Genomic DNA, 144,179 nt, shown 5'->3' on the forward strand with positions numbered 1-144,179 from the left:
ACGAAATTTTATCCTTCAGCAGTTCTTATCTTCACTTTCACTATAAACTTTAGCCTATCTGTTTGAAACCCTTTTCAACCTAAATCAATAAGGCCGAGCGATGCAGTTATAGAAAGCGGCACCTCGCACACTTGACCATTTAATGGCTACCGAAAAGAAAAATAAAATTTTATTTTCTACACAGGACGTACATACCTTTGGAGTAACGTGGCTTTAGCTGGTACATGTAGCGAGTAAAGCAGAGATGAGGCAAAAGCGTATCAATGCTAATTATGGTGCTGTACACTTGAAAATAAATTTAAAACGTAATGAATTGGAATTTTTTAGCAGGCTAAAAGAAGTTGTCCATTCCTGTCCAATTCTTCTACCTTTTCTACGAGAAAATTGCTAGCTAGCGCTTGTAAAAGGATCCAGAGAATGTGGTACAGTAGTTTGTCTTGTATGAAATGTGCACAAGAATCAATGTAACCATACATACAAAGTTTGTACGTATTTATACCCTATGGGGGGACAGGGCTTTAGCAAGTTTCAGAAAGTAATGTGGATGCGTCAACTATCCCGAGCAGCTAGTTATATGCGTTACATACATACATACATACATACGATGAATTGTATTCACGTAGAAGATAACAAGCCCATATGCAAAGAATGGTTAAACAAGAGAATAAACATAAAATCAAAAGGAAACAAATAAAATATGAAAAACATGCCACGCAAGAGATAAATAATATATATTATACATGCATTGTTTTAATGTACCAGTCCACATCAGTAAATTAAACACATAAAATATTTCTGCGAATGCGGGGTGTCCTGTATCTTCTACATCCTCGCCTTTACTAAATGGTTGCTCTTTTTGTATGCTGATCGCGTGCATGACCTAGCTCATTCAAATCTTCAGTCGGAAGCTCTTTCTTGTGCTTGCTTTAATGGAGTTCTTGTTTTAATAATAATTGCAAATGTTGATTGGTTGCGATCATATTCCTTGGCAATGTTGATAATACGGGTCCCTTCTTCTTATTTACGACATCAAACTTTGTTGACATAGAAATCAATTTTCCTTCGTTTTGTAACGTTTGTATCGGTCTCAGATTCCATTGATAACGAATTAAATGTAGATACTTGTAGTTATATACGTATGCTGACTTAAAAGTTTATAGTAAAAGGTATAATAACGCTACAAATGAATATTTGCTCTCGCTTGCGCATTTTACACGAAATTTTCCACGCGGATATGAGAGAAGTCGATCATCGTGTCTCTTCTAAACGTTCTAAGAATGTTTTCGGCAAACCATATTTCGGCGTCTTTTTTATTTCGACGTGTGTTATGAGCACACCGTCGGCCAAATTTTAACTCGGGCGAAACTTTTCTCAAATTCGTATGGTGAAATAAAATTCGTATAGCGAGGTGAAGATATCACAATGTTTGACTTCGTAAGGTGAAAAAATCGTATATCAGGGTAATCGTATCTCGAGGGTGCACTGTACATTGCCTGCCACTGTTTATAAGATGTTTTTAATACCCGTGCAACGCCGGGCTTTCGTTTAGTCTATATACATAAGTTTTGCTTGTCTGTCGTTTGTCCGTTATAGCGACGGTTTTGGGAATGAAAAACAGGCTCTCCACTGAATTTGGACTTGGAACTTCCAGGTCTGCAGACCGGCGACCTAACCCAGTACACTGCGCTGTCCTTACCATACTATCGAAGAAAAGCACACATACTTATGCAGCAATTGCTAAAATACTATTGGCCAAGTTTACGTTACGCATAACCCAAAGCTAGCTTTACGGCTATTATTATCGTAAAGATTTAGAATAGACTAGTTACTAGCTAACCAGATACATGTAGGTTACTCAAACCCATCTGGCAACTATTTTATTACCTGTGCAACGCCTGGCATTCACCTAGTAATATTATCCTGTACACCGATAGGTATAAGTAGATGCAGTTGTTTAGTATTCCCAATTTGGTACCTCAAGTATTTGCGTTTCTATTTTTTAATTATTGAAGTCTTTGTAACTAGACGACTCAGAGTGTGTTGACACCTGACACCTGCTAAAAGGTGCTTCTTTGATTTTGAAGAGTGAATTAAAAACTAACAGTTTCTCATGAGTAGTGCTTACCCGCTGAGAGTGTCAGGTATGGCTTATGAGCTGCTGGAAGTTGGCACAACAGCACAGTGCCCCATTCAGACAAAAAAGGCATTGATGATTACAAGATCTCTCCAATAGTGAACATGAACATTATAAGATGAGTTACCCCAACAACGAGAGGTGATTCATCTAGTATCATGCAAATGTGATTTTCATAAACAAGACCTTGTAGCTGAGTGAAAAACATTGAAGAAATAAAGCTGGCAATATGCCTTTATGATTGTGAAGCTCATCTATCCAAAAGTTTAGACATTAAACATAAGTTTCCTTGTTTCCGGCAACCTTGTAATAGTATGTTTTGGCAACAAACATAAAAACTGCATCATAACCGTGACGTAAACCGAGACTACTGTTTAGACTGACCAACAAACACTTCTTGATGCTGGAATTCCATAAAAAGTCTATCACTATGTTCCCACTGTGTTGATGAAATAGATTTGGAAGTGTGCCCACTTTGAGTTATAAGGTGTCAATGGATATTCGCATGCTGCGGATTAACACAGGCGCTTTGTTAAAAAAGATAGAGAAGTTTACTCCTGAGATCATAGCGGTGCACTCCTGTCTCACTTAGTGAGGCTTTTAAAATAGAAACAACTGAAGTGTAGAAAATGTTTAAAATGGAGTAGCTTGCACGGCATTTTCTTGTGCATCACTTGCAAGTGCCATTTCCATCATTCGCAAGCATGAAACATTCGATAAAAATATATGAGTAACAAACCTCGCTTGACTTGCAGATTTGATTTGACTGGATTGATTGCGGATTTGATTTGACTGGATTGATTGCGGATTTTTGCCAATTCTATCTTGTGAATGATACAATCTTGCGGATTACCTACATCATGAAAACAAGGGGTATAACTGAAGGGAGTTCAAAGTTGACTGCCGCTAAATGCTAGGGAATGTTTTAGAGATCTCAGGCTAAGTGAATGGTTAATGAAAATTAGGGGCTATCTCTTAAGCTGACTAGCAGCGGCTGTTGCTGTCCAATTTCAAAAAGGGTACCTATTAGTCACTGTTTCCTTGATGTGCATGATTCGCAAATTTGAGCTAATCCGCAAGTTATCCGCATCATGGAAACGGCATAAATTCGCAAGTTAAGCGAGTTTTGCTACTCGCAAATCTTGATCAAATCCATCATGTTTGCAAATGATAGAAACAGCACTTGCGAATGATGCATTAAATAAATATAGTCTGCACGTAATAGCGTGTCGTGCAGGCTATTCCATTCTAAACATTTTCATGCTTCAGTCGTTTTTATTTCGATTTGAGCAGCTCCAATGCGCCAATGTTCCGAATGAATGCTGCCAAGCTAAGTGTGACAAGGCAGCGTAGCTAGTTAGCAGAGCCATTGTTTAGGTTAATACTTGACCTACGGGGTCAAGCGCTGGCGGTAATTAATTAAATGCGCATGCATCATTAGCCTGTCTTGACAAACTGTTGTTTTTGCTGAGTTGTCCGCAGAGACTGGTCTCTGGTTAAACGTCTTTGTCTTTTTTTTACATAAAACTTTGGGCTAAATCCGTTATGATTACCAATGGAGCGACCGACCGACATAACATCGCAGCCAAGCCACACAGATGGAAGAGAACAATTCCCTTTCAGTGCAGCTGATGCATCAGCTGCAGTGCGTATTGTGACAAGCTGTTGTTTTGCCTGCACCGCTCGCCAGGGGACAACTCCGCAAAATCAACAGTTTGTCAAGACAGGCTAATGCATCGTGCGCTGTCCGTAGAAACACTCAATTGCAAAGTAACTCAACTCGTGCACAACTCTGAATGCGCATCATGCGTGTCAAGGAAACATAGTGATTGCCTCTTTGTCAGCTGTTATCCTTCTCTCTCTCTAAGTACAATGTCGTGTGTGGACGTGGGTGGTCATGGTTATTACCCACTTCCTATTCCTTGTTTTCTTCTACAATGCTTGCTCCGATACCTCTGTTCTCTCTCTTTCTGTTAATTGAGCTGCCATCCATTTGCTGTTATGGTACTTAAAATTAGGGTTTTATTGTTGCTTTTTGTAATATAATAGTACATGTGATATTAAGACCAGTTTTTATAATAAAAGACTATCTGGACAGTTTTAAGGAAATAGAAATTTATGAGAGAATTATTTGGCAGACGCTTAAAGATGTGATTGTACCAAAATTTAGTTGATTTTAACGGAAAGTATCAATGGGTCTCTATTATTTGAGATGTTTTTTGTTGTTTTAGGCAATCTCACTGTCAAGATATTTAAAGATTAAAATTGACAAAAATTGACCAGGGTAAAAGCATTCAGAAAAAAAAGATGTGCCCAGACATGCCCAAAATTATGTACAGTATACAGTGAGACAGACTGCCTCTATCTCTCGTATTCACATCGGCTATTGCGATAAAAGTCTAGTCCCTTAAAATAAAACTTTAAATCCAGCTACAGATACATTATTATTGTTATTATTATTATTATAAATGCCTCAGAAGCTTCAAATAAGGATGATTCAGAATTTGTCATACCAGTTGTCTTTAAATTCTGCGTAAAAATTTGATTACCAACTAAGATTCTGCCAGTCTACACTAATTAGGTCATCGAGTTAACTTATTTCATCCGGCCTTTGTATCAGCGAAGTTTTCAGTTGATACCCACACCGGAAACTAGTAGCTAGATAAATTAAGCGTGGAAACTATCTTTGAAAAGTATCTGTTTTAATATATGGCGAAACCAACTGCATCCTTAAAAAATAGTATTAATTTATCGAAAAAAATTTACTAATCAGGTCTGATTAGTTGATTCAAGTACAAAACCGATGATATTTTGAGTTGACCTAAATAGTTGACCTAAATAGTGAGCGCAAAACAACATAAATTTCTTTAAAATCAATTAACACCAATTCTGGCATTGGATTAATAAAGCCATTCTTGCACCTGGTTGGCGTGAACTCATCTGTTTTCACTTAGTAGGGTGGCATTAAACTTTTTGAGCTATTAATATTTGGTCGTTGGAATTGAGCCAAGCTATGCAAATGTACCTGTCGATACAGTTCTGATTACACTTCGTACATCCATCTATCAGACAAGGTTTTGACATACGTGGAAACAGGGCTATGATGTATTCAAAATGTTCTGCAAATCATGTTTTGCATCATCTTCAACATTATTATTTTATAATATAACTTTTACAAACCAAAAAAGTTTCATCTTGGCATAAAGTTTTCGTTAAACACATCCATCCGAGTTGTGGCCATTCACATAGTTTCAGCTCATATAATAGGACAAATTACTCTACTGCAGCAAACTAAAACTCAGTATGTATCTGAGAAACAGAATGCCACATATTATGGTTTGTGCAGCAAACGTTCATATCTCTCTTTCCCGTGTATGACAGTTTCCACACTGACACCACTGCTTCACTGGTGGTGCCATATAAACATCCTGTAATCAATAAAACAAATGTAATCGATATATGTCATTCATCGATATGTCGTTCTAACGCGTATCTACTGGAAGCTTTCAATTTGGGAGTTGGATAGATTGAGAGTGTAAAATTACAAAATGAACAAATCTTTTATAAAATCATGAGTATTCCAACCCAACAATTCGAAGCTTTGTTTCTGGGAGTTGAAGATGTGCATTGATCAATTCATTTTTCCCACTTTCTTCAAGTGAGAAGTGAACATAAATTATAATCATAAATCCAATTTACTAGCTAGAGCTGCTAAATAAAATTTGAAGCAAATATTATAACTATAATATTATTATATTATAGCTACGTGAAACGATAAAAAGTTATTAAACGATGATTGGTTGTTCGAAAAAGGTTATAATTTTATTAAATAGTAAATGTATTCATGAGTAGTAAAATGATTGCCTTTAGTTTAGTATATATATAAGAGACCTAAAGTTAAAGATAAATTTACCTCCATTCTCCTAACTTCCTCTGCATCATAACTCTAACCATAAGCTGCCTGCCACAATCTTTAACCACCTGATGCTCAAAAACTCTCAGTCACCTTCGATAGAACTAGAAGCATTGTTACAATTCTTTTGTTCGTCAATAAAATGTGTCAATACAATAATTCAGTAAATTACGCTAAAAATTAATTGAGTAAATTAAATAACGATGCCGATCTAGTAATTCAGTAAATTCTCTAACGACGAGAATCTGCGATATCACATACAACACGTTTTACTAGCGATAACATTTTTTATGACCTAGATAAAAATTTTGTGTTGGTGAAGACTAAAAAGTAGATAAGTGCCGTACTTTTTGAACTATAAACCGCACCCCTATATAAGTCGCATCTGCTTTATATTCCAAAAAAACAATAATAAAACAATGCATAAGCCGCACCTTTGTATAGGCCGCAGAACTCAGGACGGTGCTTTTTAACGCGGCAGCAACTTTGCTGTTTAAAACGGAACAGTGTCTAGCGGCACTGTTTCGTTTTAAACAACAAAGTGGTTCATCGCTTTTTAACCTAATGCCTAACGAAACAGTACTGTTAGGCATTGTTTCGTATTTTCCTTCACCGCTAGAGGCGCACCAACCGGAGATTCTGGTTAATGCGCCCGAGCGATGAAAGAAAAAGCCACAGAATAGCCGCAACCCTATATAAGCCACATGGCTCAAATCATCAGAAAAAAGTAGTGGCTAATAGTCCGAAATGTACGGTACATTTATCGCTCACATACTCTTTCATATATGCTCACTATATACGTCACGAATAAAGCCACCCGCTTAAATCGGAGTGTTTTAAAAAATGATCTTATTTAAACGTTTGTATCTCTGGGCAGGGCTGGTCTACAAAGACAAAAATGACATCCAATTGTAGAATGTTTTAGCCTTTTATTGGTCTTACTTTCATTTGCATGACCTCAATAGTGCAATCACATCTTTAAGGTATTTTTCAATTAGCATATACCACTGTTACTTTAACAACAAATCACTAACTAGCTTAGGCACCTTTTCTACGGGTGCGGGGGCCTATTACTCCAGACCCTGAAATGCTCTTGAGAGTAGCCATCTTACAACAACGACTAACATTTCTAACTGAACACACGAATCACTCAATCGAATAACAGAGTGGCTTTCAGCCTTCATACGCATAATCTGTGGGGGTGAAATCCGTGCAGGCCCCGAGATATCCTGGTTTGAAAGCTGATTGATATTCATGAGGGTGATATGTACATACTGTATTTTAAAGTTTTCATGATTTACAGTTTATGGAGAGGAAAATTGACATACACTGTAGGTATACATGTAGGTATACATGGCAGCGTATGTGCTGGTAAATGTATATGTACACATGCATGTACACATGTAGGTATTCATGTATGTACACAGGTAATTACACTTGTAGGTATGCATGCATGTACATATGTAGGTATTCATGCAGGTAGACACACACTAAGTTTTGATGAGTAAAAAGTCATAAACCATTGTTTTTAAAATTAATGTTATTATTAGTTTACTGATTTATAAAGTTTTTTCTTAAGAAGCGAATGCTTATAGCGCGACTTGAACCTACTAGCTTCTTCATCACTCCTGCATGGACAAACCCTTGTAGCCATACAAATAATTAGTCTGAAATTTTAGGTTTCTAGTTTGTAGCCACGTTTCTCTCCTGCGTAGTCGACCGGATTCCTACGTAACCTGCAACAGGTCAAGTTCCTAACAAAGAGTAAATCATTGGGATGGGGTTAGTTGCATTTTTATTCGCTGCAAAAGTATCGGATCATTGAAAGTAACTGAACCGAGCCTTTTTCTAAAATGACTCACCTGCAAACCAGAGACACCGAAAAGCTTTTTCATTTTTGCCGAGTCTCCTTTGTACTAATATTAGCTGTGGTATTACGAGTAATGGTAAAATTATAAGTACTGTTTACCGGGTGCAAAAAACTCTAGTTTGAATTTCATAGAAAAAAGCTCTGAGATTTATGGCAATAAAAATTGAGCCTATTTAGGAAAGTTTTTTGGCAGAAACCATGCGCAACAAGCAAAAATGAAGGTTCAGAAATACGAGATTAAAATCAAATTGGAATTGCAAAAAGTTGTAAAAAATGTAAGAAAAAGCTGTAAAAAATGGCAGGAAATTCTACAATCAAACCAGAATTGTAAAGTGATAACTTTAGAAAAATCTTAATTCTGGGCAAAAAATCTTAAGGTTGGCTACATCAAGATACACAAGAGCTTTATAAGAGAGAAATCACAGTTTCAACTTATTCAAGCAGGTCGATTTATTCATCATGTCTTTTGGTTCAAAATGTTGATTAAAATCAGTTAGTTTGGACTCCTTTACAACCTTGTTTACACGAAGAGATGATTAATAGAGTCTACTGTTGACAAATGCACTCAATAAGGAGGAGTGACTGCCCGCGGTTAGGATAGCATAGAAATGCCAGTTTAAACCACCTAATTTAAATAGGTATGTAGGGTGCAAGATGTAACGCGGAGACGCATATCTGTTTCTCTTCAAAGCTAACTACAACCACAGTAATCTGGGTTGACGAGTTTTATGCAGCGAGGTGTAGGCTATAGGTACACAGTAGACGCTCCTATAACGTAAATAATCCGTTATGAGAACATTTGCGTTATCGGGAATTTACATTATACGAACAGTAAAATACATGTAAATTGCCTAATCTGTTCCAAGATCTTTCCAAACTCACCCCATTGGCAGTTCAGATAGGAAAAAACTAAACCCAAGTTTTAATGTAATGACTGTACAGTAACTGCGGTATGATTGGTTTGTATCGACCAATTTTTTTTCTTATCACTTTCATTTGCTTTACAGTTCATGATTGCGGTAACTGTATATTAAGAGCGTACACCTTCAATATCAATTTTAATTAATTTTTTCGCTTTTTAGACAGCAAGGTATATGCTGGAGACAAAAAATAAAAACATATTGTATTTCTAAAATGTAGTAAAACAAAAGTAGATATTTACTATATATATATATATATATATATTTATATATATATAACAGCGGTGTCAGTCCGTCCGTCCATCTTTCTGATGTTAAGATTAGACATTAGAATAAAACATTGATTTTAATGAGACTCCAATTAGTGATATTCAGATTGGTAGACCTTTAGGTATTTCTGAATAATTGTGCACATACTTATTCCCTGTACTTTTTTAGCATACTTGACAATATCTCATTGCCCACTAGACAGTCAAAGTACTGGTATATATAGTAGTGATGCCTGTAGTATATAGTAGTAGCCTATATAGGCTACTACTATATTATAGTAGCATACGCTGTTTTTTCTTTGGAATACAGCAAGAGAGAAAACCCTATTTTTAAGGCCAATTATGGTATTATGGTTATTCAAATTGAATTTTAGATTTTACTCCAACTTGACGCTTTAAATTATAGAGAACTTTTTATGTAATAGGAAACAAAAGCTTTGCGTAAGTTCTTTATCTAAGTGAATCATAAGCTATAGGATGCTTACGTGAAAGGAGGCTTACGTTATAATAGAATACTTACGTTAAAGGAGGCTTAGGTTATAATAGAATACTTACAACGTTATAGAAGGCTTACGTTATACAAGTATCTACTGTATGAGAAGCTGAGTTTTTGTGATGAACTTTTAATGTCGGCTGAATGTTTATCACCTTTTAACCAGAAGCAAATTGATGAGGAAGACTGGTGGTAACACAGGACGGTGGATTATCAAAATTACAGCAAAAACTAACATTAATCAAAAGAAAATGTTGTTCAACCAATGAGGAGCCAATTAGATTGATGTCATTAAACACAATGTTATTGCTCAGAGACAGTTTTTAAATCATATTTCTGGCAGTCGCCATAAGAGCAGAAACCCTAGTTTTGAAGTTGTCTTCAATGAACACACGTTGCGATTATGTGTTGTGAAAGTGTCCTCTTGTTTGTCTGAATCACCTAACATTAAAGTATTACAGCTGTACCTTCTTTTATCCTTTTTCATGTATTTACACTTTTCATGCTCTAGAAGTTACAGGAGAAGACAACTACTAAACACGCCAAGTCAACTTCTCTCTACAACTAGGTTTAGCTAGTTCCTCGGACTGCTGATGCTGTAGAGCCTCGGAAAATGTTTTGCAGAAACTATTTAGCTCTGACTGCCATATTTATTAAAAGAACAATTATGGTTTTTTGGTTCTTTTGACGTAAATCATTCCCTGTGGCCGCTAACAGATACAGAATATCTAAAATTCATGTTGGCAAATTGTAGAGCAATTTTCAAACATACTTCGCATTGTTTAGTAAGGAGTTGTCTGCAAGTAGAATCAATGCTCGATGCTAGTATGCATAGCTCTTTATTGACATTGGCAATCATCAACAAAATGATGATTTTCGCTACGTGCCAAAAAGGAGAAGACAGCAATAAGGAATTCTAGATTGAGTTGAACGAATGTGTTTTAAAAGTTGATAATCTAGTATTAACTTTCGGAGAAATTAGTATTTCAGAGCTTCGATAGTAAAGTGTAGATTGAAGTAACAGAAAGTTCATAAACTGAAACATATGATGGATGAAGTATGTTGGTGTCACGGAATAGAAGCTGATGTTTGTCATGTGTGTGGAAAGATAAATACAAATACTCTGAGCATAGTTTACGCAGAGTTTCTGAAACCCACAAGTACAGAAATGAGCAAGCTTGTGATAAGGCAACATGTTTAAAGATTTGGTTATTTGATTGGTGTAAGTGTGGTAAGCTGAAATACATGATCGGTAGTACACAATTCTTATGCATATATGTACGCGTATAGAGTTAAACCTTTACGTTCAATGTCAGTTCATTCCAAAATCTTTCTATGTAAAAATTTTTGTACACCAAATGTTTAATAAGTATAGACTGAACGTTGAGTAAGCAAAAACTGACATCTTTAATAATTATAACACATGATACCTTGAGATACGATTGTCTAGACTTACAATTTATTTGAGATACGACATGAAAATTTCTACCAATTTTTTGCTGAGCTGCGACAAAAATTTGAAATACGAATCGATGATCGCCGTGAGTGCCGCTAGGGAGCAGTGCATTTGCTTAGCCTGTTTGGTTGTTGTCTCACCACCACTGCATTCACGCGTGCTTGCTCATCTCTTTTATTTGTTTTATTTTGGATTATACACCCTAATTTCGGGATCAACCATGGGTCTCAAGGCTAAAGACAAAGGTGGTGAAAAGAAAAATAACACCTCACCTGTCACCGAGGTAAGTACCGTACAGTAAAACCTTTTTTTTTACTGATTTTATTGACATTTATCATACATCAATATGTTATTTTATCATTGTGTGTTATTACTAGTTTAGTTTTGCCATACAAAGATGGTTATAGAACGAATTAAATTCATATATCAAGGCACCACTGTTTACTAGCAATTACACATAGCTCTGAGACATGTACATTTAATAAAACTATGGAAACAGTTAAATAAATAACTATATTTTTTAAGCAACTAGCAATAGATTTCATGTCTACTTTAGAGAAAACTTGGAATATCTACTATGGATGTGAAGTGGCAACGCCAACATTCAAAGTCGATGTTTTATTTGTATGGATGACAAGATAGGATACCGAGTATTGTTTATAAGTCTATTGACTTATGGAGTTTATCCAACACTGTTGCCCAATGTGTAAGATTTTGTCCAAGGTTTTATCTGTTCTATAAACATAAATAAAACATATCAAGGCCTAGGTGAATTCTTGGCATCGCACAGGAAATAAAAACAGCTTATAAACAGTGTCAGGTAACATACTGTAGTTGCCATTGGCTAAGTTTACTAATTAGCAAATTTGTTAATTTGAATAACTTAAGCTAGTAACTTGACCTTGTCTAAATATTTACTATAATAAGAGCCATGAAGCCAGCCTGTAATTGTTGCATGTGACGTTATGCGTCATGATCTCTGCCAATCATGATGTCAAAGCATGCTACCATTTTTTCAAGTGCTTCAAGAACAAGTATTTTAACTGGTGTAATGAATATGACTACAGTTATTCATTGTATATCAATGTAGCCACCTGGCCTAGTAGCTAGAACGTCTGCCTGCAGACCTGGAAAATCCAGGTTTAAACCCAGTTCGAAGCACATTTTCATTCCTAAAGCTGGACAGCTGCAACTGGACACACAAATGACAGGTCAGCAGACAAACACTGAGAATTATTTATGTAGATATGCTTAGACACGAGAGAAATAATTGTGCAATAATTGCAAATAATTGTACAGGTATTAGCTATTTCATCTGTCTAAAAGATTTTTGATAAGTATGGATTGATCATCAACATGAATTTGAGTATTTACGCTTTGTTCGTGTGGGATCATCATAAAAATGTGAAAGCTTGTAACATGATCTGACGTGAAGAGATAGTGGCTTCTGATTACTGAGCTGATATTAGCACAGGGAGCCACAAGAGGTTCACCAGCGTTTGTCAAGAGGAATCCAGTTTTTAGGCATTTATTCTGCACAATAACTAACATTCCAATCGTACCTCTGGTAGTGGCCATTAAGCACAGGAACCCTGGTTTAGAAGTTGCCATCAACTGAGATGTTACCTCTTTCGATTGATAAGTGTCTCTATCGACTGAAGTTTGTCATTAGTTCCTAAAGTGCGTCGCTGCCAACTGAAATGTGTCGCTATCAACTGAAATGTGTCATTATCGCCTGAAATGTGTCGCTATCAACTGCAATGTGTCACTATCAACTGAAATGTGTCGCTATCACCTGAAATGTGTCGCTATCACCTGAAATGTGCCGCTATTAGCTGAAATGTGTCATTATCGACTGAAATGTGTCGCTATCAACTGAAATCTGTCTCTATTGACTGAGGTGCATCTTTATCGCAGCTGTCACCAACCTTTTTAAGATTAAGGGCTATTTCATGGAAACCGAATAGTATGAAGGGCTACTTCTGTGATACAAACTTCCTCAATAGCCAAATAGCACAGATCACTTTTTAACAGTAGTAGTAGCATTAGTATTACCATTATGGGAAGAAACTGATCACACAAGTGTTAATTATTCTCATGATTATTCAAAGACAGCATATTTAAAAATGCTTTATTTATAATTATCGGTTACAACATTTGAATGTCAAGGAAATCATTAGTCAAGTCACAATTAGCTATATAGTCTTTTTTGGATAACTTTTCATATTTCTGTCCACCATTTGCCATTAATTGTTACTACGTTTTTGATGAACGCATGTTGTCTCTTCTTTGTCCCATTAGTGAAAAGCCCAGCATTGCAATTTTCTCGCCAGTGTTATGTAATCTGGTGATTAATATAAGCTTGCAAGTTTTAGTGTGTGTGTATTGTAAATGTGTATCAGTAAAGCGTAGTGCGTTTGTTCTCGCTATCATTCATGTTAAAAAAGGTTGATTCACAGAGATATGTTAACCAAACGAACCAGCGACTTTCACAGCTGCTGTGTGCAAACACTACTATACTTCTCTATGTTCACCAAGCATCAACTTCTGTTGCAGACTCATGGGATTCCAAGGGATGTGATTTTGCATCGTTAAGATTTCGTAATCCATTGACAATGAAGCCAGGTGTCGGCCGGTTTTTAGATGGAGCTATATTTTGACCAGTGCTATTTTTAGAAAGTCTCATGAGCTCCTAGTAGGGACTGCCGTACACCCACCAGCGACCCTACTTCATCTACTGTAAACTGTGAAGCCAGGTCACGAACGTGTCACCGAAGCTCTCTATCAAGTCACTTGTCTATCTACCCACTGATATCAGAGAGTAATCCCCTAATAATGTATCAACAAGATACTCTGTGCAAATACTCATGTCTGACTACTTAAAAAACTCTTATCGACTAGGCCAAAAAAAGCGAACAAATTCAAAGTTGCTACTGTCTGTTTGCATCCCACAAGATAGGCTTACCTTCACACCCAGAAACTGTTATTATTGATTACGCAATGATGGTACTTTGACTAATATCAACCCAGAAACTTACCACCTAGGTAGACATGCCATAATGCAAACGCATCGACATTCCTCATCAATTCACTACTGACAACTAGCATCAGAAAATGGACCTTTGCATTAGACTTTAAGTTTAACCCTACCATCGCAATTTTTCAATATGCATAACTCTTACACATATATTCTGAATGATTTCATCAATAGTGCTACATTTGCCATACCAACTTTCAATCACAAACGCAACTGTACACTCAGTTTTGGATCATCTGCCAAAAACTAACTTTGCTTTTTGCACAAAAAAGTCATACACAGAAATGACTCAAACGTATTATTACTCCTAGTAGAACCTAAGAATAAATCGCATTATTTAAATATTATTATAGCAACTTGTTCTGATGTACAGGTATTAAGTATTACCTCTGTGTCGAAAGAACTTAGGTAAGGTAAATATGGATCGATTATCAACGTGAATGGGTATATGTACGCTGTGTTAACATCATTACTCATAAAAATGTGAAAGCTTGAAAGACGATATGACAGGAAGTGATGCTTAGCTTCTATAAACTCAGTTGCGCAAACGATAACCTGAAACTCTACTATCAGCTTCTTAGACGCATGAGATAGGGTGGGTGTCTCGAATGACCGATGGGGCCAGGCAGCAGAAAAGCTCAGGATAAAATATGTAGTGTCAAGCATACTATCCATTGCTTACACTTGCTTTATTTTTATGGATGAGTATAAAGAAAAATGAAATAGCTCAAATCGCAAAAACTTTCCAATTTTATTGCCAAGAGCAGCGACACAAATATTAGTTACTCACTAAAATATGAAATAATCACTCGAGGCATTGATGACTAAACTAATATATGTATGGGTGCCGCTTGTCAGGCAACACATTGAAGCTTCCTTTACTGGTTGATAAAGTTTTACTGTTCATCTTCGTCATCACTCAGCTACAGTAAAAACGATACAATAGAAAGCTATAAATAGTAAACCAGATTGATTCAACTAAACCAACTCATAGACAATCCAATGACCATTGTATTAAGTTGTATCACATCAAATTAAAAATTTTTTAATTTGATCACATTGTATCGGTATTTTTCTATTATTCGCGATGTTTTTGATGTTTACAATGATCTGACTGCCAGGATGTTTTAAGATAAAAATTCTCAAATTTTCATCGCGGTTAAAACGCTCACAAGAAAATGACTTCTCCAAAAATATCATCAATATTCGCGCTTCCTGTTTGTCCATCTCATTATGTCCCTCTCGGCTATTGCATTTGAGCTTGCAGTGTTACATGTCTCTATTGACATATATTATTTTGTATTTGCTCATCATTTTTGGAATAAAACTTTAAATGTAGCCTTAGATACATTGCTATAGATGTCTCAAAAGATATAAAGCATTTAAAGGAAACAGCGAGGCGAATACTGTGTGAGTGTATGAGTACTTGATGCTGATGAGACCGTAGGTTTATCACTTATAAACAATAATTATGTACGACTATTGACATGATTTTTGGAGAAGCGTGGGCGCATCTTTTCTTCTGAACGATGTAATTGCAATCAAATTTGGTCGATTTTGATCTTAAACCATCCTGTCAAACCTTAAATACAGTCATACTTCGACTTACGAGCTTAATGCGTTCCGAGACTGAGCTCGTATGTCAATTTACTCGCATGTTGGTGCAATTTATTTATATATAGAACAATTAAATATATATTGATTGGTTTCCATACTCTAAAAAAAGCAAATAAAACACTCACAACAAGATATTGTAACAGAAAGAACATGTTAGTTATTGTCTCAACTTACCACATGCTTTCAAAAAGCAACAAATAAAAAATAATGCAAGGAAATGTGATTAATTAAAATGTAAAATTAAATACATACAGTAGCAGCTAACGCTAGCATTTGCCAAGGAGAGATATAAGTGTTATCCTTCATTACAACAGTTGAATTTGATAAATTTGGATTTTATCAAAGTCTTGAAAAACAAACTTAGAAGCAAACTTTCAATTTTAATGTAATTAAAATTTCTTCGGCGTTCATAGTCTGAAGTTTCTGGTGTTTCTTGCTAGTTAGCTAATTTTTCCTTTGTTTCGCTTTTATGACTAGCCGGCCGTTTTAAGAAAAAACCTATCTAAGGACGTTTGTCTTTGTCGCCCTTTCAATATGTTGCGATTAGTACGAACACTGGTGTCGTCACAAAGGGTTAATGCACGACCACTAGCCAACTTGTCCGAAAGTCAATTTTTTATAGTTTTGATAGATAGCACTGGCCTTTTCACTTTTATTGAAACATCGTTTCAGTTATGCTGTCAACGGCCAATCTTTTATCCAATGCCTGAGCAGTCTCTCCATCAGCGGTCGTGAAGATCGCTGCGCCGTTTAGAAACTATGGTTAGTCCTTTTGCAAACTAAATGTCCTGAATATAATCCTTCCGTTTGATAATTGTGGATATATTTCTGTCATATTGCTGAGCTAGCTCAATCACGCATACACATTTCGCATATTTTACTGTAATTTTCCGTTTAATATCAATTGTTATCATTTGCTTTTTCTTTCCATTATCTTTCATTTTACTGGCAAACTTTCGGTCTACGCACCGTACTTTTAATTCACATAATTCTGCACTGAAAATCGCGCACACAAAAAACACGGTACAAAAGTATAACCTGAGCAGTAGAAAAATACAGAGTGATGCCGTTCTGATAAAACACCTCCGGCATACTTGGCAACTGACTCACGTGCTCGTATCTCAAACATGGCTCGTATGTTAGTGCTAAAACTTGCTTAAAAGCTGACTCGTATCTCAAGTTTCTCGTACGTTGGAGCACTCGTAAGTTGAAGTATTACTGTAATTGAAAGGTTGAAGAAGTAGGGCATGTAGAGAGAGTGATCCACTAACAGCTACAAGCTATAGAATTACATATAGAGAACATAAATAAAAATGTGATACCGTAAGGATCAACTACCTCTTCAGAACAATCCATGTGCAAATTACACAAAGTTGAAGCCTTGAGCTTGCATAACGTGACACGCCTTACTTAAAGTTCCCGTTGAGCCAATTTTAGATGAAACAATCTGCTAGCACACGTGCTGTTCAGCGGTCAATACGCTAGGACACTTATATTTCGCTAGTATTTAGTTTCGTGAGTAGCACACAGAGTAAAATTTCGCTGCAACTTAATTTCGCGGCTCTGATGAGTGCGAAAATATAGTGATGTGAAAATAAATGCAGTGGAAAAAACATTACATTCCTCAGGTCCAGTTTACTAATAAGAAAAAAATTCAATTTGGGAATAGTTCGTATTTGTAAACCACAGGTTGAAATGTGTGGGCGAGATCGACAATTCAATTTGATCACTTGCTGCCATTTATTTCTTAGACTATCAATGACGTCTAGGTCCCTCCCGCCGTGACTTTCACACTCGAATCCCAAGAAGAAGAAAATAGATAGGTAACAACTTCACAACCAAAACTGTATAACCCTTACGCTGCCATAAACGCATTTATGCGGTTTTTAGGGGCCACTGCCAAAAACGCATTTTTTGACTTTCTCAGCAATTGTGTGGTAACCTGATTTTATTATTTGTTGACCACATAACCCACGGTCTTTAAGAGTTTTATGAAATTGACTGTGTTGTCCGAAAATTTCTCTATAAAATCAGCCTAAAACAACGAGGCAATTTTTAACTTTTGTTTGAGAATTTCTAATCTAAAAACGAACATTTTTCTGTGAGTTCATTAACTACCCCGCGTGAGTCATAAAACAGGTAATTAGTTGTTGATGACATAATAGCCAATTTAGATTTTCGTGATTATACAGATGATTAAAGTAGAACTTGAAAAAATACTGTATACATATCATGAAGCAATATCGGCAATTTCGGTAAAATGGCTGGCACTAGGCCGGTAACGGATTTGTACATGGTTGGCAGTGAAAGAGATAATGTGGTTGGACCTGATGAGGGTTGATATTGTTTTTGGATGGTAATAAAATTCATCACTACAATAATTATTCTTCAATTTTATGACTTGACCTACCTGACTTTCATCCTCATCAGTTACAAATTCGTTGACTAAACTGATATAATCTTAATTTGCTTTGCCATGCTGCTCAGTCGGTGTATTAGCTATATAGAGTTTACCAGAAATTTCCCATTTATCCCAAACACAGACGAAAATTGCCTCCGTTTCTAATATGAAGATTTCATTGTGGATATCAATGGACAAAGCTATTTAACTTCGCGTTTTCGCTCGTTCGTTATGATAGTTTAGTTTCGCTCATTAAATTTTCGCGAGAGGATGACATCGCGAAAACGCGAAAGTTAGATGCCGCGAATACATAAGTGTCCTAGGGTATGTGAAACAACCAAATTTCAGGTCATTTGAAGAATCAGTTTTCTTGTAACTGGCTAAAATACACATGCGCATTTAGCCATGACTTGAAAAACAACCACGACCTCAACCAGCTTTCTGAGGCTGTATATGAAGAATTGGGCGTTATTGTTCAGAGCAGTTGACTGATGAATTGACTGTGTTCTTTACATTTAGAATAACAAGCAAAACATTATAGTCAAATCTTTCAGTTATCCTCTTAATTAAAGCTAAATTATTGCTGGAGCAGATGAAGAACTGCTTTCGCTTGCATCTTCTCTAATTGCTTTTAATAATATCACCCTTTAATAGAAGTGGTAGATTTATAAAAAGTAAAATATTCTAGCCATGGGCGGGTATAGTTGGTGGTTCAAGGTCAAATCTCGCGCCACTTATACTGTGAATGTACCACTGAAACTTTCTGCACATAAAAATAGCAAAGGATCTCTACTTTGGAAATAATTGTAATTAGTTGAAGCATTTAGGAACTTGGACTAGCATTTTATAAACAATAATTCTCAATGTTAATCGCAACAATTATTAATTTATAAACAGTAACTCTCAATGTTAATCGCAACAATTATTAATTTATAAACAGTAACTCTCAATGTTAATCGCAACAATTATTAATTTATAAACCGTAACTCTCAATGTTAATCGCAACAATTATTAATTTATAAACAGTAACTCTTAATGTTAATCGCAACAATTATTAATTTATAAACAGTAACTCTCAATGTTAATCGCAACAATTATTAATTTATAAACAGTAACTCTCAATGTTAATAGCAACAATTATTAATTTATAAACCGTAACTCTTAATGTTAATCGCAACAATTATTAATTTATAAACCGTAACTCTCAATGTTAATCGCAGCAATTATTAATTTATAAACCGTAACTCTCAATGTTAATCGCAACAATTATTAATTTATAAACCGTAACTCTTAATGCTAATCGCAACAATTATTAATTTTTTGATGAGTATTGAATCCAGTCATTTTTGAAGCATTAAAAACACCTCTAACAACGATTGGCCGAGCCCAACAGTTTTTCAAGCCACAGTCAAACACACATGTACATTATTTTAGTCCATTATAAAAAACTGACACTCCAAATAACTACAAGTTTCTTAATTCTGCATAAAAGACTATCCATAACAACATGTCCTTAACAACATATCCTTAACAACATGTCCTTAACAACATGTCCTTAACATGTCCTTAACAACATGTCCTTAACAACATATCATTAACAACATACCCTTAACAACATGTCCTTAACAAAATGTCCTTAACACACATCCTTAACAACATGTCATTAACAACATGTCCATAACAACATGTCCATAGCAACATGTCCATAACAACATATCCATAGCAACATGTCCATAACAACATGTCCTTAACAACATGTCCTTAACAACATGTCCTTAACACGTCCTTAACAACATGTCCTTAACAACATGTCCTTAACAACATGTCCTTAACAACATGTCCTTAACAACATGTCCTTAACAACATGTCCTTAACAACATGTCCTTAACATGTCCTTAACAACATGTCCTTAACAACATGTCCTTAACAACATATCATTAACAACATACCCTTAACAACATGTCCTTAACAAAATGTCCTTAACACACATCCTTAACAACATGTCATTAACAACATGTCCATAACAACATGTCCATAGCAACATGTCCATAACAACATATCCATAGCAACATGTCCATAACAACATGTCCTTAACAACATGTCCTTAACAACATATCTTTAACAACATGTCCTTAACAACATATCCTTTACAACATGTCCTTAACAACATGTTCATAGCAACATGTCCTAACAACATACCCTTAACAACATGTCTTTAACAACATATCCTTAACAACATATCCTTAACATATCCTTCCCAGATTGTTTCACCTAAACACGGCCAAATAGAACCTTAAAGAATAGGGAAAGCATAATATTATTATGCTTTATTATTTATCTTGAGGTGTTGACTGTTGTTGTAAAAAAAGAATCAAGGAGATTGACCAACCAGAAGCTGAAATATAGCCAGCCAAACACAGGTCTACCAAAAAACATAAGTGTTTTGGTAATCATCAATATATGACGTATGAAATCGACTTGTGTGCCATTGGTCAATTAAGCCAACTAATGCGCTCTCCTATAACAATCACGGTGTTTTAATTGGTTTAATCCCTGGAAGCATAGAACAATCAAATTGCGCCTAACAATCATTGCTCTGAGAATTCCGAACCAGTCCCTCTGACGTGTAGATTAGTTTTAGCATAAAATAATTACAAGCATCTATTATTTCGCAACATTTCGCTATCTTTAGTTAGTTAGGTCGCTATCTTGCTACTTCAGCTCAGTTTTGTTGTTCTCCCACTTAGCTTCCCTATTCAGACTCATCTTTAGCGCTGTTCAGATTTTTTTAGTTATAGCTAATAAATGGAATCAATTAAATCAATCATCAATCTCGGTTATCATTTGGAATTTTCTACAAATTATATTAGTTACATCATTTATTCTAGAGGCAGATATATTATTATTTTGTATAATATGCATTATGATTATTATATTAATCATAAAAAATAACCATAGATAAGCTAATAGATAAATAGAAAAATCAATTCAAAAGTTATTTATCATTTTCTTTTCTCACAGCAAGAGCAGCACGGTCAAGTTATTCTTTTTAAAATGATGGCTGTAGTGAACTTACAATCTGTTAATAGTGACGATAATTATGAAAATCAACTGAATGCTGCAGTAGGTACACAGTGATGAATGTATGATGAATGAACAAAAATTCATATTCCCATTTCTTATTCTAAACAAACTGCAAATTGCGGCTGTCACATATAAACTATACACACGCCGTTCGTTGAACAGAGGATCTCCGGAGCATATCCGTGGAGATTGAGTTAAAATTTGAAGCACAATAGTCAAAATCTGCTCTTCTGCTTTGAAAAATCATGGCGAGGGGTTGTGGGCAAATGCCTTTACCACGCAATGTTTGCTTGATATTCCTGAGAAACCAGAGCTAGCCTGTAAACTCTTTACTATCGCGAAAAGCTTTTCACATCTCGTAGCCTAAAACAATCATTATACGTAACGGCGGTAAGGGTGCGCAACTCCGGCACATTACCAATAAGTCGATTTCATACGTCACAGTTCTCGGGATTTTCGAAGGGTTTTCCTCTGATTCGTTATTAGGTAGACCTGTGTTTGGCTGGCTATATCTCAGCTTCTAGTGAGTCAATCTCCTTGATTCTTTTTTTAGAACATCAGTCGACACCTCAAGATTACTAATAAAGCATAATAATATTATGCGTTCTCTATTCTTTAAACTTCAGTAAGTGAAGGAAACAAAGCACAGCATACTGAAATGTTTGACATAACAACATCGAAGCCCAAGATAGCCCGATATTTTACACCAAAACAAGAAAAAGAGATGACTATCACAATGATGCTGGTGGAGAGATACCACTATGCAAGAGTATGAGAGTGATTTATGCCTTTTAGTATTTCCTTTTCATTTTCACTAGTTTTTAATTTTTTAATGAAAAGTTTACCCTGCGAAGTACTGAAGCCACGAAAGCTGAAAACGAAGTACCAATGATTACTATTAAGTAAATAAAATCAATTAGTAAATTAGGTACGTTAGTCAAGTTAGTAAATAGTAAGCTATCCAACTACAACAACAGGACTGTGTTTGACAATGTCCTGAATCACTGTTTAATGGCGGACTAACTATAAATTGTTTAACGACAAAATTATTCTTAATTAAAGTTGTCTGCCCCTTGACTGCTTTTACAACGCGAGTAGTTTTGCTGCCGTCAACCCCTTCACATGTAGCCAAGCAGCTATTAGACTTTATGACAGTTACTCATCCAGGTATATATATTTAAGACATCTGAGTACATATTTATTTGTCACATTCTCTCCTTTAGTGATAATATTCTGCATTTTGAAGCAAACTCGACGGCTCAAATTTAGGATTTTTCTACCCATTGCCACTAGATAGCGTTCACAGACATAACTCCATAGTATGATACAACTTTCTAACAGTCTCTTGCTTCAATAATTAAAACCAGAACCGAGCAACTGGCATGAATCATAGACTAATAATGGGCAGGCTAGTGTCTAGCTCAAAATCTTGCTTTACACAGAAGTGATATCATTACTTCTAACTATATGAAATTCAGGTAGAGTTATGAAATAGCTTCATTTATATTAGCGACTGTGGAATTTCAATAAGATCAGTGCTCTACTGTCCCACCAGCTCTTTGATGATAAAATCTGGAATAATACTGCAACAACGATTTTACTGCTAGAACACCGTTGCAATGATCTAAAAGCGTGATAATATAAATTTGACGAGTATTATATCGTCATGACGACAATTTGGACCATCTGAATAGCTTTAAACGAACAGCTCAGCCCCATTTGCGGTTCTGTCACTTACCCTCCTTCGTTTCTGTGGTCGTCCATTTAGATAGGCTTCACTTAAGGGCTGATCGACTGTGTTAGATTCTAGCCTAAGCTGTCTTTTTATGTCCTCCTCTATGATAGCTACCCAATCCTAAGAGAAAACTCAGATTGACAAAGATATGAGAGAAGACAACAATCGATATGATCATCTACGTTACATCGTATGACCAAATTGAGGAAACATTATTATGATAAGAGCATTATAGAGTTGTACATGATGACATCACTGAAGCATCTGTAAGGTCACCTAAGGGTCATCTGTAAGGGTCTTTAGGATTACTACCATTTCAGTTCAAGTTCTAGAACAGCTATGGCAAAATGGTGGATCTAAATCCGGATCTTTCCAGTTTTTTTGTGGATCTTTCAAGTTGCCTGTCAAAAAGGTTTTTTGAAATATTTTTTGAAAATTTGATTTAAAAAAAATTTTGTAAACTTCTTTTATAAATTTTGTAAATTCATTTGTTTCAACAATGAATTTTGTGAAAAGCAGTCATAGGACACGACTCACAAATACTCTTCATGAACTTTAAGAGTCACTAGAAGTAACAAAAAACCGTGTTTTGATAGTATTGTGAAGTCAAAGCCTCACTCATCATTTTTCTCACTGATATCAGACATATTTATTACAGCACATTCATTCACTGATTTATAGTCAAATTATTTATATAAACAAAAAATTTTCAAATCGTATTTGAGGCCTTGTTTTAAGATGCGCATAAGTAATTGCATGTTTATATACGGTAAAAAATAAAAGTGCACATCTTCAGCTCGTTGTGGATCTATAATGCGTCAGATTTGGCTGTAACGGATCATGGCCAAAATCATTTGGCCATCCCTGTTCTAGAAGCTTCTATCTAAGGGGAGATTTCCATCTTGACAAAAACTGACTGAACGATAAAAACCTGCACTGAGTGTCACCAATAGTTGCCAGCAGTCCGAGCGTGTTTTTGAGTTTTGACAAAGAATTGCAGACAAAAAACCTTTCATACACCCAATGCATGGGTAAAGGTCGGCACTTATGCAATAGGAAATATCTGACAAAGTGTTGCAACCAATATGTGAGCCATGAATGTTAATTTTGTTTTTCGTTGAGTACAGCCATTTTTCAATGAGCTTGACTTTCTGTAGCATCTGGCTGCATGACCGAAAGCAATGCTACCGTTACACCGTGTACGAGCTATAGAGCCTTGCTGCGTTAGATTGCCTTGCAGCCAATATGTGAGCTGCGCTTGATAACTATTACCATGAACTGTATCTGATACTTACAGCTGGTATCACGGCGCGCCAATCTGCGGCCGATGCCTCTGACAGTGAGGTGGTATCTATAGGGCTTGCAGGTGTTGGTGTAGTCTGTGTGGGTATACTGGTTCTCAAACTATTGGGTTGAATGGGTTGGGTGGTTGGAGCAGCATCTGCAAACTCTACTGAGTCCTACAGCAGAAAAGATATGTGAGAAAAATGACAATTAGAAAGAGTAGACTAGATTCTCAATATTAGATTATATCTTGCCACAGCAAATCACAATAAAGTTCCACGAACTAAACATAACAGCGCGTTCACCCAATTGTTGAACTAGACACTATAACTGCAAAAATCAAGGTCCGATCATAACAGTCTCACAAAGCTGACATATAAGGATATCATTGTGCACAATTATGTAAAATATGATGACAACAACTGACAGTTAAGCAGAGGTTAATGTGGCTTCACAATAAACATTATTATATGATGCTGTAACAAAGTTCTTTGACCAGCAACAATAATTGGAGTTATTATTTATTCAAGGCGGACTGGGGGGAGACTAATAGCAATGAATCTACAAGCAAAGCTCTCGCGAGTCTGTTGAATATTTACATTACACATTGAAAACTCGGATAATATGGATTGTCGATTGTATCTTTATAAATATCAGGTTAGAAACCAACTAAATGGCTGTAACCTACCGGTTTGATGAATTAATTCATATGAATGAACCAACTTGCGTCTAGCCAACTCTTGATCATAAGGTTAACTGAACATCCAGATGAACAGGTTACATTTTATGTTATAGGTTCTAGTTACACTCTTGTTAATTGTCCGTTATTGAAACAAACCAAACAGGAAGAACATTGCTAATGGTAGAAAAATCATGACAATCATTGGCATCATATCCTCAGGATTACAAGGTGCGGAATGGTGAGTGAAGGAAGCAAAATGGTTGTTTCCAACTTCCACTCCTGCATTTATATGCAAGTGAATAATAATGCAACAACAAGTCAATACAAAACAACAAAATTGTAGAATAAAACTGCAATGGCACCATTGTAATTCTAGTGTTTACCATGGTAACGCCAAAGCTTCAAACTTCAGGAGATCAATGAAAGTTGATTTATAAAAGTACAAAAAAGAAGACAAATCTCTCTGATGGATAAATTATTTCAATGCAACTGGATGACCCAAAGTACTGCTCAGGGACCAGAGTAACATTGACAAACAGCCACAATACCAACTTGACTTTAATAGCACCTTGAACATATGACCCAAATACGGTACACCTAAAACTCAAAATATAAGATATAAGATGAACAGTTATTTGACCTACATGATAGTCGCTCTCTCCTGACACCGGACTAAGTGTCCGAGGGCTGTCTGTCACCATGGAATAACCATTTGCACGAACTAAGAGGTTGTCAAGACTCGTGACTTCAATGTTGTTTACACTTTGCTGGAAACCTGAACTGCTTATTTGAGAGCGGATGAAAGTTCTAAAGACGTTTCCAAGCATTCTGTTACCTACCACGCTCCTAGCCTGAAATAGTTATATTAAACAGAGTCACACAGCTGATCGGATTACAGTAGCGAAAGTACAATGATCTCTTCCTACATCCCTTTCCTGAAACAGAGATACTGAACAGTAGTTGAAACTGGGATACTAAACACTAGTTGAAACAAGGATACTAAATAGTAGTTGAAACAGGAATACTAAACAGTAGTTAAAACAGGGATACTAAACACTAGTTGAAACAGGGATACTAAACAGTAGTTGAAACAGGGATACTAAACAGTAGTTGAAACTGGGATATTAAACAGTAGTTGAAACAGGGATACTAAACAGTAGTTGAAACAGGGATACTAAACAGTAGTGGAAACAGGGATACTAAACAGTAGTTGAAACAGGGATACTAAACAGTAGTTGAAACAGGGAAACTAAACAGTTGTTGAAACAGGGATATTAAACAGTAGTTGAAACAGGGATACTAAACAGTAGTTGAAACAGGGATACTAAACATTAGTTGAAACAGGGAAACTAAACAGTTGTTGAAACAGGGATATTAAACAGTAGTTGAAACAGGGATACTAAACAGGAGTTGAAACAGGTATACTAAACATTAGTTGAAACAGGAATATTAAACAGTAGTTGAAACAGGGATACTAAACAGTAGTTAAAACAGGGATACTAAACACTAGTTGAAACAGGGATACTAAACAGTAGTTGAAACATGGATATTAAACAGTAGTCGAAACTGGGATACTAAACAATAGTTGAAACAGGTATACTAAACACTAGTTGAAACAGGGATACTAAACAGTAGTTGAAACTGGGATACTAAACACTAGTTGAAACTGGGATATTAAACAGGAGTTGAAACAGGGATATTAAACAGGAGTTGAAACAGGGATATTAAACAGTAGTTGAAACAGGGATACTAAACAGAAGTTGAAACAGGGAAACTAAACAGTTGTTGAAACAGGGATATTAAACAGTAGTTCAAACAGGGATACTAGAAAGTAGTTGAAACATGGATATTAAACAGTAGTCGAAACTGGGATACTAAACAATAGTTGAAACAGGTATACTAAACACTAGTTGAAACAGGGATACTAAACAGTAGTTGAAACTGGGATACTAAACACTAGTTGAAACTGGGATATTAAACAGGAGTTGAAACAGGGATATTAAACAGTAGTTGAAACAGGGATACTAAACAGTTGTTGAAACATGGATATTAAACAGTAGTCGAAACTGGGATACTAAACAATAGTTGAAACAGGTATACTAAACACTAGTTGAAACAGGGATACTAAACAGTAGTTGAAACTGGGATACTAAACACTAGTTGAAAAAGGGATATTAAACAGTAGTTGAAACAGGGATACTAAACAGTTGTTGAAACAGGGATACTAAACAGTAGTTGAAACAGGGATACTAAACAGTAGTTGAAACAGGGATATTAAACAGTAGTTGAAACAGGGATATTAAACAGTTGTTGAAACAAGGATACTAAACAGTAGCTGAAACAGGGATATTAAAAAGTAGTTGAAACAAGGATACTAAACACTAGTTGAAAAAGGGATATTAAACAGTAGTTGAAACAGGGATACTAAACAGTAGTTAAAACAGGGATACTAAACAGTAGTTGAAACAGGGATACTAAATAGTAGTTGAAACTGGGATACTAAACACTAGTTGAAACAGGGATACTAAACAGTAGTTGAAACATGGATATTAAACAGTAGTCGAAACTGGGATACTAAACACTAGTTGAAACAGGGATACTAAACACTAGTTGAAACAGGGATACTAAACAGTAGTTGAAACAGGGATACTAAACAGTAGTTGAAACTGGGATACTAAACACTAGTTGAAACAGGGATATTAAACACTAGTTGAAACAGGGATACTAAATAGTAGTTGAAACTGGGATACTAAACACTAGTTGAAACAGGGATACTAAACAGTAATTGAAACAGGGATACTAAACACTAGTTGAAACAGGGATACTAAACAGTAGTTGAAACATGGATATTAAACAGTAGTCGAAACTGGGATACTAAACAATAGTTGAAACAGGTATACTAAACACTAGTTGAAACAGGGATACTAAACAGTAGTTGAAACTGGGATACTAAACACTAGTTGAAACTGGGATATTAAACAGGAGTTGAAACAGGGATATTAAACAGGAGTTGAAACAGGGATATTAAACAGTAGTTGAAACAGGGATACTAAACAGAAGTTGAAACAGGGAAACTAAACAGTTGTTGAAACAGGGATATTAAACAGTAGTTCAAACAGGGATACTAGAGAGTAGTTGAAACATGGATATTAAACAGTAGTCGAAACTGGGATACTAAACAATAGTTGAAACAGGTATACTAAACACTAGTTGAAACAGGGATACTAAACAGTAGTTGAAACAGGGATATTAAAAAGTAGTTGAAACAAGGATACTAAACACTAGTTGAAAAAGGGATATTAAACAGTAGTTGAAACAGGGATACTAAACAGTAGTTAAAACAGGGATACTAAACAGTAGTTGAAACAGGGATACTAAATAGTAGTTGAAACTGGGATACTAAACACTAGTTGAAACAGGGATACTAAACAGTAGTTGAAACATGGATACTAAACACTAGTTGAAACAAGGATACTAAATAGTAGTTGAAACAGGAATACTAAACAGTAGTTAAAACAGGGATACTAAACACTAGTTGAAACAGGGATACTAAACAGTAGTTGAAACTGGGATACTAAACACTAGTTGAAACTGGGATATTAAACAGGAGTTGAAACAGGGATATTAAACAGTAGTTGAAACAGGGATACTTAACAGTTGTTGAAACATGGATATTAAACAGTAGTCGAAACTGGGATACTAAACAATAGTTGAAACAGGTATACTAAACACTAGTTGAAACAGGGATACTAAACAGTAGTTGAAACTGGGATACTAAACACTAGTTGAAAAAGGGATATTAAACAGTAGTTGAAACAGGGATACTAAACAGTTGTTGAAACAGGGATACTAAACAGTAGTTGAAACAGGGATACTAAGCAGTAGTTGAAACAGGGATATTAAACAGTAGTTGAAACAGGGATATTAAACAGTTGTTGAAACAAGGATACTAAACAGTAGCTGAAACAGGGATATTAAAAAGTAGTTGAAACAAGGATACTAAACACTAGTTGAAAAAGGGATATTAAACAGTAGTTGAAACATGGATACTAAACAGTAGTTGAAACAGGGATACTAAACAGTAGTTGAAACTGGGATACTAAACACTAGTTGAAACAGGGATACTAAACAGTAGTTGAAACAGGGATACTAAACAGTAGTTGAAACAGGGATACTAAACAGTAGTTGAAACAGGGATACTAAACACTAGTTGAAACAGGGATACTAAACACTAGCTGAAACAGGGATACTAAACAGTAGTAAAAGCAAGGCGATCATTTATTAAAAACAGAAACAGCTGAATAGTTTTATATACACAGTATTTTTATGCTTCGAATGGGTTCCGAATTAACCGCTGTCAAACGAATTCGCATTCTACTGTTTAAAAAATTTAGAGTTGCACCATAAATATTTCTAAGATTCATGATGTATCTCTCAAAACAAAGCTTGTTAAAGTAGGCTTGTTTTCGGGTTACGGTCACTTTTCATTTCATACGTAGTCGACTAGTAGTACTAAAAGGTATTATTTCGTCATCCTCGTACGAGCAACCCATATTTGGCATGTAAAGGCAAAAAGTCAAGCAGAAACACAAATGAGTAACAGTATATTTTTGTAGCAGAAAAATATTTCTGCAGCAGAGCCTCACGTGGTTGTGAGCTAAAAAGTTTTTAACCCCTGCTTGGAAGAGCTAAGCAGAGTATTAGCGATTCTGATCTATAAGGCGTGCTTGTTTCAATGTCAAAGTATGCTCTCAGCGAATGCCTCCGTACAAATTTAGTGATACGGAATGGCATCGATTGTGCTCGTATTTACCGTTGTATGATTAGGCGTGGAAGCAACTCCAAACCCATTCGAAACATGGAAACGCAGTTATGGGTTAAACTTAAACTCAATAACTTTCTGTAAAATTAAACACAGATAGCTATCTAGACACAACTCATCTAGGATGGATACATACAATAATTTCATCCACAAGGTCCAAGGTCCACGATACGCTTTCAGAAAGATTTGACCTTGAATCGAATAGTGTGTTGCCAAGCCGGAGCCCTTCTCTAATACCTGGTCAAAAAAACATACTCTCTTAACACTTTGTGTTGGGCCACTGACACAGTAGTTACCAACCTATTACCCTGTATAGTCAAACCTCTACATAGATCTACAGTGAACCCATAGGATACGATTTTGATCTTTTCCAGGGTTGGCATCGTATGGTGAAAAAATCGTGTGTAGAGGTATAGAAACTATAGTACTTATATAATGCAAAGACCCCTTGGTAAAAATTGTCAAAATTTTGTATAAGTGCTGTACATATTAGTAACCAAATAGGATGTTAACTTACTAAACACAAACTTCAAGCTAAGTTTTAGTAAGTATTTTTATCTATTTTACTGAATTTCAACTTTTTAGCACTAAAATTTTATCACCAATTAGTTTTTGGCTTCATTTTTTAATATAATTTTAGCCGGTCTCATTAAAACCTTTTTCAACCTAATCCGGCAAGAAAGCCCAAACGCTGCTGCTTCCGTGATAGTGGATTTTTATAAGCAGGTTAAGAGAAGTTGTCTGACCACTGCTACCGTTTTAAACATGAGAATTGAGGAGCTGAGAGAAATCAGTCATAGTGTCTCATTTAGGCGCTGTGAAAATATTTTCAGTGAGCAACATGCGGTGTCTTTGTTATTTTTACGTACCTAATAAGCACATCGACTGCCAAATTTGAAATCTGGTGAAATTTGTTAAAATTTGTTAAATTGGTATGATAAAATAAGATTTGTACGGTGGGGTGAAAAATCATCATGTTCCACTTCGTAAGGTAAAAAAATTGTATATCAGGGTAGTCGTAATCTGAGGGTGTACTGTATAGAGTTAATTTATTACGAGACGCGTTTAATATGTTAAGGTTTTCATATGTTAAAACAAATATTCCGACAACTAAAAACTAATTTATTTAATTCGTTGCACAGCTGAAACACCTATGATCAGTCCTTAGTAGATACTGCAGGCAATTACACAAAACATTAAAGGTAACTATAAAAACTAAATAATACGTAAAAACACTCAAGTATTAAAATAATGATCAACACAAAGAGGTCTTCATAGCTACTTTTTCTTGGCCACACATAGAACAGAGGTATAGGCTGAGCAATGGGTAGGAAGTTAAAGCGGTGACAGAGGTAAGTGAACTAGCTCACTATAGCTTCCAACTAGTTGATGTTAAACTAACTTAGCGCATTTATTTTTATTTATTAAATGACTCTTACTCTTATTTTCAATCTTCACCAAACTCACGTTTTTACCGAAGAAACACTAGAATGCCTAAGGAAACATCAAACGCTTTATGTTAGGTATTACTTTCAGGCGTGGAGTCAAGATATGTGATCAAATTACAGTGGTGTGCTAAATAAACTGGACCACTCATCTTGTTGAAAAACTAAAATTCTCATTTAAAGCACTTTTACTCATTGTGAATTAAGTTATTAGTCATAAATTATACGAGGTCTGATCCAAAAGTTCCCGAAATGGAGTTGTATACTCGTGCATATTTGCACGATGGAAAAACCCATTGCAGGGTTGGCTGGGAAACACCTCTGGAGTGTTGTCACAAAATTTCAGGTTGCAATGACAATGCGTTCTCATGTGAGCTAACGATATGTCAAGGTCTGTCCGGTTCTTCCGTCGTTTTTTTAACAAATTTATCGTCGTGTCTAATCAATCGGAACAGCGTATTTGCATTAAATTTTGTGTGAAATTAGGGAAAACAAGTACTCAGACAGTTGAAATGTTAACTATTGCTTTTGAAGATGCTGGTCTAAAGAAAACACAAATTTTTGAGTGGTACAAACGTTTTTGTGAAGGTAGAGACAGCACTGAAGATGATGCGAGGCCTGGCAGACCAGCGTCGGCAAGAACCTGCTCGTAAATTGACAGTGTGAGATCACCAGTCATGCCAGATCGATGTTTAACCATTAGAGATATCTGGAGAGACTGGACTTAATTTTGGAACTGTTCAAAAAGTTTTAACTGACAATTTAAACGATTTTTTAACAATTTAAACGAGTCGCAGCAATGTTCGTGCCAAGCTTGCTAACTGATGATCAAAACGAGCTCAGGATGCACGCTTGAAACGATTTTAAGGAAGCTTTCAGGAATGATCAAAACTTTATTGTAAAGGTCGTAATATCCTTGCTTTTCCTAATTTCACACAAAATTTAATGCAAATGCGCTGTTCTGGTTAATTAGACATGACGATAAAAAATTTTTAAAAAGCGACGGAAGCACCTGACAGACCTTGACATATCGTCGGCTCACGTGAAAACGCGTTGTCATAGCAGCTTGAAATTTTGTGACAACACTCCAGAGGTGTTTCACAGCCAACGCTGCAATGGGTTTTTCAATCGTGCAAATATGCACGGGTATACAACTCCATTCCGGGAACTTTTGGATCAGACCTCGTATATTAAATTAATCCTCATTTTGTCACGATTTCAAATATGTTAACCAGACAGCCGTAAAAATATATCTTCAATTGTTATATAAGCTAAATTCTGAACATTTAATTTTTTAAGGATTGTAGATAACAATCTGTACAGATATGATCACACCACATATATTTATATTCGCTTATTTCGAGTCAAATACAGTATATTTTAGTTTTCAAACAAAGAGGTCCAGTTTATTTGGCACATCACTGTGATATTGCGAGCTCAAAAATTGGTGCATGTAAGTGGCTGACACCCGCAATGAACTCTCATCAAACACAGACACACCAAAACATTATCGCTGTCATCCGAACTGCAACTGAATGACAGCATTAGCATTGGAGAAAGCTTACCTATCCTTAGCCATGTTTTTACAGCATAGAGCTTCACAACACGACTATTTAAAGATGTGATTCCGCCAAAAAAGTCGATCAAAATGAAATTAAAGCCAATAAAAGGCTAAATCATCAGCTACAATTTGATGTCGTTTTTGTCTCTGTAGACTAACCCTGTCCAGAGATATAAGCGTTTGAATGAAGTATCTTCTAAAATGCTCAAATTCAAGTGGGTGTTTCATTCGTGACGTATATAGTGATACATGTGAAAAGAGTATACGAGCGATAAGTATAAGATCCCTTTTTTAGCCAATCATCGCCAATCATCAACAAAAAAATTTTTATAGGGCGTAATCAATGTTATCGCTATTAAAACGCGTTGTCTGTTATCTTGAAGTTAGAGATTTTACTCAATTACTAGATCGTACATCGACGTCGATATTTACTGAATTAATTGATATCGTTAATTTACTAAATCACTGGATCGACACGTTTTATTGCAAACAACAGAATTGTAACAATGCTTCCATGTACTGCAAAGGTGACTCTGAAGATGAAGGTGAGTTTTCTGAGCATCAGGTGGTTAAAGTTTGGGGCAGACAGTGATTAGAGCTGACAGATGTTATACTGCAGAGGGAGATAGGAGAATGGAGGTAAATTTATGTTTGACTTTGGGTCTCTTATATATATACTGTTGTGTTTACATTCAGATTAAATTTCCCTGTTTGCGACTATAATGTAACTTCCTGTGAACAAGATTGCTGAACAAGTGTTAAATATACGAAAGGTAATAATTTTAGTACTCATGAATACAATTACTAATTAATAAAATTTTGCTATCACCAATCATCATTTCATAAGTTTTTTATCGTTTCACCTAATTACAGTCATACTTCGACTTACGAGCTTAATGCGTTCCGAGACTGAGCTCGTATGTCAATTTACTCGCATGTTGGTGCAATTTATTTATATATAGAACAATTAAATATATATTGATTGGTTTCCATACTCTACAAAAAGCAAATAAAACACTCAAAACAAGATATTGTAACAGAAAGAACATGTTGGTTATTGTCCTAACGTACTACATGCTTTCAAAAAGCAACAAATAAAAAATAATGCAAGGAATGTGATTAATTAAAATGTAAAATTAAATACATACAATAGCAGTTAACACTCGCATTTGCCAGGGAGGGAGATATAAGTTATCCTTTGTAACAACAGTTGACTTTGATATATTTGGATTTCATCAAAGTGTTAAAAGACAAACTTAGAAGCAAACCTAAAAGCAAACTTTCATTTTCAACTAAACGTAATTAAAATTTCTTTTAAGATAAACCTATCTAAGGACGTTTGCCTTTGTCGCACTTTCAACGTGTTGCGATTAGAACGAACACAGGTGTCGTAACAAATGGTTAATGCATGACCACTAGCCAATTTGTCCGAATGTCCATTAAACAGTTTGGATAGATAGTGCCGGCCTTTTCACATAGCATCGTTTCAGTTACACTGTCACCGGCCAATTGTTTGTCCAATGCCATCAGCGGTCGTGAAGATCGCTGCACCGTTTAGAAACTATGGTTAGTTCTTTTGCGAACTAAATAAATGCCCTGAATATAATCCCTCTGTTTGATAATTATGAATGTATTTCTGTCATATTGCCGAGCTAGCTCAATCACGCATACACATTTCGCATATTTTTCAATATTTTTCCGTTTAATATCAATTGTTATCATTTGCTTTTTCTTTGTATTATCTTTCATTTTACTGGCAAACGTTCGGTATACGCACAGTACTTTTAATTCACATAATTTTGCACAGAAAATCGTGCACAAAAACACGGTACAAAAGTATAACCTGAGCAGTTAAAAAATACAGAGTGATGCTGTTCTCATAAAACACCTCCGGCATACTTGGCAACTGACTCAAGTGCTCGTATCTCAAACATGGCTCGTATGTTAGTGCTAAAACTTGCTTGAAAACTGGCTCGTATCTCAAGTTTCTCGTACGTTGGAGCACTCGTAAGTTGAAGTATTACTGTATAATATTTGCTTCAAATTGTCTTTGGCAGTTTTAGCTAGTAAACTAGATTTATGATTAGAATTTATGTTCACTTCTCACTTGTAGAAAGTGAGGAAAATCGATTGATTAATGCTCATCTTTAACTCCCAGAAACAAAGCTTTGAATTGTTGACTTGGCATACTTATGCTTTCGTTAAAGCACATAAAGTACATAATTTTTTTATTGTATATTTCAATACATCAGAGTCTTGGCTTTCGAATGAGCTATTGTTTGCCATGGTGAGACAGACATTGGTTGGTGTTTATAGAATTTCCCCAGAGCTCTACCGCAAAAAAGTTTACTGGCATAGTCTCGAAAATTGTGACGTCACAATTCTCGTATTCGTTGTTGTGTGCTCTTACCGCTTATTTATCAACTACGAAAGTGACGATAATGACGCTCGTGACTTACGAAGGTAAGACAACTCCAGAGAACGAATGAAGATGACAAAGGAATCAGTGTCATTAGTTCTCCATGTACATATTGGTTCTATGATAAGTACCTCAGACTCCCAGAACCATACTATATTTTCCCGATGATATTATGCACTAGCTCTTTATTTTTAATACGATGTTAAGGGTGCCGACTGAGACTAATTAGTTTCAAGCATTGCGTGATCTCGCGAAAGTGCGATTGACATTTAGTCCTAGGGCCACGCAACGCAGGTCATAATTTAATCGATGTGATTTCATTACCTTTATCAACGACAGTACATTTATTGAAGCATAATTAATTAACCCAGAACATGTGTTTGTATTGGTCGGGTGTTAGCACGATCGCGGGCATTGTTGATTATCTAGAATCTTAGTTTATTATTAGCGCTCTCCAGGTTTAACAGCACCGAATGTCACAGAAAAATGCGGCCTCAATGGCAGCGAAAGGGATCGACGACCTAAGGCTAAATGAGAATTATGACGCCACATTTTGAGTACCTGAACCAAGTGTGTTTTTTGCAGGACATACTTTTGACACCCCGTTTTTCACAGTTCTATTATTCTTTGTGTATTGAATACACGCTCATTCGAAAGCCAAGACTCTAATGTATTGAAATATATAATAAAAAAATTATGTAATTTATGTGCTTTAAAGATTTGTTCATTTTGTAATTTTACACTCTCAATCTATCTAACTCCCAATTTGAAAGCTTTCGGCAGATACGCGTAAGAACGACATATCTATAAATGACATATATTTATTTTTTTTTTTTTTATTGATTACAGGATGTTTATGTAGCGACACCAGTGGAACAGTTGCGGCAGTGTGGAAACTGCCATACACAAAAAAGAGTGACATGAATTTGTGCTGCACAAACCATGATATGTTTTGTTTGAGTTTACTGCAGTAGATAATTTGTCCTATTATATGAGCTGAAACTATATGAGTGGATACGACTTGAATTGATGGTTTTAATAAAAACTTTATGATGACTATACATGATTAAACTATACATGATAAAACTGACTATACATGATGTTTTTAGGGATGCAGCTGGTTTCGCCATATATATTCAAACTTATTCTTTTTAAAGATGCTGCTTGCTTATTTATTGATTTGAATAATTCATTTATTCTAGTAACTAGTTTCCGGTGTGGGTAGCAACAGAACTTCGCTGATACAAAGGCCACGATAAAAAAAGTCAACTTGACGACCTAATTACCGTTGACCGGCAGAATCGTAGTCGGTACTCAATTGTTTGCACAGCATTCAGAGGAAACTAACATGACAAATTTTTAATTTCCCTTATTTGAGGCGTTTGAGACATTTATGATAATGCATCTGCAGCTAGATTAAAAATTTTATCCTAGCAATCATGAGCAAATACAAAAAATATATGCCAATAGAGCCGCGTAGGACTAGACCTTTATCGCACTAGCTGATGTGGATACGAGACATAGAGACAGGTTGTTTCACTATATACATCATTTTGGGCAAGTCTGGGCACATCTTCTTTTCCTTAGCGTTTTTACCGCGATCAACATTTGACGATTTTAATATTCAAATATCTTGACAATGAGATCGCCTAAAACAACAAGTAGATAGACAAAAAGCAATACTTTCTCTTAAAATTAACTAAAATTTGACGCAATCACATCTCTAATTGTTTGGCAGCAATTTTTAGAGCAGTGTGCAACTGAAAACTACAGCATACATGGAGTAATCACTGAAATTTTTTATCAATTCCTCAGGTCTGTTTGGGCAGGTGAAGGACAGATAATTAAATGCAAAGACGTGTAACAGCGAGTACCTCTGAGCAGGCGGTCAAGAAGTTGCTGGCCATAGTTGATCACACTTGGTTTGCCGTTGATGAAAAAGGCGAGGATGTCCACTAGCCATAACTGCAGCCATGAGCATACGGTTTCAGGTATATCATACTGCTGCCCGGGCCTCGTACCCCGCCTCCGTTCTACTGCTCTCTAAAATAAGTTCACAAACAGCTAATCTCAATGAACACAACACCAGTAAATACATGGTCATAGGACCTTTGTACAGACTTATTGGAACTGTTATGCATAACCAACCTCTAATGTGACCACTGTTAGCTCAGTGGCTAAACATTACCTATTTGCCGCAGATTCCTGATGTCAAAGAGTTCAACAGCTTACAGATCCCAAGAAAATTTCAAGTCAAACCAAAGAAAGCGTAGATATCTCGGCATTTCATTTAAATCAACATATGAAACCACACATTGTTACATTGCAAATATAAAATCACAGGAAAAAAGCAAATAGGAAGCAATAATTGATTGTAACCAATTGATACTTTAGCATTCAAGCACAGAAAACTTCATAGACATGGACAAGAAACAATATTATTTATGCCTAGAAACGGTTTCTAAAAATTAAAATATCTGACAGCTCAGTAAAAAAAAAGCAGACCACTCCAAGTGCTTTATCACGGAGCTTGAAAAGTTTTGATATATATAACAGAGACGTGAAGCAATATTATTCGTTACTTTCCTAGCATCAGGTGTTGTAATTCAGCTGTGCATGTTTGTAGAAATGAAGTAACAAACATCCAATAAGCATGTGATTATCCGGCATGAAACTCACCAATGCATCTCTGATGTGGTCTCTAGCCGATAGCCCGAGTCTTCTCACCGCTGCCAACATGTTCTCCTCTGTTGGTTGACCATCCTGCAGAACATTAAATCTAGCAAACCGCCTCAAAGGTTCCCGTAGTCTGTCCAAGCGTTGCCCATGGCCCATGACCAGAAGGTGGAGGTCGGATAGTGTGATTTCTCTGAACAACAGACTGCACAGTTCCCCGAACACACCTGCGGATGGTTCAAAGCTTATGTAGAATGTTAATTGTCTATGGTGTAAGGCATTTAATGATCAGAGCACTCCAGAAATACTACCTGCCGACATACTGTCTATACAACAGCTACTACTAATGAATTACAATGTAGTAGCAAAATCGTTGCTATATATGATGATTGCCGCTAGTAATCATGAGTAAGATATATGAATCAGAGGCCCATACCAAAGTCTGAATCTGAGCTGGCAGACGGTAGAGACTCTAAACAAATCCTGTTCAGCTCTGCAATTGTAAGTGTACTGCTGCGCCCCATTACTGCCTCATTGAACGCACTCCGTACCCTGTCATTCAGCCTCTGTACTGCAGGAACTGCGACTCTCGATTCTCCTGTAGACTGTAACCAATTGGGAACTACTTATCAAATACCTCTGACTGAGATAAAACCATTAATAATAATAATTAGTTATATAACCAAATGTCAACCATCGCAAAGTTTCAAATGCATGTAACACATCCTAAAAAAGCAACAGCATGCCCTCCGCATGTAAGATACAAAAATTAAGCTTCAAATTTTAATTAATTTACTATATACATATTTGCATGTATAAAGTGCGTGCACAGTCATACCTCAATATAAAAGTTTAATGCATTCTGGAACTGAGCTTTTATGTTAATTTACTCGCATCTCAAGGCACTGTTTCCTATATAAAATATCTAAGTACGTGTACAAATTAATTCGTTACCATATTATAAGAAAACACCTGAACAGGATATTACAGTGGAAAAACGTGTTTTTAATTGTTGTAATTCAGTACATGTGCTAAAAAATAACAAATACCTATTCAGTTGCTATGATCTGCAATAAAATGTAACATCACTACTGTATGGAGTTTTCACCATCGAGACAGACGTTGCGAATATCGGCTATTTGAGAGAGACTTGAAAGCAATGCGTTCGGTACACTAAACTTTTGTGATCCTACATAAAAAAAGTGAATTTAATTTAAATGAATTCACTTTACCAAACACCCATTTGAACCTGAGTTTTAATCTTTCACCAAACTTACATTAATTTTGTCGTCTCATTTTTTTAGTATCTTTCCGGTTAGACACGTTTGACCTCGCGTTCACTATAACTGTTAACCAACCTTTTAAAATGATTTTTTCTAAACTGAATTGAGGTGAAAGACTGAGCGGTGCTGTTCTCAAAAGCGACCTTTCGCATACTTGGCCATATAGTGGCCATCAAAAGCCAGCTTGTAAGCTCATATCTCAAAGATTACTCGTATCTCAAAGAATAAACTTGCTAGAAAGCCAGCTCGTGTAGAGAGTTTCTCGTGTGTTGGGGCACTCGTATGTAAAAGTATAACTGTATATATATATACATATATATGTATATATATATATACATAAATATGTATATATATACGTATATATATGTTTATACATATACTTATATATATACATATATATCAATATATATATATATATACATATATGTAAAATTGGGTAAAAATGAAAGTTAAAGTTAAGTTTAAAACAACTTTATTACTAATATGACCCCTATAACTACAGAACCAAGAGAATGCAACTGCCGACATAAGAATGGCTGCCCACTACAAGGAAAGTGCCTGAGCAAGTCAATTATATATAAGGCGACAGTCACCACCAATGATCAATCTGCGGACGAACATTACATAGGATTGACTGACACCACATTCAAACAACGCTATTACAATCATATGACAACCTTTAGAAATGTAGAGAAAAGATCAAGCACCGAGCTCAGTAAGCACATATGGACCTTAAAAGACCAAGGCATAGAATATAACATCAAGTGGAGCATAGTCAAAAGAGCTACATCATACAACAAGACCACAGGCAGATGCAACCTATGTCTGTATGAGAAATTTTATATTATATACAATCCTAACATTGCTACCTTAAACAAACGCTGCGAACTAGTTTCAACATGTAGACATGCTGGCAAATTCCTTTTAAGCAATTTTAAGACTTAACTTTTAAACTTCTGCTTTGTTGAGGCTTTAAATCGTGTTGCTTGCTAATTTTAATCCTACGTATCAGTGGTGTATTTAGGTATTTTAAGACCTACGCTTTTATTTCCATCTATATATAAGTCGTTTTCAGTGCTAACAATTTTATCTGATGATTATTGCATGGCAATATGAAACTATTAGTAATAAAGTTGTTTTAAACTTAACTTTAACTTTCATTTTTACCCAATTTTACATCGCTCTATTTTAATATTGAGCACTTTCATGCAAGAGACTGTTCATACTGCATCTACTGTATATACATATATGTATATACACGCGTGTACATATACCCGTACACATACATATATAAATAAATATATATATAATATATATAAACAAATAAATATATTAGAAACGCTAGTTAGATGAAGAATAATAAAGGAAGAACACTCAATACACTATGTGTAGGGTGAATTATACAATAATATAAGGAGCATTTAGCTGTTAGTTAATCCCTAAAAAATTGTTTCAAGCAGACATAGATCTACTCTCATCAGGTGATATATACATGTATTATATTTATATTATATACAGAGCTATTATATTACACGGTATATACATGAATATGAAAGGAATACATCTACATGTATTTATTTTTATCCTATAATATAGTAGCTGTTTTAGAAACTGATGACTTATGGAAATCAATTCAATAAATTCTCTGAGTTAACTACCAATAAAGTTCACTACCCCGGTTACTAGGACATGCAAGCCACCAATTGGACCAGTGCAAGTGGGTATCATGAAGATGAGGAGAGAGATATACTTACAAGCCAGGGCTGCTCAACAGCGAGTGACACCAGTGAATCTCGAATTCCTTCATAAAATTGCCTTCTCCCTTCACTGGTAGCTGCCTCAGCACGTGTGCTCTGGAAAGGGATTGTTCACATGGATAACAATGAATAAAACATTTAGAACCTTAACCTAGCATGCCTGAGCATGTCTATTACATAAAGAGATCAGTTCATTACCTTAAGCGAGTATACCCTCAGCATGTCTATTACATACAGAGATCAGTTCATTACCTTAAGCTAGCATACCCTCAGCATGTCTATTACATACAGACATCAGCTCAATACCTTAACCTAGCATGCCCTGAGCATGTCTATTACATACAGAGATCAGTTCATTACCTTAAGCTAGCATACCCTCAGCATGTCTATTACATACAGAGATCAGTTCATTACCTTAAGCTAGCATGCCTGAGCATGTCTATTACATAAAGAGATCAGTTCAATACCTTAAGCTAGCATACCCTCAGCATGTCTATTACATACAGAGATCAGTTCAATACCTTAAGCTAGCATGCCCTCAGCATGTCTACTACATACAGAGATCAGTTCATTACCTTAAGCGAGCATACCCTCAGCATGTCTATTACATACAGAGATCAGTTCATTACCTTAAGCTAGCATACCCTCAGCATGTCTATTACATACAGACATCAGCTCAATACCTTAACCTAGCATGCCCTGAGCATGTCTATTACATACAGAGATCAGTTCATTACCTTAAGCTAGCATACCCTCAGCATGTCTATTACATACAGAGATCAGTTCATTACCTTAAGCTAGCATGCCTGAGCATGTCTATTACATAAAGAGATCAGTTCAATACCTTAAGCTAGCATACCCTCAGCATGTCTATTACATACAGAGATCAGTTCAATACCTTAAGCTAGCATGCCCTCAGCATGTCTACTACATACAGAGATCAGTTCAGTACCTTAAGCTAGCATGCCCTCAGCATGTCTATTACATACAGAGATCAGTTCAATACCTTAAGCTAGCATGCCCTCAGCATGTCTACTACATACAGAGATCAGTTCATTACCTTAAGCGAGCATACCCTCAGCATGTCTATTACATACAGAGATCAGTTCATTACCTTAAGCTAGCATGCCTGAGCATGTCTATTACATAAAGAGATCAGTTCAATACCTTAAGCTAGCATACCCTCAGCATGTCTATTACATACAGAGATCAGTTCAATACCTTAAGCTAGCATGCCCTCAGCATGTCTACTACATACAGAGATCAGTTCAGTACCTTAAGCTAGCATACCCTCAGCATGTCTATTACATACAGAGATCAGTTCATTACCTTAAGCTAGCATACCCTCAGCATGTCTATTACATACAGACATCAGCTCGATACCTTAACCTAGCATGCCCTGAGCATGTCTATTACATACAGAGATCAGTTCATTACCTTAAGCTAGCATACCCTCAGCATGTCTATTACATACAGAGATCAGTTCATTACCTTAAGCTAGCATGCCTGAGCATGTCTTTTACATACAGAGATCAGTTCATTACCTTAACCTAGCATGCCTGAGCATGTCTATTACATACAGAGATCAGTTCAATACCTTAAGCTAGCATGCCCTCAGCATGTCTATTACATACAGAGATCAGTTCATTACCTTAAGCTAGCATGCCTGAGCATGTCTATTACATAAAGAGATCAGTTCATCACCTTAAGCTAGCATGCCTGAGCATGTCTATTACATACAGAGATCAGTTCATTACCTTAAGCTAGCATACCCTCAGCATGTCTATTACATACAGAGATCAGTTCAATACCTTAAGCTAGCATACCCTCAGCATGTCTATTACATACAAAGATCAGTTCAATACCTTAATCTAGCATACCCTCAGCATGTCTATTACATAAAGAGATCAGTTCAATGCCTTAACATAGCATGCCTGAGCATGTCTATTACATACAGAGATCAGTTCAATACCTTAAGCTAGCATGCCCTAAGCATGTCTACTACATACATAGATCAGTTCAATACCTTAACCTAGCATGCCCTCAGCATGTCTATTACATACAGAGATCAGTTCAATACCTTAAGCTAGCATACCCTCAGCATGTCTATTACATACAGAGATCAGTTCAATACTTTAAGCTAGCATGCCCTCAGCATGTCTACTACATACAGAGATCAGTTCAGTACCTTAAGCTAGCATGCCCTCAGCATGTCTACTACATACATAGATCAGTTCAATACCTTAACCTAGCATGCCCTCAGCATGTCTATTACATGCAGAGATCAGCTCAATACCTTAAGCTAACATGCCCTCAGCATGTCTATTACATACAGAGATCAGTTCAATACCTTAAGCTAGCATACCCTCAGCATGTCTATTACATACAGAGATCAGTTCAATACCTTAAGCTAGCATGCCCTCAGCATGTTAACTGCTCATACGGTTATATCTCTGCTAATGCCAGAAATACATATATAGCAACGTGTCTATTCTAAATAAATTGGGGCGCTTGAAAGAAATATTGAAACTCGTTTTAATAACAACCATTGGTCTACACAGTAAAAATCTCATATGAATCAGCATCCACTGATCGGGCACCGATAGGTTAACTGGTAATGTTTGTGTAACTTGTAAATATTTTGGATAAAAAATAATTTACGGAAAAACAGTGTTTAACATTTCTTCTCCAAGAACCTATAGTACTTGGAGATGAAACGTTGGACATTTCATCTCCAAGTAATATTATATGTAGATTAGACATTGCATGTCCAAGTAACTTACAGTACAGTTGAAATAGCTTTTGACCATAGAGTTTCTTCAAAGCGAGACGTTTCCTAGGAGATATCAAACTGATACTGTGAGAATACTTGAAAACAAAACTGAGTTGAAAGGCTTGGTGAACGATGACTTAATGCGGACTTATGCAGACTTAAACGTGGTGTGCCATGTTCGCAGTGAGTAGGAACGACTACAAACAAAGTAACTTACAGGAAGAGAATCCGCAGAGCTGCTAGCCTCAGAGGCCGTTCTACGATTAGATGGGTTACCACTGCTCGGTAGTTGAGAAGTTGTATGTCTACAAAAAACATGTACTGCGTTACCTCCAAACTTTTTTAAGAGCGAGCTGGGCCTCTGAAATCAACGAGAACTTCATGAACTCCAAACTATACGCAACATACAATTCACCCGACAACTAAAACAAACATTAAGTCTATGCTTCAATCATGTAACAAATAGAATTATAATTCATCAACCACAATATATATTGCATATATGCACACGCTTATGTCTATGTATGTCACGTCTATGTATGCACACGTTTGCACATACATAGACTAGCAGAGTTCTCTACTGTAAAACTTCTGTAACCAAAGTACACATTTTCTGAAGGTTAAGCGAGTAATTATTAAACTTACGGTAAGTTATGTGCCAGCAATTTAAGAAGAGTAATAAAACCATCTTAGCATGGAACACTGACATCTCACATTTCAATAGGTCTAGATAATAGAATCGACGGCTTTATGCTAGATATTGTTGTTAAATAGTTTTAGACCGAATAGTGAATACTATGAAATCTGTAATTGAACACTGGAGTTGTCAAGGTTCAGTATTAAACATGGATATGGAACATTGATCAGTGTGACATCTAGTATTGGATTAGTATATGGTGGAACTCAGTATTGATATCGAGTACTGATATCGAGTACTGATATCGAGTATTGATATCGAGTATTGATATCGAGTATTGATATCGAATACTGATATCGAGTATTGATATCGAGTATTGATATCGAATATTGATATCGAGTATTGATGCCGAATTTTGATGTCGAGTATTGATGTCGAGTATTGATATCGAGTATTGATATCGAGTATTGATATCGAGTACAGATATCGAGTACTGATAACGAGTATTGATATCGAGTATTGATATCGAGTATTGATATCGAGTATTGATATCGAGTATTGATATCGAGTATTGATATCGAGTACAGATATCGAGTACAGATATCGAGTATTGATATCGAGTATTGATACCGAGTATTGATATCGAGTATTGATATCGAGTACTGATATCGAGTATTAATATCGAGTATTGATATCGAGTACAGATATCGAGTACTGATATCGAGTATTGATATCGAGTATTGATATCGAGTATTGATATCGAGTATTGATGTAGAGTATTGATATCGAGTATTGATATCGAGTATTGATATCGAGTATTGATATCGAGTATTGATATCGAGTATTGATATAGAGTATTGATATCGAGTATTGATATCGAGTATTGATATCGAGTATTGATATCGAGTACTGATATCGAGTATTGATATCGAGTACTGATATCGAGTACTGATATCGAGTATTGATATCGAGTACTGATATCGAGTATTGATATCGAGTATTGATATCGAGTACTGATATCGAGTATTGATATCGAGTATTGATATCGAGTATTGATATCGAATACTGATATCGAGTATTGATATCGAGTATTGATATCGAATATTGATATCGAATATTGATATCGAGTATTGATGCCGAATTTTGATGTCGAGTATTGATGTCGAGTATTGATATCGAGTATTGATATCGAGTATTGATATCGAGTATTGATATCGAGTACAGATATCGAGTACTGATAACGAGTATTGATATCGAGTATTGATATCGAGTATTGATATCGAGTATTGATATCGAGTATTGATATCGAGTATTGATATCGAGTATTGATATCGAGTATTGATATCGAGTATTGATATCGAGTGCAGATATCGAGTATTGATATCGAGTATTGATATCGAGTACAGATATCGAGTACAGATAACGAGTATTGATATCGAGTATTGATATCGAGTATTGATATCGAGTATTGATATCGAGTATTGATATCGAGTATTGATATCGAGTACAGATATCGATACAGATATCGAGTATTGATATCGAGTATTAATATCGAGTATTGATATCGAGTATTGATATCGAGTATTGATATAGAGTATTGATATCGAGTATTGATATCGAGTATTGATTTCGAGTATTGATATCGAGTATTGATATCGAGTATTGATATCGAGTATTGATATCGAGTATTGATATCGAGTATTGATATCGAGTATTAATATCGAGTATTGATATCGAGTATTGATGTCGAGTATTGATATCGAGTATTGATATAGAGTATTGATATCGAGTATTGATATCGAGTATTGATATCGAGTATTAATATCGAGTATTGATATCGAGTATTGATATCGAGTATTGATGTCGAGTATTGATATCGAGTATTGATATCGAGTATTGATATCGAGTATTGATATCGAGTATTGATATCGAGTATTGATATCGAGTATTGATATAGAGTATTGATATCGAGTATTGATATAGAGTATTGATATCGAGTATTGATATCGAGTATTGATATCGAGTATTGGTATCGAGTATTGATATCGAGTATTAATATCGAGTACTGATATCGAGTATTGATATCGAGTATTGATATCGAGTACAGATATCGAGTACTGATATCGAGTATTGATATCGAGTATTGATATTGAGTATTGATATCGAGTACAGATATCGAGTACTGATATCGAGTATTGATATCGAGTATTGATATCGAATATTGATATCGAATATTGATATCGAGTATTGATGCCGAATTTTGATGTCGAGTATTGATGTCGAGTATTGATATCGAGTATTGATATCGAGTATTGATATCGAGTATTGATATCGAGTATTGATATCGAGTACAGATATCGAGTACTGATAACGAGTATTGATATCGAGTATTGATATCGAGTATTGATATCGAGTATTGATATCGAGTATTGATATCGAGTATTGATATCGAGTATTGATATCGAGTATTGATATCGAGTGCAGATATCGAGTATTGATATCGAGTATTGATATCGAGTACAGATATCGAGTACTGATATCGAGTATTGATATCGAGTATTGATATCGAATATTGATATCGAATATTGATATCGAGTATTGATGCCGAATTTTGATGTCGAGTATTGATGTCGAGTATTGATATCGAGTATTGATATCGAGTATTGATATCGAGTATTGATATCGAGTACAGATATCGAGTACTGATAACGAGTATTGATATCGAGTATTGATATCGAGTATTGATATCGAGTATTGATATCGAGTATTGATATCGAGTATTGATATCGAGTATTGATATCGAGTATTGATATCGAGTGCAGATATCGAGTATTGATATCGAGTATTGATATCGAATACTGATATCGAGTATTGATATCGAGTATTGATATCGAATATTGATATCGAATATTGATATCGAGTATTGATGCCGAATTTTGATGTCGAGTATTGATGTCGAGTATTGATATCGAGTATTGATATCGAGTATTGATATCGAGTATTGATATCGAGTACAGATATCGAGTACTGATAACGAGTATTGATATCGAGTATTGATATCGAGTATTGATATCGAGTATTGATATCGAGTATTGATATCGAGTATTGATATCGAGTATTGATATCGAGTATTGATATCGAGTGCAGATATCGAGTATTGATATCGAGTATTGATATCGAGTACAGATATCGAGTACAGATAACGAGTATTGATATCGAGTATTGATATCGAGTATTAATATCGAGTATTGATATCGAGTATTGATATCGAGTATTGATATCGAGTACAGATATCGATACAGATATCGAGTATTGATATCGAGTATTAATATCGAGTATTGATATCGAGTATTGATATCGAGTATTGATATAGAGTATTGATATCGAGTATTGATATCGAGTATTGATATCGAGTATTGATATCGAGTATTGATATCGAGTATTGATATCGAGTATTGATATCGAGTATTGATATCGAGTATTGATATCGAGTATTGATATCGAGTATTAATATCGAGTATTGATATCGAGTATTGATATCGAGTATTGATGTCGAGTATTGATATCGAGTATTGATATCGAGTATTGATATCGAGTATTGATATCGAGTATTAATATCGAGTATTGATATCGAGTATTGATATCGAGTATTGATGTCGAGTATTGATATCGAGTATTGATATCGAGTATTGATATCGAGTATTGATATCGAGTATTGATATCGAGTATTGATATCGAGTATTGATATCGAGTATTGATATAGAGTATTGATATCGAGTATTGATATAGAGTATTGATATCGAGTATTGATATCGAGTATTGATATCGAGTATTGGTATCGAGTATTGATATCGAGTATTAATATCGAGTACTGATATCGAGTATTGATATCGAGTATTGATATCGAGTACAGATATCGAGTACTGATATCGAGTATTGATATCGAGTATTGATATTGAGTATTGATATAGAGTATTGATATCGAGTATTGATATCGAGTATTGATATCGAGTATTGATATCGAGTATTGATATCGAGTATTGATATAGAGTATTGATATCGAGTATTGATATCGAGTATTGATATCGAGTATTGATATCGAGTATTAATATCGAGTATTGATATCGAGTATTGATGTCGAGTATTGATGTCGAGTATTGATATCGAGTATTAATATCGAGTATTGATGTCAAGTATTGATATCGAGTATTGATATCGAGTATTGATATCGAGTATTAATATCGAGTATTGATATCGAGTACTGATATCGAGTATTGATATCAAGTATTGATATCGAGTATTAATATCGAGTACTGATATCGAGTATTGATATCGAGTACAGGTATCGAGTATTGATATCGAGCATTGATAACATTGAAGCCCTGTATTGTACACTAGTAGTGAACTAGGTGATGCCCTCCATTTCTTTCAGGGGGGTGTTTAAAGGGCTGGTTCCCAGACCTCAAACACCAGACAAAGTCTTGAAACCGAATATATTTATAGCCCTAGCAGAAGGTAGGGAGACATAATGACAAAATGAGGTTTATAAATATAGATTATTGGAAAGTATTAGAACATTATTGACATTATTAGTCATGATGTTCGAAACTAACTTTACAAGCGATGACTTGATTTTCAAAGGTTTCGAAAAGACAATCTTACATCTCGCTGCTTGAATGCAAAAGGTTATCATAGTAAAGTGGAAAGATTAAGATTAATGGCACAACCTCTGCAAAGATGCCGAGCCAGCAGAAGAGTTACGCTGAGAGGCGGTCGTAGTTGTTCTTGCTGCGGCCGAGGTACTGCCGGGGGAGCGAGAAGATGGTCTTGAGCTGTTTGATTGGCTGGTGGGCCTGGGAGGAAGCCAGTGTTTTGAATAGCAGCTTGTTAAATAGGGATCTTGCCTGTCCTTGGGTGTAGGAGGGACAGCTGGAGAACAGAAGTGACAATGCCTCGATATAGTCAAACCTTAACTATATTCGTTATGAAAAACAAATCAGTTCATAAAACCTATGTTGTACAGTATAACCATCTGAGGTCATACTTTCAAATAGACAATGACACTTTTATTAGAGCACATAATCCTAACAACGACATCTTTGCCATGTCAAACTAGTTATAATATGAACAAATGCCGAAAGCTTTACGATTTTTATGTATAAATAAATCGAAACACACAGTCAATACATTCTCAAAATAAGGAACTAAATATAAAAATTAAACATCACAGATTGGTCTGGTCAAAGGTCACATTAACTGGCAAGATCTGACCATCCACGAGGTTGGAAGAAGAGCGTACAACTTACCTTGAGGGAAGGGAAAGCCTGGAGGCAGCCCTGGCATCTGTGGTTCCATCGGTCCGTTTGCAGGTGTGGCTGAACCAGGAGGAGGTGTAAAAGAACCAAAAGCCCCATGAGGCATCGAAGCAGCGGAGGAAGGTGTAGGTCGGGTAGCAGCTGCGATGCAAATATAATATTTGAGTGGAATTCTTGTTGTATCCAGTCTATTGGTGATGTTAAAACTAATTCATTTTGGAAAATGTTTGTCACATATCTAATAGCAATCTGTTAAACTCCATATAGTCAGCTTACAACAATACAGTAGACGCTCCAATCAACGCAAACAATCCGTTCTGGGAACGTATAGAGATTTCACATTATACGAAGCGTAAAATACATGTAAATTTCCTAATGTTCCAAGATGTTCCCAAACTCACCCCTTTGGCCATAGAAAGAGAAACTAGACTTAACTTTTTAATTAGTTGTCTCTACTGTAACTGCAGTATTACTCATTTGAATAGAGAACTTTTTACCCTTTTAGTATCACTTGCACTCAGTTGATGGTTAATTATTGTAGTAATCTTACAATGAATTAAAGATGTGATTGCACTATTGAGGTCATGCAAATGAAAGTAAGACCAATACAAGGCTAAAACACCCTACAATTTGATGTCATTTTTGTCTTTGTAGACTAGCCCTTTCCAGAGATATAAGCATTTGAATGAGATCACTTTTTGAAACACTCAAATTTAAGAGAGTGCTTTATTTGTGAGATATATAGTGAGCTGTGAGCGTATATGAAAGCGTCCGTGAGCGATAAATATACTACCTCTTCTTTAGTCAATCATCAGCACAAACTTTTTATATAGGTCATAATAAATGTTATCGCTAGTAAAACGAGTTGTCTGTGATATCAAAGATTCTCATCTTTAGGGAATTTATTGAATTACTCGATCGTATACGATGTGTCGACTCGTTTTATTGACAAACAAGATAATTTCAACAATGCTTCTAGTTCCATCGAAGGTGACTCGTAGTTTTCCGAGTATCAGTGAATACGAGAGATAGAGACAGGCTGTCTCACTATATGCATCATTTTGGGCAAGCCTGGGCACATCTTTTTTTCTGAGTATTTTTACCGCGATCGATTTTTGTCAATTTTAATCTTCAAATATCTTGACAGTAAGATCGCCTGGAACAACAAACAACATCTCAAACGATAAACTCAAACTTTCTGTTAAAATCAACTAAAATCTGGCGCAATCACATCTTTAAGGAGAACTTACACTTTCACTGTCAATTTACACCAAGTTTTTCTTTCATTCTAGACAGCAAGATCTATTTTGCAACAGGAAAACCATAAAAATGTTTTACATGTATAAAATAAAGTAAATAAAACCAGAACATAACTTTAAAAATAATAAGAGCAGTGGCTATCTGTCTTTCCGTTTATTCGTCAAACAGGTTATGATAAAGTTTATGATAAAATATAGCTTTTGATGATACTCCAACTCATGACGTTCAGGTCGGTAGATCGACGCTCTAACTCCGACACGGAATAATTGAGTAGCTACCTAATATCTATGCTTTATCGACACATCTGACGATTTATCATGATGAACTAGACTGCCAGGGCACTAGTTTGTATAGAGATAACCCTATGCATCGTTTTATCTCTCTTGTGCAGCAAGAAGAGAGCGATGTCTTAAATCGAATTTGAGAGCTTGCGTCGACTTCACAAGGTATGTCATATACAATGTTTTATGTAATACGAAGCAAAATCTTTAAAAAAACTCTTCAAGTTTTTCGGAAATTATAGTATAAGTATATATGTTATAGGAGCGTCTACTGCACTCGACCATTTATCCATTTCTACAGGTTTTTAATGAAAGCCCATAACCAACGAGAAAGTTACAATCCAATAATGCATGCATACAGAAGATTCATGTAGTGAAGATATTAGTTGTCTGCCCCTCCTCCAAATAGCACAATTAACATTAAATAGCTCATAGGACCACAAGGTGATCAGTGCCCGTAACCATCGAGTTTTGCAAAATAAGAATAGCTACAATTTAAAATATTTAAATTTAATATTGGTGTTTACAATCAAATAATTTCAACATTAAATGGTAATAATTTATACAAATCAATCGCACAAACATTTCTTGTTAAAAGACAATCCGAAGTAATTTAAAAGCAATAGTCCAAGTTGGGATATGTAGGGGATATGTAGTCACTAATCAAAACCATCGACTAGACAATTTTATATATGTCTATGTACTGTAGAAAACACAAACCTAAAAATTAATTATTATTTCTGGTCAAGTGAAACATTACATGCAGTCTCATGTTGTATTGGAATTGTGACATCTTCATGCATAGCTTTTTAGTAACGGAGAAGACAACTGCCATACATTACAAGCCAATGTAGCCTTGATTAGTCATTGGGTATGATACAGCGAGTGTAGTACGGAGATTTAGTGCTTGTGAGACACAAAATGACTGGATATATCATGTCAGTATTTAACTGATACCAGTTAAAATTAAAGATTTAGATACAACAAATCACCAGTTCAGAAGTGGCTCCTAGATATGGGAAAGTTAAACTGGTTGAAACAGTTACTTTCATTTGACAAAAGTGCCTTAATTTCAATTACCGCATTTTAGTATTGTCATTGAGACGCTGAGAGTACATCTCTCGTCTTACTTCATGAGGTTTAGCAAATGTAATGTTCGCACAAGTTGAAAATGTGAGGTCAGGGCGTTACAATCATTTACAATACGATCTTCTAAAATAGCAACAACGCAGACTCTGAGCAACATAGTCGGCCTTCCTTTAATAGCGTGCAAGCATGAAAAGATCTAAAATTGCTCAATTATTCTCTTTTATAATAATAGCTACCACAGCAAATCTTCTTCTAAAACATTTAACTGCCAATCAAGGTTGAACAGGTAAACCAATGGCATCATACGGGATTTGAGCATTGTAGACTGACACTCATAATAACGCCTATCAACCACCTCTGGCATTCCAGAATAGTGCATTACACCTGATGATCTCACTCGGCACACTGGACTGCCAGGGTAACACTGGACTGCCAGGGTAACACTGGACTGCCAGGGTAACACTGGACTGCCAGGGTAACACTGGACTGCCAGGGTAACACTGGACTGCCAGGGTAACACTGGACTGCCAGGGTAACACTGGACTGCCAGGGTAACACTGGACTGTCAGGGTACTGTTAAACTATCATTTTAATAATTCACTATGGATAAACACTCCGACATAGTTTAAGCTTTGGGGAACATATTGACATTTAACTACTCGATTAAACTTCGCTGGATCAGTCTGGCAGTAAATTGGCATCAATGAGTTATTTCTGAACGGATTATATAGAAAGCTCTAGACATTCAAATCAGACAAACTAAACTCATATGAGCATGTTGTGTGTAAACACAAACAGTGTCAACCTATTGTTCATAAGCATGTTAGAATGCTATATGTCACCTTTTCTTATAAGCATAGCATTAGTCATTAAAATGGATATATCTCTTAACAACTTGCAAACTTTATAAAAGGAAATTTATCGCGTGTATACTTTAAGTTGTGTATATATAGATTGCATACATATATATATACATATATATATATATATATATATATATACACACATTGCGAGTATACATAAACCTGCGGTATATCAGATACACATAAGGCTCAGCAACCGGAGCAGCACCGCCCCTGAAGGGAGCACAGGTTTTTAATGACAATTGTAGACTCCAGTAGGATGAGTAGTCTTTTACCTGTGGTCGTTGAGGAACGAGGAGTGCCCTGGTGAAGGCCATCCGCCAGGCTGCCTGTTATGCCTGAGAAGGCATCTTGTATCAGCTGTGTCAAGTTGAAGCCACCAGGTGCACCTGGGGCTACCGGTGGTGCAGGGGCACTTGGAGCACCAGACTCAGATCTCTGGGCATCATCTGTTATGTCTTCACCACTGTCCGCTACAATGCGCGATTAAATCGCCTTTTTATGACTGTAAGCCATGGAACTACACAATAGTTTGGGAAAAAACTAAGCCCCCTTTTTTAGAAAACAAAAATTCTCATTTAAAACGTTGCTTACTCATTGTGGATTTAGTCAATAGCCAAAAATTATATACTAAATTTATCCTCATTGTGTCCTGATTCTCATTGTGTCCTGATTTCAAATATGGAAACCAAATCACTGTAAATTAGTTTTTTGAATAATGTAGGTTAAATTTAGAACATTTCCTTTTAATGATTGTAGATAATAATCTGTACTGATATGATCACGCCACATACATATATATTCCCTTATTTCAAGTCGTATACAATATATCTCAGTTTTCCAACAAAGTCTAGTTTATTTCACACACCCCTCTAGGTTCTGATAACGCTGTGCATGAAAATATTACCCGCTGACTACAAATAGAACCACAGCGTTAGGAAAAACTGTCACAGATCGAAGCATAGCACTCACAAAGATATCTAAGCATGAGATAGGAGATGAGGATAGAATAAGCACCAAAGGCAACTTAATTGACTAGAGGACCTTTAAACAAGTATAATCTCATGAGCTTTACATTTTTTCGACTAAAAAAGTTTCGAGATTTTACAACCACAGTAAAGAAAAAGCGGAGATCAAACAGGAAACATCACCTCATCTCATCACTCTGTGTAGCAACCTCACTGAAACGGTAAACTTTCAGTACACGGGGAAGAGAGGGAAAGAGTCACTTACTCTCCATATCTAACTCAATGCTTGTATAGACGCCCTGCTGACCGGCTGTACCCTGCGCTGACCTCGAATCTGTAGCAGTACTGCTGGTTGTACTTGTGTTTGAGTTGCTGGTTGGCCTCCTAGCCGCATTTGGAGCTACATTGACGGTTGCCTAGCAACGAAAAGCAGCACTTACTATTACCAACACTCATCGCCGAAATCTAATGGCTAATGCTTCTGTGTCACGAACTTTGTGACAGTGTAAAAAAGATATCCGGTCAACTAAGCGGCTTTGAGTTTACTTACGATGCATTGAAATTCAGAACAAACCTGCAAGAAATGTTCATAAACATCTCAAAATTCAATTTCGGAACGTATTTTTTGAGTGAACATACCATTCTAATAGTAGTAGCTGGTAAAATAAAATCAGTCTTACTACACGCAGGCAACATTAAACTCACAATGTCAGTGTTTTTCTGGATACAAGCCTTAAACCTCCCAATCTGAGTTTTATATACCGTATATCCCCACATATAAGCCGATTTTAAAACGCAAATATAGACAGGTATATATGCAGAGAGATATGGTAGTTTGGAGTGCATGTTTTTATCCACATAGTTAGTATTCATAAGCAAGATATTTTTGGCTTGTCTTCAACCCTTTGAACCTACCGGCCGGTATTCCAGCATTGCGTAGGGTGTGTCACAAACCCTGACGGCCAGAATACTGGCATTGCGTAGGGTGTGTCACAAACCCTGACGGCCAGAATACTGGCATTGCGTAGGGTTGTCACACCCTGACGGCCAGAATACTGGCATTGCGTAGGGTGTGTCACAAACCCTGACGGCCAGAATACTGGCATTGCGTAGGGTTGTCACACCCTGACGGCCAGAATACTGGCATTGCGTAGGGTGTGTCACAAACCCTGATGACCAGAATACTGGCATTGCGTAGGGTTGTCACAAACCCTGACGGCCAGAATACTGGCATTGCGTAGGGTTGTCACACCCTGACGGCCAGAATACTGGCATTGCGTAGGGTGTGTCACAAACCCTGACGGCCAGAATACTGGCATTGCGTAGGGTTGTCACACCCTGACGGCCAGAATACTGGCATTGCGTAGGGTGTGTCACAAACCCTGATGACCAGAATACTGGCATTGCGTAGGGTTGTCACAAACCCTGGCGGCCAGAATACTGGCATTGCGTAGGGTGTGTCACAAACCCTGACGGCCAGAATACTGGCATTGCGTAGGGTTGTCACACCCTGACGGCCAGAATACTGGCATTGCGTAGGGTGTGTCACAAACCCTGACGGCCAGAATACTGGCATTGCGTAGGGTTGTCACACCCTGACGGCCAGAATACTGGCATTGCGTAGGGTGTGTCACAAACCCTGATGACCAGAATACTGGCATTGCGTAGGGTTGTCACAAACCCTGACGGCCAGAATACTGGCATTGCGTAGGGTTGTCACACCCTGACGGCCAGAATACTGGCATTGCGTAGGGTGTGTCACAAACCCTGACGGCCAGAATACTGGCATTGCGTAGGGTTGTCACACCCTGACGGCCAGAATACTGGCATTGCGTAGGGTGTGTCACAAACCCTGATGACCAGAATACTGGCATTGCGTAGGGTTGTCACAAACCCTGGCGGCCAGAATACTGGCATTGCGTAGGGTGTGTCACAAACCCTGACGGCCAGAATACTGGCATTGCGTAGGGTTGTCACACCCTGACGGCCAGAATACTGGCATTGCGTAGGGTGTGTCACAAACCCTGACGGCCAGAATACTGGCATTGCGTAGGGTTGTCACACCCTGACGGCCAGAATACTGGCATTGCGTAGGGTGTGTCACAAACCCTGATGACCAGAATACTGGCATTGCGTAGGGTTGTCACAAACCCTGGCGGCCAGAATACTGGCGTTGCGTAGGGTGTGTCACAAACTCTGACGGCCAGAATACTGGCATCCACATGGCTCTGTTTACAAATGCTGTTTCTAACAGCATTTGTAAACCAACCAAATTAATTCTTATACAGGACGTTAGAGCAAAAATTTTACTTCCATTTTTAACCATTTTCAAATACTTTTACCCGCTTCCAGCGTTATAATACCAATTTTACTGGGGCGATATCAGGAAAAAAATTTATGCGAGGCTTTTGTTGGTATGTTTTGGAAGGTTGTGATGCAGATGAAGAATTATGATACTATTATTATCCAGATTATTTTAAGTCAAAATACGATGAACATGTGCTCGATGAATATGATAAGATTTTCAAAATCGTACGAATTTTTAAGGTTTTAGCCGGAAGAACTGTGAAACACCTTTTTTTCTTTTTGATGACATTGCTGTGTGTTGAGAGAACTTTTTTACCGGTGTTTTACTAAATATCATTGGACTAGATGAATGCCCAGTGTTGCCCAGGTAATAGAGGTCTTTGCGCAGAAAATATATTTCTATTTAGCATGTAACAACATGTGTCATTTTAACTTTCAAACTTCATATCATGAGGAGTGTTTTGTGCAGTTTAAATAAATTTCGAGAAAAAATAAAACTGTAAAGGTTTTCAAACTTTGCCAACCAACCGTAATGTTCAAATTTCATATCGTAGAGAAAATGTTTTGTGCAGGTCAAATAAATTAAGAAACAAAAGGAAACAACTATAAAAGTGTTTAGGTGTAAATGTGAAATAATTAGCAATAGCTAAACTACGTCTGTTTTGCTACGATTACAATAAAAGATGATTTGGTAAAGATACAATTAATACGATCTGGGAAAAAAATAAAAATCCTGAATATGTGGAATTAATAATTCACGTGAGAACATCACTTGACAAAACAATAACCAAATGTAATGACTATGTCAGAGAAATAAACTGATTCCGATCTACAGCAGTTTCGTGATGGCTGCGATCAACTGTTCGTTTTTGAGCTTTTAAGAGCTTGTAATCACATTTCCACATATTTTGAACCTACAACACAACAGAGTAAGACATGGTGAATCTTTTGATACTAAATAACTGTAATGTGAATTTTGTTGCAAGTCAACCTTTAAACAATTTTAAAAAATAACAAATGCAAAAGGTAATATTAGTTAATAATCAAAAATGCACATTTGACGTGCCGTTTTGCACCGTATGCGTGTGCACACGGTATACGGTATATGATAAGGGTGATAGAATGCTAACGACTGTATAGTTCAGTGGTTATACACATGGTTTGAAACTTGCAGTTGCAATCTCTGAGAGTTCAAATCCAGCACGTAGCGAGCTTTTCATTCCAAGACTTTAATAGCTATAACTGGACAGGCAGACATCCGAACAGACGACAAACTTCGAAATTTATATATATAGATAATGAACACATTTAATAAGTGTTAAAACTTTCTAATGTTGGACAAATTGCCCCCGGATATTGACAAGGGAGGTCAGGGTTCAAAGGGTTGGTTAATAACTAGAAAAATGAAGATTTGATTGTCTATGTCGACAACTGGATTCAGCTAAAATTAATTTAATCGCATTTTAGAAGGATATTAAAATAAGTGCCGTAAGCAGTTAAAATAAGCAGTTTCTATAAATTAGTCTTAACTTTAAAATTCATCTTGAATCGAATTGTTAGTTTGTGGTGACGGAAAACTATAGTTCAATAAAATATATATATGCTATACATCTATATAAGATGCTATATCATAATTTTGAGTATAGATGTAGGAAGAGACATACTTGCCAATTAAGTCAGCAATATGACATCACAATACCAGTGTAGTAGAAGGTATGGCTGGCTGTCTGGCAGCGAAAGACTTTTTGTCATTGTCTCGCCTGACCATTTATTCAAATCTGGGCATACATGGTTTTGTAAACTAATGAACCATTGTTTAGAAACTTTAGATGGTTAACATCTTAACATGTTCGTTAACATGGCTGTTAGATGGTTAACATCTTAACAGCCAGATGGAGCAGAAAGTTACAACTGGGACAGTTGAAAGAACAAGAATCAAACAGAAGTGTAAGCCAGTTTCCTACAACCTCTTCTCAATCAGCCACACTATCAGCCGTCATTATAGCTAATCCCTTCCATGCGCACCCTCTAAAGAACTACCGTGAGAAATGCGATATTAAAATTAGAAACAACCAAAGGAGCGTAAGCAAAATGCATCACATACCCTGAGAGGGATGGTGACTGGTATAGTTTGCTGGATTATGGCTGTGGGAGGAGGTGCAGGAGCTTCAACTGCAGTTAGCTCTCGATGGACTTCAGAGCTGAAGTCACACTGAAGATCGCTGAGGGCGTGGTAGATGTGCGCAAGGCAGTGCGTGACAGCGCTATGTGTGTCGAATAGATGTTGATTATGTCCAGGACATCCCGCCATCGGCTATATAAAAGTGAAACTGATCAATGAGAAGATAGAAAGAGCGATGAGTAGAAATTGATGAGTGGTTACAAGAAATTTTTTGTGTGTGCAAGTCATGTTCCTATGAACTGATTAATAGAGTAGCAGAGGGCAAATGACTTATGCAACCAAAATGATTTCCATGTCAAAAGCCTTGCCTGACAACAACTCATAAAATTGGCTCAAAGAATTATCTAACCAGTGATAAATGATGTATACAGATATAGTTTCCCCTATTTTAAAAACTAAATGTTCAGAATCGATAGAGACATAAATGGTGGTATACATACGTGGTGAAGAAGATCCCTAAACCGGTGGTTGTGAACACGGAGCCTGGAATTGAGAGCATCTACCTCTCCCCATAAAGAGTTGAGCACTTCAACATTAGGGTTACTACAAAAGTTGATCATTATGAACAAAATAGGCCCGGAAGTCACAAAAAGGGTGAGGGTAGAGTGGAACTTGAGGGTGAGACATAACGCGGGAGGGGAGGGGTGACAGTCTTAACAACTAATATACATCACAGGCCTTTTCCTTCAGTGTGCTACATCTCTATCTTCTGTTTTTCTTGTTGTACGTACAAGTAGGTACATTACTAGTCAAGATGGAGGAATAACTAAACTCGGCAAGTAAAAGAAGAATTGGAAGATGAAGCGGCAAGAATGCAAAAATGAGGAATGACAGAGAAGCTACGAACAGACAAAGAAATACTTACACCGGTGGTGTAGTGGGTGTGGTGGGTGTATTGGTGTCAGCAGACACGGCAGCACTCCTGCTGGTGGCGGGTCTTGGAGTTTGATTAACTAAGGGTACCCTTACTGGCGGTGCCGGCGGTCTTACCGGGGCTCCGGGTCGAAGTCCTGCGGTATTCGGCCTTGGTCCGGTCGTTGTTGTGACGGAGACGGAGCCACCTGGCAAGTGGTGCACAGACTGAGACGCATTTCGAGCCTCAAGAGTCTGTGAGTCAGCAGTGAGTCTTGTACCTTGTGAAGGATTCTACAAGGTAGTTGCAGGCAGTAAGAGAGAGAGTCGTTTCGCCGACGTTTATGTCAGTACAATGGTACAGGGCAGTACAAATATGCTGGACCTTTCGTTGAGAAACTAAAATTCTCATTCATAACATTGTTACCCATTGTACATTTAGTCAATAGCCATAAACTATAATATTTATCGATTAAATTAATTCTCATTTTGTCCTGATTCAAATATATACACCCAACAGTTATAAAATTACGTTTTTGAAGGATAATGCAAGCTAAATTCTGAACACATCACTTTTTTAAGGGTTGAAGATAACAATCTGTACTGATACTGATCAGACCCCACCCACATTTTTAGTTGCGTATTTCAAGACATATACATTTAAATGCGTTTAGGACAGTCATAAGTATTTCAGCCTTTGAATGCCTTTCAACTTGCCAACTTCAATAATGGAATCACAGTTACGTTCCTTATGCAATACACCAACCATAATATGCCAGGCGTTATGTCCCTTACACAATAAATCAACAATAATATGCCAGGAGTTATGTCCCTTACGCAATACACCAACCATAATATGCCAGTAGTGATGTATCTTACGCAATATATCAACCATAATATAGCAGGAGTTATGTCCCTTAACTAATACCTCAACTACAAATTTATTCCGACATCCCAAACAAATCTGCAGGATATTTGATCAAAAACTATGAAACAAATTTATTACCAAGGTCAGCTTTGTCTTGAAATATTTTGATTTTGGATAACATGACATATAGTACTATAATAATACATAATATATATAATTATATCGTAATTGCAACAACTCTAAGGTCAGCAAGATTTAAGAATGGTTACATTTTTTATTTGACTTCTTTTAAATATTATATAAACAGCATATGGAAAGCCACTGATTGTTACTTGCACTAATACTCTGAAAACAAAGCAACTTGACAAAGTTTCATTATAAAACCCTATATGAAGTATTGCGGACTCGGTAAGCAAAATGGGTAAACGCCAACATTTCAACAGTTCATCCCACTGAGAGCAAACCATGGGAGGCCAACCTATCATTGGTTTTGGGATAACTTCTAACATGAAGTTTTTTCTGTATAAAGCTGTTAAAGTTTTAGTCACACCTCTTTTAACACCCAAGTTACGTGGCTAATACAGGGTTGGCATAGTATTTCCCATGGCGGTTATTACCGCCGGTTTATACCAGTTTTTACCGCCCCGGGAAAAACTCATTTTTGTTCAAAAGTGGGAAAAAGCGGGGAAAAACTAAAAAACCTCTTTTTTGACAAGTTGACTAATGCTTAAGCAAAGAATAACAATACACTTATACCATTAGCTGTCATAGAGCTTCTTTATGACTCTTTAGCAGTACAGAGGCTAAAAAAGTGCATAACCTTTATAATTGGTTTATTTACTAAATACCGAATGAAAAGACCAGATCACAAGATAATATTTGTTTATTTACATATATTAAATAGTAATATTGAATGAAAAGCAAAATTGATATGTGTGAAACATGACAGTAAGCGTAATACAACAATTAGAAAATAATTAAAAAACGAAAACACATGAAGATAATGCCAAGTAGTCGAGACCGGTGAACTGAGCAAAGTAGAGTATTAGAGGTTAGAGTATTGAGAATTGATCGCCTAAGAAAAGTTAATCCTCGTATTCGGCCGAATCGTACCCTAAAGAAATTGTTTTTAGGTTTTGGTATCAAGCTACCAGTTTGGACGTTTTTTCCACTCTAAGCCTGTTGCGCAGCTTGGTCTGCACTGAGGAAAAAGTGTTAAACAATACACGCCAAAACAGTTCTATTATTGGACTGTAAAAGGCTCATCGTTATTTAACATTGGCCCGTATCTTGGGTGTTGATTTTTTCTAATTTTTCCCACTTTTAAACACTATTTTATTTCCATTGCTATTGATTGATATAAATATGAAGTCACACAACTAATTGTTTAGTCCAATTTTCCATTTTTATCAAATTTCATTTTTTAGCAAAATATTTGAATAAAAAGTTCTGGCGTTATAATATTTCCCAGGTGTTCCCGATTTTTACCAGTTTTTACCAGTTTTTCCCGCTGCCCTGGGAAAAAGGTTTTTCCCGGGAAAAATGCCAACCCTGGGCTAATATGAATTACTAACCCCTATCCTGTCGAGGAGTGAGTGAGCATCTCGTAGCCACTGCCTGATGAGGACAACCCTCCTCCCAGACTCTGTGTGTTGTGGTGGACCGACCATACTTCTTCTCAGATCCATGTGGTGTACCATGGCATCACCTACGGTAAACCCCAACACACACCCAATAAAGCCAGCTTAAAGGTTGTCTTGCAACAAAATTCACATTACGGTTAGTTGGTATCAAAAGGTCCACCACGTCTTAAAGTACGGCCACACGTGCCGATTTTTTCATTGGTTCTGACCGAAATCACGAAATGAATGAAAAAACACAGAACTTTTCGGCCGAAACTCACAGAATTGTCAGAGCTGTGCATGCACACCAAAATCGTCGACAAAACGCTTTCAATTGGCTAAACAAATTATTAGCGAGCACGATTCTAGCAGCTTTCGCAATTGGGATAGTCAGAGATACGTATTACGACACACAAAGGTACCAGTGCAATTCAACGTAATACATACGATGCAACTGCTTAGATTGCGCTACCTTTTGCATGTACAGATTCAGAGGTCGCAAACTTACAACGTTGATCTGTTCCATAGACGCAGCGTAACTTGAATTTCTGTGTGCAGAACATCTTGAATAAAATACTCCACACTCTTATTAATATCTAGTTTCACCTCCATGATGATGGCCCTCCTTTTCTTTAATGCATTACCATTAAAAGAACCAGCCTTGCATTTTCAAGTCATATTGAAGGTCAAAAACTGTTAAACAGAACTCAAACAGGTGAAAGAGCGAGAAATGGCACGCACAACGCACACCGACATTGAGTAAAGCACTGATGCCGTCTTCCTTTACCAAAACATCGCAAAAGATATTCATCCCCTGCGTGCTGGGTACTAGTTCACGACTACTGGCATTGCTTATGTCATAAGTGACGCTAAGACGGAACTACATCAAATATTATTTTAGATATTTTCATGGAGCGAATTCGTGACCTTGAAACTGTGTGAGTCGAGGTCATAGTAACCTGAGGATTCACTGTAGCCGTTGGAAGGAAATCGATTGAGCACAAATGTTGAATGCTGTCTCATAAATAAGGAGAACAAGACTTTGTTCTCTATGACATACGTACTAACATTCGACATAAGAAAATATCAAACAAATTATTAGATCTCTGACAGGCAGCAAGCAAAGCCCTCAAGTTATCTGTGGCCCATTGAGCCCTTGACCTATGCAGTATGTACGTAACATTCTGAGTGCCAATGCTCACCATAATCGAATTCCGTATGAACTTCAAGAGGGCTGTGGGTGACCATTGCAAATCTACCGCCACCCACATCTATACGCAAATGGTATAATAATGCAGTAACTTCTAAAATAGAGCCGAGTGATATTGGCTCTGACCAAGCGGCACATTTTTAAGCACGGGCGGTATTAAAGCTCATAGTAAGGCATCTTATGATCTGAGGTAGTTTCAGAGTCCCTACGTATACCCTAGAGAGTTACGTGAGATGAAGTATAAATAATGCCTATCGTTGAATGGGCTACATGATTAACTTTTCTCGATAAACTTCAATCCAACTAGTATTGGTCTAATATCAACAGACGTACCGTACTTTTCGGACTATAAACCGCACCCCTATATAAGCCGCAGCTGCTTTATTTTCCAAAAACGATAATAAAACAATACATAAGCCGCACCTTTGTATAGGCCGCAGAACTCAGGACGGTGTTTTTTAACTCGGTAGCAACTTTGCTGTTTAAAACGGAACAGTGCCTAACGGCACTGTGTCGTATTAACCGACGCTTTTTAACCTAATGCCTAACGGAACAGTACCGTACGCCGTAGTACCAGGCATTGTTTCGTATTTTCTTTCACCGATAGAGGCGCACTAACCGGAGATTCTGGTTAATGCGCCCTAGCGATGAAAGAAAAAGCCACAGAATAGCCGCACCCTTATCTAAGCCGCATGGCTCAAATCGTCAGAAAAAGTAGTGGTTAATAGTCCGAAAAGTACGGTACTTGAAAAATGCTGAACTCGAAAACTATCGACGATCTCAACCAGTCATTCGATGGCGTAAGCATACTGATAGGTCCTTACCAGGGGGCAGACCCGCCATCACATTGCTCATCATTTCACCAATCATATTTGAGGGTATCGAAGACATGGAAACGGTAGGTCCTGATGTAGCTCCCGTTGGAGCAGCTGTTGAAGAGGTAGCATTACTGGATGCCCCGTTGGCAGCTGCGGCAGCAGGGGGTGGCTTGCTGTTAACCACATGAATCACCTTATCTGCCACATCTACAGAGAGCCAGTATGAGCAAGTATGAGTGTGTATTCTTGTGCAAAATAATATCTTGAGTAGAGGCCATTCCTAATTAAGAGTGCTACTAGAAGTATATCAGGCCTACAAATAGAGCTTCACGATAGGGGAATTTAATTGTTGGCGATTCTTAAGGTAGACAACTTGACAATTGCCAGAATTTACAAAAATATAACCTATCGTATAGACGATACAATCGTGTAATGGCAAATTTCACACCTGATGATTCTCAGAGTGAGAAATTTTATAGAGAAAAACGATTTACTTAAAAAATAAATGTTTTTAATTATCACAAACACACAAAAAATTCCTTTTTTAAATTGAAATATGCAAAAATGTTAAGAAAAGTTTACTGCAAGTTTTTTACATAATATCACGAATCATATATTTGTAATATCGAAACATCTGGTGATTTTTAAAAATTGTGAAGCTCTAACTACAAATTTACTCACAATTATAGCTGTGACAAGACAACCTACCACACCTTAACATCAAATATTCCCTGAATCATTATAAAAATATATTCAGCGAGAACAACACAATCATGCATATTCATTTCTCAACACTGAATTGAAAAAACAAGAACATTTCATGAGAAAAGCCCACAGCTCTGGGGTAACGATAACACTTTTTGATGAACTGTAGGCTTGGGAGCTACAGATAGATTCCTAATATCAGTATTGACCATTCGATGCGCAAACATAATACAATTAGCTTATGTCGGTCATCCTGTTTTCTACAGTCACACGATACAACGCTGGCTGTATGCTGCTCTTCATCATTACAACGAAATACCAAGATATTGTTTGTTTTATTACATTGAAAAAAACAAAACTAAAACAGTAAGAAATAGAATAAGTAGGTGCAATGAGGACCCACATGCGCAGTAGCATAGCTCGTCATGGCACTAGTTCCTTGTTAGTATTTAGTTAATTGATTTAGCAGAAAAAATACACAACAACTATTCGAGTGAATCAACGAGGTGTTGCTTGAGACTTCATTTGAAGTAAATAAATTTGCTTATTTGTTGAAGGATAGTTGACAAAGAATTTCATACTGCTGATAACTGAAACATGACCCGCCTACGATCCGATGCAAAGGAGGAAGGTGGAAGAGCTATCAAGGAATGACCTGTTATACATAAACCCAGTAATTGAGGAGCTACTGTAAGCTTGGGGAACAAATTAACACGAATTGCGGTGTTTGTTTATGGGAATATTTGCTCCATCATCTGGCAGTTTTAGCATATAGGGTAATCCACCACTTATCGCAGTTAATACAGTAATCTCTCGCGGCAAGTGAAAATCCGCAAAATAAAAACTAATGTTTTAAAGTAAATATATATACAGTGTACCCTCGAGATACGATTACCCTGATATACGATTTTTTCACCTTACGAAGTCAAACATTGTGAGATCTTCACCTCGCTATAGGAATTTTATTTCACCATAAGATTGTGAGAGAAGTTTCGCCCGAGTTGAAATTTGGCGGTCGGTGTGCTCATAACACACGTCGAAATAAAAAAGACATCGAAACATAGTGTGCCGAAAACATTTTCAGAAGGTTTAGAAGAGACACGATGATCGACTTCTCTCATGTCAGAATTCCGCGTGGAAAATTTCGTGTAAAATACTCAAGGCAGAGGAAATATTCATTTGTAGCGTTATAATATCTTTTACTATAAACTTTTAGTCAGCATATGTATATAACTACGAGTATCTACATTTAATTCGTTGGCTATGGAGTCTGAGACTGATACAAAACGAAGGAAAAAGGGTTTCTATGTCAACAAAGTTGGATGTCGTAAATAAGAAGGCATCCGTATTATTAACATTGTCAAGGAATATGATCGCAACCAATCAGCATTTGCAATTATTATTAAAACAAGAACTCCATTAAAGCAAGCACAAGAAGAAGCTTAGGACTGAAGATTTGAAGGAGTTAGAAGGCCATGCACGATCAGCATTCAAAAGGAGCAACCAATTAGTAAGGGCGAGGAGGTAGAAGATACAGAAAACCCCCACATTGGCAGAAATATTTCAAGTGTTTAATTTACTGCTGTAGAATGGTACATTAAAACAATACATGTATAATATATATTATTTATCTCTTGTGTGGTATGTTTTTCATATTTTATTCATTTTATTTGTTTCCTTTTGATTTTATGTTTTACATGCTTGTTTAACCATGTCTTTACAGATGGGCTTGTTATCTTCTATGTGAATACAATTCATCGTATGTATGTAACTCATAACTAGCTACTCAAGATAGTTGATGCATTCACATTACTTTCTGAAACTTGTTAAAGCCTTGTGCTCTAGTGTATAAATACGTACAAACTTTGTACATATGGTTACATTGATTCTTGTGCACGTTTCATACAAGAAAAACTACGGTAGCACCTTCTCTGGATCCTTCTACAAGCGTTAGCTAGCTAGCAGTTTTCTGCATTGCACCAGCATTTTTTCTTTTAAATCAGAAGAAAAATTGGACAGGACTAGACAACTTTCTTTCGCCTGCTAAAAATTCCATTTCATTACGTATTAAATTAACCTTCAAGTGTACAGCAACATAATTAACATTGATACGTTTTTACCCCCTCTCTGCTTTATTCGCTACATGTACCAGCTAAAGTCACGTTACTCCAAAGGTATGTACGTCCTGTATAATAGTAAGTAAAATTTCATTTTTCTTTTCCGTAGCCATTAAATGGTCAGGTGTGTGAGAGGCCGCTTTCGATAACTGCATCGCTCGGCCTTTCTTATTGGATTCTGGTTGAAAAAGGTTTCAACCAGACACGCTAAATTTTGTAATGAAAGTGAAGACAGAAACTCATGAAGGATAAAATTTCGTGATAATAAGTTGAAATTCAGTAAACTAATTCAAAATACATACTAAAACATAAATTAACATACTATTTTGTTACTAATTTTCAATATGTACCGCATTTTTATAAAATTTTAGACGATTTTTACCTTGTATGTTTCCATTGTATAATTACAATGGTTTCTATACCCCGACATACGGTTTTTTCACCATACGATGCCAGCCTTGGAACGGATTAACATCGTATCTCGAGGGTGCACTGTACATGTATATAATTTGAAACATATATATATTTGTATATATATTTGTATATATACAAATTCATATATATATTTGTATAGATATCTATTTTGTGTATATATATATACAAAATATGTATACTTGTATATACATTTTGTATATATACAAGTATATATATATTTGTATGTATGTTTAAAACACATATATATTTGCATATATGTTTTAAAGTCTCTGCATAAGACAAAATTTAACATCAAAATATTTTAACTGCTTTAGAAACATATTGTAATTATCTCCTAGGTGAGTAAATTGAAATTATTTTGACTGACCTTCAGTTTTTATTTCAATTTCAGCCGCAGTATTTTAAGCTAAAAAATGCAGTTACATAGTATGTACGTAGTTCGGACTTTATCTGATCTGAACACTCGTACTTGTGATAAACTGGGTTAGTTGTGAGAAGGACGCATGTTTGTAAAAGTATTTTATGTATGTACATTTATGTATTATAAGTTTTTATTGTTTTTTTAAACTAATTTGCTTTTATTAACCGCGATGTACTGAAACTGCGAAATAAATCGCATTTTAACAGTGATCAGGTTTTGTCGATTTTAAAATTTAAAAATCCTGACAGTCAGATCATCTCAAACATCAAAAACAATCGCATATGATAGAAAAATATAGATACTTTCCGATAAAATCTAATAGCTTTTTAAAGGAGGCACAATAGAAACACATATGTTTAACTGAGCCAAACATATATGTGAGTAGTACATGTTTTCAGGCATGAACAATGTAAACCAGACATTAAATACCTACAATCCTTCGTTTTTTCGTGACGTCATTCTATCGTTGTCTGCCATCTTTATGGACAACTTTTATTGTTAAAAACACGAAACTTCTGCAATTAATTATTGCAAACAATGCTTTTGTTTGCAAATTTTTCATTTTAGTATCAAAACAACACCAAGAAATATTATTATTCAACACAATGATGATCGTTTTCTACAAAAATGGCGGCTTTTTTCTGAACGAGCGCATGTGTAAACAGGGTGATGACGTCAAAAAAAAAACGATGGATTCTTAGTCTATGAGTAATCAAAGAGTTTTGACCTTGAATGCATTTAGCGGAATGAAAAACGAACATCATCAGATGAAATATAGAGCTGAATTTCCGTCGGTTTCAATTAGCTCAGTTATGTTGAAGGATTTCGGAAAGGTAACAATTCAGTAATATTGAAGTTGAAGTGACAATACTGGATTTATGCGTTTTCATCCATAGATAGTTAACAAGAAGTTCTTCAAAATGGCACATAAATGTCTGCAGCTTTTGCTAATGTTACTTTGAAAGTAATACAGCGTTTACGCATAGAACAAGAGAGGATAAGTATTCCGCAAATCAGTCTAATCCGGCAGTGAAAATGCCTCGAGAGTAATAAACCAGCACCTACTGTAGGATTTAAGCTTGTTGGAATTGGCCAACACTTTTCCAGTAAAAATCAGTCTCTGGCTGCTTGCTGGTATGTTCTACAACACATGCGTTATTTCTATCAAATGGCATATTACAGATTGAATGGGTTGCAGGAATCAAGGGCAAGATATACCATGTTCTCAATGAAAGTGTGTGAATTATAACTTTTGAGTCAATTTACGGAACTTAGGTTATGATTACAAGTTTTTAGCACTTTATTTTTTTGTACAAATTAAATTCCCATCATTAACCTTTGAAGAACCGTAGCATTAATATCTTTTGTTGAAGTCTAAATACTGTCACTTGGGACAATTACACTGATACACGCCGTGGTATTAACATCACAGCTAATGATTTACGCAAATAATCTTATTGAAGTGAGGAACCAGATGAATAAAGGCTGTGCCCAGATGAATAAAGGCTGTGCCCCAATGAAAAGGTAATATTAACAACAATATACTGGACAATCATCGTACCACAGCATCGGAGATCTTTTCTTTGAATTCGGCGACTGTAATCTAAAAACCAAGAAATACGGATATTAAATCAGATATTCTCCAATTCACAAATAGTTTATTAATGGTATATCTGCTAAGCGAGTGTATACCTCATTATGAGATGTTTAAGACTTCCATGAGACTTCCCATTTTGCAATAACCTAATACAGAACAAGATAAGAATTTGACACCAAATGCTACTTTTTAAAACCACTGTAGTTCTAACTTCTGCCGCAACAAATTGCTAAATACAAAGTTTGTAATAATGTTGCAAGTAGTCACAAACACTAACACCGCTCCGAGCGAGTAAGCATTAGTAAAAACAACAAATTCCTATCGAGCATCATAACATGAAGTCATTTGTCACAAAGCAGTTCTGGTCTTTCCTGTTCACTGACAGAGAGCTTGTAATTTTAAACCTGTTCCTACAATACTATTGTAGGTCTACGGCTGATTAAGTATCAAGCAATGCAGATCAATCTTTAGCTAATGTTTGAAACTTATCTTACTGATACAATTAATTGTGCACTCTGTTACTAAAAGAGTTAAATTCTATGTTGAAAGCCACTTTTGTATTTTACAAGGACTTAACATTTTTATATTAAAAAACTGATGTGTTGATTGGGTTGATGTTTGGACATGCGGATAAAATAACTTGAATATAACACATTGCCTGAATTTGCTTCTGCCCACTAACTCCATAGTGATTCACAACGCTTCTGTTCGCTTCTGTTCGATGAAGTGTTTATATGTACCGATATATCTTGCGTAACAATTGATGACACTCCTCTTACTTTATGCAAAACACTCATATAATGTGAAGCGAAGCTAAGCAGAGGCCATCAGTTGAAAAACCTTCAAGATATTAAACAATACTGAGACAGAACACTTTCCTGATAAAAGTTCATTCATGCCGCAGCAAATTTCTCTCAGCGAATGATTTCATGAAATGAAATTTCAGAATGAAGTTACGTTTGAGCTTGCAAAAAAAAACAATCATATTTGACAACTCTTTGTCACCAGTACACGCACGGCTGCCTAACAAGTATGATGATGCTTGACGCTCTTTTATAGTTTGCCTTCTTGCCCGAGCGAGTTTCAATAAGCGTGTGGTTACTCATGCACATAACAATGAAATAATACACGTGATTTGGCAGCTGAAAACCCTGTCATCTGATTTGGGAACTCACACTAGAGTTTATATTTATTTAGGAATTTGTGTAGAAAAAGTGAGCTCAGACCATAGAGTTATTTTCAACTATAACGATAACTCTAAGGCTCAGACCAATATGCTAACTAAATCTGTATATTCCTACATTCCTATATGCTTTAATGAACCAAGTTACAAACTAACAAAAATTCCACTCATCAACAATCTTTCAACCTATCTTAAAATAACTCTGATCAAGAATGTTGTTCACAATACACAATAACCACTAAATCTATTTTCATGCATCTTCAAACGGTGTTGTTGGTAAGTTTTCAACTTTTTTAGCCAAACTTTCAGTACTCTGTAATACTCATTTCTGAAGACTATCACGCACAAGTTTATTAGAGTGGATCATGCAAAACAAAATCAGTGCATGCCTTCAATGATTTAGCTATAGATCAAAAGGCAGGACTTGAAAATTTTGAAGTAAATTGATCAAAAGATATCATTCATATTAGAAAGATTAAAATGAAGCTGTATAAAACACTTCCTTTACGATCAGTTGCAGACAGATGGACAGAAATCTATTTTTTGCCTAGTTCTTTCTAGACCAAAAGAAGGGAAGCTTGGCCATCTTGGAATGACAGCAATGAGCTGCCAACTTGGCATAATTTTTATATAACATAGCCTATCTAAAACACTTTGTTTAAATACAATACTTAGGTATACTAGCTTGCAGGATGGGCTTACTAAAAGGTTGCGACATCTTTAAATGAATCTCAACAAGAGAGCAGTTACTTGGATGATTGGTACTTTTTATTACCTACATCAAATTTTTTATCTATATTTGGACATCGAATCAAGTATAAACCTTAAATAGAACATGCACAATGATACAAATTCAAAAGTGTCTATACCTCTTAGCATGATTGTCATAGAGGGTTAAAAACTGCAGGACCCAAACAAAAAATACGGCCTGCAAAAGTATTTTTATAGAGTTCTGGAACACAGATGTTAGCTTTGGAATAGGCATATGAAATTACATGTAAAATCGGAAAAAAATACATAAACTGGCACTACCCTCGATTTTTCGTTTGAGAAATTAAGTAAAATTTTACGAAATTGTAGAGTTACGCTGGTTGCAGTGTACTGACAAACTTTGCAGCTTTGTCAAAATGAAGATAAGATCATACAGTAAAAAGAAGCATCCTGGTGCTGTTGAACGGTTCATGGTGATTTCACCGAAATACACACATGTCATTAGGCTATTTGTCGAAATTAAACCCTTTTGCTAAAAAGTGGGGATTTGGTCAAAAATATAGGCTAATAGCCAAAACTTGAATCATTTAGTAGAAAATAACAATATTGGACAAAAATATTATTAATTATAATATTATTACTAAGTTTTTACCTGTTAGCTAAATTTATATTCAACTTAGCGTTAGTTTGGCTTTATAACTTTGCACTAGCTGTAACAGCTCAACATATGCTATGCTATAATTGTTGTACGGCAAAATACTTCACACACTATGTTAATAAGCATGCAACTTTCTTTATATAAAATTCTGCAACCATTTGTTTGATTATATATACATTGTACGTGTATAGCATATTGTGTGTTCCATTGATTTAAGGTCCAAGTTGCTAGTCAAAATTTGATTTGTTAAAAGCTGCCACAACTTTACCAATATGCATATTAATAAATTTGTCATTTGGCTATATCTAGTGAAATCTTTTGAGATGGCATAATTGTGATGTTAAAGATGCAAAATGATAGTGTTAAATAGTCATCAATGTCACCTGATAGTCTATGAATTCGACTAATAGTCTGTCGGCAACAACGGTTTTGACCATTACACTTTCGACTAAAACTCCATTTATTCCTTTGAACACCATTTAGTAAGCATTTGAACAAGTCGCAAACGAACAGACTTGAAGACCGACCCATTGTTTAACTCAATCGTGTCTAGAACTAATAGAGACATCTTTGATTAACCAACAAAACAAATTGAAAAGCTGGCACGAAAATACTTCAATATATACCACGTGAAGTTTAAAACCAAATATAATTAGTCTGTGTAGAAATCCTCATCTGAATACTCAAAAAAGATCATAGGGTCTAATGATTGATAGCTTCAAAATGGAAAATGCTATGTAAATGTCGAAACTTAATTTCAACAGTGCGAAAAATGTTTAGCGATTGATCGTTCAACCAAAATGTCGGCAAAATGTCAGATGTTGAGTCATCAACAGAAAAAAAACGTAACTTTTTATCCACATTTCACTGGCCAAAGACAATTAAATTGTTCGACTTTAGATAATGATGTCTGAGTACCTCATCATCAACAGTGAAACTTGTATTTCGGCCATCCAGTGTCTTGACTTTGACGTCGAACATCACAAGAGCCCAACGGATCCGAGTGAAACTGCGAACTACTAGAGCAAGTAGTGTAGCTACTTTGAAATTTCCAAAAGGAAACGATGGTGCGCCCATGCGCAATGAACTTCTAGTCTATCATACGCGGCGTAGTGTTATGATAATAAGTCATTGTCAAGAACGAAGGCTAGGACACACAAGTTCTAGAAAATTGCACCAACTGCGAATCACAATCATTTAGTTTTCAACACTGTGACAGGCAAGAGCCACGCTATATTAGTAAACAACTCGGAAAGCATAACTATGGCAGACGAATGGAACTCCGTAACAGTATTAAGAAAGAGAGGGCCGACTGCTGCTGCAACCAAATCGTCAAAAGTGGGTCACATTCTTTCAGCTACCGAGTTGTATATTTGTGAATTGCGCAACTTTTATGGTTGTGTTGATGTATCCATGTAGTGGCTGTAGTGTACATTCTTGTAGCCGTCACTGAACGACAAGATGATCTTTTCATTTGAAAGGGAGCAAATTGTTTATAAAATACAACAAACAAATACATGCCACAACTTACCAACGGAACCACGTGTTGCAAATACTGTATGTTTCAAGGGTTTATTACAGCTAAAGATATTTAGGACTAAGATATTTTTTCAGTTAGCGACCTCATTATTTTGCAGAACAGGGATAGTCTAACGCTGATTGTTTGGTCATGTGCAATATATGTACTTGAAATCGTACAAATGATAACTCTTTGTGTTAGTATATTACTTTCAGTGTTTTTGGGGAAAAATATATATGTAGTATTACTTTTTCTTAATGACGTACTAGCTGTGCTATTCAGCGTTTCCCGTTTAATAAAAAGTCTTTATACAAAAAATTGATTTGTATTTAACGTGTAATAACAACATTTTCCGATCTAACTTTCAAACTACATAGGTATCATGAAAGAAATTTTTTGTGTAGTTGAAATAAATTCAGAGAAAAAATAAAAGCACCTGTAAAGGTTTTCAAACGTTGTCAAACAACTGTAACTTTCAAACTTCATATCATGAGAACGAAATAAAATTCCTGACTATGTTGAATTAATAATAGCAATTCTTGCATAGAAGTGTGTGGGTATAAAAAGGTTACTGTTCCACCAGAAGCTATCCATCAAAACTTATCAAAAGCTATCCATCAAAAACAGAATACGACGATACTAAAAAATATGACAGAATATGGTAGTATTTTTAGTTGGAATTTTATTAGAACAATGTTTGCCAAAATTCTTAACAAAGGAATCATAATGCGTGGGCGCAAGGTTAAACTAATTAGCAGGGGTATGTCGAATATAAAAATGTCTATTATCAATACGCCGTTCTAGCTCAGTGGTAGGGCATCCGGATAAGAAACTTGTTGACACATTTGTCGTGTGTTCGAATCCATCAAACACGGAATTTTAATACCAAGATTTTAATAGCTATAGCCGGAATGCAGACATACGACATACTTTGAGAAATATATACTAGCTGTGTTGCCCGGCTAATAAAAACGTCTGGACAGAAAATTGATTTGTATTCAACATATAACAACATCTCCCATTCTAACTTTCAAACTACATACCATGAGAAAAGCGTTTTGTGTAGTTGAAATAAATTAAGAGAAAAATAAAAACAACTGAAAGTTTTAAGGCTTTGTCAATCAACTGTAACTTTCAAGCTATTAGCCTGGCTAATTGCCGATGGAAAATTCCAGTAAGCTAGGTTTCTGATGACGGTAAGCCATGACATTGCGTCAGCATTGTTGTTCAGCTACTGCTGTTCTAATGATAGCTATAGCCGGAATGCAGACAGACGGAAATTGAGAAATATATTTATATATAGACTAGCTGTGCTACCCAGCGTTGCCCGGGTAATAAAAAGATTTTGGACAGAAAATTGATTTGTATTTAACATATAACAACACTTGCCATTCTAACTTTTAAACTACATATCATGAGAGTAGTGTTTTGTGTAGTTGAAATAAATTAAAGGGAGAAAATAAAAACAACTGAAAAGGTTTTCAAGCTTTTTCAAACAACTATCACTTTCAAACTTCATATCATGAGAAAAGTGTTTTGTGTAATTGAAATAATTTGAGAGAAAATGAAAACAACTGTAAAGGTTTTCAAACTTTGTCAAACAACTGTAACTTTCAAACTTCATATCATGAGGACGAAATAAAATTCCTGACTATGTTGAATTAATAATAGCAATTCTTGCATAGAAGTGTGTGGGTATAAAAAGGTTACTGTTCCACCAGAAGCTATCCATCAAAACTTTGAATACGACGGTACTAAAAAATATGACAGAATATGGTAGTATTTTTAGTTGAAATTTTATTAGAATAATGTTTGCCAAAAATGGTTGAATAAAAAAATTAATATTAATAATAAAGATTGGAAACTAACCAAGTAATAATAACAGTGATAAGAAAATGAATAATGTTTAAACTTCAAACGCGATACTCAAATTATGTTTAAAAAAATTCAAGTTGAAATAATAACGACGATAAAACAAGCTTTACAAACTTATATTATAAACTTCAAAAGTTATAAGAAGTTTATAAATGAAATAAGAGAATGTAAATTTATATATCTATATATATATTTCTCAAAGTATGTAAATGTTTGTATATATAAGAGAGTGAGAAATAACTGATATTTGTAATCTTACACGATAAATCTTACAGTAATCTTACAAATGCTTGTTGTGAAATGTGAAATTAATCTATCGTCTTTTTTGGCGTCATCAAGTCGTTTGCACATGCGCTCGTTCACGAAAAAGCCGCCATACTTGTAGAAAACGATCGTTTTTTTTTTATTTGATAGTGCGTTTTGGTGTTGTTTTGATAATATAATAAAAAAAATTGCAAAGCATCGTTTTCAAAAACTCATTGCAAAAGCTTCAGTTTTTAACGATGAAATTGTCTATAAAGATGGCCGACAACGATAAATTGAGGTCACGAAAAAAACGAAGGATTACGAATTACTAATTGGTTAGGTTTAGAAGGAAAGATGTGTAAGCTAATACACCTAGCTGCACAACTGTTGAATTGTAACAACAACCTAACTGTAATAAAATAGTCTGTGGACAGAAAATTTATTTGTATTTAACCCTTTCACTGCCGTCCATGTACAAATTTAGCTATCGACCAACTGCCAGCCATTTTACCGAAAATTTCCGATATTGATTCATGATATGTATACAATTTTTTTTTTCAATTTCAAACTTTATCTAGAACATTTTTGTTACATATTTTGTTTTGCCAACATTTTAACTAACACTGCTATGCAAAAGATTCAATGTATCTATACTTTGTGCGATGATAAAGCTATGTGAAGCTACGATCGCAATGAAGCCAAAATTTCCGCACTCTTACAAAACTATTACTTTCACCACTATCAGAGTCAGTGCATCTACTTTAATTATCTGTATAGTCACGAAAATCTGAATCTTAATTGGCTATAATATCATCAACATCAGTAATTATCTGTTTTCGGACTTGCGCGGTACTTAACAAAACTTACACAAAAAATGTTCGTTTTTAGGTTGGAAATTCTCAAACAAAAATTTTAAATTGCTTCATTACTATAGCTAATTTTATAGATAAATCTTCAGACGACACTGTCAATATCATCAAAGTCCTAAAGACTGTGGGTTATGATATCAACGAATAATAAAATTAAGCTACTACGTAATTGCTAGGAAAGTCGCAAAAATGCGTCTATGACACTCCACCATAGAAAACTCATAAATGCGTTTTTGGCAGTTAAAGGGCATATAACAACATTCGTCATTCTACCTGAAAACAACTGTAAACAATTTGTCAAACAACTTTTAAACTTCATATCATGAGAAAAAAATGTTTTGTGCAGGTCAAATAAATTAAAAAAATAAAACGACTATTAAAGGGTTTAGATGTAAAAGTGAAATAATTAGCAAGTAATAGTTCAATTAAGTCTGCTTTGCAACGATTACAATAAGAGATGATTCGGTAATGATACAATTAAAATGAACTGAGAAAACAAAATAAAAATTCTGAATATGTTGGATTAATAATAACAATTCTTGCATAGAAGTGTGTGTATAAAAAGTTAATGTTCCACCAACAGCTATCCATCAAAACTCTGAATACGACGATACTGGTACGACGATATGTAAAAATGATATTGTAGTGTCATCGTCTGATCGAAGGTGAGAGAATCTAGAGGCTATTCTTACTCGAGATGATACTATTGTTTGCGTGAAAAGTATTAACCTTTACAGCGATTTAGCAATTGAACCTTACAAAAAGCCGGAAATAGAGGTACGCAAAAAAGGCATTGTGTTTCATAGAGTTAATAGAATTTAATCGATAAATTCAATAGAATTTAATCGATAAATTCTAATATCGAGAGGGTCTATTGTTGATATCGTTTTGCCTAAAACAAGTTAGCCCTAATACGGTGAGGACAAAAAAGCATTGTATGTCATAGAACTAAAAGAGTTCATAGAGTTGTAATTATTACGTCATTTTGGTGTGAAAACGGAAAACGATGTATACGTTATTTATAAAAAGTGAGTAATGGTATGAGATTCCGTCGTCTCGTGGTTTTAGCGTTGATTTCACAATCTGCGTTCGCGATCTTCATGAGTTCAAGTGCAGCATAATGCGGAATTTTAAATTCAAAATTTTAATAGCTATAGCTGGACATACAGAAAACATACTTTGAGAAATATATATATATAGAAGATATAGATTGATCTTTTTAGCTTGCTCTAACATTTTGCTTAGTTATACTACAAAAATCACAGCACTGGTTGCCAAGTGTCCGGTCTGATGTTTTACCACTTTGGTTTTCTTTTCAATACTTTTTTCAACCATAGGATAGAATGTCCTTGAGTCCTAGTCAAATTGACCGTATTCATATAATACTGTTGAGAACAAACTGAGAACTGCTGTTATCCGGTAACACCAACATGTTTGAATTAACTTCAAGATTACCATAGAGATAGATAACGGGAGGGAGCGAATCAAAATTTATCAGTTTCACTATGAGATTGCCAAAATTAACACCTGTTAGAGAATCACTCAATCAGTATACACAGCAAAAATATCTAGAGAAGTGTTCCTAAATTAATCGCTGCAAAAGCGCATTCGCAGTGCCCTGAAATAGTGGTAATAAAATTCTAGGAAGCCGAACAGGTTAGCAAGGATAGAAGAGTGTAGCGCATAAGGACAGGGGAAACTACCTGAACAATGAGACAGTCCAAGTGATCAAATCATGCCGTTGCAAACATTGATGAAGCATAGCTGGTAGTAGAGTACCTGACTGGGTAGCCGGTCCCTGCCCTTCTATGAATGTGTTTAGCTAATCTGTTTTCCCTAATGAGTATTTCTACTATGCCTATATACCGGGCCTAATTGAGCAAATTTTCTAGCTTGTGATTTTGTCTTTTCGTAAGGTTTTCATTATTTTCATGAAGGAGTGTCAAAGCTTATAAATAAAGTCCAGTAAATAAAGTCCAGTAAATAAAACGATAACGCAATAGACTGCACTTAGCTCTCACTGGGATACTGTAGTTTTTTCAGTTTTCTCGACTTAGCATATGTTGTGCTCATTTTTTCATATGAACCGTGAATTACTTGCGTAGTCCTGCATTACCAGCTATTGCACTCCTGAAATGTACAACATTCTTGAAAGGTGTCAATGTATCTTTGTACATGGATGTCTGCAGCTGTTTATGGCCCCAAAGGGTAGCCATGAAAAATCTGTCAACTAACTTTGGAATGTTCTATGAATCGTTCGTCGAATATATAGCTTTTAAAATCTTGGAATGAAAAGCTCGCGTCGTGCTGGATTTGAACTCACGAAGAATGCAACCACAAGTTTCTAAATGTGCATCTAACCACAAGGCTACAAAGTTCTTTCAATTCCATAACTCTTACCATATGTCGTGTACCCTTTTCCGATTGTACACGCTAAATGATGTATTAACTATTAATTGATACATTGCGCCCATGGGTTACGATGCCCCTGTTATAAAATATTTTTTGCCTAACCATGAAACACGATGCTTTTTCATTTTCGTCATACCAGAGAGAATCTGTTTTCCGCCATACGATATCAATAAAAGTTTCTCTTGAAATTAGTTTGGCGATTGGTGTAGGCTACTGATTACGACAAAATAACAAAAATTTCTATATGCTATTCACCGAAATACCTTCCACAACGCCGGAAAGAGATATACATTGCTCACTATGTCAGTTCAGCGTTATTCGTAATGGTAAAAATGGATTCCCACACAGATAAGTGGTAAAATTTTAGGTAAAGTTTGAAGTTTAGTAAAATACTTACTAAATCTTCCTTCAAGTATGTTTTTATTAAGATCAATTCATTTAAGTTAGATTCACCATTTATGTTACATGAATGTCTCGAATGTAAAAACTCCCTACGGTGTGTACTGTGCGTAGTGCACTGTAATGTTACATTTTCTTGCAGATCATAACCACTAAATTGTATACTAAAATTATTGTAGGTAACTATAGTTACTAAGATTGTAATATTGTTTTGTTACTAATTTTTAATGATGATAAATTTGATGATTTTTACTAGGAAGTGTTTACATTAGATAATCACAATGGGTTTTTATCCCACTCTATACGATATTTTTGTGTTATGATGCCAACACTGAAACAAAATAAAATCATATAATATTATACCAAATGATTTTTCATTGTAATCGTAGCAAAACAGACTATACTTAGCCATTACTTGCTAATGATTTCACATTTACATTTAAACATCTTTGCAGTTTTAATTTTTCTCCTAATTTATTTCAACAAAACACTTCTTTTATGGTATGAAATTTAAAAGTTACAGTTGTTTGAAAAAGTTTAATAACATTTGCAGTTGTTTTATTGTTTCTCCTAATTCATTTGAGCTGCACCTGTAAAAAACACTTCACATGATATGAAGTTGAAAGGTTAGAATGGTAAATGTTGTATATGCTAAATAAAAACAAATTTCCTACCCAAAGACTTTTTTATTACGTGGGCAAAGCCCGGGCATTCAGCAAACCATACCGGAAATTGAGCGGGTTGTATAAAGATAGGGACTCGCGTCTGCACTCAACCTAAATATTGAACTAGGTCAAACTACCTTCCAGCAACTAGTTTTACTAGAATTAGTTTAATGGCTGACTATTAATGCTTTTGTTGCAGGCTGTCAATGCTGCTATGCGATCTGGTGTAGAAGTTGAAACTTCCAAAAAATGTAAGTTTCACGCTCATAACATTCAATTTTAGTTGCGTTAGAGAATTAGTGTCATTAAATGTGCTTATAGCTTGCTTATTCTTACAAACTAGTGATTTCTCAGCAATTGGTGAGATGGGTGAAGAAACTCATTTCTCATGTCATGTAGTCTGCGCTTAACTTTAGATGGAGCTGGTGGAAATGCCCAGCACATGACTACTAAGAATACAGCCGCCTTGGACAGAGAGACAGAAGAGCTTCACCATGAAAAAGTCACTTTGAGTGTAGCCCGTGCAATTCAGCAGGCAAGACAGGCAAAAGGGTTGACGCAGAAGGAGCTTTCTACAGTAAGGGCACTAAATCCTTTTCAATATTTTGATAACATCTAGGACTGTTTCATTTACCGACTATGTGCGAGTTGAAAATGTCTTTTTCACTAGATTTGCAAGTTTTGTATTGGCATGAATAAACTCAATTTGAAAACTATTGACAGATAATATATTGAAGGCAATCCATAAATGAGATCTGCAATTTTGTTGCACTCAACTAAAATCTTACCTATATAATTTATTCCAGGAGTTGTGTACGCATGTGATTGCTGGAACTATTTACAATTAATACTATATCAAACTTTTTTATGCTGCTTTTCTGTTGATATTATTACTTAACAAATTGAGCTTCTCAATTTGGGTGTCATGCTTTTTCTGTTGTAGAAAATAGCAGAAAAACCACAAATCGTGAATGAATATGAAGCAGGAAAAGCCATACCTAACAACGCTATTCTTGGGAAACTTGAAAGAGCTCTCGGTATGTAGCTAGTCACATGCTCCAAATGTTCACTGCTCGATTGATCTGTCTGCACCACCATGGCGCATTTCACTCGTGAGAATGAGCTAATTCAAGAAAAACTTGTTCACCTATCGCAGATCAATTTGCAACAATACAAATTATGCAGTAATACAAATGATGGGGTAAGAATGTTCTATTAAAACTGGAAGGAAAAAATTTTTAAGATAATACACAAAACAGTTTTAGAAAATACTTAATAATATTCTTCTGTTGAGAAAAGCAAGTTGCGCATGTTAAGTGCTATATGCATATGAAATTAAAAATGGGCAATATTCATACAAACGACAATGTTTTAAATAATATTGATTTAAGATAGTTATGAAGAAAATTAATTTTAATTAAAATAAGTTAAGAAGAAACGTAAATAATGTAACAAATTGATTAAGTTTAGTGTGAATAAGTTCATACCATGGCTCTATATCTAGAATTGAAGGAAGACTAGCAAAGTGTGCATTCATGGCAGCCGATGTGATGCTTGATTCTCAAAGTCAGATACCTCATGTGATGCAATCGAAGTGAACTCAAGAAGTTACTGCCAGGCCTGCTATTTCCTGTATGATTTCTTTTGCTGCTGCCTGAATCGCAAAGCTAAGTGTGATTCAGACAGCAATTCATGTCCGAATGCGAGGCTCAATTGTGTGGCGCTTGAAAAATTGGATTTTAAGCATGCTTCAAAACCTTTTGAAGCATTAGTTAAGTTCTAAAGATGTTGTCAAAAGTGTCCCAGCCAGTTGGTTTCGATTAATTAAGATAATTAGAAATATTTTTATACATGTATAATAAGTGATCATATTGTGTAAAAAACTCAGTTCAAATTTGTTAGAAATACAATGTAAACAGTTATAAATGAAAAACTACTCTAACATATATCTATTTAAATAAGGAACAACAACTTTATGTCATATGCTATAATATTTACATTAAAATCCCAAATTCACTTACAATTTAAAAGTAAACTTGAAATTTAAGAACCTACCCGAATATTCTCTGCGCAATAGAATTTTGATCTAAAAACTTATGCAGATTTGTTTTTTTGTTGTTGTCCGTAACATAAAATTCTGTGCAACGTTTGTGTACTTTTGTAGAACTAACGATTGTCAATTTAGTCAGTCTGTTTGTTCTACAACACATGCAGATGGCGACTTTCTGCTCCGACTGGATATTATCGTTTGATAGCCTAACGAAATCAGGCTACTATATTTTTAGTAGTTGTGTTAGGATGTAATGATTTTGTTATGGACTGCGGAAGGCGGTATTAATTTTCTTAGTTTAATTAATTTAGTTATCTTTTAAACTAGAACTAAATTAGAAACCTAAACTATCAGGAACTAGAACTTTTAGTTATAGTTATCCTTAAAACACATCTTGTCATTTAGTGCTGTGTTGTGTGAAACTTATTACTGCGTAGTTGTTCCACTATAACATCAAATTATCCTGAGCTACGCTAGGTATCGTTGTGTTCAGATGTCAATGCTTTAGGGTTGATTAATGAAATAATTGACAGCGCTACTTCATATAATCATTTTATGGCTTGGAGATAATTTTGATGAAAAATTGCGTAAAATCCTGTTTCCAAGAATTAACAAAAGATGGTTCACTACATCTATGTGCATGATGAAATTTTTGGTGCTTTTAGATTTCTTTTTTTTTATTTCTTTAAGGGTGTGAGAAAAAATATCTATTCGATTAGTATTACGCATACTCTACAGGATAAAATTGTTCGATGGATTTACTAATTCGCGTACTGTCGATTCCACGAATTATTAAAATCCGCGAATAATTGATTTCATTTTTACCACGAGGCAGAATAACTACTACCTCAAATTAAAAACTAGCCGCTAGGCAGAGTTAGTAAACGTAGCTGAGTTCCAAACTCTTTTAAAATCATCGCTGGGACTTTACGTTGAGGCCATTGCCAGTGCATCAGACTTCTTTACAAAATTATTCAAGGTTGTCACAAGTTATTCGGAAATCAGCACGGCTTCATCGCACAAATCTTTCTTGCAGTTCTTTACGTTGATAAAACTCATAACATACCGCAAGCCGTTGGTTCACCAAAGGCCTCCAAGTCGATGAATATTAATGAAAACTTCTAGATTCATTCAAAAAATTTATAGCTTAGCATGATCGACATAAGTTTTTTAGCTAAATAGAAACCTAAACGCGTGGTATACGCATGTGAAGGTTTTACTCTAGTGTTAGCTTTCACGGATTAATTTATTCGCGAATATGTTCATCCGCGAATAATTTGGTCCGCCAAAATGCTTGAAAAGATAATTTTCACGAAATTCAACTCCGCGAATAATTTCATCTTGTAGGGTATTCATCAATTTATATTTATCTTCTACATAACCATTTCACTGGTATGTGAACAACACTAGGATAGCTCTATTGAAGACTGCAAACGAACCCAATAAAACATTTTAGTGTACACCAAACAATTTTTTACAACAAGGTAAGTGTTTGGTTATAGCCTTAAACACAAATAAGAAGTTGTGGACCACATCTGTGTAACTACTTGTCTAATGTCAATGGACTTTCCCAGACTATGTTCTCATGTATTTTCATACCTTCCCAGGAAGATAAAAACAGCCATGGTTATCATAAAACTATGATATAGATTTCTGAATACATTATACGTACCCCCTTAATCCAAAAGCGTTTTTAATTATTTTAAACATTTCATCTTAGTTTCACAAGTTGTTTTTGTTTTGCCAAAGCTATGGTGGGTCTCTTTAAGGTAGTTGTAGGAAAGGAGGCCAGTAGGTATATCTCTTTATAAATCAGCTTTTAGTGGATATATGTTCTCAATAAACTTGTAAAATGTCAAAAATATCTGGCAGATTTTCCATCACTCGGATTTACAATAAAGTAAAACTTATCTCTTAGTACAGGCGATTAAGTATATCAGCAGTAAGGCAGCCTCCCATTTTACTTGTTTCTGGTTGGCTCTCTTACAATGCGATATAACTACCGTTGATACTCTTTTGAAAGTATTTCCAATTCTAATAATTCCGTTTCATTCAATTTTACTGTAATAAAATTAATTGTTAATGGTCTATCTTTTGTCAGCCTATTCAAATGTATTTCAAAAGCTATCTGTCATAGATTATCTTATACAGATCAAATCGCTCGTGCTTCTATCTAATACAAGCTTGTTTTTTTGAAGGCGTAAAGTTGAGGGGCAAGGATATCGGCAAGCCGCTTGAACCTCGAGGCAAGGGTGGAGCCGCCAAAAAATGAGCTAGTAAACGCTATAAACAGCCAGAAAGACATCTTTCATTGTTTGGTTACTTGCTGTATGCTCATAAACATCAACCCGTTATTCACAAATGATCTTTGAAGTTATGCTTGCTTACATAAGTAATACATATAAGAATGTGTAATAGGTATCTCTGAATATTCTAATATACATGTACGTATGCTGAATATTTTATTGGCAGGATGGTTTGTTTTAGTGCATAGATGTCAAGGACATGATAAAATGCATCTCATATTCAAGCTCAATTTTCTGGCCCAAAATGTTTGTGTTTCTCTGTAATTTAATCCATTTAGATTTGCTGCCCGACGTTGCCCGAGTATTAAAAATCAGCTTATAAACAGTGAGAAGTAATGAGAGTTGCCTGCCACTTGCTATTAGCCTGGCAGATTGCCAATGGAAAATGTTAGGAAACTAATGACAATCACTTACTCACACAATCACCCTGCGGTGTATACAAAGCCGTTGGGTATGTGCTCGCATATATTGACTTATAGCGGAATGCTAAAACTTGTTCTCTGTGGCCTATTGGGTAGGCCGTTGGACTGGCAAACAGTAGAGTCTGAGATCAAATCTTCTTCCTTACGGATTCTTTATTCCAAGATTTTAATAGCTATTGTGTAGTCGGAATGCAGACACATAACATACAAACATAAAAAAAAACTGAGAAATATATATATAGATGATGAACGTGTAAGATGTCTATATGAAATCTTCATTTCATAGTAATAAATGTGTTACATTAGTCGACAATATTTTAATTGTTATACCGTGAACAATGATATTTACAGAAAGTAACCTTCAATTCAGTTTGCAAGAAAATCATTGAATGATATATTTTTCTATACAGTACAGCAGGGGCTGCACAGTTTTTTCCCAAAGAGTAAAATTTCAAAGTCGCAAGAATGTTGGGAGCCACATATTATGTGTAGTACAGTGTACCATTTCATACTGATAAAACAGGTTTGGTGGTTGTATTGTAATTAAATTTATTTATTAGAATACCTTTACAATAGCAATGAATAATGTTGAAGTAAACCTAAAAACTTTGTACAACTTAAAGTTAGTGAGATACATGGAATAGTTCAAGGCTGCTCATTATCTCTTGGCAATCTGGCTCTCTAGTGCAGCATGCTATTCTCAGGAGCTGACACAAGTGATCTTAGTCAAAGTGGATCTCAACTTGCTCTTGATATTATTCATGTATGAAAATTTTGATTCAAATACATGTATGTGCCAGCAAACACAGTGAGCAACCAATTTCCTAGTTGAACAGGCTGTGGATATTCAGCTGTTGTTGAAACCTTCAAGTAGAAGCCCCCTCAATTTCATCCACGGTATATATCTAAAATCACGGTATATATCTAAAATTGCTTTTAGAGTAGGAAATGGAAGCATGTCGCCATTATATTATAAGGATATTTTTAAATACGTCAAAATAATTTGAATTTTTATAGATTTGAAAGAGCCGCAACAAAATTAGCAAAGAGCTGCACTTTGCCCAGCCCTGTAGTACAGTATTATTTAAACGGTGTGCTCAACCAATGATATAAATCAACCCACCCCCACAGGATTGGTCACGGCCATCGTGTGGGTGGGGTTTGTTGATCGAGCTCTGTTGAGATTGTGCTAGCTTAGATTTCGGGGCTAACACCATTCTCGAGGGCGGTCGCGTTAATTCGTTAGGTTTTTGGAAAAAACACGACTCGCTGCTGTTAAAGTGTCATGAGCTCAGTCAGTAGACCCACGGCGGTTCACTGAATGATCCGATAGCAAATCTTAAATTTTTACAGTGTAGGGGTAGTACCTAAGCAGAAGAATGGATCCATTGAAAATGAAACATTTCAATTTACCTATTTTTACTAATTTTAAAATTGCTAGGGATCTTAGTATATGCTTAAAGTTGAATATAAATCACCTGAACAACGGTGTTTTTCCCCTAGTTTGTCATCAACATTTTGCCACCCCTACCATAAATTGACAAAGTCTTTCATCCATTAAACTTAAAACTCGTTTTTGAGGTTTTTGGGGTTTTGAGTTCAATGCTTTCATCGGTGTCACATTGTTTGACCTGGCCAATTAGATAGGATAGCAGGCAAAGCTGTGCAGTGTAGTTTTCATACTCTAAAACCAAAATTATGCCACTTCACAATGGTGGCTATTAATATCATGAATGCTTGTGAATGGCAACTGACTGATCATAACTGTGACAATATTGGGCAACAATATTTATTTGACAACAAAATGAAACCAACAGTTCAGTAAAATAACCATCATTATTCATAATATTTGCAAATTTACAAAGGGCTTTATTCAGCATATTTCTTTGTTTTTGTGCCATGTTTGGGTTCATCCCAACAGAGCTTGATCAACAAACCCCGCCCACATGATGGCAGTGACCAATCCTGTGGTGGAGGAGGGGTTTATATCATTGGTTCAACCAAATATTGTCAGATATAAGTTCTTGAAGAAAACAGGAGAACCAATTTTGCCAAGGAAACCAGAAACTACTATGACCTATGATGACAACAATACACACAGAACAGAAATTTAATGACCTATTCATCTTAGACACAACACACAGACCACCCCAAGGATGTCAGATGCTAACTGGAATGGATGGGGGGAACCACAAACCACTGTATCTCACAATACAATATATACTTTGTAAGATACTTATTCAGATTCAACACAACTCATCAAAATATTGCATAAATGTTGGAAGGAGAGACATGAGAATGGAACAGCTATCCAATCTTATAAAGAGTAGAAAAGAGCCTCTATGCGTACAACCCCAAGCTACAACAAAAAGATTGAGTATGTCACATAAACAATAATTGCATGGCTTGAGCTTACATTTTAATCTTTGTATTTTATGCTTTTTACTTTATGTTAGTTTTAAATTTTATGTTGTATGCTAACTTTTATTTTATTGTACACTAGCAGTGTCAAAGCAGTCCTCAGAAACTATCAAACTCATGAAAAATAGTCCTTTTAACTATGTCTCCACGAGATTCCATTTAATCATGGAATTTCCCAAGGAGCTGACTTTTAGCAGTAAGCAGAGCCATTGAAAAAAAGCTTTAATATTTTTTCACAGCTAAAATAATTTTTTTTCAACTATGACATTCAGAAAATCAAAAATAATAGAGCAAAATACATACTCTAGAATTTTTTTTAATTTTAAAGTTAAAAACAAAAAAGATAGAGACACTTTTATAAATTCCACACTCAAAAAATTGGTTATTTTTTTCAGCAATTGTACAAAGTTTACAAAATGCTGACAAGAAGCCAATTAAAAGTTTTTAATTTCAAACGGAAGTGATTAAATGATAGATGGGCGAGAGTAGGCCAGATAAGCGGGCCAAGGAGGCCAGATGGGTGAACTGCACAACCTTTTTTACTACGAGGAGATAAGGCCATTTGGTTGAGTAGTGCGATTATACTGATAAATTTCTGAGGACACCTTTTTATCACCCATTTTGACGAGATATAGATGTATATTATACTGCGAACTATTTGAAAGATTTTTTTTCATTCGTTTTATGCCCAAGTGAGGCTTGTTATTGATAAATATACTTTATACCGAAGTCTGAGGTAGGCCAGCCTATTATTGATATGACGACGATATTCGAGTTTGCTTCCCGCATTTGAAATTGACGCCCGAGTGAGAGGCTATATACTGGTAATAGAACAGTGGCTAATACTCATACTACAGAGGAACAAACATTGGTGAAAAAGGGAGGCAAGACAACTACTGAGAGATAAATATACAATCATTCAGGAGAAGACAACTTGTGTCAGAATTATAAATAGAGTCTAACAGATCATACACAAATTCGCAGGACTGATTTGACGATTGATTGATATAAAGAACATTTTCTCCGCATGGCAGGAAGAGTCACTTTGCTAGTTTAAGAAATTTATTTGTTACGGGAGAAAATCAGTCAGAAGTACTACCTTATACAACGTTATATACATGTAGAAGTACACAAAACGCTATTGCATTTTTATAAGTTACATTTTACTATAATTCAAACATTAATTTACAATTCAAATAATTTTTTATATATATTTATAATAATTTATGTTAAACATAGTATATTAAATTTATTTATTTGTCTCACCTTACAAGGCTTTAGTTTTGTACCGCACTATTTATTTAAATATATTATATAATTGTTAGTTAGTAATGTTTTGTTTTGCTGATATTAAAATAACAAAAAGCCTCTATTTGCAGGCATATTATCAAATAAAATGGAAACTGTAAAAGTGTCCTGAATACAAGATAGTAGTGAACAATTCATGTTTAATTTGAGATTATTTGTGTAAAAATTAAAAGAAACTTTACATGAGAGGATGACTTCAAATAACTAACGCAAGAAAACTTATACAAAAATAAATTGATTGATGCTATATACAAGGGTTCATGTCTGAAGACTAGATTCTCTATGAGTATTGATTATGGCAAGATCGATTATTAATTACTAATTGAATGACTATTATATGGTATGTATGCATTATCTGTCTGTGTGAGTATCATTGATGTTTACTTCTATGGTTTATCTGCAGTGGGTTAATATGTTATGTGGGTTGTAAGTTTGTTGCGATTTCATTGAAAACATGTTATGTTTTCAATGAAATCGCCGCTTCCGTGTATAAATTCTAGCAGATGTTGATAGTTGTGAGGGTGTAGAGAATGTATTTTAATGTTGTGAGAATGTATTTTCTTTTGAAGTTTGCTTTTTTGAGACAACAAAGTTTTTGCGAAATTATTTTGTCCTATTGCCATTCTACAGTATGTGTATATGTCTCTGGAGCTTAAAGACTCAGCTGTAGGGATGTTTGTGATATGGTGGAGTGCTTCCGTTGAGGGATTAGCCTTTGCTTCAAGTATGTTATTCAAACAACTATGGAGAGAGATGTCAGCTTTTGGATCCCATATAAAACTATTGTCTATAACACTTTCTGTATTATGGTTGATTCTAGTATCTTTTAGTGCAGTTTGCTTTCGTGCGCCGAAGGAGCCAGTGTGTGAGCTTCATGCAGTTGCTATCTATATATTTCTCAAAGTATGTCCATATGTATGCATTCTGGCTACAGCTATTAAAATCTTAAAATAAAAAATCCATAGTAAAGAAGATTTGATCACAGACCCTACTCTTCACCAGTCCGACGCCCTATTCAATAAGCCACAGAGAATGCGTCGATAGCTTGTTGACATAATTCACTATATAAAAGCACATACCCACCGGCTTTGCATACCATGAGGAGTGAGTGCATAAGTAAGTGATTGTCATTAGTTAACTTACTAAAATTTTCTATTGGCATTCTGCCAGGCTAATAGCAAGTGGCAGGTAACTCTCTTAACTTCTCAGTGTTTATAACCTTATTTTTAATACTCGGGCAACACCGGGTAGCACAGCTAGTTGTTTCATATATAGTAGGTCTTCATTTGGTCTTGAGCAGTTAACTGAACAATCGTCTGCATATTGAAGTTGGGTTCCATTCCTTGAGTTCAGCATGTCTTTTGTTAAAACTAAGAAAAGTGTAGGGGATCAGATGCTTCCTTGTGACAGTCCTATTTGAAATTGTTTTGGCTGTGACAGATCGTTGTTAACTTTAGTTCTGATTGTTTGTTGTGTGAGAAAATCATATATTAATTGAAGGAAGGTCTACTTATTCCTAATTTAGCGCGTCTGAACAACATTCCATGGTCCCATACACTGTCAAACGCTTTTTGTAGGTCGATAAAAAGGCCTGCGGCTGCTTGTTTAGATGATTGATTGTGTTGAATTTGTATCATCATCGCACATAGGTAAGTAGAGATAGATATGTTTTTAAGAAATCCGTGTTGCTATTCTGGTATCCAGCTTTTTGACTTAGTTATAATTCCAAGTCTGTGTTCAATTATTCTTTCTAGATGTTTGCCACATATAGATGTTATTGTGATTGAGCGATAGTTGTTTGTTGTGGTGTAATCTTTCTTCCCAAGCTTTCTCAAGAAAATTACCACATTGTTTGAACATGGCCACTTGCTTGAGGTAAGGATACCGTCAAACAGGATTTTGAGTGTAATTTGAAGCTGGAAACTTCCATTTTTTATCCTTGAAGGGTGTACTCCGTCATAGTCGGGTCCTTTTTTTCTGGTTTTAATTTTTTGTTTAGACTTGATTATTTTTTTATTGTGACTGTTGTGGTCAAGTGTGGAAATCTAGGTTTGTTTTACAATTGTTCTGTAACTCTTTTGTTCACATATGTCCTTAACAAGTCCCTGATGTCTGAGTTTGCTGTAGAGTTGATGTTGATGTGTTTGCCTTTGAAGATGTTGTCATAGAAGAGCTCTGCTTTAGTTGAATATGTGGTTAGAATCTTGCTGGTGGTACTTTAATCACCGATCTTAACATTATTTAACATTGTTAACTATAAACGTTATAACATTGTTATCTTAACATTGTTATAAAAAGTCTGCTGGAATTTCTTACAAAAATCTGAACCATTGAGGGCGAGTTGAGGGCATCTGCTTTTGTTTCCAGAAATTTTGTTTTTGAATCTTCCAGTGCTTTCTGAATCTTCATTTTGACAATTCAAGCGTATCACCATTCTCAAAAGAACTTTTGTATTTGAATTTTTCCTTTGCTTGTCTTAGTTCTTTCGAGAAGGTTGACAGTTCTTCACTCCAGTAAGGTTTGCAGTGCCCTGATAGCCTAATTTTTGGGTCGTTTGATTCTTTGCAATGAGTAAGGTTGGTAAGAATTTTGTTCCCTATAATTGCAGGATCTGTTTTTGCCTATTTCTGATAAAGTCCCTCGAATTGTTTCTGCTTAAAGTATCTCCAATTGTGCAGTATATTTAATCCACTCACATCTGTTCCAAGAGTATGAAATTTTAGGTTCTGTTTTCATCTTTGTGTTGTAAAAATTGTCCACACCAAAATGTGACTTCTTGTTGGTGCTCCTGAGAAAAGCTCTGTAGAGCCATCTATGCACTGATTGCTTATTAATTATTAGGGTACATGTAGCTGTATTCTGGGTTGTTATGATAAGGTCTATAACACTTTCATCATTATTGCAGAGGAAAGTAATATCTTTGTGTTTGTCTACAGACCTGTCAACATCGTGCTATGCTAATGAGGGAGAAATTAGCCTCTAAAGCCTCGCGCTAGTGGAAAAGTGGGGACCTTGGCAGGTTAACATATAGCCTGTCTTGACAAACTGTTGTTTTGCGGAGTTGTCCCCCCGTCAAACAGGCGAGCAACAAAACATGTTGTGTTGCACGCCCGCTCGACGGTGAGACAACTCCGCAAAAACAACAGTTTGTCAAGATAGGCTAGTTAATTAACATTGTATTTTAGCTCCAAAACAGACCAAAACTTTGAAGTGATAGACAAATTGTCTCATAGCTCTCTATATCTACTCTGTAAAGATAACGATAATCTAACTATTGAGACTTCGGAGAAGCGCAATTATTGCTAGGCACAAACAGCTGTCACAGCGAATCAACTATTGTATCAAAGCGGATACGCTGTGTCAGCCATTTTAATAAAGCTGTTGGCGCGGTCCCAGTGTTCAGAATCGTTCGGGATATGCGAAAACTACTGATTATCTGTTGGATTCTTTGGTAGCAGTAAACTTAAAGATGGCAAGTAAAGAGGCAGAGGAATTTCGCTCGTCATTATGTGATTTGACAGTTAACAGCAAACCTCTTATCAGCATGCTGACGATGCTAGCCGAAGAAAGTCAAGCTCATAGTGAACAGATTGTAAAAGTTATAGAAACTCACATCCTACAGGTTACCAACTTTTGTTAATTTGCGGATTTGGATAGTGCAAGCTTTAGTTTGAAATAAAACAACAATATGTTGCATTTATGGTGATCATTATTCCCTGCTATATTTGTAATATACATTGTCGCAATACTGTTTATAGACTTTTGGGCTGGTGCTGTCTCAAAAAATGTTACGTCAATCTTTTAATGGCAACGATGTTTCGGATCTTAAGTAATTTTAGATTAGTGTTGATTTAAATTCACCAAGGAACTTGAACGATTTTGCCATGAGTTTTCACAAAGCTGATAAATATTGAATGCATGCGTAACTCTTTACTATCTGCTCTAGTGCTTTTTATACCCTCGTGTGTGGCACCTAGGACCATTGCATAACTCAGTTTTAGCAATGCTAGGAGTAGTGTGCATAGCATACAACTTGGCTTTGAAAAAAAGCCAATAGTAATAAACTTCAAACGGCATGGTCGGATACTCGCACAGTAACTGTTGAATGTAGCAGTTGCCGTGTTTGTAGGGTATCTTCAAATCGTGTTCTACCGAGGTTGATGCTGTGTTTAGTTATTTGTTGTACCGTTCCAAATTGCTTCTTTGGATTCGTTATGTAATTAAGTTTTCCAAAGCCTCATTGACGCTATTGTGCCCCACAAATATGTAGCACAGCAAACAGAAAGTAAGTGCACTCGGTCTATCATTTACTTTGGCTGTGATATTTTCAACTCTATTACATTATAAGTCTTAAATACAGGTGTACAAACATATCTAGCCAATTGAACCGAGGTTGCCTGCTTCAAATAGACAATGTCATCCAATCAATGCTTAACCAACACTGACATAAACAAATTGTGAATTCCAAACATAAGTACATGGACTCATACAGTGGTTGTTGCTAGGTTTATGATTTGCGCAGTAGGTACTCCACCTATCATTACAGTTTGAGATATAAGGTAAGTATTATTGCGATCTCAAACATTTCTATAGCAATCTATTTTCATACTCGCACACCAAGCTTCTATTTATATTTGAAACTTATGTCGTTGCTAATCTCTTTTGTTTTCTATGCAAGAAATTTTAAAGTTGCAGGCATCGATGATTCCGCAATATTACTGATTGTCAAGACTTCTGTTCTGGATTCTTCTTCCATTGCCGGTTGACATCTTGTTTGCCATTGTATTTGCTGTTAGTTTTTGATATACCTAGTGAGAAATATATGTATAAATATAATACTTCATCTGACCTTATTATATTTGTTGCAGTGTGTGGCTAATATTTTACCAAACAACTATTCAAATAGTAAAACATAGAATGCAGTTTTGCCATTGTCATCCCATTTACATTAACACTAATTAGTTTATAAGCTCTGTTGCTCTCAACTTTAATTTAGCTACCTTTATAGATGATCAGCGGTGTGGTAAAATTTGCTTATTCAATTGTGATTGACATGAAGAACAAACAGCAATCTGATGGACCATCTCTGAATTTATTGGAAGTCATTGTACTACAGGCTGCGCTTCTGTTCATAGCGTTACACAGTAAACATGGAAATAGTGATTTACAAATACAATTGTTCTAGATAGATTGTCTCATTAATTTCTTTAAATTGTTGGTCGTGACTGTGTTAGAGTCTGCTGTAATCTTTTATTTTTCTTTGATGTGCTTAAATGTTAAATAAAACTTCCTTTTTCTTTACATTCACTTGAATTACTGATGTCTAGTAATTATGTATTGCTTAGCGTTGACTACAAACTTCTTTGAGATGAAGATTGCTGATGATGAGGCTGAAATATCATCAAAAGGCCAAAATGATGAGGGGTGCTTGATATCTGGTTCTGCTGTAATAGAATCTGAGTTTGGTTTACAAGCTGGATATGGACATTTCTGAGCTTATATTTCAGACGCACAAACAAATTGCATGACTATTATCCTAAGCCCTTTCCAAATATTCACTTGGTACAATTGTAGATCACTGCCTGAACCAGTAGTTTTGTGACCAAAAAGAAGATAGTCTATAAGCACTGCAGAAATTTAAATTGAGAGAAAAAAATTATCAAATACTAAAAAAAACCTGCTCTGCAATCACATCAGCTGCTGAATCACTAGAGAATCCTTCACAAGTGTCACCACCTTCACTGTTGCATGCTTCTGCTCTGACATGGAGTGTTGCCTTCTTTCTTCCACAGGTTAAATCATCTGAAAAGCTGCCATCGTTGTATCTTATTGACTCTATATTAAAGAACCTTCGGAGCACCGATTATGCCACCTTTTTTCAGCAGATTATAGTTAAAGTGTTCTGTCATGTTTTTGAACAGGTAATTACTCGTTTTATTCTAATGTCGTTTGTTATGGTTTTGTGACTGAGTTAATTCACATATTTTACCAGCACTGAAAGCAGCATCTCTATCCAAATTGTAAAGAATACGTTTGTGTACTTAGCCAAAAATTCAGCTGTATATTCTTTAGCTAAAAACTTAGTTGTGTTCTCATTCACATTACCAATAGATTGCATATAAATACCTGCTGATATGTTTTGACAAACAATGCATATGGAAAATTATTCGATTAGTTTGTCACAACCATTTCATCCCTGTAGGTTGATGAAAAGACAAGACAAAATATGTTTAAACTTCGTCAAACATGGTCGGACGTACTAGCTGCTCGGAAGCTATATGCCTTAGATGTTCGAGTAAATCAGATTGATCCAGCTTGGCCAGTAGCAGCTTTACCGGAGACTTTGAAAGAACCAACATCTCCAGGATCTATTCATGTCAACCCTAAATTTCTCACAAACTCCAAACAGTCTAAACCGGTAATATGTAGTCGATATACATATATAAATAACTCGTCATTCAAAAATTAAAAAAACACATTGGTCCATGAGTGAATTTATAGTAAAAGGTTGCAAATTATTTCCAATTAGGCAATCTTCGCCTGAGTTGTAAAAAATTGTGGTGAGTATCTTAGTAAGCTGTCTCTGTAAGAAGCTGTTAATTAATAGTGGATGTCCTGCTTTCAGTATTTCTTAGCTTCAGAACTGCTCACATTGGAGATAGGATTAGGATTATTTTATGTAAACACTATTTGCAACCAAGTTGAAATGTGTATGTTGATACAAGCGGGCTGGAGTCATAGTTCGTGATTAGCATACGGTGAGTAATCATCTCGTTTGGTAGACGGCTTCAGTTGCACCAAGCAGTACAACCGTGGACAAATCTGGAATAGCCCAAGTCATAGAGGAGAAGCAGAAAGAACTGGCAGCTATCCAGAAGATGCAAGTCGAACTAGAACTTGCTAAGGCTAAAGCTCAGTTAGAGATGCAGCAAAGAGAATTTGCAGAATTGCTAGCTAGGCAGAAAAATCCCATCGCAACAGATGCTGCTGTTTCAGTGGGCGTGACAGTAAGAGTTTCTTACATTTCAACTTTAAATTAGTTAACAGCTCATTCATTTGCAGAATAATTTGTCAAATAGTTCTTGCCCTCCTAAACTGCTGCAACTAAATTTTGCAAACAATTTTACTCCAACTAATGACATCACAAAGGTAATTACATTAAACACAAGATGGCTTTAAAGAGGAACACTGTAGCATGCATATTATGAAACTTCATGAGTGAGAAACATGAATATATTTGGTGGAAAAGGGCGGTAAAAGGTAATTATTTTTTTTTGTTGCCACCAGGCACCAAAGCCAGCAGAGTCAACTCCTTCGGATCCCCGCGTTAAGCGAATAGCTCACACGCCTGCCCCGGTTGATCCGCGACGGCCTGCTGCCTCGATCGCTCCAGTGAGTGAGCGCACCAACCCTATCAGTGCTCCTCTGCTTGCGAAACCAGACAGACCAGCTTCTAGTTCTGTTGGGGCCCTGCTCAACCAAGTGGGTAGGTCATTCTGTTTCAGGTGGTGAGCTGCTGGTAACCAGATCATGTAACTTGCACATATACAATATGCTGATACTAATGTTTGCTGTGTGTAATTGTTGACTCAACAAACAACTCTGAAAAGACAAATAGCGGTGTGTTGCAGCAGAAAAAAACTTATTTCATCATTTTTGTATTTCTGGTATTATTTCCTTACACTGGCTGAACCTTGAGTCATTTTGAGTATATTCTCGCCATTTAAGTATATACATGTAGTTCAGTATTTCTGGAATTTGTATTCAGGAATCTCAATCTTGTTAGTTCAGATGTGATGTTTTACAGTGCAACGGATACCAAGGAAACAGAATCTCAAAAGTTTTTAAAAGGGAGAATGCTTCCGCAAACATCATTCATAATGACTAACATTGGCACTAGTGTATCTCTATTTCTAAATAATATATCATTCTCTATTAAAAAGCATGTCTATGTAAATAAATATATTAATCAACATGAATTATCAATTTTGAAAAATTTCCATTTTTTGATAACCTAATACACTCATAAGATGATAAAATTGTCTCAAAAACTTGCGAAACGGTTAAGTGTACATTTTTAGCATTTTTTTGTTGACTCGTTGCTTTGTTAGAACCGAGGAATACAAGTCTTGTTAGTTGATATGTGATGTCTCAGAAGAACCTGATGTGTTTCTGATAGTGGCTGACCAAGCACTGGAGCAATTTGATTCAACGAATAAAGTGGTTAAGAGAAAGGGCACAAAGTTGCCGAAGGGTATGGAGTTGGACAAGGAAGATCCCGGGTTGAGAGGGTTTAGCAGCCGAGCTCCCAGTAAACACAATAATAGGAGGTAGGCAATATGGTTTTAAAAGGTTTGATTTGCAACTGTAATTAGTATCATTGGTCACCATAGTTACGGTTTGCTTTTCATCCTTGTATTCCCCAAAACGCCAACAAGCTAACATGTCATTTATTATGGATGAGACGGAGCAGAAGACTAATGAAAATTTTTTGTAAGTGAAGTTTCAAGCGGTGCACAACTGAGTCATGCATAAAAATGTATGAAAAAGATTCCGCGCTTCATTTTCATAATCAAAAAGACCTTCATGGTTTTTGCACAAGCAGTGGTTTACTGGAAATGCACTTGTCACACAGATATGCGCTAAAGACTTTCAAAAAGTGCAGTGACATTTCTTGCAGTTTAATACATAAACTATATTTGATCATAATGTATATGTTAACATATCCTTACTACTCTTTGAACATGAAATTAGTGCAGGAGAAAACAATTTCTGCCTATTATGTATAATGTTGAAGGAATTATAGTATAAAATAAAGAAATTCATTGTTGTCATCATGCTGCTTTCTGTCATCGTCATGCAACACCCTTGCCAAGGATATCTCCGAGTTGGTATTGCCAAAATTTTAACATGAGAACATCTTGCTGTTAAACCATGAGCCCATAGATTGTGTAAATTATGTCACATGCAGATCATTTGGAGAAAGAGGTGACCACAGGAGTAGAGGTGCTTTTCACAGTTACCATAAGCCAGAGAGAAAGCTTCCTTATGATAGGCCATCCGCGGATGACTGGTCTGATAGTAGCTCCAGGAGAAGGTCAGTGTTCCAGTTTGCTTCTATTGTCAACTAAATTCTGGTATAATAGGATTCAGAGTTTAACTCTTTGCGTTGCACGAGTCACGACGTGAGGCTCGTTGAGTAGTTGTATAATTAGTCTGTCGTGTCTGTACTTACACGAAAAAACAATCCTTTGTCTGTAATGAGCTGATAGAAAATATGTTTACAACCCGTCCTGAGTGTAGTTTTGATTTGCAAAAAACTTATTCTTGTATCGCTATTTCTTAGCAATGACCACTCGCGTCAGATGCATTACAGCTGCAGAGGTTTCACTAATTGTAGTTGATAAATAGACTTATGATTATCTATTGAACAATAGTATTATGTAGAGTGATTCTTTTTGTTTTTTTGCAGTAATAATAATGCTGTAAGCTATAATAATATTCATAAGCTATAATAATATTCGTAAGCTCGTATGACTCGGAACATCCTCACGAAAGTAGTGAAAAGGGCTGCAGAAAGTGTCCAGCTCATTCAGCAAAACACTTGCTGTCTTTTTATGGCACCTGCTGCTGTTAAATTGTATTCAGATTAATTTGGTAATTAATATCTTCATAGACCGTATGATTCATAAGTTATGACATTGTATAGGTATGTGCCATTATCAAATATTGGTTTTAAAGAATATTTGACTATGTAAATAAATTTATCTGCTAGCGCAAGAGTTCAAAGTTGTCCTTGTTACTTACAAGTAGAGTGTGTTCTTAGTGCAGTGTCTGGTTGATTTTTGAAGGCACGCATGAACTTCTCCCAACCTTAACTCATTTCATGTAGGCTAATCTATAAAATAGTGTGAGAGTTACTGTTCTAAAGCTGGTCGTTTTGGAGGTACCGCTGCTGCGATTTATATCTAAACCATAGCCTTCTATTTTGTGGTGGTAGGAGAAGAGACAGATCAAGATCTCGTAGCCGCTCTCACAGTCCAAAGTCAAGGAGCAGAAGTCTCTCTCCGAAAAGGGAGAGTAACAAAGGTGACAAGCAAGAGCGTCACAAAGAGAAAGATAAGCCAGGTGAATATGTCTGCATGTTTAGGAGAAGATAGTGTTTTTATGTTATTGAATTTTTCCTAAAATTTCATGATGGCTATGACTTCGAATGAAAATTTGACTTTTGTCTAAATAATGTTTTTTTGTGTTATAATTGGTAACAATAAAAGCCATTAAACGTTTCTGCTGTGTTTTTTATTTTACATGTTCTTTGTTAGGATGTGTTACCAACCTCGTTCATTAACGTTTTGTTTTAGATCATAGCCTTGGCATCCGGTTCATAGTCTTAGCATTAGGAGCATAGCTTTAGCATGGATTACTCTTCACTACTTTACTTTTGATGTTGAACTTGGTAAAAAATAAAACATACTAAATATTTGTCTTTTTTTCATGATCTTAGATAGGATTTCTTTTATTAAAACGAAACATCTAGTCATTCCTACATTTTGTTATTTATGATCTACGAGACCCTTTAGTAAATGAGACTGAGGTATGAGTTGCTACAAATACATCCCCCAACCTAGTCTGGTTTATTAATGGATTTTTTATAACACAATCGCTATATTTTATATATTACTTGTTCTCTTATTACGTATGTATACAGTTTATGTTGTGAAATTTTTAAAAAATGTTTAACAAAAATTGTTTTCTAGACTTGGAACGAATTGAAATTATTTGTGATTTAAAATTATTTGCACTCATTGTAATGAAAAAATAGTTTTGAATCTCGAACAAATCATTTTCGTAACAGCCTCCTGGAATGGATTATGGTCAAAAACGAAGGTTTGACTGCAGTAAGGTTTGTTTGCTTCCTAACAGAACAGTGTGACATAAAGTTGCCAACCTTTTTTCGGGAGATATTGAACAAAGTTAGCCTCGGATTCTTTAGAACATTTCACATAAGGGCTCTTAGCAGTATAAACTATAAACTTATATCATGATGGCAACTCTCATGATTCAGCTCAATCCTTACCCATATGCAGATAGGGTATTTTAAAATAGACAGTACAGTAGGCGCTTCTACAATGTAAACAATCCGTTCCAGGAACGTTTAGGTTATAGGGAATTTTCGTTATAAGAACAGTAAAATACATGTTAATTGCCTAATCTGTTCCAAGATCTTTCCCAACTCACCCCTTTGGCCATGCAAAAATTGAAAACTTGACCGAACTCTTTCAATTTGTTGGATGTACCGTCAGTGCTGTATTATTGGTTTGCATCGACAACTTTTCTTTTTTATGATCAACCTCAGTGGTTTATAGACCATGATTGCGGTAATTTTACAAGTTGATGGGGACTGCACATTTTCGATGTTCATTTGCAACGATTTGTTTATTTTTCCTAAACAGCAAAGTCTGTTCTGCAAAGTAAAACTAATAGCAAATATTTTGTACGTCTACAATAAGGCAAAACAGTTCTATCTGTTCGTCATATATCTGTATTCAGGGGTCAAGGTTAGAATAAAAGATAACCTTTGATAGTACTCCAACTCATGACATTAAGATTGGCAGACCGACGCTGTAGCACCTGCACCAATCGATAGCCTTATACTGATTTCGCAGCTATCCTATTGCGCTAGAATATCGCATAGGATATAGAATATTTTTAGAATATTCGAATTAGAATGATGGAGAATAGGATTGCGCAGCTATCCTATTCTCATTTTTGTATAGACATTTAACGATCTATTTCGACGAACTAGAATGTCGCGAAAGTTATATATAAGTTATATACGATAAGTTATATATAACGCTATACACGCGGCATTTGTTCGTCCGCAAGTGGGGCGAAATAAACTAACATTTAAATCAAATTTGAAAACTCGCCCGACTTGAAACTACGTTATATGGAATTTTTCACGCGGTCGGAAGCAGAAACTTCACATAAATTATGTACGTTATTTTGAATTTACGTTATAGGAGATATACATTGTAGGGCCGTCTACTGTAGGTTGCTAACTTCCACGTATTTGCATTCAAGCATGGTCATTTTTACATATGTCACCAAAGTGTAATGTAACTTGTATGCTTGTGTCCATTTAGATCTGGTCACGATCTGGCGATTATGTGAACTTTCTATTAGTTTTAAAGTTTATTCCGGCTCTCAGGAATCTCAGGCTTTCGTTTTAGTTGACAAGTCTATCAAGGCTAACCAACCAGGTACATCGACAGAAAAACAGACAAAGATGGAGGATGATGACATTTCATTTGTCGGCTCTTCTGTACCAGGTAAAATCATCTCTGTAGAAATTTTAGATTTTGCTCAGTCTGTCTAGATGCCTGTTCACCCAGCATGTTGTAATGGTTCACCAGCCATCAGTCCTTTATGTATGTATGTTACAGAGAAAAGCAGTTCTCTCACGGACACGTCCAAGGACACGGACAGGCAAGCTACTAAAGTGAAAGGTCTGTAGACCCAGTATCCTAATATATTAAGTCCTCAATGGGTTTGTGGAATGCAGGCTAAGGCTTCTAATTCTCATACTATAGTCTAATAATAATCGCATGCAGATAGCTTCTGTTCATAACCACGATTTCTTGCATAGATGCATCAAATCTTATTTTTCTTGCTTCTCAAATGATTTTTATAAGCAGGCTTCATGGGATGTTATGCCGAGATTTTATGATGGCATAATTGACTGCATTAATGGTTCGCTATTTTGGGCAGGCTCCAAATCGGAAGAGACACTCAATCGAAAAGCTGACAAAAAAGACAACTCTAAATCTGCAGATGATCTGGACTTGAGAAAGAGAAAGAAATCTCCCGGTACTTTGTGTTTTTCCATATTTAAAATGTATATATTTATCTGTCAGTTTACAAATAGTTTGCTTGAGTTGTATTCGAATGTTTAGTCGCTGTACCAGATGGTCTCAACGTGCAGTTCCAGTATGCGATTTGCACCCAGTTTATTCATCTTATCACAACAGGCAATCGTACTGACAGCTGCCCAAAATAATCCCCCTGGAGACGGTATGAATAAAAAATGGTTGCATTAATAGATGCAATACCTGTCTAAATTGCTTATGCAATGCAATAAAAATATCTATATTTTGTGTTCGTAATAAGATCTACTCAGTTGCAGTTGTCATACATTTCAAAGACCAGAATCCTGATCAGTTACAGTTGAGATCTTGCTATTTATAAATATAGATCCACTTAGCATCGTTTGTTGTTGCCATCGCTTCAACTTACCATATGCTGTGACTATGTGCTATAGATGACAAGAAGACAGTCGACACCAAGTCTGACAGCTCAAGCAAAAAAGTGAGAATATCGTCTCCAGCGCCGAGGAGTTTCTCCCCTAGTGTGAGGAAAAGTCCAAGTAAGAAACGTGCTGATTTGCCAGTGCAAGATGAGGACCTGAGGAAACGAGATTCCCCGCTTGCGTTCATGGACAAAGGTCTGTGCTGTTTGTATATATTGTAGTATGTTGTTTACTCTCTGATCAACTCGCTCGCTGACTCGGTGTTTTACAGGCTGCTGACAACTCTGGTGTTTGACAGATCTTTACTTTGCTTTAGCATGAGTTTTCTATTTGCGGCTTTCATTTTTACTAACTTGTCGCCGCAGATGAGGATCTGCGGACAAACCGGGAAAAACTCATGAAAGTACAGTGGGAGTCGAGCAAAGCCAAGCAGATGCCAAGAATTCCCAAACGTAAGGTGAAGAAAGCTCAGTATAGGGAGAGAGATGACACGTCCCCTCTCGGTGAAATTCCTCAAGCTGTGGATGGTGGACTATTGGCTATTCCTGATCAGGTACAGGTCTATTGGATATTATGAAGAACTACTTAAGTCAAGATGGTGTATTTAGTTTCCTTCACCACCAAAGCTCTGTTAATGGCTGTTTTTCAAGATAAAGGCTATTTAATTTGATCTTGTCCAATGAGATCATAAAATCTAGATTGTCATTTTTATCAGACTAGTACGCTGTCAGTACCGCACTCTGCAAAAGATCATGTGTAATAATTATGTGCACAATTATTCCATGATACTGCATGGTGGTCAGGGGATGTCAGGTGCGCTTGGCTGTAACACTCGGATACGGATACCCGAGTTCACTTCCTGTGTGGTGCAATATTTTTCCCAACTCTGTTAGTTTGGCTTAGGACGGAGACTGCCCTTATTATAATAAAGATTGAGTACAGATACTTTCATGTTTGCCATTTCTTTGTATTTGCAGTACTCTCAGCTTGAATAAACTTTGTGTATAAGCTTTGATGAAATGAATTAGTCAACATTATGCATGGCTTATGTTGGAATTCGCTAGACAGCCTTGTCAGTCAGCTTGGATTAATAAATCTTAATTAAAATGAGGTTTCTGCTGCAACAAGAATCTCGCTGCAACAAGAATCTCGCTGCAACAAGAATCTCGCTGCAACAAGAATCTCGCTGCAACAAGAATCTCGCTGCAACAATTGGAGTAGCAAGTGTAGGAGTCATAGCTTCCAAAATGCAAAATTACTGTTTTTTAATGTAGGAAAAGCCTTTGGCTGCCAAGTCCGATGTAGACCTCAGGTCCTTACCGGTTGTACGGGCACCCTCTCGTGGCAATCCAAGCTCTTCAGACTCCGAGGCTGAAGTACTCGCTGATCTTGACAAGCGCAGGAAGCAACGTAATAAAATCGTGGAAGGTAACATCCTGGAATCAGGTCATAATTCACCTACAGTAGTTCAGGATTAATTTTAACATGGGTGCATAAGCTAAGGTCCATTGTATTAATCCCAGAGACTACAAGTGTTGCGAACGAGGATAATTCAATTGTAGCGTGTGGCAGACATTTTTTAGGAATAAAGGTAATTATTTTTGCCATAAATGACTTGATACAAAATGATTGTTATTACCGTGAGTGGTTTGTTTTTTTAGTCAGGCAACAGCTAAACTCGGATTTTCACCGTCTGTTTTCAAAGACACCATATGTTACAAATACTGATTTCACCAGTATTTGTTGATAATACGGTAATGGGCACTTTCTTGTGAGAGTTGTCATCATTCTTCTTCCTAGGTAAAAAGTCAGACAAGGACAGAAGGCCTGAGGATAAAGATGTCGACCTAAGGTGTGTACCTTCATAATGTCATGGCTCATTATCTCAGCTAGCAAAACTGTTTCTGTAGCTTTATTAGTGCTGTTATCACTGCAAAGAGAGGAACAACTAGATTTACCCCATTTGAAATTTGCACTGAGATTAGTCCCACTCGAATGGCCGAATTACTACTGTTTTGTGTTTTGCAGAATTTTAGCATGAGCAACAAATAGATACAGATTATATCCTATGAATCTCTTTACGCGTAAAACCATAGATTTTGAGATCTGCCAATTAATCTTAAATGATAGGCCACCTCATGTTTTTTTTCTTCAAATGTTTAGAAATTTCCATACAATCTACATTAAAACTGTTTATTAAAGTTTTGAGAACATTTAAACATCTGCTATTAATACTCATGCAATTTATTCTAGTCTTGGAAGTTATTATTCTAAAGTCTTGAAATGTCATGTTATGTGAACTACTTCATGGTTTTGGCTCTTGCAAGTTTGAATTCAATATTTGTTTGTTTCTTTTCAGAAGTTTAAACCTGAACATGGGGACCACCCCTCACACTTATCTATGTTCCAACCCTATTCATTCAGTAGTAATCTTTGCTGCTTCGTGCCTCACCTTTTTTCCTCAATGAATAAGGATTTTTCAATAGCTCCACTTCTGTCAATCATGACATAGAAGTAGTGGCGGGGTCAGCATAAATATAACAGATAAGAAGACAAGGTTAATAGGATAGGAGCCTTTTAGATTAAAAACTAGATTGAGGAAACCAACATTGCTGAGGCATTTTTTATTTCTTAAAGGCTTCATGGGTGAAGGTCATTTAGAATACTTAGCAGCATTGTCTTTGCTATTAAGGAAGTAAGCAAGCTGATGGTGTGATTTTCAGCTGTAACAATTATGAAAATACTCTGAATATTTTGGATAAGCTCTCTTTGTTATGCGAACTAGTGAACATATTAACATATCATGCGTGTTGGAGAGTTATTAACTTTTTACCTAGTACAGATGAACTTGCCCAAATCTTTAATAAATTTTAATAAAATAAATTTAATAAAATAAATTTAATAAATAAATTGATTGCAGCTAAAACGCTCGGATGAAAAAAATGTACCCAAACAAACGCTACTGACGTCATATTTGGAGACGTTGTTTTTCTGACCGTTTTAACTGCGACCAAGTTTTGTCGATTTTAATCTTGAAACATCCCAGCTCTAGGTTTCTATCATAAACATGCTTGTGTTTTCTAATAAGGGTCTCAAGTCGTGAGAAAAAACGCAAACAGGAACGACAAAAAGACACATTTGATGAAGATGAAGATTTTAGAGTCAGACCACCGCAACCAAAGAGTAAACCTCCAAGTATGTTCATTGCTGTGCTCATTTTTCTTACCTTGTTTACAAGGTAGGAGATAGTTTCTTTAAACAAATTCATTTGTATTCTTCATACGCTGTTCTGTTTTGCTGAATATAACGTACATTATCAGATATCCCATATTTTTAAAAGCAAAAAAGTTGTATGATTTCATAGAGAAATTAAAATTAGCATTACTTTGCGATAAATGGGCAGGATTACTTGCCTCTGTTAGCGGGAATCGTCTACACCTATGCTATCTCTATCAGTTGTGTGACAGTAATATGTAAAGGTGTTTTCCAATGTAGCTGCCTACTAAACAAGCGCTAGCTGCACTTATTAATCGCAAATTGTTTGTATCACTTGCAGATGATGAGAAGGGAGATACAGACCTACGGAAAAAGTTGTCGGTTCAGATAGGCGAGGGTAAAAATGAAAGGTGAGCACCATTTTTAGCTGTAATTGTTGACAATAAAGCTGTCATATTCTCTGGGAAAACCCTCATTTGTATTAACACTGAAGCCTGGACCCAAGATCATTGGGGAAATTGTCTTTCCATCCGATTCTACGACTGAGTAAATTCGTTTGCCTAATTTTGCTTAGTTTTTTCATTAGGCTTCATATTGTTAAACAAAAATGTAATATCGTTATATATATCCATTGTATGACATGTGCAGTTTGCAGCATCAGTTTTCAACTTTTTCGCTACAAAGACTTTTATAACGGCGTGCCTTAGCGCCCATACAAAAACATTGATCATTGATCACAGGGCCAACAGATCTGCCCAAAGTTTTGCCACAATAAGTTTGGGATGTGCATGTATTAGGTGATCATTTTGCCAAAAAAACTGGACTTGTTAGTTTTTTTCACTCGGAATTCACAGCATATCACGGTAACTAATTTTTACTTTCGATTTAGGATGGACAAAAAAACTGAACACCGCCCTAAGCGTATTTCATCTAGTAAGTTCTTCCACTTTGGGCCTGAGATATTCTTGGTAACTTTATTTTTATATTAGAGAATTTTGGTCAGCATTTTGATCAAACCGCACAAAATTTTTCTTGTTTTAGAATTTCACGAATCTAAACAGACTATTAAATGTGGCTTTCATTTATCCAATGCATTAGTTCTTGTGCAGCAGAATTCTCCACTGGTTTCAAAAAACCCTAGATTGAAGCTCTATGACAGAAACTTTAGTTTTTACAGAAGTGTATGCCGGCAAAGTTTTTCGGCTTGAATTAGTTCCGTCAGAACGATCAAAGATTCCGTAATGAAAGGGCATCAGTAGGTTTGGGATTACTTGGATTAATAGTTCTCATAAAGCTGAATACGTTCTGAATACGTATGCCGGTATGCTTAACTTAGCTATTGTTTCCTTATCTAGCCGAGTTTCAGCGGTGTACAGGGACAGACACGCATTACTGCAATACTGCGTGAGATCAATGATTGATTTTTATAACCTGTTTGCTTTAGTAGTGAAAACCAGGATGAGGATTTGCGTGTGCCGCCTTCACCCGCCTCGCATACTGGTTGGAACAAGCATAAGGAGGCTAATCCTTCTGATTTCTACACACCTAACAAGATGAGTCATCGGAGACAAAGTGGTGAGTCTCATGACCTTAGCTCCTGGTGTCTTTTATCTAACAAGACATGGTCCGAGTCTTAAATTGTTTAATTCTTCTTTTTCATCTAACTAACCTATGGAACCATACCGGCCGGTTTTTCGGCATTGCGTAAGGTGTGTCAAAAACCCTAACAAAAGCTGTTTCTAAGTAACAGCGTAAACCAATTGGATTAATTCTTGCACAGGATGTTAGACCAGAATATCAACTTCCATTTGTAACAGTTTTCAAATATCTTGATATATTTACTTCGTTATAAAAAAGATTTATTACAACGATATCTTGAAAAAATTCGATTCGACTCGTTCGTTGGTATGTGATAAATGATTGTTATGCAAGTAAAGAGTTTTATTATACTAACTATAATTTTCCAGTATTTTTGAGTCATAAAATTATGATTAACATCTGCTCGATGGATATGATGCTATTGTAAATTTTTTTACGAGTTTCTTTAAAATCGTACAGTCTTTTATAGTTTCAGCCCGAATAATGGTGAAATACGGTTTTTTTCTGTTTGATGAGATTTGCTGTGGGTTGCCTAAGTATTTTACTAGTGTTTTACCAAATATTATTGTATTATGAGCACATTTAGATATATTTAATAAAAGTTTTAAAACTTCGGAACGCCGGGCAAGTTGCCCAGGGTTACTGACACACATTGACGAGAACGGCCAGGGTTCAAAGGGTCAAATGGAAATCATTTGTTCTTTGACTACAAAAGGTTACAAGTTTATGTACCGAGTTTAAACTCGGAGTAGCCTCATCTATTATTTATTTATTGCGTATCTTGAAAATTCTTGTGCTACAAAGAATATAGGAAACATCTGAGGACATTAGTAACGAAGCAAAAATATTAAGCAGTGAGCAGGCTATAAATTTGGGGTCAAGCCATTGCGAAGTGCTTTCAATGATCTTTTGTAGCTTGAGAGAGGCGTCAGGTTTTTGTTAAATGAAAACAATAGAGTTGAAATACAGTCAAACATGGATAACTCGAACTTCAAGGGACCGAGCAAAAGTGTTCGAATTATCAGAGCATTCAAGTTATCAGAGCACTGTCACAAGTCCATATATTTATTTATTAGTAGATACATGTACATATACAAACTATAATATAAATCAAAAGCACAAATGGCTTGTTTCAAATTAAATGCTTCTAATGTAAAGTTTAAAACGTTTTCATGAAAAAGTATAGAGATTTTTCTATCACTTGAGATTGGTTTGTTGTTTGAGGTGATGTTATTGCCAGGACGTTTTTCAGATTGACATTGGCAAAACTTGATCGTTGTTGAAATGCTCAAAAGAAAAGACATTTTTTCTTTTGGGGTTTTACCCACGATCAATTTTGCCGTTTTTTCTTGAAGTTTATGCAGATTACCTTACTTTACCTGGGATTCGTTAAGAGCAACACTCCGAGGCAGTTCAATTAGAAGTTTTACGAGGTTTTACGATACATTCTATATCACTCACGCTTTTTTAATAGATACTTATTGAATGTACACACGTATTCTGTGTTTAGGTCAAACGATGAATAGTTTTTTGTAGCTCAGACAACGTATACGTTTAATTACAACATTTTTTAAGACGTTTTAAACATTCAACATTCCGACGTTGATTCAACACGGAATCAACGTCGGAAAACTATTCATCACGGGCTAGCCGAGTCACGCACTCAAGGATTTTCGCCACGCACATACAAAACAACATGCGATTTTTGTTTTGTATGTGCGTGGCGAAAATTCTTGCGCGCGTGACCAGGTTAGCCCGTGCTATTCATCGTATCGCAGTATAAATCAAGTTTCGCCAAACTTTTAGAAAAGTCGTTGACAAAAATATTTTGCCGATGGTGGTAATAACGACGCTTATGAATTACGAAAAGATGAAGTTTACCTCTATGGCTTGGAATAAAGTGATTTTCTAAAGCGAAAACAACCGTTTCGGTAGCTGTTGGGCAAAAAACAGTTCGAATTAACAGTGTTGAGTTCGAGTTATCTATAGCAATTTATCATTACGTGGGAACGGACCAAAGGAAATGTTCGAATTAACCATGTGTTCGAGCTATCCGTGGACGAGTTATCCATGTTTGACTGTATATAAAATTTCAATTGCGTATTTGAACTGCTCACAAGTTCTGGATAAAAATTATATATCGAGCTCTTAGTTCTGGTGATTTTCACTATAGCAACCTTAAGTAAAACAACATATGTCATACTGTTTAAGGGGCTGCCATAATTCTGCACACCACTGTATGTTCTCATAGTTCTTATAACTAATGGTTCATGGTATCCAACAATCAACAGAGGATTTGATATTGCAAATAGATGATTCGCGATATTTATTCATTATTTGCGATTAATATTTATATTTTTGTTAATATTTATTTGTTAATATATATTTAACTTAAAAAGCAACTATTTTATGTTCGTGATAATTAGAAACATTTATTTCATGATTGTCCGTGTGCGTGCAAGGCCATGGAATGATCCTATTATAAGACTAAAAGGCTCGTTCATCTTAGTTCCAGTATCGCTTACTCTGAATATTGTCAGGTGTGAGATAAGCGGCCATTTAATGATTATACCGTTTACACGATTTGAATTTTCTGTATAAAGGGTGGCAATTTTCAAATCATCTACATGTACCTTAACAATCGCCACCCAAAGAATAAGTCGTCATATCATAGTGCTCTAATTATAATCTTTTATTGCCAGTGGAATGATTATCTAATTACAAAGAATCTCATTGCAGGCGTAGAACCAGTTACACCTCTGCATATGAATGCCAAGGGTCTTGATTTGCTTGACCAGAAAGATCGCATTGTTGAGCAAGCACGAATGCAGTGGGAGAAAGGAGAAATCACCAAGGCTGAATACGAGGTACACGTCTTTATCTGTAATGTAATTGGCTCTACTTTTCTATTTTTTCCATCTTTCTGTGAAATTCTTTGTAAAGGCCAGATCACTCAATACCATCAGGAATAAATAGCCTATACTACCAATAAGCGAGGGTTCTCTCCTATTCTCAATGAGGCCGAACGCTGGTGGGGGTTTAACTTTTTGAACCTTGGCCGTTCTTGTCAATGTGTGTCAGTAACCCTGTGCAATTTGTCCAACAATCCAAAGTTTTTAAACTTTTATTCAATATATCTAAATGCGCTCATAATACAATGATATTTGGTAAAACACTAGTAAAAAAAGGCGGGCAACCCATAGCAGATATCATCAAACGGAAAAAACAGTATTTCACCATTATTTGGGCTAAAACTAAAAATTCGTACGATTTTAAAAACTTGTAAAAATATATACAGTAGTATTACATCCATCGAGCACACGTTCATCATCATTTCATGACTTGAAATGAAATTATAGAAAGGAAAATTATAGTTAGGAATAAAAGGAAAATTATAGTTAGTATAATAAAATTCTTCATTTGCATCACAATTATCCATGACCTACCAACGAGCGAGTCTTATCGATTTTTTCACAATATTCTAAACAAAATTATTATTATAACAAAGGAAGTAGATAAAGATATTTGAAAACTGTTACAAATGGAAGTGAAATTTCTGCTCTAACATCTTGTGCAAGAATAAATTTGATTGATTTACGCTGTTACTTGGAAACAGCTTTTGTAAACGTAGCCATGTGAAAGTCGAAATACCGGCTGGCTAGTTCTCAGGAACCACTTGAGACTTAGAAACCGATTATTTTTGACGACTAGATTATTTTTGGCGACTAGGCGGAAGGGACAAAGCATGTGAGTTTCAAGGTTGGATAAAATTGAACTAAAAATGTGAAAAAACACAGCGTTAATGCGGACTAACAGACATATACTGACAAAGTGGATTTATTAATATAAATTTTACAATAATATATGTAAATATACAGACGGTTCCCAACCTACGAACGCGTTACGTTCCGAACGATTGTTCGTAAGGTGAATTTGTTCGTAAGTTGCTTCAGTGCTCTATTTTGTATTATAATTTATGTTTAAGGCCTATATAAGTATATTGAAGGTTTATATAAGTATGTTTAAGGCTTGTATAATTAACCTGTATTGGTTTGTACTGAAAAAAATATTTAATAAAATGGAAATAATACTTTGGTGGACGCCGGGCCATGCCACGGCATTTCTTATTTATTGTCCTTTCTATTATATTGTTGTTTTAGTCGTTATGCTATCACTTATCGTTGTTGTCTTATTTTTTGTATGTGTTGTCCGTTTATTATATCGTTGTTACACTCGTTATGCTATTGTTATATCTGATATACCGTCATAACACCATCACTTATCGTCACATAGATTGTTGTCATACCAACGCGCTAGCGGTCCTATTCATTCACCTTGTTAGCCGGTGTTCTTACCGTTTGCCGTTAGCTGGAACGGTTGATATTATTGTATATAAATGAGTGCGCGCATTTAGTTGAGCAGAGCAAATAGCCGTATGCTCCTCGGCTGGTGAAATTTCCTTCGCTAATTAAAAGCTGGATGAAACTACAGGCACTCGCTTATCTTTATTTATTAGTAGAGATCTTGCAAAGTAAAGGCCAGCAAATCTCTTTACAATACGTATGTAAAGTTCAAACAAATAATTCGAAAGTTAATCGAGTTACGAACAACGTACATGCGTTCGCATGTACCGTTGTTCGTAACTCGAATGTTCATAAGTAGGGAACTGTCTGTACTTGTATACTCGGTAGCTGTACGAGCCTTGCAATTCATCCTTTTTTCTTTCTGTTTATTTTGGTGATCTAGCCTACTGAACTTGGCGCATTGGTCTGAAGATGAATCTATATATATATTTCTCCAAGTGTGTCGTATATATGTCGGTTTTCCATCTATAGATCTTAAAATCTTTGTTTACCACAATCTAATGGATTTGAACTCATGACGGCTTTCTCATCGATGAGGGTCTCATCTGGATGCTCTACCACTGAGCTATAACACCATTGCGATCATGTATGTTTTCATATAAAATATACAGCCTGCGCGTGCTAATTATTTTAGCCTCAAGCTTTTCACCAAAGATTTTGAGATTTGCTTGCCTCGGAGCTTGAACATAAATTCGGTTCTTGACTACACTGGAGCATGCGCATTGCAATTAGCAAAGCTCTGGAAACGCTTGGAAATAGATAAGCATTTTACGCTTCGTAAATTCTTTACAAAACGGGAGAACCCATGTGGGACGACCCAGGCAACGCCGGGTGGTACAGCTAGCCTATATATATTTCTCAAAGTTTGTCGTCTGTCCAACTATAGCTATTATTAGAATCGTGGATTAAAGAATTCGTACCGAAGAAGATTTGATATCAGCCCCTCCCATTTGCCCGTCCGTCGCCGTACCAATTAGGCTACAGATATCGTATGCTAGCCGATCTATGTCGCTATATGGGAGCAAATACCCAACGGCTGCGTACTACGCAGGGTGATTGCGTAACGTCATGGAGACCAATAGCTCTTTTTAGTAAGCTTACTCAAATTTTCCGTTGGCAATGCGTCAGGCAACTATCATTACTTCTCATTGTTTATAAGCTAATTTTTAATACCCGGGCGACGCCGGGAAGCACAGCTAGTGTTAAAATATTCTTCCTTATCCGCGACGCTTGTTGACATATGCCAGTGGTAGGTATTTATTGAGCTCATATGGAAATCTTGTAGGAGGTGAAACATAGATTTCAAGAGCTCGAACTGATAAAGAGAGCCCAACGGATGAAAGCTAATTCAGGATTAGTGGGAGATAGACACCAACGTATCAACAACCCCTACGATCAGAGGGGTGGAGGACCAATGACAGTGCAAAGGCATCAGCATCGAAACATGCCACGGTTTCCTGCCAATACTTTAATGTATGTGTCACTTGTTGTCGACGTCATTGACATGTCATGACAGATTGACAGCCTTGTGTAGCCTGAAGGGAAATCGTCATCATCTTGTTTGGCTAGCCTGTGTGCCATCAAGTTTTCACAAGTTATGCTTGAGCTATAGATGGGTTATCCATGCCGGATTATCACACAATGCTAGGAATGCTTTCAAATTTTTCTGTAAACTTACTGAAACAAAGACGATGACCTGTTCTTCGGCTTTTGAAACTTACCCTTCGTAAATAAATTGTTCTCAAAATACTAATTGACACACGATCGCCATCACCACATCACACACACACGATTTTATCGCGCGTGTCATAAGGAGCTATCATAAGGAGATATCGTTGGCTTGTGCCTAAACACACTTGAGCGATTCACCAGCAAACCATAACGTGGCACGCTCACAAACTGCCAATATAATTATTAGTTTCTTCGCAGTTGTTATTAAATTTAAGTCAATATGATGCCGTCTAGGCAACAACGTAAACAGCTTCCACTTTTGTTATTAGGCTTGTCTCACTTTCATGGATTGTTCACTTTCATATTAAGAAGCTTCTTTCGTTATTCGGAGCAATATTTCTATGAAAAGACGCTTAGTAACTTGAAAGTTTCTTATAATGGGGCTTGCATTAGTGGAGTTTCTACTTTATTAAAATGCTCAAATGAAAGATGAACTGTTTAGTGTAACCTTCAGCTTGCCCTTTGCGTGACCTTTAGCTCAATCTTGCATATATGATTGCATGACTCGAACCATTCTTAATCTGTACTTTATTGGTTGTTTAACTACAAGTTTTCCATAAATGTATTGCAAGCTCTAATAAATGTGTGTGTATATTCTATCGCTGTTAGTTTCAAAACTGCTATTACACTTTTTGTACTTGCATGCACAGCCAGCCGAACCTTGATCCTCAAATGCTACAATTGCTTCTCGCCATTCGTAATAATTCTGATGATCCCCAACTGAAGGCTCTTCTTAGTCAACTTCAAGGCGGCACCGCTTCACGCAGGCAGCCAAGTAGACGGGGTGGTAACATGTCTTCTAATCGTGGTGGCAATGTTAATACTAGTATGTATCCCTATGCAGTCTACATGGATTACTATGTCCTCATGGTCATTAAAAGTTGATCTGACACCAGATTCCTACACATAATGAGCTCATTATACTAATGACCTTGAAAATGGCAGCTTAAATTTGTCTTTAGATCCCTAAATACATATATGCCAAAGTGAACTAGTTAAGGATATACTTGCATTAAACTTCAGAACAAAATCAGGGCTTATGCAAAGTTTGACTGTTGTAAGATTATGTGAAAAGTTCCTGTATCTCTTTATTCATACCTCAATATACGAGATTAATGTGTTCCGGGACTGAGCTTGTATATCAATTCTTTCGTATCTCAAATTAGTTTTTCTTTTTTCTTATATAAAATAACCAAGTACAAATTAATCCATTCTTACCCTCTAAAAATATCACCTAAAAGCAGGATATTACGAAGGAAAAAAAGTCTTTAATTGTTCTGATTCACTACCTTCACTCACAAAGTAATAAATAACTATCTAGCTGTTATTACCTGCAATAAAATGTGACAGTATTACGTACAGTACTCTATGAAGTTGTTAACTTTGAGATATATGGTAGCTGCTAACAGCGGTGTGAGAGACTCGGTATGCTACACTTTTGTGACACCACGTAGCAGTAAGATAACTGTAACATAACAGAAGCTTCAAATTTAACTTGATGATTTTAGCTCACTATATACACGCCTGAAAATAAATTTTTAGTTTTACGTTGCGCTAAACTTAATTCTACTTTTGTTTTCATTTTTAGCTCTTTCCTTTTATTCTTCTGGCTTTTGTTTTGCTTTTTTATTTTAAGACTCGCTTTCTCTGCCACTTTTAGTTAACCTTTTTAAGACGTTTTCAAACTGATCCAACACTAAACACAACATGATATTGTCCTTGAAAGTGGCCTCTCGCATACTTGGCCACCTCGAGAACAGTCTTCTATTCGCGTTTCTCAAATTTGTCTCATATCTCAAGGCAAACATTTGCTCGAAATTTTTTTTTTTGTGTCAAATTTTTACTAAACTTGAACACTTATATGTTGAGATATGACTGTATATCGATCAACGAACAAGCCAATAAAGTCTAAATTCAAATACAAGAACAATTACAGTACTAAAAGTAGTATTTTAATTGTATTACTTTTGTTCTTGAATACTAAAAGTATTGTCATTGTTTTGTCTAATAACAGCAGATTTTCATACTGAAGTAAACCAGAAAGTTCTATCTGTTTTATATACAACTAATACTCTATATTCAACATAAAAAATTAATTAACCCTAACGGCCGGTTTTCATGCATTGCGTAGGGTGTGTCAAAATCTCTAAAGGCCGGTTTTCCGGCATTCACATGGCTTTGTTCACAAAAGCTGTTTCTAAATTGCAGCAGAAACCATTCAAGTTAGTTCTTGCACAGAATGTTAGATCGGAATTTTCACTTCCATTTGTAACAGTTTTCAAATATCTTTACCCACTCCCTTCGTTATAATAAGCCATTTTATTCAAATGATATTGCGAAAAAATCGATATGACTCGTTTGTTGGTAGGTCATAAATGATTGTGATACCAATGAAAAATTTTATGATACTAATTACAATTTTTCAGTACATTTTTAGTCATGAAATGATGATAAACAAGTGCACAAGATATGATGCTACTGTAAATGTTTTTACGAGTTTTATAAAATCGTATGAACTTTTATAGTTTTTGCCCGAATAATGGTGAAGTACTGTTTTTTGTATTATGAGCACGTTTAGATATATTTAATAAAAGGTTTAAACTTCGGATCGTTGGACATATTGTTCAGGGTTACTGACACGCATTGACAAAAAAGGCCAAAAGGTTCAAAGGGTTAAAATAACTATTTTAATGCCAATAAGTTTCTGAATAAACGAACAAACACCACATTTTTGTTTTTCTGAAATCTTGTGCAAAAATATGCATCAGTCAGAAAGCTAGTCCATATAAAGCAATCTGTATTAATGATCGTTGTTAGAAGATAAAACTGAGCTGTTTCAGCAATAGTGGAGTGCCCTTATTTCCAGGTCGACGGGGGCTCCTACCCACCCCAGACATACCAAATTCCTCTTGGTCTAGAAACTCTCTCAGCCGGACTAACAGCGGTGACATGCCTGGCAGGTCACAGGCGACTCATGAATTTGTCATCGATGGTGGGTTTTTATTTGCAACTTTCGTTCTTGAAAAGTTTGAAAGGAGGGGTTGTTAATGCCACCAGAGCGATGAGTAGCTCACAAGAAAGTGAACATTACGAGTTCAACGAATGTTATGGCTTTGATTGTTGTTATAGTTGGACAACTTCATTTGTTTTCGTTTTGCTGTACAATTCTGTTTAGACAACTCCATCTCTTACTAGGTCAGCCATTTGAGTTGGGTCTCGGCATGAAACCCCGTCGTATACCTATCGGAAAAAAGAGGCTTCTTGTTCAAGCTGATATTGAAAACCGGGAAATTAGAATTGATGGTAACTGCCACTATAAGATTGGAGACAAAGTCAGGAGTTGTTACATAGCAGGTGTTAAACATGAGATCTTCTACCGGGGTCCTCTCGTCACTTTCTGGCTTGACCGAGTTCAGGTAGTGTTTTCTGGTTATTCTGTGTAAGCAGAAGTCTAAGTAGAAGTCTAAGACTTGACTGCAGGAATACTCAAGATGAGGCTTATCTAGCGGTTTAATATTTTCATGAGGGACTAACTCCTGAAAAATAGTGAGACAGTTGAAACAGGCTTGTAAGCCCTCTGATATGGCACTCGGAGATGTATTTCCTTGATGATAGAATGCATAAAGAACTATAGCTAGGTAATGATTGAAGTAATCTAAACCTGATTTGGTAAAACAATTTGCTTCATGTATTACTTTATTGGCAATTTGATTTCAAACAGAATTGTTTTTCAAATTATGCTGTACAATAATCTTAAAACAAAAACTTGTTTTACATCAAAGCAAAAATTAAAGGAGGCTTTAATAAAAAGCATCAGATTTATAAAAAACCTAATACAGTTTAAAAGAAGACGGTTTAATGTTAAAATAGAATTTGTAATTAAAAATAAGACAATTATCAAAAAAGTGTGTTTAGTGCTTTCAACTGATGTTAAATTCTCAAGTTAGCTAGAATTACGAGGGCTGAGAAAGTGTCGTATATCCCCGCATATACCCTAGGACACTTATATTTCGCTAGTATTTAGTTTCGTGAGTAGCATACAGAGTAAAATTTTGCAGCAACCTAATTTTGCAGCTCTGATGAGTGCGAAAATATAGTGATGTGAAAAATAAATGCAGTGGAAAAAACATAATTAGATTCCTCAGGTTCAGTTCACCGATAAAAAAATTTTCAATTTGGGACTAGTTTGTAATTGTAAACCGCAGGTAGAATGGTGTGGGCAAGGTCGATAATGCAATTTGATTGCTTGCTGCCATTTGTTTCTTGGACTATCAACAGGCCCGTATTCTCTGGGCCGGCTGAGCCGCCCCAACTTTTTAGGAATTTTTTAAGGCGAAGTGCAATCCAACTCGGATAAATCGTCCTCGGATAAAATGTAACATTTCATCTCAAACACAAGGTCAACTCGAACGGATTTGTTTGGTCAGTTCCAACGCAATGATAAATTGCTTCAGATAACTCGACCTCAACATCATTTATTCGAAAAGTTTTTGCCCAACGGCCATGGACACGGTTTTTATCGCTGTAGAATATCACTTCATTCCAAGCCATAGAGACAAACATCAACTTTTAGTAGTTCTTAGGTGTCATTATTATCATCATCAGCGGCAAAATATCCTTGTTAACGACTTTTATAAAGGTTTGCAAAAGATCAAGTTTTACCAAACACCCGCTTGGCCATGTCCCATCGAAAACGTAAAAACCTCTGAATGAACTTAAAATAAAATCCGCAAAATTGATCTTTGTTAAAACGCTCAAAAGAAAAAAGATGTCTTTTTTCTGAGCCTTTTAACTGCGGTCAAGTTTTGCCTATTTTAATTTAAAAACGTCTCGTCAGTCACATCATCTAAAACAAATCTAAAAAAAATAGAAAAATGTTGATACTTTCTGATAAAATTTTTTAAAACTTCACACGAGAGGCCCGGCTGAGGCCCTACATGAAAGAAACCTGTTGGGGGCTTACACCGCCCCCTCCACACCCTAGGTGTTCATAACTAGTCACCTAACATTAGCCGCCCCAACTCGCAACCAGTGAATACAGGCCTGACTATCAATGAACAAAGCTATTTAATTTCGCGTTTTCGCTCGTTCGTTATAATAGTTTAGTTTCGCACATGAAATTTTTGCAAGAGGATGACTCCACAAAAACGCGAAAGTTAGATGAGGCGAATACGTAAGTGTCTTAGGGTAAACCGATTCTAGAACGGAATGCAATAAAGATATGCTAAACTAAGGGCTTATATGCGCGTAACTGAAAGAAATTTGATTCATGTATGCATTTCTCAAAGTTGGTGTGTGTATCTGTCGTCATTGTATGTGGCCATCTATTATAGCTATTAAAATCTTTGAATAAAACGTTTGTACCACAGAAAGTTTGATCTCGGACCCTCCGATTTGCCAGTCTGAAGCCTTGCCAATTCAGCCACTCGAGATTGATAAATTGAATAGGTGATATATGTTGCTATATGGGAGCAAATATGCCAGCTTTTTCTGTCAATAATGAAACGTCACGGCGTAACGTCACTCCGTGATGTCACGTCATCACGTGGTCACTCCATGATGATGGCTATCACACCACGGGTAGCTCTTATTAATTAGCTTACTCAAATTTACCATTGGCAATGGGCCAGACTAATAGCAATTGGCATGCAACTCTCATTACATCTCATTGTTTATAAGCTGATTTTAATACCCGGGCAACGTCGGGTAGCACAGCTAGTATAGCTATATAACCAAACTACGAATGCTGAGAAAGTACTGAGCAGGCTAACATAAATAAATGCATATTTGTTGGAGGAGAATAATCAACTTAGAAAAACGAAACATCCAACAAGCAGCTCTTGTTATTTTGAACCTACGATTTTGCTCTTTTCCTAACTCTATATATATGAATCTCAAAGTCCATCGTTCGGTTTGTACAGCTATAGCTATTAAAATTTAGGAACGAAATATCCACTACTTGCTGGATTTGATCTCGGAACCTCGTATTTCCCAGATGATATGCTAAACCATTGAGCTACGCAAGATTGATGGATTCATTTGGTGATATAAGTTGCTATGTGGGTAAAATATGCTAACGTTCTCCATTACGTCGCAACGTCATTTTATGCTTGTTCTCACGTTTTTCATTAGCACGCTTACTCAAATGAGCCATTGCCGATGCACCAGGCTAATGGCAAGTGACAGGCAACTACATTACCTCTCATTGTTTATAAGCTGACTTGTAATACCCCTGCAATGTCGGGCATTCCACTAGCGAATATATAAAGTAGTGTTAGATGCGCAGCAAACTGTTTACCTTTCACAATCTCACGCGTGTAGGAATTATCTTACACAACAGCATAGTCTACAATCACCAAACATTGCTATGTGCCTCCTTGCTGAGTTCCGGCTCCCATTATTGGGATAAAGGGAGACTAAGCGGTGCCCAATGTAAAGGGAGATGCTTTGTTATTGAATCACAGGCCTCAACATCGCTTAGTCTTTCTTCTGTTGAAATTAAACAACATATTTCGATATTGCTGCTAGCTTTTTTCTCTCTGTACAGATGGATGTGAGAATTGACGCACCTCCCAGGGACCTACAGATAGACAATAAATTGCACAACATACAGCTGGAAGGTAAATAACACAGAAACATTAGTTTTCTATAAAATTAGTGTTAAAAATGGCACCAAGTTTGTCAATTTTGTCTTGTCGATTTTTTCGCAACCTGTCTGTGCATCAGCTGACGTGATCATGAGGGTTTTTGTGACAGATTTAATGGCCTAATATACTTGGTACTCTTGACTCACCATGTGTACTTCATTTGCTTGGCGAATACCCACTTTATTGATGTATTCATGGAGCGCGAGGCTCTTCTTCCTGTTAGTAATAACTAGTCCCGACTTTGTATTAGTCATTCGATTGGCTCTGCTGTTTGGTTGGTTGTACTGTCACTCTAGCCTACAGCTTTTTCTCCTCTAATTAATTACCCTACAGGATGAAATTATTCGATGGATTTAAGAATTTGTGATTTCGCGAACAGACGATTCTGCGAATTATTAAATTTCATGAATAATTAGTTCTATTGTTAAACACAAGGGAGAATAACTACTGCCTCAAATTAAAAACTAGTCGCTAGGCAGAATTAGTAAACGTAGCCGAGTGCCAAATTTTTTTTAAATCATCGCTGGGGCTTTGAGTTAACCCCATTGTCAATGCATCACAATTCTTTACAAAATTATTCAAGGTTGTCACAAGTTATTCGGAGTTTGGCACGGCATCATCGAAAAAAATCTGCAGTTCTTTATGTTGAAAAGACTCATAACTTACCACAAGTTGCTGATTCATCAAAGGCCTCGAAAGCGATGAATATTCATGAAAACCTCTGGATGCAGCAAAAAGTTTATAGCATAGCATGATCGACTCGTAGTTGTCAGCTAAATGGAAACCTAAACACGCGGTGTGCACATGCGAAGAGTGCTATAGCTCTATTGCTAGCTGCAATAGAGTTGACTCTTAATATTTAGAGAGTGATTACGTTCCTTCGCGAATAAATTAGTCCGCGAATATGCATGAAAAAGGCGATTTGCGCGAAACTTAACTCCGCGAATATGTTCACCCTGTAGGGTATTTACTTATGTTGCTTTGAGCTGTCGATGTTGTGTTATCTAGGTCATACAAACCAACTGCTAGTTGATGGCAAACGTGTCGGACAGTTTGGAGGTGAACCATTGACGATAATGGTGGACGGAATGAGACACTATGTGGCTTTTGAGGCACCCCCTCGAGAGATTCTCGTTGATGGAAAGACATGTCGACTCCAGTCAGATGGACCTACCCCAGTTATCATCATCGATGGAAAGGCTCAAGGCATCAGGTTAGACCTTGTCTGTCTGTCTAGCCTTCAACTTGATTATAAAGTTGCTAGAATAGGTGTGACGTTTAAACTATAATATACAGTAATAATTTCCTACAAACCAATTACAGATTATCCTTCCTAGTTGTCTGCCCTTTGCAGTGACTTTTGAAATGCCTATGATTAGGTATTTTAATTGCTGACTGCGGCAATCTATGTCTGTCTTGAAAAATTGGACTGTTGCCCTGGATTGTATTTGTCCCACGACCGAACATGAGCGAAGCGATTGGTTGGGAGATTTATGATAAATGCATATGTGCACACAACTCACGAAAATTATTCATAAACGGTCGTCGCAAACCCTTGTACCGAAATCTCATCAACAAATTTAACCATTTTTCAATGGAGTCGTTTAAGTATAATAACGATACAAAACACATATAAACCTATTTAAATATGTTACCAAGTCTTTGAAAAGTGTAGACAATACCCTAAACCTTACCCATCTGATCGGATTATACATAAATAGACAGATTAATTCGGCCTAAAATCATTATTAAAACTTGCCAAGCCTTATTTTTATCAAAATTAAGACTGGCAAACGAAACGCCGAGCGACAGAGAATAGAACCATCAAGTCGTGCGCATTTCACGAAAAAAAACGTGCACATTTCTCCACTCTATAGTATTGTCGAATTGCCGAAGGTTTCTGTCATTAACGTAGAAGTACTGAAATATAATCATTTCTTTTTTGCCAATTTCAAAGTAACCGACGTTTTGGACGTTTATGAGTACTTTGGTATTCCAACTGATGTCCAAAGCAGTGAAAGTAAAGGAAATGACGATGATATTTTATCTAACAATTTTTATGAGATTATTACAATATTTAATTATAAGAATAATTATTCGATTTTAAAAGATTTAATTATAAAAATAAGCATTCAAATTTACAAGATCGAAGTGTAAAGTGACCGATGTTGAGCAATATGTTACTGTTATTATTTTTTTAAATAGTCTTGTTAAATAGATTTTCTAAAAATCTATGACGTTTTGAAATGTAAACAAAATTGTGCATGGGTTTTCTATTATTACTGTTTTACTATATTAATAATATTGGTTATTCTAATAATATCAGTGCATTTTACTTCTAATATTGCATTTATCCTATTGCGGGGGAGAGATATAAACATATAATCTTTTCCTTTCATTTTTGCTGTTTTGTTGTACATAATAATACCCAGTACATTACAGCTACCATTGCAGTTATCCTATTGCATTGCAGTGCCATTTGACTGCTAATATTGCATTTCTCAACCATCAGTACCCTTTCTTTTTTCCAATATCACTTTGGTCGTGGGCTGTATGACAGTGGAATTTCTAGTAATAGTTAAACCAGTTTGATCAAAACAGTGCAAAAATTAAACTGATGAATTTCAAGTTACGACAATGGTGATATATAATTGCTTATGATAACTAGCGCTACATCTTGAGAATTAGCTATAGCTATGCACCCATAATTATATTATAACTAGCTGTGCTACCCGGCGTTGCCCAGGTAATAAAAAGTCTATGGTCAGAAAATTGATTTGTAATCAACATACCTTACAGGAAGGTATTATTCGCGGAGTTAAATTTCGCGAGAATTTTCTTTTCATGCATATTCGCGGACTAAATTATTCGCGGATAAGCACATTCACGAATAAATTAATCCGTGAAAGCAGCTAGCAATAGATTAAAACCTTCACGAGCGTATACCATGTGTTGAAGTTTTTATTTAACTAAGAAATTTATGTCGATCATGCTAAGCAATAAATTTTTGACTGAATCCAGATGTTTTCATGAATATTTATCGATTTAGAGGCCTTTGGTGAACCAACAACTTGTAGTAAGTTATGAGTTTTTTCAATGTAAAGATCTGCAGGAGACTTTTTCAATGATGCAGTGCCGAATTCCGAATAACTGGTGACAACCTTGAATAATTTTGTAAAGAAGTGTGATGCATTGGCATTAGGCATAACTCAAAGCCCCGGCGATAATTTTAAAAGAGTTTAGAACTCAGCTACGTTTACTAATTCTGTCTAGCGACAATTTTTAATTTGAGGTACAGTAATACTTCAACTTACGAGTGCTCCAACATACGAGAAACTTTAGATACGAGCCAGCTTTTAAGCAAGTGTTAGCACTAACATACGAGCCATGTTTGAGATACGAGCACGTGAGTCACTTGCCAAGTATGCCAGAGGTGTTTTATGAGAACAGCATCACTCTGTATTTTTCAACTGCTCAGGTTATACTTTTGTATCGTGTTTTTTTTGTGCGCGATTTTCAGCGCAGAATTATGTGAATTAAAAGTACTGTGCGTTGACCGAAAGTTTGCCAGTAAAATGAAAAATAATGCAAAGAAAAAGCAGATGATAACAGTTGATATTAAACGGGAAATTATTGAAAAATATGCGAAATATATATGCGTGATTGAGCTAGCTCAGCAATTTGACAGAAATACATACACAATTATCAAACAGAAGGATTATATTCAGGGCATTTAGTTCGCAAAAGGACTAACGATAGTTTATAAACGACACAGCGATCTTCACGACCGCTGATGGAGAGACTGCTCAGGCATTGGATAAAAGATAAACAATTGGCCGGTGACAGCGTAACTGAAACGATGCTAGGTATGTGAAAAGGCCGGTTCTGTCTATCAAAACTATAAAAATAGACATTCGGACGAGTTGGCTAGTGGTCGTGCATTAACCCTTCATGACGACACCTGTGTTCATCCTGATCGCAACATGTTGAAAGGGCGACAAAGGCAAACGTCCTTAGATAGGTTCATCTTAAAACAGCCGGGTTGTGAAAGCGAAACAAAGGAAAAATTAGCTAACCAGCGAGAAACTTCAAACTATGAACGCCGAAGAAATTTTAATTACATCAAGTTGAAAATGAAAGTTTGCTTTTAGGTTTGCTTCTAAGTTTGTCTGTTAAGACATTGATAAAATCCAGATTTATCAAAGTCAACTGTCGTAATGAAGGATAACTTATATATCCCTCCCTGGCAAATGCTAGCGTTAGCTGCTATTGTATGTATTTAATTTTACATTTTAATTAATCACATTTCTTTGCATTATTTTTTATTTGTTGCCTTTTAAAAGCATGTGGTAAGTTAGGACAATAACCTACATGTTCTTTCTGTTACAATATCTTGTTTTGAGTGTTTTATTTGCATTTTTTAGAGTATGGAAACTAATCAATATATATTTAATTGTTCTATATATAAATAAATTGCACCAACATGCGAGCAAATTAACATACGAGCTCAGTCTCGGAACGCATTAAGCTCGTAAGTTGAAGTATGACTGTAGTAGTTATTCTCCCTTGGGTTAAAAATCAAACCAATTATTCGCGGGTTTTAATAGTTCGCAGAGTTGACAGTACGCGAATTCATGAATTATTAAATCAATCGAATAATTCCATCCTGTAGGGTAATTACATTTGCTATTCTAACTTTCAAACTACTTATCATGAGAATCATATATTATATCATACATATCATAAATCTTCTATAAAATATAGAAGACATATATATATCTTCTATATATATATTTCTCAAAGTATGTGTGTGTGTGTCCCTCGGACTCCCTCCAGCTATAGATCTTAAAATCTTGGTATATAGAATTCACACCGAAGATGATTTGATCCCGGACCCTCCCGTTCGCAAGTCTGGTGCCGTACCATAGTATAATTAAATTAGCCATTGGGTTTATAGACTAGGTTAGCTTAAATTAAGTTTTTCAAGCGCCTTAGACAGTAAGAACAATGTGGTAATGATATGTTGCCCTGCAACTAGTAGTTGTTCAAGGAAGACAAGACTGCCTAATCATTGATTCACATTACCGCTTACAGAAAGTTGTATTCTGCAGACTTAGTGATATTTGCGACCACGTGGGCTTCCAACTATTCCAGTCCGCTCCAAAGCAATTCACCCTAAGGTTACTTATCCTTGTTAATTGCACTCACCTCGCATTTGCGTTGATTCTTTTCTTAAATTTCCTTTTGAAAACTAAAGAGTCACCTCTAAATTTTGCGGCGACTGTTCTCAAGATTTTCTTTATGATGCTAACCTACGTCAGTTACAGTTCATGCAAGATCTTGCTGAAAAAAGCCAAAAACTTAACATCAACAATATATGAAAACAATATTATTTTGCAAGTGTTTGATCAAGTTTATGCTAGAGTTTGGCCGAAGTCTAGCCTCATAAATCACCGAGTTTTTTAAAGGTCAACTGAACGAAAGCACAAGCTATGCACTATTCATCTAGAGCAGTGGTTCTTAACCTGGATTCTATCTAGTCCTGGGGGTTTGATGAGTCAGCCTCAGGGGATTAGTAGGGGTCTCTCAAAGGCAACAGCAGAAGTCACACTGATTTGCAAGGTCATGTCTGGGTGAAAATACATGTAATTCGCTGTGAGTTCATGCATTGTGTCATTTTCTTCCCTGAACGCAGTGATATTATTACACAGTTCATTTTGTACACCTGTAAAACATACCTGTCTTGAATGCGAAAAATGTTATATCTATTTTTCAATAAAAAGGGTTTAGTGAAAGCACATATGAAACTGATGGGTTCAGTATGTCCTAATCCCAGATCAAATCAAAGAACTCGGTATCCTTATCGTCCAATAAAAGGAAGGTTACTTACAAGAGAGATGATTTCTGGCAAGTTTGGAACAAGCGATTGATGTATTATTATTGTCTTATGAGGAAATTACTCTTAATTAAAGTAGTTTTTTGCCCTTTAACTTGCTATAAAGTTGCAAGCTTTCCCAATATCACAACATTTAAATACAGCCTGCCATCCGTCTGGGGCATTGATAGTGAACACGCAAAAAATTTCTGTAATAAAAATTCTGATAATGAACATGCAAGAAAATTCAATAAACATTTTAATAAAGTCTCACTCTAAAAAGCGCATATCTGTTTTACCCTTGGTGCAGGAGGGTACAACCCTAGCTATTTAGTACCCGTTCTTAATCGCAAGTCCTGGTCACTCTATTCGTCAGATAAGAATGTCTCCTAATTCCAATCATTCGGTAGAACCAGCACTGTCGGTCTGTAAAACTATGATGTATCTACAAGAGTGGGCAATTCATCTTCAGCATGGCATTTGAAAGAGTTCCACATACCTGTATTTTTTAGATTTGATGGACCGCCACGAGAAATTATGATAGATGACATGTCATTTATGGTGCCGATGGACCGCCCCCAAAGAATTAAAATAGGCATGCGTGCTCATATGCTAGCCTTTGGTGGTCCTGGACAGGAAGTGCTCATCGATAGCAAGCCGTACGAAGTCATTTTTAATGGACCTCCAAGAGTTGTCCGAATAGGTATTTCCTTTGCTCCTGTTACTCTGCTAGTTGAATTATATTTGGTCTCAGTGTATCCTTATTTGTATTCTTATTTGTTACATCGGACTGGCGAGGTGAACCAAGATGAACAAAGCACAGATTTATAGTATTAAAGATAAACTTACACACAATTTTAGAAGATTTCATCAGAAAGTATCAGTATCTTTCGATCATTTGAGATTGTTTGTGATGTTTGAACTGATCTGACTGCCAGGATGTTTCAAGATTTAGATCAACAAAACTTAATGGTGATTAAAATGCTCAGAAGTAAATAAGTGCCGAAATGATGTCACTAGTTGCGCGACTGACTGTCTGTCATTATTGATTACGTGCCTCTATTCTGTCGATCTACTTATTGCATTGTCTATTAAGTGCAACTATAGATGTCCTAATCGCACTTTCGTTTTACTCGGAACGTTCCACGAAACGATCTCATTCAAACTATTTGGTCTATGAGCTGGGTAGTTTAACTATGAATTATATCAATGAACTGGGTAATTATATTTATGAATTATATCTATGAACTGGGTAGTTATAGCTATGAATTGTATATATGAAGTGAGTAGTTATATCTATGAATTATATCTATGGACTGGGTAGTTATATCTATGAATTATATCTATCAACTGGGTCTACAAACATAAAAAGTACATCAACAGCTTGATGCCTTAGCTTGATATTATTTTTATTTGCATCATGTAACGTCCCTCTCGGATTGTTTGTAAATAAGTTTCGTACTGGTGCATTTGGTATCTTGTATATATTTTTTTTTAATTTTTCACCATAACACTACAAGCAATAAAACAACCTGTTACAACATTGAGACAGTTATAGGCCACATACAGGTTTCGATAATTGATAAAAAGATGATTAATAATTAACAAAAACAATGAGAAACACGAACAAGCTATATAAAATACATTTATTATTGTAAATAACGTACCTCTAATCTTTTCCAGAAAATAGTTGATAAATAAAAGGCTGTTAAAGGTTGACTTGCAATCAAATTCACATTACAGTTATTTGGTATTAAAAGGTTCACCATGTCTTACTCTGCTGTGTTGTAGGTGCAAAGTATGTGGAAATGTGATTACAAGCTCTTAAACGTTCAAAGACGAACAGTTAATAGCAGTCATTACGAAAACGCCGTAGCTTGGAATCCCTCTCAAATCGGCTCAAATGTGACGGTAGTTGAACAGAATGGCTTCTGTTTACACTTTCATGCAATCTCATTCGTCGAAATATTTTTACAAATATACTTCACGCATTCAATAAAATCATGTTTATTGTCCTTACGCGTCTGTTTCATTATCATTGTAATGCTTTCACTTTGAGCACTGATATCTCAATACCTAGTCTAAAAATCCGTTTAATTTTTTAATCTTAGCTCAAGGGGTGCATATCATCCTCGGATAAACATGAGGCGCCTGTGAGGGTCGAAAAATGCTGCAAAAATTATTCGCGCCATCTGGCGAAAAATCTGTGTCACATGATCAGATTATGACTAGATGATCAGAGCAAGCTGAAACGAAACTGTAAAGTAGCGAGCATCTGTATTTGATAAGGGCTTTTCAGTAGAACCCGAAGTGTTTGTCATAGACTAGTGCTACGAGGCGTTTTATATTGAGCCTTTTATTGGCCTTTCATTTAACGTGATAACATCACATGTCAAAACAATAACCATGTTGAGTTGAATACGTCATCAAAATAAAGGGATTCTAACCTATGGCCATTTTTGTAACTGTTCGTTTTTGAGCTTTCAAAAGCTTGTAATCATATTTCCACATATTTTGCACCTACAACACAGCAGAGTAAGACATGGTGAACCTTTTGATACCAAATAACTGTAATGTAACTCTTGTTGCAAGTCAACCTTCAACTTATTCGCACCCAGCACGAGTTAACTCGCGTATTTATAACGTTGCCAGGCACCCCCATTGCGAGTTAACTCGCGTCTGAAATTTACTAACTTGCGTCATTATTTTTAAAAGAATATTTTTGATTAATTAAAAAGAAAAATTTCTGGCCGATCAGACAAACTTTAAAATATGCTTCAATGACCTCTCTGGCAAAATTTATAACCAAATTAGTACACCCATCTGGAATTCTACCAAAACCGGAAATCATCATGCCGAGAAGAAAAAGTTCGAAATTTGAGTTTCATGATTTTCATGTTCATGACTAACTGCATATGTATAAATAATATTCATAACTATGTATTGTATGTGATAAATGTATAATTTTAGTAAAACTGTATGTTTTGCAGTTTATGTGGCGCAAATCTAACTTTGTTTCAGCAAATAACAATTTTTTCAAAATCGGAAATTTCCTGAAACTACCTTCTTTGAGGCACAGATCTACATAAAAGAGATATGACTTGTTTATATGAATGTAATATCATTTGAAAGAGGAGACTAGGCTGATTCTTGTAAAACTTCATCGAGTAAATTATCTCAAGTCTGTCTCTGTAGCAGTAATTTGAATTGTGCCAATTTCCAAAAAGTTGAATGGTATTTGGGGCTAATCGCCTGGAAATTAGTCGGGTGCGAATGAGTTAGGATAAAATTGTGTAATAATTCCTAAGCTTCACAACCTCGCAGTATGAGGTTATTTGTGAGAACGAATTTAAGAAAACAACATTTAGCCAAACTATATGAAACCACTCTGCTGTTGCAGTGACAACACATCAATGGTGAGAGTTTGTGACACATAATTACCACATTCGTCTAAAAACAGATTGATGGAATACTGTGGTTAAGGGTATGAATTGACCAGTGCCATGGTGACTGCAAAGTCAATAAACCAGTTAGCTGATTGAAAATGAGACCGTAAAATTTTATAGCTAATTGGCAAGCCATTACACATCCCTTCAATGGTGCAAGTTTACCTTGAAATCTTGTTAACATATTTGAACAGTTCCTCTAATGAGCAGTTCTGCCCGATATAGGGCAGAATTATATAAAGAACTATATACTCACCCTAAAGACTGGATGGTCTTCTTGACACTCTGTAATGAGGATCAAACTACTGACCTGCTGCTTGTCAGTCCAGACTGCTGACCTCTATATCACAGCTGCTGCCTTTTTTATAACTACCCCAGGACACTTATGTATTCGCCTCATCTAACTTTCGCATTTTCGCGGAGTCATCCTCCCGCGAAATATTCATGAGCGAAACTAAACTATCATAACGAATAAGCGAAAATGCAGAATTAAATAGCTTTGTTCATTGATAGTCCAAGAAACAAATGGCAGCAAGAGATCAAATTGCATTATCGATCTCGGCCCCACAATTCTACCTGCGGTTCACAATTACAAACTAGTTCCGAATTGGAAAAAATTTTTCTTGCCGGTGAACCGAACCTGAGAAATCTAATTATGTTTGTTCCACTGCACTCATTTTCAAATCACTATATTTTCGCACTCATCAGAGCTGCAAAATTAAGTTGCAGCGAAATTTTACTCTGTATGCTACTCACGAAACTAAATACTAGCGAAATATAATTGTCCTAGGGTATTTGCTATGAAAACAAGCAACAACCTACTGTAATTCCCCAACATTTGCCACAAAAATACGGTAATTCCCACTTCATTGTAGTTCAGATTTCTTGGCTTTAGTACTTTGTGGTGTCAAACACATTCACTACGCTCCTGGGTATTTTTCCTTCATTGGCTGATGAATACAGTGAAGTTCTAAGTCTGTGATAATCACCAATTATCACTGACTTCCTATAGACAGCTACTGTGCCAAAGGAGTTTTAAACAAATATATCAATTCCAACCCGGCCTCCTTGCTATGATTGTCCAAGGTCGTTGTTTAGATAATAAGTAAGATTAACCAAGTTTATAATTTAATAAATGTATATAATTTAACAGTGAGTGCGCATGGACCAGAACTTGTCAAATGTTTGAGGTCTTCAATCCAGTAAACAATCTAAAGTATTATATAGAGGCAGTCACGGAATAGATGTCAGTTTTTATAATACTTTTTTAGCAGGGAGGCTGGCAATGGTGAGGGTTTCTTTCATGGTCATTCAGATAACCAGCTGGTGGGTGTTTAAAAAGCTTGTTCTCAGAAACCAAACAAAGTTTTAAAACCAAGTATTTTTGGCAATCTGGTGGAAAACATGGAGCATATACAATCGTGGCCAACAGCATAAACACTCCTGCTTTTGTTGCCTGGTCAATTTCGCAAAGATTGGTTTAACTTCGAATAGAAATTACTCACTGCATAATCTAATTAAGCCATGCATCTTGCATGACTTTCAAATCAAATTTTTTTAACGAGATTAAAACTTCTAACAATAAAACCATTTTCTCTGAGGAATTGGCTTCAGAGATCGACTGCAAGTTTTGCTCTGGAAAAAGTCTAATTTTACACGCCTCCAGAGACTGCTGGGATAGTGTTTGTTTTATTTAGATAAATGTTTTTAAAGGATAGAGAATCTTTTGAGGAATCAGGTGATATGTATACTTTCCGATCTGGGTGGCACAGAGTGCCGGCAAAATAACACAAACCTAATTGATTATGATAAAAGATGTTAATGCTTTTGGCCATGACTGTACACGTGAAGTTTGGACAGAATCGGTCCAAAAATAGGAAAATGTCTAGCATTTGCACAGACTAACAGACAGACAAACAATGACAAACTCTGATTTATTAATATAGATTTGCAGAGTGCAATCAACACTTAGGACCTCTACATTCCCTTTTTATTCAAATAATGAACATGTAGTTCAATTTTTTGGTTCAAAGATGTATAGAATTTGAACCATTATGACTTCATTGCTTTATCATTAATTTAAAGATTTTAAATTTTAAATATTGCGCTGCGCATACTTGCTAGGAGGTACTGAGCGAGAAATACGCCTGTTCGGTGATCCACCAGATGTAAAGATTCTTGGAGAGATACTGCCAGATGAGCTCAACGGACCGATGACAGGTTCTGGAGTAGGCAACCTTTACAAACCTTTGGCTCCTCCCCCACGACCTCCCGCTAGAGGTAAGTAGTTTTTATTCACAATTCTTTACGTACTATGATAACTGTGAAAGATTTGTTGAGACGCCGGATTGACTTTACCCCCATCCTGACATATTTGCAAGCAGTAAGTCGACTAAACTTACCTCATAGAAGGTCAACTTACTGTTCATAGAAGTTAGCTAATGCAATTACTATACAGTTTAAAACATCAGCTCTAAATAATCACTATATTAAAATAGCTTGGAGGGAAAATGCTTCATAATTAGAACAACTGGTTCAAACTTTCTGTAGTTTTTTTCTAGAATAGTTCTAAATGTTTTTAAACCAATTTATTGTGACAGTTTTGGCTAAAATGTAACACTTTGAAAAACACTAAATTATATTAAAAAAATGAACCAGAAAAGAAATAAACCTTAACAAAGATTTGTTCATGTTGTTTTAGAAGCATGAAAATGTTGATTTGATGCAGAGGTGTAAAGGTGGAGCTGAGATCTTGTATTATATTTTACTTTATGCTTTGTTTTCAATTTGCTCCATCATCTGCAATTAAACAAATGAAAGTGTAAAGTTTTGAAAACTGCTATTGTCACTTTTTAAATATGACGAGGACCTTTAGTCCAGTACTCGCTCAAGTTTTATACCATTTATTGGAAATTTATGCGGTTGATGATATCATACAAGGACATTTAACTCTACATCGACAGATAAGAGATGTTTTTAATTTCATTCTTTTATTATGTAATCCTTTGGTTACACAAAATGATTCTTCTTAAGTTTTTTGCTCTGTTACTAAGAATTTTATGCTCAGCTAAATATCACTAAGCTGTTAGCCTTCGTGTGAGTCTCTGCATGTCAGCAGATCTTGTTTTATCTCCACCTGTTGACATGTGAAGCAGGTTTCTGCTCAATACACACCTGTTGACATGTGAAGCGGATGGTGGTTCTCTGACAAAATTGGATATAAATGTCTTTGAACTAGTCAGAAATGCGATTGCTGATAACTTCAATTATAAAGCAAGCCTTTTATTTGGTGAAAATCATTTTACTAGTTCGGTTTTGTACTATTTCGGATATCGGTTTTATTATTTACAGGCGGGCTCCTTCCCACACCTCCCTCTCCACTAGCTAGTGATATGTTTAATGGTAAGTTTGCTAACACTGCTGGTGTTTTCTCTGGGCTACTAGAGCAATCGTTTATCCATTTTTGTATTGCTCAATTGCTAATGGTTTCCCTGAGTATCTCTTGATTGAGAATTTGCTCTATGCTGCACTATTCAGCTGGTGCTATATGTGGCAGTGTCTACCAGGTGCTATACTGGAGTATCCAGCAGGTGCTATATGTGGCAGTGTCTAGCAGGTGCGATGCTGAAGTATCCAGCGGGTGCTTTATGTTGCAGTAGCTCGTAAGCGATGTAAACTACAGTGGTCAGCTGGTACTCTGTAGTACAGTATCCTGTATTACAGTATCCAGCAGGTGCTATATGCTGCAGCGTGTAGCTGTACTATATGATACCGTAACAATGTGTTATATGCTACGGCAGATGCTATATGCTGCAGAAGTCGGCAAGTGTTGACAGATGCTATACGTCAAAGCAAACCAATGTGCCAACAACTCACTGAATGGTATTACTGTTTCAGAAGATAGTGATATGAGGAAACAGCCAGTGATGCGACCCCCTGGCCCAGCATTCAATCCTCTAAACTTCAGACGAGATCTACATGGCCCTCGCCATCCATCCAGTTTTAACCAACAAAATCAGCGCAGTGATTTTAAACCTCACCACGACGTCTTTAACCACATGACTTTGGACCCTCGTGAGTCAAGTAGTAGACCAGATTTCCAATCACGGCCTGGCACAGCCTTCAAACCCGACTTCTTTAAGCCTCCTCCAGGTTTTCCTTCAAACTTTGTTCCCCCCGTGGACACGAAAGGATCCACTGACCAACAGCAGCGCCCTCTTAATCCGAAAGGTACAGTTTGTTTCTGACTTAAGCTTCTTAATCATATCTAATACTAAACTTATAGGATTTGTGCCGATGTGAGATGACTCCTACACTTCTAGTTTTCGTCACTGCGCACAAAATAGAAGCTTTGGTCAGTTCAGTTTTACTGATAAATAAATTGGTTTAACCCTTTGAATCCTGGCTGTCCTTGTCAATGTGTGTCAGTATCCCTGATCAATTTGGCCAAAAATCTGAATTTTAAACTTAATAAATATATCTGAATATGAGCTCATAATACAATGATATTTGGTAAAAATACTGGCAAAAAGTCTGGCAACATACAGCAAATGTCACCAAATAGAAAAAATTGTTTCACATTTTTTCAGGCTAAAACCATAATAATTCGTATGATTTTCAAAACTTATATTTACAGTAGTATCATATCCATCAAGCCCATGTTCATCATCGTTTTATGACTCAAAACAATCTGGAAAATTATAGTTAGTATCATATAATTCTTCATTTGCATCACAATCATCCATGAGCTACCAACAAATGAGTCGTATCAACTTTTTCGTGATATTGTTCCGATAAAAATTGTTATTATATTTGACAGTGGTTAGAAATTGAAGTGAAATTTCTTGTCTTATGTCCTGTGACAAAATTAATTTGATTGGTTTATGCTGTTACTTAGAAACAGCATTTGTAAACAGATTCATATAAATGTCGGTATTCCCGCCGTTAGGGTTTTTGAAACACTATACGCAATGTTGGAATACCGGCCGTCAGAGGGTTAGGTCATGGTTTTTACAGCACTTGGAGTTGTCTAATCTCATTGCTCCTTGTATGAAGGCGCAATTCTTTGGTACGAATAGATAAGACAACTCTCTATTGAGTTTTTCATAAAACTGGTGGAATCAGCCTTAGTTTGTGTATAGCATAACTGAGTGTGCTCCTGTTTCAGCCTCTTTAGCCCTCTTGTAGCATGATGGTTGCAATATTGTAGACTCTGCTCCTGCAGCCCAAGCACCAGCACTCGACATCAACTCGTTGTTTAAGAAGCTGCTCGACCACGGCATTATCAGTAAAAAAGAGGAAGTCGACAAAATGGAACATATACCGGATCTTTCAACTCTTGCCCCTAGTCTACTCCAGAAGTATGTTCACCGCGGTTTCTTGTCTCTGCTTGTCACTAGCCAGACCATCCAGCCGATAGCTTTAGATGGGCCGGGTCTAGATTAACGTCTGCCTGAATCTTAGAAAAGTATGTCTGGAGACTAGTGATTGGTCAATTTCTTTTATTTAATTCCATAGGAGATATGAAGGCGTGGTGCAGAGGCTATACACTGGCAATCAATGTAGCATGTGCGGCCTCAGGTTCCTCAAGTCAGCTGTTAAAAAATATGAAAATCACCATGATTGGCACTTCAGACAGAACACAAAAGAACGCAACAGATCAATGCAGAGCTCTAGCAGAAACTGGTACATACAGGTGGAGGTAAGATAATACTCAAGATAGCATTAGAGAGGTTTACAAGCAAGGAAACCGTGTATCGTTCTGAACAAACAGTGATGTCCTGTCTTTGTGGCTCAACAGATTTTTTCCTGTAAGTAGGTAGTGCAATAGTTGCGCTTGCTTGCGACAAGGTTTGTCAGTTGTGGTGTCAGCGTTACTTTTCAACTACGTTGACACCGGAGGTGAAAGAACCGGCCCACCTAGCTTTTAGTCTGTGATTGACCTTTTTTCTCTTTTTTTTTGTATTTTCAGTAAGGGTAGCCTTTCGCCAGTCGCTTACAAGTTTCTCACCAACTTTAAAGGTTGACTTGCAACAAAATTCACATATCAGTTATTTGGTATCAAAAGATTCACCATGTCTTACTCTGCTGTGTTGTAGGTGCAAAGTATGTGGAAATGTGATTATAAGCTCTTAAAAGCTCAAAAACGAACAGTTGATCGCAGCCATCACGAACCCGCCGTAGAGCCGAATCAGTTTATTTCTCTGATGTAGTCATTACATCTGGTTATGGTTTTGTCACGTGATGTTCTCCCGTAAATTGAAAGACCAATAAAAGGCTCAATATAAAACTTCTCGCAGCACTAATTTATGACAAACACTTGGGTTCTACCGAAGACCTCGTATCAAATACAGATGCTCGCTACTTTACAGTTTTGTTTCGGCTTGGTCTAATCATCTAATCGTAATCTGATCATATGACCCATACTTCGCGAATAATTTCTGCACTATTTTTCAATTATCACAGGAGACCAACAGGCTCTTCATGTTTATCAGACAATGATATGTACTCCTTCGAGCTAAGGTTAAAAAATTAAACAAATTTTCACGGTAGGTTATAAGATATCAGTGCTGAAAGTGACAGCATTACAATGACGATAAAATAGACGCGTAAGAACAATAGGCATGGTTTTATTGAATGCGGGAAGTATATTTGTAAAAATATTGCGACGAATGAGGTTGCATGAAAGTGTAAACAGAAGTCATCTCTCACAACTACGTCCCATTTGAGCCGTTTTAGAAAGAGATTCTAATCTACGGCGGTTTCGTGATGGCGACGATTAACTGTTCGTTTTTGAGCTTTTAAGAGCTTTTTAATCACATTTCCACATATTTGGCACCTACAACACAGCAGAGTAAGACATGGTGAATCTTTTCATATCAAATAACTGTAATGTGAATTTTGTTGCAAGTCAACCTTTACTTTTTCCTTTGTGCTGATTGGTTGATAATAACTTGTCAATAGTTTCATAGATTAAGATAAATCGCTCTGGAGTATAAGGCGCATCTCTTGCCAAACTATGAAAAAACTACTACTTTTAGTCTAGAAAATACCTGGCCGGTGCTATAGGCTGCAGCAGTCGGCAGGTGCTATATGCTTCAGCAGTCGGCAGGTGCTATATGCTGCAGTAGTTGGCAGGTGATATAAGCTCTGCAGCATGAAAGGTGCTGTGACCAGGAAGTAGTGAGTTTACAGATAACAATCAAAGTCCACTTACTAGAGTATGTAAGTGGGAGGGGATGGCAAAAGGTCCACTTTCAGTTGGCATTTTCATCTCAAGATAAGACTAAGGCTTATCAAAGTAGGCCAAAATATTTGTAATTAGATTTGTGTGTTTGTGTTTTGATCATCAAGCAAGCTAGAGACATTCTATATTGGTCATAAACATGCTGGTCTGCATCATTGAATATTTCTCACTATTTCTAACAATGCCAATTCCGTTATGGTTTTTTCGACTTACGATGTGGAGCATGTTGTTCTCATTACTTTGTTACGGCTTTTCGCTATACGACATGAACAAAAATGTCTCTCGAAATTCAAATTTAGCTTTGGGTGTTCTGAATACGTCGGAATAACAAAAATGCTGATATACCATTCACCGAGATCTCTCCCACAACGCCAAAAAGAGATGCTAACTCTCTCAGTTCAGCATTCTTCGAGTTTCGTAAATGCTTGATATTGTGTGAGTGAAACGAAAATTTGTGAAAATTAAGCGAAAGTGAAAATTTATTGGGCATTTTACTGTTTAATGTAATATTTATTATAAATTTCAATTCATTATATGTATATAACTAAATATAGGTCTTTAATTCGTTAGCCAGGAGTCCTAAGATGGGTAATTACGTTAAATGGAAGAAGTAAGAACCATAATCATAAGCAGATCATAACCACTAAATACAGTAAAATTACTGTAGGTAACTATAGTTACTAAGGGTAATGTACTATTTTGTTACTAATTTTCAATATGTACAGTACCAACTATAAAATTTTGATGTTGTTTACCATGCGGTTTTTGCATTAGATAATTATTATGGGTTTCTGTACCACTCTATACAAAATTTTCGTCTTACGGTGCCAATACTGGAATGGATCAATGTCGTATGACGGGCGTCCACTGTAAATATTTTCTACTGTACAGCATTGGAGTTGTGTGACCTTGGTGCTAGGGTTCAGATTGAGAAGACTTCAATGGAAGGCTGTCTCTGATCTGATTAATTGCCCTATTGTAATTCTCAGTGGTCAGCACTAATGGTTGTGTTTTCCTCGCAGGATTGGATATCGTATGAGGAATTCTCAGATATTACTCAGTCCAACGTGTTTCTCAATACCCAGACAGAAACCGGTACCTCGTCAGATAGTGCAGTACCTATTCATCCCGAAGCAATCATGTGTCCAAAAGCTACGGGGACCGAAGAGAACGATGTAAGTATTGCATGGTAGTGGAAGCTTGCGTGAAGTTTAGGGTAGTAGTTGGGATAATAGTTGGGATTTTTGCTGCTCATTCCAAGTCTGAACACTTGCTACATACAGTTTCTCGTAATTAGATGATTTCGCTAGTGAGTGTGTCCGATCACCATGTGGAGACCGAATTGAAAAACTGGAGACATGGAGCAATAAAATGCTTGTGGTTCAGTTTCAAATTAAAAATGAAATAAGTGAAATAGTGTAATACACAAAAATTACCTAAAGATTAACTTCCATCAAATTTAAGTGGATTTTATCAGAAAGTATCGTTATTTTTCTATCATTTGTGATTGTTTTTGATGTTTGAGATAATCTGACTTCCAAGATGTTTCAAGATTAAAAACGCTAAAACTTGATTACGGATAAAGCGAATAATCATAAGAGCGAGCATCTATACACGGCTGACAGTAGATAAGGGATCTATGATTTGGTGCCTTTTTTGTCATTGTTATTAGCTAGTCGAACGATGAGACAATATTTTAGTGCACTTAAGACGTTTTTAACCGAAGTCGCTGATATAACAACAGGGATGAACAATGCTGACTTTACATTTGTTAGTTGAGAGTATGTGTCATTTAGGTGAGTAGCTCATTTATTGTCAGCAAGTATATGTAAAAACGATACACAAAATGCACTAAAAAAGGGGATTTTGTTTGAAATCAAAACCAACTCTCTCTAGAATAACATAGGGTAGTTTGACATGTTTTGCCAGTAGAACAAGTGAAACAGAATGTAAATTACACGAGTAGGTGTATAGTAGGTAGGTGTATGATGAGCAAGAGTAGGTGTTATGTATAAATGTTAACAAGCGGCGATGCCACAAGTTTCACAGTTGAAAGGCGAGTAATAAAAGTCATCAAATAAAATTTGAGCGCAGTGTTGACCATCGTATGGCTGAATTAATGTTGGCAATAAAATGCAAATATGCAATGTCGAATTGCAAGGTACCCTGAATTGTCTATTTATAGACGATTCACTATATTATTATTTTAAAAACTTGTAAATTTGTGTTAACGTTTTTGCATATAAAAACTGCAAAAACTGGAAGAAAAAAAATTGCTAGTTCTGTGTAACATATGTTTAAAACAAGAAATTGCTCTGAACCGTGAATTGGTCGAGACAACCAAATCTAGAATGTTATTAGCCAATCATGGGGAGAATAACCTCCCTGGCTGTAGATAAAATTATCGACTCGTGATTATCACGGTCTAAATCGACCCTTTGCTGTTGATGACAGTCGTTAATTGCCCTCGTAAACATCTGCTGAAGACTGGTCCGGCCATCAGGTTTTCCTAGGTACTTGGCAATTGCGGGTATGAAGTGGCTTCTGTTGCATGTCTTCCCAAATACACTCGCCATCATGAGGATTGTCTCACTAATTGTCAATTCGATATGAGGAAAGTCCTTGCCAATGCCTTGAGCGTCACCTCTTTTTGAAGTCCCGTTCCCCTGGCATGCCTGCACCATGAGCACCTGTTGTTACAGATAGATCTTTATTTAGAAGGCACTGAAATGTTATTTTCTGGTAAAGGAATTGGCTCACTGTATATATACATGTATATCTTTATTAAAAATAGTTTGCAGATTTCTTTAACCACTAATCCTTCAGTTGGGTCCTTTCACACTAATTACATGTAGTTACACACCATCGGTCGCGGTTTGAAAAACATTCACATAGAGTGAATCGAAAGTCATTGGCTTAATCACAAGTAAATGGTTTCAAAGTAAAAAAAAGATTAGAAGCAAGGTTTTTCTCTTACATTGTAGGAAGATTTGAAACAGTTAATTCTTCCTTCTATCGCATAGTTATGTGTAAACGTTATTGGATATATACCTTGCAAATGGAATGGGGTATTTTTGCGTCCACGGCAGTTAAAATAGAGTTGATGTGGCACCAATTTTCATCATCACCGGTGCTGTTGTTTCCATGAATTATCCCTTCACGTCCGTGAGACATAATGGAGATAAACACAGCTGAACAGCACTCTGCAATGGATCTTAGAAAATTTTCTAACTCTTTATTTAGTCGATGAGCCTCCCAGTTCTTTAGTGCTTTCACACGAATTCCAGCAGCTGACATTGCTTCTATCATAGAGTCTGCCTCCTTCTCAGCACCCCATCTTACCAAATCCTCATTACATTTCTCAAATTCATTATAGCACACTAAACCATACATGCGTCCTGTCACACCATCGTTTGATAAAACATAGGAGCTCAGTCTACACTGCAGATCAGCCTTCATCATTCGTGTGCCGGCATATTGGAGTAGGTTATTAATGAAGCATTGATGTTGGCACAGCTGCAACTTATCTAAGATGTACCCTACGATAGTAGTTTTCCCCTCTCTGACTAATTCAATAAGCCATGCCTTAAGTGATTGACGGTCAACCTGTGCAGGTGCATCACTAGATAAACAGTGAACCAAGGCAGGCACTCGTGTCGAACACAACAAAAAACTTTCAGTTGTTCCAGACATGCCGCGTTTAGTTCCTTCATAGCAGATGTCCAAGAATTTGGTCTCCTGAGCTCCCAACTCGCTGGAACTGGAATATAGCAGGCTGTGTGCTTTACTTAACCAAAGCGCGCACATTCTTGTCTTTTCTTCTATCGGCTTGTTGTGAAGGGCCTTCTTTAAAAACGTGAAAAGCTCTTTTCTTGGTCGGTGCAGTATTGGTAGATGGTCGCTAAAGGTTATTCGGTATTGTACTCTCTCAGTAAAGAAATCATTCTCATGAGAACAAAGAATGATTGCGAGAAGCTGTAACCAGTATTTAACCACTATGTCGACAGGTTGCGCTGTCTGATCCTCAGCAACTTCCATCGCTAATATGGCAGCCATTTCAACTAGGATGTAAGGTCCTACGTGAATGTCTCTGACACGGGATACGTGTGCAACTGATAAATTCTTCTCCATTTTTCAACTTTCTCTTACTCGGCTAAGTAAGCCAGACAAAAACTCCTGCTGAGTCGTGCCCTCAAACTCTTACTGGCGTTAGTGGTCAAATCGGCTACTTTTCTAGTGAGCCCAGGGAATTACCATGCCGAGACTAGATGAACTAATGGCCTGGCAAACTTCCAGACACTGTTTTTTCCTTGTTACATAGGCCCAATTTATTGCTCTACTATTAGCTACAGGAACCTTTCTCTATTCCAACGATTTTTTGAAGAGCACGATTACTTAGTACATAGAGACATATTTTACCATGTAGTGGTTTTATAGCTGAATTTCAAGGCCTTCAGCTGTTTCAGAAGTTAGACGTAATACTGAAATATATAATGAAATTATGTTGAGTAGGTCCTGGGTAAAGTTGAGGTGTTACAGTTGGAAATCCGAATAAAGGTTAGCGCGTGCTATGATGGTATTTTGGGTTTTTACAATACGCCTATTCTCTTGGATGTTCAATGGTATTTTTGTATGAGCAATCATGAGTAATATGTTCTGTTAGGCTGGTGATGTTTGCCTGTTGGCCTTGAAAGTAATATTCAGCACTTTTTGAAAACATTTTCAACGTTATTGCCATATTGTATTAATACAACAGGCAATCGCCTATACACTGCGTTTGCATGCTTCAAATGAGTTCAGAGTTGCCCGCTGCCAATTATTCACACCCTACCGTTTGAGCGGTTGGAATTCCACTGTAGATCTTTCTAAGGTTCACGATGCATCCCTCAAAAATAACTTGGTAAAGTAGACTCACTTTTTAGTCGGGGTCACTTCTCAGTTTATGCATAGTCAACTAGTTGTACTAACTAGTAATTATTTCGTCATCCTCCTACGAGCAACCAATCCTTCACATGTAAATGTTCTGTAAAGGCAAAAAGTCAATCAGAAAACAGGTGAGTGGCAGTATTGGGAACAGCTTAACTGAGTGTTGTCAATTTGGACCCCTTGGCAGTGAGTGTTTCTGGGATGTCAAAGTACTCTCACGGTGAATGCTTTCACACTGATTTAGCATGTCGAATGTCTTCAGATGTTACCGTTTGTATAATTCGAAGTGGAAGCAACTTCAAACCCATTTGAAGCATGGAAACACAGTGATTATCATTTACAGTAAAACTAGGAGGAAGATCGGCATCTCCTTTAAGTGATAAGCTAATCATTTGTCCATGGTGCAAGTTTCAATCAGTAAAGCAAGCTAATTAAAGACTGCTGCTCAATGGAAAGACCAACAGCTAAATAGTTCCGTATTCAGTGTAGAGCTGTTACCAATAGTATAAACATGCAGTTATTGCTGAAGATAAGCTGACTCAGTAAATTAGCCCTGTATAGTGATTACTGTTATAACAGCGCTGTTCCCGTTGGCCGAACAATGTGCTTTGTTTTATACTTGCCACAAAGAAGTTTTAATTAATGGGGGTATTCAAAATGGCGACTTCGTGAGAGCCCAGTAGTTATTGTGTTAACGGATTGACCCAGTACCTCATGATATTTGTTGCAGAACTGTTGCGTGTGCAGGGAGCCATTTGAACGCTACTGGAATGACGATGAGGAGGAATGGCACCTTAAAGACGCGGTCCAAGTGCAAGATAAGGTAAGAATCAGGGGTCACAATCGCTGATTTGCATACCTAAGATAACTAGATTACTCAGGTTTTTCCAAACAGTTGACGTAACGTGCATTGCGTGTGCCAACTGTTCAAACAGCGTTACTGGATCGAATCAAATTGATTAAATGAAGCTTGCAAATCATGGAACTAATTGAATCGTTTATTTGCAATATAATTTTGCATATAATTTTATTTGCATATAATGAGATATCAACACAGATTCTTTGTAAGATGTTAGCCTGTCTTCTAAACATATATCAACATCTCTGGAGCTTTGGTACGTTTGAACTTAAGTTGAGAAGTTTCCATTTGTTTCCGTCTTGCAGTTTCCTTTTAGCTAATAATAGTGAGGGGAAATGTCTTCCTCACGAACAATAACCAGCCCTAGCCAAGCGTGAATAAACTGCCTAATAATCCGTGGGCAGTTGTTATGCTGAGTAATCAATCATCATTTTCATGATGAATACATGTTTGCATAGGCTATGGAAGGCAACGGGAAGGCTGTTACTAGGCGCATTACTGTAACTAGGCAATAAGGTTTCCAATTACTTACAAATCTGAGCGTGTGCACTACCATAGTTCAGACTTCAAGGATAGCACTGGTCTGAGATGCTCTCCAAATAGTGATTAGCTTCACATTAGCTTCACATTAGGTTCATATAACATCTTGATATCCTCCAATTTCACTCACTCAATACTAAGATAGTAATTTTGTTTGAGAGATATTATGTATTTGTTATTCTTTGGTTTGATTCACAATTCCTGCATCAGCTTTTAGAATTGCTCAAAATCGTAATCTCAAATGATAGAAAAATACCAATACTTTCTGATAAAATCTACTAAAATTTGGTGCAAGGTCATCTTACCTGTTATGGTTTAATTTTCATAGTTATATGTTTCCGATGTCCGTCTGCTTCTTCATGGTCTGTGAATGCTGTTAATAAGACGAGCAAACAGAGTATTTGCAACGAGTCATACTTATTGTGTAAATAAGGAAATTTTATATTTTTCTTCATTTTACAATCTTACTCATTCTCCTCATGTGCCTCTCATGTGCCTATGAGGAAAATGAGGAAATCAATGCTAGATTAATAGTTGGACACCTTCTCAACATGATTTATGTCTGTTCTCAAGATCATGGATATTCCAGTAGCAGTTGCCTCGACAGAGTTTTAGTGTTTGCAGCAGCCTCTACTCATTATTATGATATATTTATATAATAATAACATAGAATGTATGTTAGGAATATATATTATTTTTAACAGTAGTTACACAATATCTTGTAAGTAGTTAAAAACAATTGCTAAGCTTGTGGTAGAATAGTTAGTTGTTCTTCAAGGGGTTCCAGACCTACAGTACATGCAAAATGGGAATGTCTATCAAATAAAAACTGCATTTTGTATGAAACATGAGCCATAATTTAAACTCCTCAAACAGTTAGCTCCCATTACACCTTGTTTTATATGTCATCTAAATCGATTGTGTTTTTGCCTTTCTAACCGGGTTGGGATAAAGCTAGGAGCAGTTATGTAAGATGCCCATCAGTATCTTAGACATTGAAACCTTTTTATGGATCTTAATTTTCACAATTTCTACATAAGGGAGTGCATGTGCTTGTACATGTTGTACACCTGTATATACAATTACTATATATAGGAGTACATGTGCTTGTACATGCAGTACACCTGTATATACAGTTACTATATATAGGAGTACATGTGCTTGTACATGCAGTACACCTGTATATACAGTTACTATATATAGGAGTGCATGTGCTTGTACATGCAGTACACCTGTATATACAATTATTATATATGGGAGTACATGTGTTTGTACATGCAGTACACCTGTATATACAATTATTATATATGGGAGTGCATGTGCTTGTACATTTAGTGTACCTGTATATACAATTATTATATATGGGAGTACATGTGCTTGTACATGCAGTACACCTTTGTATACAAATATTATATATGGGAGTACATGTGCTTGTACATGCAGTGCACCTGTATATACAGTTATTATATATGGGAGTACATGTGTTTGTACATGCAGTACACCTGTATATACAATTACTACATATAGGAGTGCATGTGCTTGTACATGCAGTGCACCCGTATATACAATTATTATATATGGGAGTACATGTGCTTGTTCATGCTGTACACCTGTATATACAATTACTATATATAGGAGTGCTTGTGCTTGTACATGCAGTACATCTGCATATATACAATTCTGAAATCTGAGATAACTGAATGCCGGCGCTTCGCTGGCAAGAATAAAAGAGGGAAAATCAATGCTAAATGTTCTCGAGTCGATCATTAATAGTATAGAAAAATGATGGAAAGCACTCATTGGCAATTCATGGTAGCTGAATGAGAGGTCAAATTTCACTCAATAATTGAGAAGTTGTCCCTAGCTATTTTTGGTAAATATTCTAATTTATAATCACTGACATCATTCATTTTGTTGCTACGGGATGTTTATATTAAGGTGAAATTGCAAAAAATCTTAGTATATTTTATTAGAAAGTATCAGTATTTTTCTATCGTTTGCTATTCTTTTTCATGTGTCTGGTGATCGGACTGTTCTGTTGTCTGCGTGTCGCCATATAGTTCGGCGTGCTTTCTTGCAGACTTACCACCCTGTATGCTATGAAGATGCTGTCGAGAGTTCTATCTTGGAGAGGAGTCAAAGTGGAGATGAAAATTCATCATCAACAGGGCAGCCTGGCAGCATTCCTCAGTCACCGAG

The 144,179-nt window shown here is 36.1% G+C and overlaps 3 protein-coding genes across 3 annotated transcripts in view; 2 read left to right on the plus strand and 1 right to left on the minus strand.

Annotated features, from left to right (window-relative positions):
* Window positions 1-14,736: 14,736 nt before the first annotated feature.
* On the minus strand, window positions 14,737-72,776 carry LOC137401428 (large proline-rich protein BAG6-like). The gene is made up of 22 exons (XM_068087765.1): window positions 72,649-72,776; window positions 69,143-69,184; window positions 68,647-68,722; window positions 63,910-64,110; window positions 61,828-61,961; window positions 59,399-59,679; window positions 58,974-59,076; window positions 58,456-58,665; window positions 54,310-54,460; window positions 53,352-53,549; window positions 49,575-49,724; window positions 48,996-49,197; window positions 43,849-43,936; window positions 40,856-40,954; window positions 38,255-38,423; window positions 37,822-38,045; window positions 37,017-37,185; window positions 29,854-29,954; window positions 25,540-25,746; window positions 24,225-24,389; window positions 22,933-23,049; window positions 14,737-15,015 (listed from the first exon to the last, which is right to left on the minus strand). The coding sequence occupies exons 1-22, from the start codon at window positions 72,709-72,711 to the stop codon at window positions 14,989-14,991; spliced, it is 3,177 nt and encodes a 1,058-aa protein (XP_067943866.1). The 5' UTR covers window positions 72,712-72,776; the 3' UTR covers window positions 14,737-14,988.
* A 116-nt stretch (window positions 72,777-72,892) lies between these two features.
* On the plus strand, window positions 72,893-84,301 carry LOC137401477 (endothelial differentiation-related factor 1-like). The gene is made up of 5 exons (XM_068087842.1): window positions 72,893-73,068; window positions 79,915-79,966; window positions 80,132-80,292; window positions 80,659-80,752; window positions 83,964-84,301. Exons 1-5 carry the CDS (start codon window positions 72,994-72,996, stop codon window positions 84,035-84,037), a joined length of 456 nt encoding a protein of 151 aa, XP_067943943.1. The 5' UTR covers window positions 72,893-72,993; the 3' UTR covers window positions 84,038-84,301.
* Window positions 84,302-91,576: 7,275 nt separating this feature from the next.
* LOC137402215 (pre-mRNA cleavage complex 2 protein Pcf11-like) overlaps window positions 91,577-144,179 on the plus strand; it is a 61,593-nt gene continuing 8,990 nt past the window's right edge. Inside the window, exons 1-34 of the mRNA XM_068088715.1 lie at window positions 91,577-91,844; window positions 94,015-94,143; window positions 94,425-94,640; window positions 95,005-95,229; window positions 95,510-95,708; window positions 96,402-96,552; window positions 97,194-97,319; window positions 98,223-98,350; window positions 100,456-100,554; window positions 100,669-100,731; window positions 100,994-101,092; window positions 101,544-101,726; window positions 101,897-102,084; window positions 102,806-102,959; window positions 103,332-103,383; window positions 104,620-104,726; window positions 105,088-105,157; window positions 106,192-106,322; window positions 109,086-109,213; window positions 111,996-112,183; window positions 113,092-113,267; window positions 115,308-115,433; window positions 115,637-115,857; window positions 118,989-119,061; window positions 120,097-120,301; window positions 125,476-125,666; window positions 130,534-130,689; window positions 131,761-131,811; window positions 132,307-132,639; window positions 133,619-133,769; window positions 133,927-134,110; window positions 136,678-136,830; window positions 141,312-141,404; window positions 144,061-144,179. The exon at window positions 144,061-144,179 is cut by the window's right edge and continues 70 nt beyond it. Of these exons, the coding sequence (XP_067944816.1) occupies window positions 91,692-91,844; window positions 94,015-94,143; window positions 94,425-94,640; window positions 95,005-95,229; window positions 95,510-95,708; window positions 96,402-96,552; window positions 97,194-97,319; window positions 98,223-98,350; window positions 100,456-100,554; window positions 100,669-100,731; window positions 100,994-101,092; window positions 101,544-101,726; window positions 101,897-102,084; window positions 102,806-102,959; window positions 103,332-103,383; window positions 104,620-104,726; window positions 105,088-105,157; window positions 106,192-106,322; window positions 109,086-109,213; window positions 111,996-112,183; window positions 113,092-113,267; window positions 115,308-115,433; window positions 115,637-115,857; window positions 118,989-119,061; window positions 120,097-120,301; window positions 125,476-125,666; window positions 130,534-130,689; window positions 131,761-131,811; window positions 132,307-132,639; window positions 133,619-133,769; window positions 133,927-134,110; window positions 136,678-136,830; window positions 141,312-141,404; window positions 144,061-144,179 (5,021 nt within the window). The 5' untranslated portion in view covers window positions 91,577-91,691. The remainder of the gene's footprint in view (window positions 91,845-94,014; window positions 94,144-94,424; window positions 94,641-95,004; window positions 95,230-95,509; window positions 95,709-96,401; window positions 96,553-97,193; window positions 97,320-98,222; window positions 98,351-100,455; window positions 100,555-100,668; window positions 100,732-100,993; window positions 101,093-101,543; window positions 101,727-101,896; window positions 102,085-102,805; window positions 102,960-103,331; window positions 103,384-104,619; window positions 104,727-105,087; window positions 105,158-106,191; window positions 106,323-109,085; window positions 109,214-111,995; window positions 112,184-113,091; window positions 113,268-115,307; window positions 115,434-115,636; window positions 115,858-118,988; window positions 119,062-120,096; window positions 120,302-125,475; window positions 125,667-130,533; window positions 130,690-131,760; window positions 131,812-132,306; window positions 132,640-133,618; window positions 133,770-133,926; window positions 134,111-136,677; window positions 136,831-141,311; window positions 141,405-144,060) is intronic.

The sequence above is a fragment of the Watersipora subatra genome, chromosome 8 (genome assembly GCF_963576615.1).
Source record: "Watersipora subatra chromosome 8, tzWatSuba1.1, whole genome shotgun sequence".
NCBI classification, from domain to species: domain Eukaryota; kingdom Metazoa; phylum Bryozoa; class Gymnolaemata; order Cheilostomatida; family Watersiporidae; genus Watersipora; species Watersipora subatra.

Bases quoted from the DNA above. Each gene is read 5' to 3' on its own strand.
- LOC137401428 (XM_068087765.1), bottom strand. From the start codon at position 72,711: ATGTTCGACGTCAAAGTCAAGACACTGGATGGCCGAAATACAAGTTTC. The intron at 59,077-59,398 runs GTAAGTATTTCT...CAACTTTTGTAG, and splicing joins ACACCCACTACACCACCGGT to TAACCCTAATGTTGAAGTGC. The intron at 43,937-48,995 runs GTTGTGCCATTA...TGTTTTTTGTAG, and splicing joins GGCTCGGCATCTTTGCAGAG to ACATACAACTTCTCAACTAC.
- LOC137401477 (XM_068087842.1), top strand. From the start codon at position 72,994: ATGGCAGACGAATGGAACTCCGTAACAGTATTAAGAAAGAGAGGGCCG. The intron at 73,069-79,914 runs GTGGGTCACATT...CTTTTGTTGCAG, and splicing joins CTGCAACCAAATCGTCAAAA to GCTGTCAATGCTGCTATGCG. The intron at 79,967-80,131 runs GTAAGTTTCACG...GCTTAACTTTAG, and splicing joins AGTTGAAACTTCCAAAAAAT to ATGGAGCTGGTGGAAATGCC.